Genomic DNA, 144179 nt, shown 5'->3' on the forward strand with positions numbered 1-144179 from the left:
CGCAGTGACGTCATCAAAGGTCCTATTCCTCAAAGAAGAAGACAGAAGAGAAGCCGGGCTGCGTGAACAAGTTGATTAAGGTGAGTTACATATATTTTTTTTTTAAATGTAACCCCTCCAGCCCTATTGTACTATGCATTCTGTATTAAGAATGCTATTATTTTCCCTTATAACCATGTTAAAAGGGAAAATAATACAATCTACACAACACCTAACCCAAACCCGAACTTCTGTGAAGAAGTTCGGGTTTGGGTATGAACACATGCCAATTTTTCTCACGCTTGTGCAAAACGCATTACAATGTTTTGCACTTTTCCCGTGACGCACCCGCATTTTATCCGGGCCAAAAACATGACGCCCGTGTAAAAGAGGCCTTATTGTCGCTCAGACCTCCTGTCAGAGTTGCGCCAATCTCTATAAACACCCCATCCACTTCCCATTACTTTCCAGTGAACCCCATCCTGCTCCCATATTTATTTTTTCGGACCAAATATTTCCCCCCCCCCCAAAAAAAATATATTTAGTGTTGTTTAGTTTTATCATTTTGTTAGCGGACCTTTTATTACCCCCATCATCATCCTCACTGGCTAGCATCCACCAGTCCCTGACCCAGTGAGCCCCAATACACCCAGTGCTTCTGCCAGTCGCACAAAGCACTACATTCCCCCCCTCCCAATCGACATTCTCACAGGCCAACGGCCGCCAGTCACTGACACAGTTTTAGTGTTATTTTAGTAGGTACGCCCAGCACCCCTATCAGAGTTGCATCAAGAACTACATATTCTATTCCTCTACTTTTTTTTTTTTCTAAGCAATTTTTTTCCTATACAGAAAAACTATTTTGGCTCATACTGTTTTACAGTTATTTTAGTAGTTACACCCAGCACCCCTATCAGAGTGGCATCAAGAACTATATATTTTCTAGGGGGCCCCCCCCTCACCCCCCTTCCCATTGATATCTACAGGGTGGGTCATTTATATGGATACACCTTAATAAAATGGGAATGGTTGGTGATATTAACTTCCTGTTTGTGGCACATTAGTATATGTGAGGGGGGGAAATTTTCAAGATGGGTGATGACCATGGCGGCCATTTTGAAGTTGGCCATTTTGAATCCAACTTTAGTTTTTTCAATAGGAAGAGGGTCATATGACACATCAAACGTATTGGAAATTTCACAAGAAAAACAATGGTGTGCTGGGTTTTAACGTAACTTTATTCCTTCATGAGTTATTTACAAGTTTCTGATTACTTATAAAATGTGTTCAATGTGCTGCCCATTGTGTTGGATTGTCAATGCAACCCTCTTCTCTCACTCTTCACACACTGATAGCAACACCGCAGGAGAAATGCTAGCACAGGCTTCCAGTATCCGTAGTTTCAGGTGCTGCACATCTCGTATCTTCACAGCATATCCAAAGGGCTGATGATCAGTCATTAACTCAATCAAGTGCACCTATTTGGGCACCCCCAGATAACTATGCGGCCCAGGTACCTGACTTTACTGCTGATGTGGGTATACATGTTAATACAACTGGGTTATCGACGACTCCCTAGTGAACTTCAAAGAAAGGCTGCATTTTCGACAGTACTTGTCTAACAAGAGGGCACGATATGGCATCAAAATGTATAAATCGTGTGAAAGTGAAACTGGCTACACACATCGCTTTAAAATATAGAGGGGAAGGATTCTAAAATAGAACTCCCAGAATGTCTCCCCACCCTTGGAATAAGCGGAAAAATTGTATGGGATTTGGTTCACCCATTGCTGTACCTTGACAACTTTTATTCCTATATATTGCTGGGGCAAATGCTTAGGGTGGGAGAGAGCAGAGCACTTTTTAGCGAAAATATATTGTGCGTTAAATATAAATATTGTGCCCAATATACTGAATACTATGGATAGCCCCTGGCCCTATCTTATATGAAGGATGGCTTTATGCCTATCCCATGCATGCTTAAACTCCTTCACTGTATTTGCAGCTACCACTTCTGCAGGAAGGCTATTCCATGCATCCACTACTCTCTCAGTAAAGTAATACTTCCTGATATTACTTTTAGACCTTTGCCCTTCTAATTTAAAATGATGTCCTCATGTAGCAGCTTTTCTCCTCTTAAATATTCTCTTCTCTTTTACCTTGTTTATTCCCTTTATGTATTTAGCAGTTTCTATCATATATCCTCTGTCTCGTCTTTCTTCCAAGCTATACATGTTAAGGTCCTTTAATCTTTCCTGGTAAGTTTTATCCTGCAATCCATGTACCAGTTTAGTAGCTCTTCTCTGAACTCTCTCTAGAGTATCTATATCCTTCTGGAGATATGTCCTCCAGTACTGCGCACAATACTCCAAATGAGGTCTCACTAGTGCTCTGTAGAGCGGCATGAGCACCTCCCTCTTTCTACTGGTAATGCCTCTCCCTATACACCCAAGCATTCTGCTAGCATTTCCTGCTGCTCTATGACATTGTCTGCCTTCCTTTAAGTCTTCTGAAATAATGACCCCTAAATCCCTTTCCTCAGATACTGAGGTTAGGACTGTATCACTGATTTTATATTCTGCTCTTGGGTTTTTACGCCCCAGGTGCATTATTTTGCACTTATCAACATAAAATTTTAGTTGCCAGATTTTTGACCATTCCTCTAGTTTTCCTAAATCCTTTTCCATTTGGTGTATCCCTCCAGGAACATCAACCCTGTTATAAATCTTTGTGTCATCAGCAAAAAGACACACCTTACCATCGAGGCCTTCTGCAATTTCACTGATAAAGATATTAAACAATATGGGTCCCAGAACAGATCCCTGAGGTACCCCACTGGTAACAAGACCATGCTCTGAATATACTCCATTGACTACAACCCTCTGTTGTCTGTCCCTCAGCCACTGTTTAATCCATTCAACTTAGGAGTCCAAGCCCAAAGACTCTAAGTTATTCATTAGCCTTCTATGTGGGACAGTATCAAAAGCCTTACTAAAGTCTAGATAAGCGATGTCTACTGCACCTCCGCCATCTATTATTTTAGTCACCCAATCAAAAAAATCAATAAGATTAGTTTGACGTGATCTCCCTGAAGTAAACCCATGCTGTTTTTCATCTTTCAATCCATGGGATTTTAGATGTTCCACAATCCTCTCCTTAAGTATGGTTTCCATTAATTTCCCCACTATTGATTGGTTAAATTAATCTGTTAATGGTTTTGCTAGTTCACCACTGAGCTCTTTTAATAGCTTTGGGTGTATCCCATCAGGCCCCTGTGACTTATTTGTATTAATTTTAGACAGCTGACTTAGAACCTCTTCCTCTGTAAAGACACATGCATTAACAGATTCATTAGTCTTCCTTCCTAACTGAGGTCCAGAAGTATTCATTGAGGCAGTCAGCTTGTTCTGCAGCACGTGAGTCTATCTGACAGGTCTTTCTGTGTTTCCTTTCTGTTTGTTGTTGTGGGTAGGATCCCACCTCTCCATATGTTCTGCTCGTTAGCTGTTTAAGAGGCTCTATTTAAGTCCGCCTCTTACTGCTAACTTTGCGGTTGATATTTTCCTTCTGGAGTTCTATACTGGTTGTTTGTGGATCCTCTACTTCCTGCTCGTCTCAAGCTAAGTCCTCCTGTTTTCTCCTTAGTGCGTGTGTTGCTGCTAGATCTCACATTGGAAGGTACCGGCTGTCTCATTCCCTTCTCCCTAAGTTTGCTACAGTGTCAGCAGGGCTTAGGTTCCAGCATATGAGTTTGTTCACCATCAAGACTTGCTCATACTGTCAGCAGTCAGAGAGAGGCTCAGGGATTGTTAGGAGGTTACCATTACCCACTCCCTAGCTTTGGGGCCTAGTCTGTTTACCTGTTGCTGTTTGTTTACTTGGTGTTCCTCTTATCCCCACTTTGTCTAAATTATTCCAAATAAATTTAATGTATAATGTATATAATTATAATGAAACTACAAATCCACTACACCTCTAGATGAATACCTTAGTGGGAGTAGTTTCCAAAATGTGGTCACTTATTGGGGGTTTCCACTGTAGGGGTACCTCAGAATCTATTCAAGTGAAACATTGTGCCTAAAAACCATTCCAGCAACATCTGTCCTCCAAAAACCGTATGGTGCTCTTTTGCATCTGAACCAATATATTAGTTTACAAACAAGTACGGGGTGTTGCCATATTAAAGAGTAAACGGTTAATAAATTGTGGGTGCATTTTCTCCTTTTGCCCCTTGAGAAATAAAAAAATGTGGGCCTAAAGCAACATTTTCATGAAGAAAAATGCAATTTTTCATTTTTATGACCAAGTGTTTCTAAATTCTAGGAAATGCCTGTTTGGCCAAGGGCTTACTGATCCACAAAAAAAATTCCTTAGGGGGTTTAGTTTCCAAAATAGGGTCACTTTTTGGCGGTTTCCACTGTAAGGCGACATAGCTCCCAATTACCATTCCAGCTAAATCCGCTGCTCCTTCCACTCTGAAGCTTGCTGTCGTTTCCTGAGCACAAATGGGGTGTTGTCGTATTCAGGGGGAAATGGGGAACACAATGTGGGGTGCATTTTGTCCTGTTTCCCCTTGTGAAAGTGAAAAATGAGGGTGTAAAGCAACTTTTTATGGGATTTTAATTTATTTTTTTCCATTTTTACAGCCAAGCGTTTCCTAATTTCTGTGAATCGCCTGATGAGTCAAAGTACTCACTACACACCTTGAAATATTCCGTTAGAGGTGTAGTTTCCGGAATGGGGTCACTTTTGGGGGGTTTACACTCTAATGGTACCTCAGGGTGTGTTCAATTGCAAGATGGCGCCAATTTTTTTTGAAAATTTTTTAATTTTTAATTTTCATAGCCAATTCCATGAATCAGCTTTGAGGACAAAGTTCTCACTACACATCTTAGAATATTCCTTGAGGGGTGTCGTTTCCATAATGGGGTCACTTTTTGGGGGGTTTCCACTATAGCGATATGCCCCCATTGTCTAAGATGGGATAACCCCTTTAAGTCTGGTTTCTGTACTTTTGATCTGCTCTGGAATCCTTGGATGGGGTGCTGTCATTATATGAAAAGTCACCATGTAGCCATAACCTTTTGTGCAGTGTGATGCATGCCGCCACATCCTTACTGTATGTTGTGCTGGGATGATGCGTTGTTCCCCAGTGCCTATAAATGGTCTAAGGGTGTGTGACATGTCACAAAATGGGTGGGACCTGTGGGAAAAGTGTGTGACATCTCCAAAAACTAATATCCATGCCTAAATATTAAACATATAAAATCAGGCAGGGAGGGATATAAATTCATACCTCCCAAGTGTCCATCTTTTGACCCATGTCCCTCTTTGCTCCTTGAAGGGGTTGTCCCGGTTAAGAGCTGAACCTGGACATATCCCCTTCTTCCCCCAGGCAGCCCCTCTGAGACCAGGGTGGCCAGACGTCCCGTTTTAGGCTGGACAGTCCGGTTTTCAGGCTCCCTCTCCTCCGTCTGATGCAGTGCCTGGATGGACACAGGGAGCACTGCGCTGTCTAAGCGTGAGCTACAGCAACTGACTGAGGCTTCTCTCACCCCCAGTCACTAGAGCCACAGACATGGGGGAGAGAAGCGCCCCTGGCTGCCACCAGCTCACCTTCAGGTCTGAAAGTTCTACCCTCTCCTCCCCCATGTTTTTTCTCGGCCGGCGGTGGGGGCGTGGCTTCACTGAGGTGGGGTGTGTGGCTTCATGTGGTTTGGAGGCGTGGTTTGGGGCATTGTGGGAGTGGTTTGGGGCGTGATGGGTGAGATCCAGCTTTCTAGGGTGAAGCCATTGGCCACCCTGAGATGCTCCGATGCTCTCCCTTGCCCTGTGCTGAACCGCGCAGGACAAGGGCTTTTTCATTAGATCCGGTGACGTACCGGGTCTCTGCTAGGTGGAGGCTTCCGCCTAGCAGTGTTCATGGTGATGTCACCAGCACTAATGGGTGGGCTTTAGCGCTGGACTAGCCTGTAAAACGGCTAGGGCAGCGCTAAAGCCCACCCATTAGTGCTGGTAACATCACCGCCTAGCAGTGTAAAACAGAAACAAATAGCCCTTGTTCTGTGCTGCAAAGGGGGACATCAGAGCATGATATTCTGGGATGCACATCTCAGAGGGGCTGCCTGGGTGAAGAAGGGGATATATCTGGGTTCAGCTCTGAACGCCAACACCCCTTTAACTCCTTAGGGACGCATGACGTACCGGTACGGCATGTTTCCCGAGTCCTTAAGGACCCATGACGTACCGGTACGTCATGAGTTTGAAATGAGATTGCGGCACTGCGGGGGTTAATCCGAACAGAATGCCGGCTGAAATCATTTAGCCGGCATCCTGTCTCAACGCCGGGGGGGTCATGTGACCCCCCCGTATCAGTGATCGCAGCAAACCGCAGGTCAATTCAGACCTGCGGTTTGCTGCGCTTTCTGCCGATTCTGATCCCCGTGGTCATCAAACTTAAAAATGCCCCAAATAAAGTTTTATTCACCCCCCCCCCTGCACCCCTGAATGATTTATGTGGGCGGGTGGTGCAGGGGGGTGTTGCAGGCGGTGTGGGGGCGGTACGGGAGGCCTCCCTTTGAATAATCGTTGGTGGCCAGTGGGTATACCAGGGTGTCAGCGCATTGCTGACACCCTGGTACAAACGGCTGACATCTTTGCCGCAATGTCAGCCGTTTAACCCTTTCCATACTGCGGTCCGTACAGACCGCTGTATGGAAAAGGTTAACAGCTCAGGGAGCTTCCTCCCTCTCCCATCGGGGGGCTGCTGTGCCTTTGCAGCCCCCGATGGAGAGGGAGAGAGCCCCCAGACAGCCCCTGCTCCTTACCCTTCCCCGTCTGCGAAGTTGTGGCCACAACTGAGCAGACGGGAAGGTTTCCATGGCAACAGGACTCCTTCTCAGGCATCCTGCTGTCCATGGTGCTGAACAGATCTGTGCTAAAGGCATAGATCTGTTCAGACAAAGTGTAAGTAAAATACAGTACAGTACACTATATAGTGTACTGTACTGTATTATACAGCCATCAGACCCACTGGATCTTCAAGAACCAAGTGGGTCTGGGTAAAAAAAATCAAAAGAAAAAGTGAAAAAAGTTAAGATAAAAAAACACATTTATCACTGAATAAAAATTTATCACTGAATAAAAAAATAAAATACACTACACATATTAGGTATCGCCACGTCCGTAACGACCTGATCTATAAAACGGTCATGTTACTTCCCCCGCACAGTGAACGCCATAAAAATAAAAAAATAAAAGCTATGAGGAAATTTTGCCCACCTTACTTCCCAAAAAAGGTAATAAAAGTGATCAAAAAGTCGCATGTACGCCAAAATAGTACCAATCAAACCGTCATCTCATCCTGCAAAAATCCTACCCTACCCAAGATAATCGCCCAAAAACTGAAAAAACTATGGCTCTTAGACTACACTAAAACATGATTTTTTTTGTTTCAAAAATGAAATCATTGTGTAAAACTTAAATAAATAAAAAAAATTGTATACATATTAGGTATCGCCACGTCCGTGACAACCTGCTCTATAAAATTACCACATGAGCTAACCTGTCAAATGAATGTTGTAAATAACAAAAAAAAAGTGTGCCAAAAAAGCTATTTCTTGTTACCTTGCCGCACAAAAAGTGTAATATAGACCAACCAAAAATCATATGTACCTTAAACTAGTGCCAACAAAACTGCCACCCTATCCCGTAGTTTCTAAAATGGGGTCACTTTTTTGGAGTTTCTACTCTAGGGGTGCATCAAGGGGGCTTCAAATGGGACATGGTGTCAAAAAAACCAGTCCAGCAAAATCTGCCTTCCAAAAACCGTATGGCATTCCTTTCCTTCTGCGCCCTGCTGTGTGCCCGTACAGAAGTTTACGACAACATATGGGATGTTTCTGTAAACTACAGAATCAGGGCCATAAATATTGAGTTTTGTTTGGCTGTTAACCCTTGCTTTGTAACTGGAAAAAAAATATTAAAATGGAAAATCTGCCAAAAAAGTTATATTTTGAAATGGTATCTCTATTTTGAATTAAATCTTGTGCAACACCTAAAGGGTTAACAAAGTTTGTAAAATCAGTTTTGAATACCTTGAGGGGTATAGTTTCTTAGATGGGGTCACTTTTATGGAGTTTCTACTCTAGGGGTGCATCAGGGGGGCTTCAAACGGGACATGGTGTCAAAAAAACAGTCCAGCAAAATCTGGCTTCCAAAAACCATACGGCGCACCTTTCCATCTACGCCCCGCTGTGTGACCGTACAGCAGTTTACGACCACATATGGGGTGTTTCTGTAAACTACAGAATCGGGGCAATAAAGATACAGTCTTGTTTGGCTGTTAACCCTTGCTTTGTTAGTGAAAAAAATGGAAAATGAAATTCTCAAATTCATCCCCATTTGCCAATAACTTGTGCAACACCTAAAGGGTTAACGAAGTTTGTAAAATCAGTTTTGAGTACCTTGAGGGGTGTAGTTTATAGAATGGAGTTATTTTTGGGCTGTTTCTATTATGTAAGCCTCGCAAAGTGACTTCAGACCTGAACTGGTCCCTAAAAATTGTTTTTTTTGTAAATTTCTGAAAAATTTCAAGATTTGCTTCTAATCCTTATAACATCCCCAAAAAATAAAATATCATTCCCAAAATAATTCAAACATGAAGTAGACATATGGGGAATGTAAAGTCATCACAATTTCTTGGGGGTAGTACTATGTATTACAGAAGTAGAGAAACTGAAACTATGAAATTTGCAAATTTTTCAAATTTTTGGGTAAATTTGGTATTTTTTTATGCAAAAATAATATTTTTTTTTACTTCATTTGCCAGTGTCATGAAGTACAATATGTGACGAAAAAACAATCTCAGAATGGCCTGGATGAGTCAAAGTGTTTTAAAGTTATCAGCACTGAAAGTGACACTGGTCAGATTTCCCAAAAATGGCCTGGTCCTTAAAATAAGGCTGAGTCCTTAAGGGGTTAAATGTCCCTCTTTTTGATCTGAAATATAGATTTGCATTATTACATTTTACAACATTGATCCAGAAAGTGTTTGTCCGGTTCCTATCTGTATATCAGAGCTCTTCTTGTATATTATTTCATTATTTAATACATTTTGGATTCTGGTAATTTATATATTTAGATAATTTTAGCTCTATTTTGTAAAAGAAGCCTATTGTACTGTGCACATTATTTTGATCTCTCACACAATGCACACGAGGTATGATGAATTGCTGTCCCTCATGGGCTTGAGCGCCCTGCTGAGCACAGCTTCTTCCTCAGGTAAGAGAACACATTCAGTAACATGGAGAGGACGCCTCTCGTCCACTAGAGGTCGCACAGATACCGCGTACTGCTCTCGGTCACGTGATCGCGATCAGCCGTCTCGTCACTTCTGGTCCAAGATGGCTGCTCTGAGAAGGAACCTGATGCAAAATGTAAGAGGGTTTGTGTGGGGTCGTAGAGGAACGCCGAGGAAGGAAATAACGGGGGATATACTAAGCAGATGAGGGCCGCGGTGTTTTCATAGGCAGGCGTCCTGCTGTAGCTGCCAGGAGCACTTAGTGCAGGCAGAGTGGTCGCACTGGTACAGCTTGCATGTGGAAGTCTGTGGGTTATAAATGGGCTATATGGCAAAGTTTGGTTGGATTTTACAACAGAACCGTTTGGAATGAGCCTAGTGGGCACATATTCCAATTCCGCTTTGAATATTATCTTATTAAAGGGAGAAAGATACTTTCAGCAGTACTTAACCCTCTGTCTCCCTGCCAGTTCCGCCATCTTGGCTGCGATCATGTGACCGCCTGGACTGGCTGCAGGGTCTTCCCCTGAGGTCCGCTCTGCACCGACTCCTGCACATCCCTTCAGGACCTCAGCGGAAGAGCCCGCAGTCACATGAGGGCAGCGAGATGGCGGAATCGACAAGCGGGGCAGAAGGATAAGGGCTGAAATCATTTCCACAGGTTAAATGAGGTTTTAGTAAAAGCCCTGAGAACCCTTTTACCCATTTTTATTTATTTTTTTGTGGATGAATTTGTTCAATGCCTATAAAAAAATTAAAAAAACGCATCGACTTAAAAAAGATGCTGCAAATAAAAATGCACTTTTTCATATGCGTTTTATAGTTCACTATTGATCTTCTGTCGTTGGTATTTAAAGAAGATAAAAACTGTGCCAGGACAGTCCTTCCAAACACATGATTTTTGTAAAACCACTTTGTGAATCTGTATGTAAAAGGGTATTCCGGCTGCTAAAGGGGGCCTGTCACCGCTCCTGACGGCCTGTCATTATCTTCATGTATCCCCCATGTAATAACCATCCTGCAGCTTCTATTCTTATGGCTCTATTATTTCTACTAGAAGTTATGAGTGAATTGCTAGCAGTCTGCAGTAAGGGTACAGAGGGGAGGGAACAAGGAGGGGGGAGTCCCTGCACAGTCTGACAATAGCAGCACTGATTGGATAGAGTGAGACTGTGCAGGTACACCCCCAACTGGTTACTCCCCTCTGTACCCTTACTGCAGACTGCTAATAATTCACACATAACTTCTAGTAGAAATAATAGAGGAACAGGGCAACATAGAGCCATAAGAATCGGTGTTCCAGCATTGGTATTACATGGGGAATGCATGTAGATAATGAACCGGACATGTCAGGAGTGGTGACAGGTCCTCTTTAAAATCTATTGGCGGTCACTATCAGATCAAATGACAAGAATGGGTTCCCCGTACCACAGGGAGCCCCTGAAATAAAAGTAGTGGCCGGTCAGCCATGCCCACTGCTGCTCCATTCATTCCTATGGGAGTTCTGGAAATAGCCAGGTACTGTGCTCTCTAGAGATGAATGGGCGCAGGCTTTAGCTGCCCTTCTGTACCTCTCAGAGCCTCCTGAAATCTGTGGATGACTTTTAACAAGCGGAAATACCCCTGTAAGGGCTTTTATCTGCTGAGAAAACAAAAAACAAAAAAACGCTCAAAATGTGGAAATTCTAAACTATTTGATAATCTTGTACATACACATAGGATGTAAATTACAGAGGAAAATCTGCAGTGGCACTTTTTTATTTACCCATTTACCAAGTGTCTCATTCAGGATACATTTTCCTGATGCTTTTGTGCTGTATATTATTTTGATTTCTTGCCTCGTAGGAAAGATTTATCTTTTACATGTTTTTAGGTCTCCTTATTATGTTGCTTATACTTCTTATATTCCATAATTAGAGGGGTATTCTGGTTATCACAAGTTATCCTCTATCCACAGCATAGCGTAGGAATATTGGGTAGGTGGGGAACCACTGGCACCCTCATGGATTACAGATGCCCAGTAGCCCGAAATGAATCTAGCTGCAGGTCTAGCACACACACTGCTGTTCCATTCATTCTCCATGGGACTGCTGGACGTCTTCAAAGTCTCCTAGAGAATGAATTGAGCAGCACACACCAGACCGCCTGCTCCATTCATTTCGGGGTATGGGTCCTCTGTTCTCTTGACCCTTGGGGTGGATAACTTGTCATCCCTCTTGTTTCAATTATTAGACATCTTTTTGATGTTTCTTTTTAGGTGTAATTAAGGATATGTTACTTTGTTGTGGTGTTCTGAGGTTTTTGCACATGTAGCACGCCTCACATTTATAAGTATAGCTTTTTTTATTTACATTGTAGGCAGTTGTAGAAGAGCTGTCTGTATAAAACAGCGGGGTGTCGGTGTTACCGTAGGCAGAACAAGGTGATAGTGTCTAAAATCAATACAGGGAGGAGGTGCCACTCAATACAGCATTGTCATGATTTAAAAACACAGAAGCAATACGTATATACCATATGTATATACCAAAACTACACTAAATATAAAGAATAAAAAAGATACGTACGTTAGCAGTGTATCTAGGGCATACTAAATCTGTATGCCGCCACATTGACATCTAGACCACTTCAGACCAGCTTGTTGATAGTGTGGCTGCAGCTGGGGTATTTCCTTCTTTCAACTGGATATCCCATACTCAATATATGGAATATCGTTGTCACTTAAAGGGGTTGTTTTACTTCAGCAAATGGCATTTATCATGTAGAGAAAGTTAATACAGGGCACTTGCTAATGTACTATTGTGATTATCCATATTGCCTCATTTGATCCAGCCAGCAAAGGAGGCGATATGGACAATCACAATGCATTAGTAAGTGCCTTGTATTAACTTTCTCACTATCAGACATGCCACTTTCTGAAGTGACACAGCCCCTTAATGCAGTAATGTAAACAGCCATCTCTAGATGCCTGCCCTATGGATGTTTTCCCTCCACATAGAGGTACTGCCACGACAAGGAGGACACCACTTTTGGTGGCTGACCCTGTATGTCCCTCAGACACCCTATAAACATCACAAACCAAAAGAATGAGTTATAGATTGTCCCAATGTGTTCCCTCAATCAGTATGGTAGTTCATCAGGGGACTAATTCAAGGCCAGGCTACTGCGGCCACCATGTATGACACGGCATCATCTTCACAGGGCTGTTAGCACATTGCTCAGATACCCCACGGTGAAGGGTGCTGCACTTTGTATCTGCCTAGTTGTAGCCTTCCAGAAAATGCATTTTCAGTTTTGGACAAGTGACTGTTGTCGTTTTTGTTGCTTGACATTAAATGAATTGTGGGATTTTTACAGGAGCAGTTGAGTTGGACAGATGACCTCCCCCTCTGCCATTTATCTGGCATAGGATCCACTACAAACAGGTCCTATAACTCAGAAGGAGTCCCCAAGGAAGAGCATCCCTGTGAAGACAACTGGCTCAAGTTCAGGTTGATCCCGTGGTGATTCGTAACTCGCTAAACTTCTTATGTGCAGAACATAGTTGTATTAAGAAGATAAAGGGGTTATCTGAAATTTATGGCCTCTTCTTAGGATAGACATCTATGTTAGGTCAGTGGGGGTCCGACTCTCGTCATCCCCGCTGTTCAGCTGTTTAAAGCAGTGCTCATTCAAGCTGAAGTCTCCTGTGGTCATAGTGTCACCATCTCATAACTTCCACAGGGATATAGTCAGCAGTGTCCTGGGTCTGGTTCTGGTCTCATGTGGCTGCATCAGGAATTAACTGCTTACAAGGATATTGGACATGAAGGGTTGAGATGAAGGACATGACAGCATGCAACTTTCTGCTTTCATAACAACATTTCCAACACATTTTATGCTTGTAAATATTGTACGTGAAACATTGTACGTAAATGGGATTAAATAGAAGATAGTGTTGTACAGTTATGTACAATATGGTCATATACAATATGGTTTCATGTAGGACTCTTGTTTGTGAGGAAGGCAACCTGTGGGGGAATTGGTTGTGTGTTGTTGCTGATGTATTTAGCAATGATCCTCCGTGCCCTTAAACGCGTTTCGGGACTTCACTTGGTCCCTTCATCAGTAAGTGGAGGACTTGCGGCGTCTGCTTAGTATTTATTGGCTGCAATAAATACTAAGCAGACGCCGCAAGTCCTCCACTTACTGATGAAGGGACCAAGTGAAGTCCCGAAATGCGTCTAAGGGCACGGAGGATCAATGCTGAATACATCAGCAACAACACACAACTAAGAACTTAGAAGCAGGTGCGCTCCCCCAACTTTATTTGCCTCACTCAAAACGGCCCGGAGGATCCCGATCACAAGACCAACCTAAGGTCACGTGCACGCTACACGTCAGACAACAGACGCGCACGCTTGGATACCACGTGGGGCGCCGACAGCCGGAGAGCAGAGCCGCCAGGAATACCTGGTTGGAGCACTGACGGAGGACATCACCGCGTGGTGGGTAAGTGAATTCTGAACCTAAGACAGTACGGGACGCCGTACCGAGGTCCAGAACACCAATTCCCCCACAGGTTGCCTTCCTCACAAACAAGAGTCCTACATGAAACCATATTGTATATGACTATATTGTACATGATTGTACAACACTATCTTTTACAGCGCAACCACATATACTTAAATAAAGGGACATAGACTATCCACCAACTACTGGGAAATTATATCAGATTCACAGAAAGGACCAAATATAAGGCTGATAGCACTAAGACTGCACGGCTTATATAGCCAATCATACATTTTTACTATTTTTTCTTTTTATTGGAACTTTTTCATTCATTTTTCCACTTTCTATCACAACTTGATATACCATTTATCTATAAGGACAAGATTCACAATTTTTTTTCTCACAGGATATTCCAATAGCTGGTACCAGCCACCCCCTATCTGGCACACACCACTAGTGCCCAGATTTATTTATTTACCTACTCGCCTATGCTTCAAAAATTTCCCTACCTAATTCAATTTTAATTTTAATTTAGTATTTTATAATAAAACCATTCTATTTAATCTCATTTACGAGTGTGCCTGCTACTTTCCTATTTTAAACTGCTCCTTCTTTGACTGGGTGAGTCAAACCAGCAGCTCAGCACCTCGGCCATTCCTTATTTCTCTCTAATATTACCTCAGATCTAAACTCAGAAAATATGAGGTGACATAGAGTAGAGAGTTCAATAGACTATGCCCGAGATAGCCAAATACAGTGCTCGGCTATTCCGCTAGAGAATGAACGGAGAAGCAGAGCATACGCTCACCCTGCCACTCCATCAGGGTGTAGACATGGGTCCCCCTTTCTCTGGACAATGGGGGTCCCAGCGTTCATTCCCCCAGAGATCAGTTAGTTATCTTCCCTGTGGATAGGGGGTAACTTTAATTCTGGCTACAACAATGGCTTGTCTCACTTCAGCTAATTGCATTTATCATGTAGAGAATGTTAATACAAGACACTTACTAATGTATTGTGATTGTCCATATTGCCTCCTTTGTTGGTTTGATTAATTTTTCCATCACATTATACACTGCTCGTTTCCATGGTTATGACCACAGCATCGATGGCCGTACTTGCACACTACAGGAAAAGGCACCAGTGTCTGGTGTGCCCATAGGCCGGTACTTTTTCCTATAGTGTGCAATCACGGCCGCTGCTGCTGGATTGCAGAGTGGTCGTAACCATAGAAACGAGCAGTGTATATTGTGATGGAAAAATTAAAGGGTTTCTGTCACCAGATTTAACCCTATTAATCTAGCTGACATTAGCGATGTGCTAATGTCAGCTAAACCTAACTAATCTATTCCTACTTTTATCTATGCCCCGTTACTCCAGAAATATAACTTGTATAATATGCTAATTACCCCCTAGGTGCGGGGGGGGGGGGGGGGGGGGGGGGCGGCATTGTTCCTGCTCCTAGAGGCTCCGTTCTCCCACCTTTGTCGCCTCCCTCCAAGTCCTGATTGACAGGGCCAGGCAGCACTCGCATCTGTCAGCCCTGTGGTCTGGTGAAATCTCGTGCCGTTCAACATTCGGCACAGGCGCGGTGAGGGAAAGACGCTCGCAGGCTGCCAGCTTCCTCACTGCGCCTGCGGGGGCATAGATAAAAGTAGGAATAGGCTGGTTAGGGTTAGCTGACATTAGCACATCGATAATGTCACCTAGCTTAATATGGTTAAATCTGGTGACAGAAAACCCTTTAAGCAAGCCAGTAAAGAAAGCAATATGGACAATTAGTTAAGTGCCTTGTATTTCTCTACATGATAAATGCCATTTGCTGGTGAGACAACCTCTATAAATGTGACCAGTTCACACGGATCTATTACATTTTGCTTTCAGTCTGACAGCATGTTCAACAAGACAGGCGCCCCTTAACCCTTTAATACTGTACTGTACAGATTTTTTTTTTTTTTTTTAAATAGTTAATTTTTTTTTCATTTTCTTATTGTCACATCGTTTGAAAGCAGCCTAAAGGGGGATGTCTATGTTTTAGTAAGCTTTCTCCCATGCCAGGAAATTGTGTAGAATAACAGTAGTACTATTCTCGCCTGTTTCTCCTGCTCCGTTATCAGGGCTCCACCTCTGGTCCTCCCATTCTTTGAATACAAGACTTCAGCAGTGACCTCCCGGACTCCGGTACATAGCTACTGTAGCCAATCACTGACCTCAATAGCTCATGCTGTATATTGCTGAGGCCAGCGATTGGCTGCAGCAGTCACATGCAGCACACCTTGATGTCACTGCTGCAGTGTTGTGTAGAAACAGTAGGAGGAGGACCAGAGGTGGAGCGATGACAACAGGTAAGTATAGGATTATTCTTTATTTTATACAATTTCCTGTAATGGGGAAAAGTTCACTATAATGCTGACAACCCCTTTAAACAATCAGAGACCAACTGTATTGGTTTCCAGGCAGTGCCATGATGCATCAGGTTTGCAGTTTGCATACGGTACAATTTTCTCTGGAGCGCCATCATAAAAGTCTTTAATACTAGTTGGTGTCTTTTTAGTAGCTCTTTAGTACGAGGTGACTGAAATTAAAGGGTTGCCGATACCATAACATTTTCACATTGCAGCACGTTATAATTTTGCTGTCTCGTCCTACAGGGGAGAGAATAACATCTATCTTTATGGAGTGTTCAATGGCTATAATGGAACCAGAGCCACAAATTTTGTCGGCCAGAGGCTGGCAGCTGAACTCCTCTTGGGGCAGTTGCATTCAGACGTCACAGACGCAGAAGTTCAGAGAGTGCTTTTGCAGGTTAGTAGCATTAAAGGGATATTTCCACATGATGACAGAATGGCTTTAATAAATAAATAAAATGGAAGGTATGTTATCAGTGGTGTATCTTGGTTTTGTGCTACCCTAGGCGAGACTAAACTCGGGCACCCATCTAATATAAATTTGACCCACCCCTTCCTGTCAAGGCCAAACCCCACCCCTTTTTATGTGCCATTCACAGAACACCCTCCCCTAAACAGTGCCATCCGCTGACCCCCCTCCCCTAAACAGTGCCATCCGCTGACCCCCCTCCCCTAAACAGTGCAACCTTTTCTACCAGTCTTGTATCTCATGGACCTTTAATTGTGTTTTATTAAGGCATTTGATGTGGTTGAAAGAAGTTTCCTAGAGTCTATAGATGATTCCCTAGCAGAAAAAGCAAGTCTCCTGTCTCAGCTACCGGAGGTAAGTCTCATTCTGAACATAGTCTCAGTGCTCAATTTTTTTTTTTTTTTTTTTTCCAGATTGAAATATTATTTCCTGGTATATTTTCATTGTATCCCAAAGTAATGTAATAGGTTTCTCACACCTATGGTCATATTGGTTTGATTCTTTGCTTAAAGGGGTTGTCCAGGTTCAGAGCTGAACCTGGACATCCCTCCATTTTCACCCCGGCAGCCCCCCTGACAGGAGCATCGGAGCAGTTCATGCTCCGATGCTCTCCTTTGCCCTGCGCTAAATCGCGCAGGGCAAAGGCATTTTTCTGCGTTCCGGTGACGTACCGGGGCTCTCTATGGGGCTGACAGGAACCCCGGTGACGTCACCGGCACTGATGGGCGGGATTTGGCTCTGCCCTAGCCAGTAAAACGGCTAGGGCAGAGCTAAAGCCCGCCCCTCAGAGCCGGTGACGTCACCGAACACACTGCTGGGCGGAAGTTACCGCCCGGCAGTGTGTTATTGTAAACACAAGAGCCCGTGCCCTGCGCGATCTAGCGCAGGGCACGGGAGCGCATCGGAGCATGAGATGCTCCGATGCCAGGCTCAGAAGGGCTGCCGGGGTGAAAATAAGGGTATGTCCGGGTTCAGCTCTGAACCCGGACAACCCCTTTAATAGCATTTATTTCCAGGTACGATACAACCAGTGCTCCATATTTTTTTTAAAGGCCACTAAACTCAGAATCCAAATACAAAAAAAAACAACCAAGGACACCTTTTTTTATGTCTTTATTTGCTCTTGTTTTGTCAGATATCACTATAGTAGACCATGAAAAATGAAATATAAAAGCAGTGCATTGTTCTATCAGGCTGCAGGCCCTCCATCTCTCCCTCTAATGCTATTGTACATAAGCCAGGAAGTTTAGGAAGAGGGGGCTGGGTTTAGTCTGGATAATTTTTGTCTCCACAGTGAGCATGGCCATTTTGGAATTGTTGGAAGTAATCTATTAGTAACAGTCCAAAATAGATTTGGTAACAGTGCCAGCCGTAGTACCAGCTATAGTACTTACAGCTGAATCGCTAATCTGCCTAGTTACGCCATGATAATTCCTCCTTTCAATGCGTAATTGTACACCGGTTAATTTCAGCAGCTTTGGAAAGCTGAATAGCATGTGGAGGTATGCTGGAGATAAGACTACGTATATAGTACATGCTCAGAGCTGTCCTGATAGTATATTTATGGATATAGCATACAGGGAGTGCAGAATTATTAGGCAAATGAGTATTTTGACCACATCATCCTCTTTATGCATGTTGTCTTACTCCAAGCTGTATAGGCTCGAAAGCCTACTACCAATTAAGCATATTAGGTGATGTGCATCTCTGTAATGAGAAGGGGTGTGGTCTAATGACATCAACACCCTATATCAGGTGTGCATAATTATTAGGTAACTTCCTTTCCTTTGGCAAAATGGGTCAAAAGAAGGACTTGACAGGCTCAGAAAAGGCAAAAATAGTGAGATATCTTGCAGAGGGATGCAGCACTCTTAAAATTGCAAAGCTTCTGAAGCGTGATCATCGAACAATCAAGCGTTTAATTCAAAATAGTCAACAGGGTCGCAAGAAGCGTGTGGAAAAACCAAGGCGCAAAATAACTGCTCATGAACTGAGAAAAGTCAAGCGTGCAGCTGCCAAGATGCCACTTGCCACCAGTTTGGCCATATTTCCGAGCTGCAACATCACTGGAGTGCCCAAAAGCACAAGGTGTGCAATACTCAGAGACATGGCCAAGGTAAGAAAGGCTGAAAGACGACCACCACTGAACAAGACACACAAGCTGAAACGTCAAGACTGGGCCAAGAAATATCTCAAGACTGATTTTTCTAAGGTTTTATGGACTGATGAAATGAGAGTGAGTCTTGATGGGCCAGATGGATGGGCCCGTGGCTGGATTGGTAAAGGGCAGAGAGCTCCAGTCCGACTCAGACGCCAGCAAGGTGGAGGTGGAGTACTGGTTTGGGCTGGTATCATCAAAGATGAGCTTGTGGGGCCTTTTCGGGTTGAGGATGGAGTCAAGCTCAACTCCCAGTCCTACTGCCAGTTTCTGGAAGACACCTTTTTCAAGCAGTGGTACAGGAAGAAGTCTGCATCCTTCAAGAAAAACATGATTTTCATGCAGGACAATGCTCCATCACACGCGTCCAAGTACTCCACAGCGTGGCTGGCAAGAAAGGGTATAAAAGAAGAAAATCTAATGACATGGCCTCCTTGTTCACCTGATCTGAACCCCATTGAGAACCTGTGGTCCATCATCAAATGTGAGATTTACAAGGAGGGAAAACAGTACACCTCTCTGAACAGTGTCTGGGAGGCTGTGGTTGCTGCTGCACGCAATGTTGATGGTGAACAGATCAAAACACTGACAGAATCCATGGATGGCAGGCTTTTGAGTGTCCTTGCAAAGAAAGGTGGCTATATTGGTCACTGATTTGTTTTTGAATGTCAGAAATGTATATTTGTGAATGTTGAGATGTTATATTGGTTTCACTGGTAAAAATAAATAATTGAAATGGGTATATATTTGTTTTTGTTAAGTTGCCTAATAATTATGCACAGTAATAGTCACCTGCACACACAGATATCCCCCTAAAATAGCTAAAACTAAAAACAAACTAGAAACTACTTCCAAAAATATTCAGCTTTGATATTAATGAGTTTTTTGGGATCATTGAGAACATGGTTGTTGTTCACTAATAAAATTAATCCTCAAAAATATAACTTGCCTAATAATTCTGCACTCCCTGTATAAACATAGTAACATAGTACATAAGGCCGAAAAAATTCATTTGTCCATTCAGTTTGGCCTGTTATCCGCAAGTTGATCCAGAGGAAGGCAAAAAACCTGTGAGGTAGAAGCCGATTTTCCTCACTTAAGGGGAAAAAATTCCATCCTGACTCCAATCAGGCAATCAGAATAACTCCCTGGATCAACGACCCCTCTCTAGTATCTATATCCTGTAATATTATTATTCCAGAAATACATCCAGGCCCTTCTTTTTTAGTGAACTCCCCATCGCCACCTCCCAGGGTAGATTTGATTTAAATCCAACTGATTTAAATCACTGGTCAGTAAGGCTTGATTTAAATCATAGTTTTCTACATTCTTGCTGGTATAACTTATAATATGCAAGTAAATGAAGATTTTTAGAATAGCAACTTTTCATATTAGTTTTTTTTATCCCCAGTTTAATAGGTTAATCATTCATATTTGGACAACTTTTCTGTTGTACTTGGGAAGGAGAAAAATAATAATTACCTTAATAATAACAATTTAAATAGATTTATTTAACTGAAACAATAACATTACAGCATATGTTATTTGCTTAAACATCTTGTGCAGATCTATTCCACTCCAAACAATCAGAAAAATATTGTTTTTATTCTATTCACTGAACTTCTTTAAACTTAGCACTGAAGGGGTTGATTCTGTATTCATAGGTTTGTAGAAGTTAGGATTAAGTCTTTTTCTCAACTCTGTTCATGTTATAACATTTTTGCTGTGAAGAAGAGGCATGTGATCTCTGCTGAGTCAAATTCAGTTTTGAGAACTGCAAAAGTAAACCAAGCATCTGTGATAATATCTTGTAGGCAGAGAAACTGCCCAATAATCTTACAAAAACCTCTGGAAGAGCATGACATTGTGAATGGATTAATGGAATTTATTTACCAAAAAAATTAAACATATACAGCCTTATTCTACATAATTAAGAAAAGAATCTTTATTTCACGATGGAATAACCTTTGGATGGTAATATATTTTCCTCAAAAGGCATTTTATATAAAAACAATCCGATTTAAATCCAAACCAATTTAACCGCCTCCGGATCGCGGTCCGGAGGCGGTCGATTCATTCCTCGTAGACGCATTGCGGGCCGGCAAAAGTTATAGGAGTATTTAGTCATCAGCCTGCCAGCCAATGATCATCGCTGGCAGGCTGGTGATTTAAAAAAAAATGAATCAGAAGCCATTTAACACTTTATATTTATAAATATAAGGTGTTAAATGGCTTGTGTGCTCCTCTGCTGGTCCTTTTCATCGGTTGGTCCCAGCAGAGGAGCACACATTACTGTAAACACACACCAAACACTACACTTAGCCCCAGATCACCCCCCATCACCCCAATTAACCCCTTGATCACCCCTGTCAATCACTAGTGAAAGGGAAAAAAGTGATCAGTGTAAACTGTTTCTTTTTTTTCCCACTGGTATTGACGGTTAGGTTTTAGGATAGTTTAGGCCCCTTTGTTAGGTAGTTAGCGTCGGTTAGCGCCCAGCCCACCGCACCACAGTAACTGATTCGCTGATTAGCGTATCTCTAATCAGCATTTGTACTTTTATAGTATCTGTAAGTGATCAGAACTGATCACAGTCAGATCTATAATAGTATTAGTGTCACCTTAGTTTGCCCTCCACCCAAAACGCAGTGTTTGCCTGATCGGTCACCCACACGTGCGTTCACCCACGCCCGCCCCGCCGCAGTGACAAAAAAATTATTTTTTTATCACTGCACAATCACTTTACAAGCGCTGCAGCGATAAGAAAAATCAGTTTTGATAATTTTTTTATCAATCGCAGCGGCCTCCGGTACTTCGCTAGCCTCCCATTTTTAAGACAGGCTTGCTTTTTTCTTGGGTAGTCTCAGGGAATACCCCCTAAATTTAGTTGACCAAAGGGCAAATAAGGGGTATTCTTCTGAAGAGGCCTACAGGCTTCTGACCCAGTCGGATGAGGAATGGGAACCCTCATCTGACGAATCCAGCGGGTCAGAATACGAACCTGTAGAAAGCAGTGGCAGTCTGACCCAAAGTTCGGACGAGGAGGTTGAGGTCCCTGATGCCACCAGGCGTACCCGGCCCCGTGTTGCTAGACCACAGGTTGCGCAGGATCCGCTTCAAGGGCAGCCGAGTGGGGCTGGCGCTGTCGGATTACGTGGTGAGGCATACACCAGCAGCGCAGCCCATCCTGGACCTAGTACCAGCACTGCCGTACAACATGGTGAAGTGGCGAGCACCAGAAGGGCAGTTGAAGCTGGTACGGTGGCACGTGCAGTAGTTCCCCCGGCGCAGCCACCGCACAGACAGGCCCATAAAGCCCCTAGAGTCCCTGAGGTGCTGGCAAACCTTGATTGGCAGCCCCCAACTTCAGGCGCACCAGTAGTTCCCCCCTTTCACCGCCCAGTCTGGAGTTCGGGTTGAGACAGCTCAGATCGGATCGGCACTGGGGTTTTTTGAGCTGTTCTTGACTGCGGAGCTCTTGGACTTAGTCGTGGCAGAAACAAATCGGTATGCCACTCAATTTATAGCCGCCAACCCGGGAAGCTTTTATGCCCAGTCTTTCTGGTGGAAACCCGTCCAATTTTCCAAAATTAAAACTTTTCTGGGCCTTCTCCTCAACATGGGCCTAACAAAAAAGCATGAATTGCGGTCATATTGGTCCACGAACCCAATTCATCACATGCCCATGTTCTCTGCTGCCATGTCCAGGGCACGATTTGAGACCATCCTGCGTTTCCTGCACTTTAGTGGCAACAGCACCTCTCATCCCAGAGGCCACCCAGATTTTGACCGGCTCCACAAAATTCGGCCGCTCATAGACCACCTTAACACCAAATTTGCAGATTTGTATACCCCTGAGCAAAACATCTGCATAGACGAGTCCCTTATACATTTTACCGGGCGCCTTGGCTTCAAACAATACATCCCAAGCAAGCACGCCCGGTATGGGTCCCAATTGTATAAGCTCTGTGAAAGGGCCACAGGCTATACGCACAAATTTAGTGTCTATGAGGGTAAAGATCAGACCCTGGAGCCGGTCGGTTGCCCTGACTACCTGGGGAGCAGAGGGAAGACAGTCTGGGACTTGGTGTCACCCATATTTGGCAAGGGGTACCATCTTTATGTGGACAATTTTTACACAAGTGTGCCCCTCTTCAGGCATTTGTTTTTAGAACAGATTGGCTGCTGTGGCACTGAGCGACCTAGTTGCCGGGGCTTCCCCCAATGGCTCGTTACCACCCGTCTTGCAAGGGGGGAGAGGGCTGCCTTGTGTAACGAAGAACTGCTTGCGGTGAAATGGAGAGACAAGGGGCCCTTTCACACAGAGCTGCTGCAAACCTCTCCTTTCACCTGGGACAAAGTGCATAATGTACTTCGCCACATCTCTGGGCGATTTGCGCTTTGCACATTGTCCCATGGGGAAGGAGAGGTTTGTCCTATAAAAAGGTAAAAAAAGCAAAACAAAAAAAAAATCACCGGTAAGCAAAAAAGTTAATGTTCTGTTCCAAAAGTTCAAAAAAGTTGATAAAAGTTAATGTTCTGTTCAAATGTTATTATAAAGTTAATGTTAAGAAATCTATTGCGTTGCGGCTTTTGTGTAATCTTTGGCAAACACTTTGTGTATATAAAAAAAAAAAAAAAAAAAAAAAACCTGCAATGATTTATTCATCCACATCGATTGATGTGAATGGATAAATTGGGTTTGCCAGGGCATACGAGCTGAGTGGGTATGGCTGTTGGGCAGAGCTCCTATGTCCTGGCAGACGCCTTTCCCCTCCCTTTTTTTTTTTTTTTTGGGCAGAGATTTTTTTCATCCACATTGATCGATGCAAATGAAGAAATCTGTGCCGTTCATTTTTTCTTTCAGCCCAGAGGCTGAACGGAAAAAAAAAAAATCTCATTACCCGTATGCTCAATATAAGGAGAATAGCAGAAACTCCTAATGCTGGCCATACATGTAATGATTGCGGAGACCCTCAAATGCCTGGGCAGTACAAACACCCCACAAATGACTTCATTTTGGAAAGAAGACACCCCAAGGTATTCGCTGATGGGCATAGCGAGTTCATAGAAGTTTTTTGCAATTGTGAAATCCTAAAGGTGCTCCTAAGAATTTGTGCCCTTTTGCCCACCTAGGCTGCAAAAAAGTAAAATTCTAAAGAGCACCTTTAGGATTTCACAGGGCATTGTTTACACATTTGGATTTCAAACTACTTCACGCATTAGGGCCCCTAAAATGCCAAGGCAGTATAACTACCCCACAAGTGACCCCATTTTGGAAAGAAGACACCCCAAGGTATTTCGTGATGGGCATAGTGAGTTCATGGAAGTTTTTGTTTTTATTGTCACAAGTTAGTGGAATATGAGACTTTGTAATAAAAAATAAAAAAATCATCATTTTCCGCTAACTTGTGACAAAAAAAAAAGTTCTATGAACTCACTATGCCCATCAGCGAATACCTTAGGGTGTCTACTTTCCGAAATGGGGTCATTTGTGGGGTGTTTCTACTGTCTGGGCATTGTAGAACCTCAGGAAACATGACAGGTGCTCAGAAAGTCAGAGCTGCTTCATAATGCGGAAATTCACATTTTTCTACCATAGTTTGTAAACGCTATAACTTTTGCGCAAACCAATAAATATACACTTATTGCATTTTTTTATCAAAGACATGTAGAACAATAACTTAAGAGAAAAATTTATATAGAAATGTAGTTTTATTTGAAAAATTTTACAACTGAAAGTGAAAAATCTAATTTTGTTGCAAAAAAATCTGTAAATTTTGATTAATAACAAAAAAGTCAAAATGTCAGCAGCAATGAAATACCACCAAATGAAAGCTCTATTAGTGAGAAGTAAAGGAGGTAAAATTGATTTGGGTGGTAAGTTGTATGACCGAGCAATAAACCGTGAAAGTAGTGTAGTGCAGAATTGTAAAAAGTGCTCTGGTCATTAAAGGGGTTGTCCAAGTTATATTTATTGATGACCTATCCTCAGGATAGGTCATCAATATCAGATCGGCGGGGGTCCGACACCTGGTACCCCCGCCGATCAGCTGTTTGAAGAGAAGGCGTGCGCGGTGTCGGCGCTGCCTCCTCTTCACTGTTTACCTTCTAGCCGTTGCAGCTGCAGTGGTGAGCAGGTGTAATTACACCCAAGCCTTCGTATTGAAATGAATGGGACGGCTTGGGTGTAATTACACCTGCTCACCACTGCAGATGCAACCTCTAGAAGGTAAACAGTGAAGAGGAGGCAGCGCTGAAACCGCGCATGCCTTCTCTTCAAACAGCTGATCGGCGGGGGTGCCGGGTGTCGAACCCCCGCCGATCTGATATTAATGACCTATCCTGAGGATAGGTCATCAATAAATATAACTTGGACAACCCCTTTAAGGGGGTTTAAGCTAGGGGAGCTGAGGTGGTTAAATAAAAAAGAAATCAGATTTTTTTTTATTTATTTTTTAAATCATTGATTTTTATCCACCCTGCCACCTCCTCAAGCAGAGAGTTCCGTAGTCTCACTGCTTTTACCGTAAAGAATTCTCTTCTATGTTTGTGTACAAACCTTCTTTCCTCCAGACGCAGAGGATGTCCCCTCATCACAGTCACAGTCCTGGGGATAAATAGATGATAGGAGAGATCTCTGTACTGACCCCTGATATATTTATACATAGTAATAGATCTCCCCTCAGTCGTCTATTTTCTAAAGTGAATAACCCTAATGTTGATAATCTTTCAGGGTACTGTAGTTGCCCCATTCCAGTTATTACTTTAGTTGTCCTCCTCTGACCTCTCCAGCTCTGCTATGTCTGCCTTGTTCACAGGAGCCAAGAACTGTACACAGTACTCGATGTGTGGTCTGACTAGTGATTTGTAAAGTGGTAGGACTATGTTCTCATCACATTATCTTATTGGCCTTGGCAGCAGCTGCCTGACACTGGTTTTTACAGCTTAGTTTGCTGTTCACTAAAATTCCTAGGTCCTTTTCCATGTCAGTGTTACCCAGTGTTTTACCATTTAGTATGTACGGGTGACTTACATTATTCCTTCCTATGTGCATAACTTTACACTTGTCAGTGTTAAACCTCATCTGCCACTTATCTGCCCAAGCCTCCAATCTATCCAGATCCATCTGTGGCAGTATACTGTCCTCTTCCATGTCAATTGCTTTACACAGTTTAGTGTCATCTGCAAAAATGTATATTTTACTGTGCAAGCCTTCTACAAGATCATTAATAAGTATATTGAAGAGAATAGGGCTCAATACTGACCCCTGAGGTACTCCACTAGTGACAGTGACCAAATCTGAGTGTGTACCATTAATAACCACCCTCTATTTTCTATTACTGAACCAGTTACTTACTCACCTGCAGACATTTCCTCTTAGTCCAAGCATTCTAATTTTTTATACTAACCTTTTATGCGGTAGTGTCAAATGCTTTGGAGAAGTTCAGATATACGACATCCATTGATTCGCTGCTGTCAAGTCTAGAACTTACCACCTCATAGAAACTGATCAAATTAGTTTGACATGACCGATCCCTCATAAAGCCATGCTGATATGGTGTTATTTGCTTATTTTCCTTGAGGTACTCTAAGATAGCATCTCTTAGAAAACCTTCAAACTGTTTACCCACCACAGATGTTAAACTTACCGGCCTATAGTTTCCGGGCACTGTTTTTGGACCCTTTTTGAATATTGGCACCGCATTTGCTATGAGCCAATCCTGTGGAATACTCCCTTTCAGTATAGTTAGTCCTTAAATATCAGAAATAAGGGTCTGGCTATGACATATCTTAATTCTCTTAGGATACAAGGGTGTATGCCATCTGGTCCTGATGATTTGTCTATTTTAATCTTTTTAAGATGCTGCTGTACTGGGTCAGACAGGGCATGTGTTTTACGGATCCACGCATCCATGGATCGGATCCGCAAAACGCATACGGACGTCTGAATGGAGCCTTACAGGGGGGTGATCAGGGAGTCTTTATGGGATGATCACTCCCCTGTAAGGCTCCATTCAGACGTCTGCATGTGTTTTACGGATCCACGCATCCATGGATCGGATCCGCAAAACGCATACGGACGTCTGAATGGAGCCTTACAGGGGGGGTGATCAGTGACAGGGGGGTGATCACCTCATATACACTCCCTGATCACCCCCTGTCATTGATCACCCCCCCTGTCATTGATCACCCCCCTGTAAGGCTCCATTCAGACATCCGTATGTGTTTTGCGGTTCCGATCTATGTATCCGTGGATCCGTAAAAAATGTATGGACGTCTGAATGGAGCCTTTCAGAGGGGTGATCAATGACAGAGGGGTGATCAGTGACAGAGGGGTGATCAGTGACAGAGGGGTGATCAGTGACAGGGGGGTGATCACCCCATATACACTCCCTGATCACCCCCCTGTCATTGATCGCCCCCCCGTAAGGCTCCATTCAGAATTTTTTTGGGCCCAAGTTAGCGGAAATATTTTTATTTTTTATTTTTTTTCTTACAAAGTCTCATATTCCACTAACTTGTGTCAAAAAATAAAATCTCACATGAACTCGCCATACCCCTCACGGAATCCAAATGCGTAACATTTTTTAGACATTTATATTCCAGACTTCTTCTCACTCTTTAGGGCCCCTAAAATGCCAGGGCAGTATAAATACCCCACATGTGACCCCATTTCGGAAAGAAGACACCCCAAGGTATTCCGTGAGGGGCATATTGAGTCCATGAAAGATTGACATTTTTGTCCCAAGTTAGCGGAAAGGGAGACTTTGTGAGAAAAAAATAAAAATAAAAAATTTCCGCTAACTTGTGCCCCAAAAAAAAAATTTCTATGAACTCGCCATGCCCCTCATTGAATACCTTGGGGTGTCTTCTTTCCAAAATGGGGTCACATGTGGGGTATTTATACTGCCCTGGCATTTTAGGGGCCCGAAACCGTGAGAAGAAGTCTGGGATCCAAATGTCTAAAAATGCCCCCCTAAAAGGATTTTGGGCCCCTTTGCGCTTCTAGGCTGCAAAAAAGTGTCACACATCTGGTATCGCCGTACTCAGGAGAAGTTGGGCAATGTGTTTTGGGGTGTCATTTTACATATACCCATGCTGGGTGAGATAAATATCTTGGTCAAATGCCAACTTTGTATAAAAAAATGGGAAAAGTTGTCTTTTGCAGAGATATTTCTCTCACCCAGCATGGGTATATGTAAAATGACACCCCAAAACACATTCCCCAACTTCTCCTGAGTACGGCGATACCAGATGTGTGTCACTTTTTTGCCGCCTAGGTGGGCAAAGGGGCACACATTCCAAAGAGCACCTTTCGGATTTCACAGGCCATTTTTTACACATTTTGATTTCAAACTACTAACCACACATTTGGGCCCCTAGAATGCCAGGGCAGTATAACTACCCCACAAGTGACCCCATTTTGGAAAGAAGACACCCCAAGGTATTCCGTGAGGGGTATGGCGAGTTCCTAGAATTTTTTATTTCTCGCCCAGTTTCCTTGGGGGACACAGAAGACCTTGGGTATAGCTCATCTCCATAGGAGGCGTGACACTAAGTGAAAACTGTTAAGCCCCTCCTCCACAGCTATACCCTCAGCCTGGAGAGAGAGGCTGCCAGTTTTTGCTTAGTGTCCAAGGAGGCAAGACACTCCCTGCTCTGCAGGGCTGTTTTCTCCTTGTTTTAATTTTGATTTTTACTTTTTCTTTTCTTTTTGTTCCAGACAATACGGGACAACAGAGTCGCACTAGACTTCTCTGTTTCTCCCGGGGTTGAGCTGCACCAGTGCCGGTCATCCGCACTGCTGCCTCCCCCACAGAAGGCAAGGTGGACCAGGGCAGCCCAGCTCCCCTGCATCCCACCAGCGCAAGGGTCGCCCGCACGCCAAGTCCCTCTTCCAGCGTCCTGCCACTACGGTGCCAGTAGCTGAAGGGGCGACCCTGCTGGAACGGACCGAGGGTGAAGACGGCTGTGGTGAGAGAGTGGCTTCTCCAGCCCTACGACCCCCTCCCCCCACCCAGGTCTCCTGCGTGACTGACCCCCATATTGGTCCCTGCTGGTCCTAGGCTGGCCCCATCATAGCTTGTTTTATTAGCTCCTTCTCATCCCCAATAGGTGCCCACTGAGGGGTTATGCTGGCGTCCCTATCATGCCGCCCAGGGAGCTGCCTCTATCCTTACGGGCACCCGGTCACAGGGTCCCCCCCCCCCCCCCCCATCGCCTTACCGGTGCGCTGCTCAGGGCCAGAGGCCCTCTCCTGACGGCTGCAGCGTAGGGCCCTTGTTTCCGGTCCGCGGGGTGGGCACCCGCGGCCGGAATGACTGGTGCGGTGTTCCAGCAGACCCTGGCTGACCACTGGTGCTCTCAGAGAGGCTGTCTTTCCGGTCGGCCGGGCGCCGCAGAAAGATTCTGTCCCAGGATTCCGGCTCCTTCCCGGGCCCCCTGACTGTTCCGGCCCGCGGGGTGGGCTCCCGCGGCCGGTATTATGCACGCGCCGCTCCGCTCCCTCCAGGTCCCGGCCGGTACCTCCGGGCACCGCAAAACTTTAGGCCCCGGCTTCGCGGCCTACTAGGCCGCAAAATTCCGGCCTCGATTGGAGGGGGCGGGCACTCTCCAGGCGCAAATTCTTCCCGCCGGAGGTCCCCCCGCCCCCAGGGGATCGCTGCACCGCCCTCAGGTCGGATCCCTGTTAACCTCTTGGATGCCGACGGCTCCCATCTGGAGGAGACCCTAGGAGGCTGTGCCCTTATATGGTGGCCCCTTCCTGCCTCAAAGAGGCTGTGTTTTAGAATAATAAATTAAAAAAATAAATAAATTTTTTTTAAATAAAATTAAATAAAAAAATATAAATACAGAAATAATATAGGAATTAACTGTATGTGTATATATATATAAGAAGTATCTGTATTTTTTTGTTGGCTGCGCAGGATGCTGCAGCCTGACCTTAGAGCGCTGGCCGTATGCCTGCCCCTATTCCATAGGTGGCATGTTGCGCTCCGTGGCACTGGCCAGGTATACATGTTCCCCTTCTAGGCGGACCCTTGCCCTCTCCTGGGATACGGCGCTGGCCAGGTGCAGGCCGCCTTTTTCTATAGTTAGAATTAGTTGCCCTCTCCAGTCACGGTGCTGGCCATGTGCATGACCCCCCCATTATAGGCGGCATACTGCACTCTCTCTGGCTGCGGGCTGGCCTTGTGCATGACCCCCTTCTGTAGGCGGAATACTGCCCTTTTACCGCATACGATGCTGACCATGTGCACGACTCCCTTCCATAGGCGGAACGCTGCACTCTCGCTGGATTTGCTACGGCCATATGCGTGACCCCCTTCCATAGGCGGAACGCTGCACTCTCGCTGGATTCGCTACGGCCATATGCATGACCTCCTTCCATAGGCGGAACGCTGCACTCTCGCTGGGTTCGCTACGGCCATATGCATGACCTCCTTCCATAGGCGGAATGCTGCACTCTCGCTGGGTTCGCTACGGCCTTATGCATGACCTCCTTCCATAGTTGGAATGTTGCACTCTCTCTGGCTTCGCTGCTGGTCATACGCATGACCTCCGTCCAAAGGAGGGCTGCTGCGCTCTCTCTCTCTCTCTCTCTCTCTCTCTCTCTCTCTCTCTGGATTCGCTGCCGGCCATATGCATGACCTCCGTCCATGGGCAGAACGCTGCACTCTCGCTGGATTCGCGGCCGGCCATGTGCATGACCTCATTTCATAAGCGGAATGCTGCACTTTCTGGATTCGCTGCCGGCCATACGCATGTCCTCCGTCCATAGGCGGAATGCTGCACTCTCTCTGGATTTGCTGCCGGCCATGTGCATGAACTCCTTCCATAGGTGGATTGCTGCACTATCACTGGATTCGCTGCCGGCCATGTGCACGACCCCTTCCTTGGGTGGTGTGCTGCACTCACTGGAATCGCTGCCAGCAATGAGCATGTATCCTTTCCTCAGGCGGCATACGCACAACGCCACTGACTGTGGTTGTTTTCTCGCCAGTGCGTTGCTGGCCATGTGCATGTCCCGCATCCTTGGCGGGGTGCTTGCATTTTTGCTGGATACGATGACGGCCGTGTGCATTACCCGCCCCTTTCTGGGTGGAATACTGCTCTTTCGCCGGATATGTTGCGGGCCATACACGGCCCGCCTCATCCATGGGCAAGAATTTGCACCTTCACGTGACCCATGGCTGTCCTTGATATGCTGTGCGGGATTCTTGCTTGTTCTCCTTCATTGTGGAGTAGTTGCACTCTCACAGTATTCGGTGTTAGGTGGGTTATTGCGCACTCGCTTAATGGTAAGATAACCCCGTGCATGTCCCCCTTTCTCTGGGCGGACCTCCTGCGTTCCCGCTGGGTACTGTGCGGCCATGTGATTGGTCACCTTCTTGGCAAACTATGGTATGTTCTACTTCTCTGAAGTTGTTACTGGCCTTGGGCATCCCCCCTTTGGGACGGGCCTTTGCATTCTTACCAGCTGCAGTGTTGCCAGGTACATTTCCCCCTTTTCTGGGGGGCCTGCCTGCGTTTCTATCGCATGCCATACTGATGTCTTGTGCATCACTCCCTTTCAGGTTGCACTTTGCTCTTCCGATCCCCTTCACTGGGTGACTATTTTTTTGCAGTGAGCAGGATTTTCTGGTGCGCTCTGTCCGTTGTTTGGGCCGTGTATGCCTTCTCCTCCCATAGGTGGGTTGGCCTTCTCACTGCTTGCGGGGCTGCTCGTCCGTATGCCTCACTGCGACATACCCTTTTTTTCTCTTGGGATGTGGTGCTTGTCACGGGCCTTGCACTCTTCTCTAAAGAAATCATTCTGTCCACCTGTATAATCCTTGGGTGCTGTCATACAAGCATTAAAAGTATGCCGTTGTATTCAAAGGTGTATTCTTTAGATATGAGTAGATGGGCTCTACTTGCTCTCTACTTCGCCGAGCTGGGTGGTGCTCGTTCTCTGGTTTGGCCTGTATATTGTGGTCCCGTTGTGTCGGCATCCACCATGTCCGTTGGCCTTTCCACCTGGGGAGTGTTCGTGGTTCTTTGATACGTACCCTTTCGTTTTCCCGTGCACTCGCTTCCCGGCGCAAGTGGTCACTGGGTCGAGAGTGCCGTTTGCAGTGTCACTCGATTTCTGTGTTGGCTCTGGCGGGACTGCTGTTCCCTCGCCTACTACTGTTTCCTCCTCTTCGGGTGTCGTGCAGTATGAGTCTTTTCTTTTGGCGCCCCCTCTGCGCTTCAGGCTGGTCCGCTACCGGGTTCGGGCCGCTTTTCTCGGGATGGTCACCCAGCTGCTCTTGGGTGCTCGCTCACCCAGGTCCGTAGGACCTCCACCTTGGGTTCTTCAGGGTACTCGCCTTCTGCGTGGCAGTGAACCGGGCGTCTCAGTGAGCGGGGTTCTGCCTTTGAGCTGTCCTATGGCTTCCCTGTTGCCCACTCCTCCTTTCGGTTGAAGGGTGTTATGCCGGCCTCTGTCTCGACTGCCTTTTCTCGCCGGCTCTGCTTGGCTCCCGCTCGGTTCGGCTCGGCTCCCTCCGATGTGGCTTTTGCCCCGGCCGCGCTTCAGTGGCGGTTCCTTCGCTGCCCTCCCCTCTGGGGAGAGCTTGGTTGTTCATGTGGATGGTTCTGATGTTCCTCTTGGCCTCGTACTGTCTCCCTTGTTCACTCTGGCTGTAACTTGGGAGGACCCCCATTCGGTCGAGTTTGTCATTAGATCTCCCACACCGGGACTGTAGGACGTCTTCCTGTGGTGGCTACATCGACATGGACTTTAGCCTGTCTTGTCCTGGCGGTTGCTGGGCGGACCCTTCGGTTCCTTTCCGTCTGTCCTTCTGCTCCCCCACTCCGGGTGGTTACAGGACAACGTTGCTCGGGGGCCGACGGGACCAGTTTTTGCCGACCGTTCTGCCCGTGTTACTGGTCTGCGCCTGTTCGCATTGGGTTTTCACCCGCTTGCCCAGGCGTCTCTAGCGGGCTCGCTAGTGTTCGCTCCTGGCCGTGTTTTGTCCAGGATCTGTTGTAGGACTTAGGGGTTTTACCGGGGGTTCTGTGGGAAGCTGGGTGTTCCCCCACTCTGCCTTTCTCTCTCCATGGTTCTGTCTTTCTCCAGTCCGACCTAGATCTGGGACTGGGACTCTGTTGCTTGAAGTGTCAAGGGTCAGCGCTGTCCTTCCCCTTTCGGCGTTCCCCGGCCCTCTGGGCCTGTCAGGACCCTCTTCCGTGGAGCGGCTTTGGGGTTCCCTTGTACTGCCCCTGGGTACCGCCCTGGGCATTGCATACTGGGCTCTTGGCGCTCCAATCTTTCCCTTGGAGCCGTTACAGAAGTTCTCTCTACTCCTTCTGTCCTGTACGGTTATGTTTCCGTAGCCGTCGTGTCTCTGGCGGGTGCCTGGGTGGCGGCCCTTCTTGTTCCGAGCCTTCTCTTTCCTCAGGACAGGGCTCTTCTCCATCCCGTCTCTTCCTTCCTTCTGAAGGTGGTGTTTGTCTTTCATTTTAACGGGGCTTTCGTCCTCCCCTTCCCACCCCCGGGAACGGACACTTTACCGATTTTGGGAGTTGTTTGGGCCTTGCGGTTTTTACTTCGAGATCTCCGACTCTTGTCGACGTTCGGTCTCTTGGTTTTCCAGGAGGTCCGCGCAACGGGTTGGTGGCCTCCGGGGTGGCTTTCCTCCGCCTTCCTCCGCTTTCTCACAGTGGTTATTGCTGTGGTTACCGCACCAAGGGCAGGGTTCTGCTTTTGGTGTCACCGTTCATTTCACCAGAGCGGTCGGTGCCTCCTGGGCCGGAGGCATTTGGCTTCGGCCATGCGTCTGTGCGAGGCGGTCACTGGTCTGCCTTACAGCGTTCTACAGGGTGCATACTCTGGCTTCGGCAGTTGCTGCCTTGGGCCGCCTGGTCTGCGGGCGGCGGTTTCTTGATGCCTTTGGGTGCTTCACCTTGGTGCTGTGGTCCCTCCCCCTTTTGGACTGCTTTTGAACGTCCCAAGGTCTTCTGTGTCCCCCAAGGAAACTGGGCGAGAAAACGAGATTTTTGTATAACTTACCAGTAAAATCTCTTTCTCGCTCTTTCCTTGGGGGACACAGCACCCACCCATTCTTTGTTTTTTCTCTACACGGTTTCCGAGTTGTTTTACCCGTTGGGTAGTTGGCTTGTTGGTTCCACTTTTGGACTTTGCCTTTTTTTCACTACTTGGACACGCAACTGGCAGCCTCTCTCTCCAGGCTGAGGGTATAGCTGTGGAGGAGGGGCTTAACAGTTTTCACTTAGTGTCACGCCTCCTATGGAGATGAGCTATACCCAAGGTCTTCTGTGTCCCCCAAGGAAAGAGCGAGAAAGAGATTTTACTGGTAAGTTATAAAAAAATCTCGTTTTTTTGTCACAAGTTAGTGGAATATGAGACTTTGTAAGAAAAAAAAAAAAATCATCATTTTCCACTAACTTGTGACAAAAACTAAAACGTTCTATGAACTCACTATGCCCATCAGCGAATACCTTAGGGTGTCTACTTTCCGAAATGGGGTCATTTGTGGGGTTTTTCTACTGTCTGGGCATTAGAGAACCTCAGGAAACATGACAGGTGCTCAGAAAGTCAGAGCTGCTTCAAAGCGGAAATTCACATTTTTGTACCATAGTTTGTAAACGCTATAACTTTTACCCAAACCATTTTTTTTTTTAATCAAAGACATGTAGAACAATAAATTTAGCGAAATATTTATATATGGATGTCGTTTTTTTTGCAAAATTTTACAACTGAAATTTTTTGCAAAAAAATCGTTAAATTTCGATTAATAACAAAAAAAGTAAAAATGTCAGCAGCAATGAAATACCACCAAATGAAAGCTCTATTAGTGAGAAGAAAAGGAGGTAAAATTAATTTGGGTGGTAAGTTGCATGACCGAGCAATAAACCGCTAAAGTTGTGGAGTGCCGATTTGTAAAAAAGGGCCTGGTCACTAGGGGGGTATAAACCTGTGGTCCTTAAGTGGTTAAGCAAGGGACAAAAACATAACGTGAACAACCCCTAATGGTATCGATAGAGAAGCACTCTGCATGTTTTACACTAAAGATCCAGTATGGACAGGAGGACAGTGTAATGTGGGGACTTTACTGATGTCTGTGTGTTTTGTGCAACTAATCTGATGCTGTGATCTGGACGTTGAGACATGGCATCAATAAAAATGTCTAATTCAGCGCAAAGAGGATTACATGGTAAGGGATTATATTCAGCATGCTGCATCTTATTTTCCAGTAAAATTCCAGGTTTTCTAACAGTCACTGGGTCCGTCAGATGACATTAATTTTATAGTCAGTGCAGTCCATCAGAAGGCGTTCATTTTATAATGAATGCATTCCTTCAGGAGTTCATTTTGTAGTCTGTGTGGTCTGTCAGGAAGAGTTTTCTTTTTGTGTTCACTGTGGTCCGTCAGGAGGCATTAATTTTATAGTCAGTGTAGTCCCTCAGGAGGAGTTCATTTTATAATCCGTGCGGTCCATCCGGAGGCGTTCATTTTATAGTCAATGTTGTCCGTCAGAAGCCGTTCATTTTATAGTTATTGCAGTCCATCAGGAGGAGTTCATTTTATAATCCGTGCGGTCCATCCGGAGGCGTTCATTTTATAGTCAATGTTGTCCGTCAGAAGCCGTTCATTTTATAGTTATTGCAGTCCATCAGGAGGAGTTCATTTTATAATCCGTGCGGTCCTTTAGGAGGCGTTCATTTTATAGTCAATGTTGTCCGTCAGAAGCCGTTATAGTTATTGCAGTCCATCAGGAGGCGTTCATTTTATACTCGGTGCAGTCTGTCGGGAGACATTTATTTTGTAGTCAGTGTGGTCCGTCAGGAGGTGTTCATTTTATAGTCAGTGCGGTCCATCAGGAGACATCCAGTATATAGTAAGTCTGGTCTGTCAAGAGGAGTTCATTTTGTAGTAAGCACAGTCCATCAGGAGGCATTCATTTCCATTATTTGACGGAAATGCCTCTTCAATTATTTTATTTGTTCTCCTTCTATAATGGATAGTTTTGTGATTATTATAATTTATTTTGTGCATATACCAAAAGAGGATGTTGAATATATTAATACATAACTTTTACTCAAAATTAGTTAAAATAAGTGCAGCCCTCATGAATATAAAGATAATATAAAATGGTGAAAAGTGAACAATTAGATCTTGCCACCTCTAGCATATAATCGTTATGGTTGACTTGTTCATCCGCAAGGTCGGTAATCGTCTTCACAAAGAATCCCTCTGTCAGTCGAACTCTTTTTGGAGAAGGTTCTGTGTCTCTTGGCAGATTGTGTTGGGATCAGGACTATCTTTCCCTAAAATTGCTCACCCTATAAGGTACAAGGGACGGGTGGCAGGCTTTAAATGGGGAAGCACTGTTAGGCTTGGCGCCACCTCAGAGAAAACATTGGTGAGACGCTTAGGGGACATTTCTCCCTCCCTAGACTATTTGCTCTGTAATGGTATTTAGCTACTGCTATTTTTCTAATATTAGGGAGGACCAAGTACGATTTGCCTTCCTTGGCCCTGACAGTAGGGTTTGTTTTTTGAGCATTTATCTATCTTCAGTATAGGCCCACTTTTTCCAATTCAGTCTTTTAGTTCCCCTCTGTAACTTATAGGGGCATTTTGAAATTTTGGGCTTTTTACTCCTCTGGAATTCTGGGAGGAAAGGGACGCAATGAGATGCTGGCTTATTTAATATCAAAGTCATGTCTCAAGGCTTAGTTAATGAGCTGAACATTGACTTCTAGGAAAGCTGCCTTACATCTGGTGACATTAGAGGCAGAGCTTGTTAAGAGCTCATTTGCATCCCTTTCCTCCCATATACTGTTTTAGAAATGCATGTGTAGATACCAGTATAATGGAATACATTATACAATGGGAAAAATACTATTATGGTTTTTAGGCCGCATGCACACGACCGTGGTGTGTTTTGCGGTACGCAAATTGCGGATCCGCAAAACACGGATGGCAATTTGCGGAACGGCGCGGACAGTCTTTACATATAACTGCCTATTCTTGTTCACAAAGTGCGGACAAGAATAGGACATGTTGTCTTTGTTTTTTTTGCCTCGGAACGGAGCAACGGATGCGGACAGCACACGGAGTGCTGTCCGCATCTATTGCGGTCCCATTGAACCCAAAACTGTGGCTCAGATGCGGACCAAAACAACGGCCATGTGCATGAGGCCTTAGCCAGTGAAAATCCTCAATAGCATTAGGCTCTATGGCTCAATGCTTAAAGAGGTTCCCCAGCCATTTTGCCTAATCTGTAGATGTTACTAACCTGTGGAAGGAAGATGTTTTACGTATTACTTACTCGTCCTTGACTCCACTGATGCCGTCGTCTCGCTGCGGGCTCTTCCACCCCAGTCCTGACTAAATGTGTGTAGTTCTGCATTAGCATTAATGCAACTGAACAGGAAAAGAAGCGCCCACAACCTCTATATACTGCATCCCCTGTAGCGTTATATTGTACAGTACAATATTTTTACAGCCATGTAGCGAGTGCACAACATCCATGTCATTTCAAATTTTCATGCAACCCTAAAGAGAGCGTTTTTGTGATTCTATAAAAAGGCTCCAGCACATGACTTGAATGATTGATTGTTTTATCGTTTAAACATTTGTTAGTTCAGGATATTTTTTATACTGTAGATATAGTATTGCAGTGCTGATTGGCCTCACTGGTGAGCACCCCTCTCACACCGGTTGTTGGTTAGGCTTGGCTGGGAGGCAGTTTTGATAGGAGTGACTGTACGCTGATGTCAGCTGCTGGACCAGTGACTTCAAGTGAATGTACTGCATTATGGTTGCTCATGATCCTTAAACAATGCAATGCCGAAGAGCTACATAATTAAGGAGGGGGGGGGGGGGGTGTTAGTAATTTGCAGCTTATTTAAGGGTATATCCGCTTTTTACTATTAATGACCTGTCCTCAGGATATATAAATGTCAGATTGGCAGGGTTCTGACTGCTGGCACCCCTGCCAATCAGCTAATTGCCGCAGAAACTGCAATGGTGAGCAGGTGTAATTGCAAGTATGGCGTCCCTATTCACTTCTATGGGACAGCTCTCTCTGTTCAAGTGTATAGGAAGGAGCTGTCCCATAGAAGTGAAGGGGGACGCCATACTTGCAATTACACCTGCTCACCACTGGAGTAGCTGCGGCGAGCAGGTAAACCGAGCAGAGAAGGCAGCTCTGGTATGAGTTCTGCGTTCTCTTCCAGCAGCTGATCAGCAGGGGAGCCAGATGTCGGACTCCCGCTTAACTGATATTGATGACTAATCCTGAGGGATAGGTCATCAATACTAAAAAGAGGACAACCCCTTTTAATTTACTCATCCTTATTTTCCTTTTCATTTGTTGTAGGGTACAGCACTTCAGCAGCTCCCCAGCCAGTACCAGAAGATTGTAGAGCGACTTAACACCCTAGAGAAGGAGATTTATGGGGGCGCCATGGTTATTGTGGTGTTAATTGTGAACAACAAACTTTACGTTGCTAATGTTGGTATGTAACACAGAAATCCAGTTTTAAGATATTGTAATTTTCAGAGACAAGCAGGCACATTTCTTTCCATGATCTTTAGGCACTTAAAATGGACACCAACATTTAGATGGCACTATGATGACATTAGCATGATAAATAAGGGTGGTACAGATACAGTCTGCATGCCAGAGACTCCCTGTGGGAGCGGGAGGATGTGCACAGAGGACACATTGTGTTCCTGTGAACATAACACTAGTAATGGTGTTCAGAGGGCCCGTACCATTATATATGGCGACAGCAGGGAACGCACAGATTATAGTAATGGTGTTCAGAGGGCCCTTACCATTATATATGGCGACAGCAGGGAACGCACAGATTATAGTAATGGTGTTCAGAGGGCCCGTACCATTATATATGGCGACAGCAGGGAACGCACAGATTATAGTAATGGTGTTCAGAGGGCCCTTACCATTATATATGGCGACAGCAGGGAACGCACAGATTATAGTAATGGTGTTCAGAGGGCCCGTACCATTATATATGGCGACAGCAGGGAACGCACAGATTATAGTAATGGTGTTCAGAGGACCCTTACCATTATATATGGCGACAGCAGGGAACGCACAGATTATAGTAATGGTGTTCAGAGGGCCCTTACCATTATATATGGCGACAGCAGGGAACGCACAGATTATAGTAATGGTGTTCAGAGGGCCCTTACCATTATATATGGCGACAGCAGGGAACGCACAGATTATAGTAATGGTGTTCAGAGGGCCCGTACCATTATATATGGCGACAGCAGGGAACGCACAGATTATAGTAATGGTGTTCAGAGGGCCCTTACCATTATATATGGCGACAGCAGGGAACACACAGATTATAGTAATGGTGTTCAGAGGGCCCGTACCATTATATATGGCGACAGCAGGGAACGCACAGATTATAGTAATGGTGTTCAGAGGGCCCTTACCATTATATATGGCGACAGCAGGGAACGCACAGATTATAGTAATGGTGTTCAGAGGGCCCTTACCATTATATATGGCGACAGCAGGGAACGCACAGATTATAGTAATGGTGTTCAGAGGGCCCGTACCATTATATATGGCGACAGCAGGGAACGCACAGATTATAGTAATGGTGTTCAGAGGACCCTTACCATTATATATGGCGACAGCAGGGAACGCACAGATTATAGTAATGGTGTTCAGAGGGCCCTTACCATTATATATGGCGACAGCAGGGAACGCACAGATTATAGTAATGGTGTTCAGAGGGCCCTTACCATTATATATGGCGACAGCAGGGAACGCACAGATTATAGTAATGGTGTTCAGAGGGCCCGTACCATTATATATGGCGACAGCAGGGAACGCACAGATTATAGTAATGGTGTTCAGAGGACCCTTACCATTATATATGGCGACAGCAGGGAACGCACAGATCAGGTTTTCCCTGCTAACCCGAGCAACAGGGGGGTAAAATAATTATACATAGTAATGGAAAGTAGCTGTTCCTCAAATAAAAAGTACACCCCACTCCAGACAGTACAATACTATACAGTATTAAACCCTTTTTGCACGGATGTCAGGAACTCAGGTTCTTATGTCTTCACTAACTAAAATGATCACTATTGTAGATTCTGTGGATAAAGCAAAGGCAAAGAGTTTCAATCTTCTTCTGGAAGGGACATCAGGTTTATAAAATGGGGAGTATGCAATGTCTAATCTTGGCTGGACTAATTAATGGCATTGACACAGTCTCAGACTACCTTTCCCTATATACTGCCAGCAGTGAAAGGCTGTAGTCTGAAAGTCCTGGTGGTGATTGTGGAGCTGGATATTGTGAATATTTATTTTGAGATCATATGCAAAGTGGTTATGTGGGGACAGCTGCTTTAGGGTCCATTCACACACCCGTATGTGTTTTGCACTGGCAATGTGCGTTCCACATTTTGCGGACCGCACATCACCGGCACTATAATACAATATGCCTAATCGTGTCCGCAATTGCGGACAAGAATAGGACATGTTCTAGTTTTTTCAGGAACGAAAATGCGGACCCGGAAGTTTGAGTCCGCATTTCCGGATCCGGGCTGCACATCGTGCGGCCCCATAGAAATAAATGGATGTGTGAATGGACCCTTAAGGGGCCTCTCCCACAAAAATTATGACCTATTCACTGGTTAGGCTACTTTCACACTGCCGTTTCAGGGTCTGCCTGTGAGATCCGTTTCAAGGCTCTCGCAAGCGGCCCCAAACGGATTAGTTTAGCCCCAATGCATTCTGAATGGATAAGGATCCGTTCAGAATGCATCAGTTTGGCTCCGTTCCGCCTCCATTCTGCTCTGAAGGCGGACACCAAAACGCTGCTTGCAGCGTTTTGGTATCCGCCTGGCGATGCGGAGCCAAACGGATCCGTCCTGACTTACAATGTAAGTCAATGGGGACGGATCCGTTTACATTGACACAATATTGGTGCAGTTGTCAATGGATCGGTCGCTCGTTGACTTTCAATGTAAAGTCAGGACGAATCCATTTGACTTTCACTTAGACTCAGACTTTATTTGACTAAGTTATGCAGACGGCTCCATACTGAACGGATACCATTGTTTGCATTTATATGTGCGGATCCGTCTGTGCAGATACCAGACGGATCCGCACCTAATGCAGGTGTGAAAGTAGCCTTAGATGATAATTATTTGATTGTGTGGTCCCTGAGCTTCTTTCTGAATGAAGTAGATAGAATGTTGGTACATTGCTCCATTTCTCACTTCTATTGGACTGACATAGACAGCACTCCATCAGACCTACAGACACTTCACAGAATGTTGTCCTCTGTAACTGGCACAAACTTCTGCAGTGAAGGCACCCATGACTGGCACACTGTTATTAATGATCTTGAGGACAGGATTTAGAGTTGTCAGTTTTTGTTGATGGTATTGTACTGTAGGGTATTTAAAGGAGTTACCCAATGCTATAAAAATGTCCCCCATATGCCGGGCTCCTCACAGTGAATATACTTACCTGGCTCCCCGCTCCTTGTCCCCGCACCGCCACTGCTGCTTCGGGGGGGAGCAGCTAATGGCAGACAGTGATGAGTCTCCCTAGCATCGCGGGTGACGCTAGGGAGGCTCATCCCCACCTGCTATTGGCTGCATCCCCCCCCCCCCCCCCCCCAATATCGGAAGTTTTTATCCGCGCACGGAGAGAAGCAGTGGAGCAGGGAGCCAGGTAAGTATACTCATTGTGAGGGGCCCGGTATATGGGATATATTCTTATAGTATTGGATAACCCCTTTAAAACCCAGATTGATTGTCGGATATTACAGGAAAGATGTTAATGTTGATAAATGTAGGGTAATGGATCGAAGCCACAGTAATTTTATTACTGCATATACATTAAATGGGATAAAACTGGGGACAACAAAACAAGAAAAAGACTTGGGTATTTCTGGTTACTAGTAAGTTGAGCGGCAGTACTCATGCCAAGCAGTAGCTCCAAAAGCAAATATGATCATAGGGTGTGTAAAAAAAGAAATGAAAACCTGTGATCCCAATGTAATATTACCCCTCTATAAATCCATCATAAGGATCCGTTTACATGACCTCAAATGGTGTTTCCGCAATATACTGGCACCAGCCGAGTGAATCACGGATGCAGACCCATTGACTTGAATGGGTCTGCAATCCTCAAGATACGGCACAGTACAAAGGCATGGATCAGAAGAACTCAAAAGCGCTTCCGTGGGCTTTTTGGTCTGTGCCTCTGCACCGCAAAAGATAGGATGTGTTTTATCTTTTGCCGTATTTTGCAGATTGTGGACCCATTCATGTCACTGGGTCTGCACTGCAATATGGGATTCACCGGCCGGTCTGCAGCATGGGCACAGAAGGCTAACATTTGTGTGAATGTACACTAAGGCTACATCTTGAATATGTGATTCAGTTTTGGGCTCAACAAAATACACTAATAATTTGCAATTGGTCACTGGACCATTAATGTCTCTGGGTTAACACGTGTTGATTTAATACTAAAATGTAACATTTATTGCTTGTCCTTAAAATTAGCTAGAACTATATTAAAATTATCAGCTGTGCCTATCTATCTATAATTAGGGTAGTTGCTGAAAAATACCACTAGAGGGCAACCTTAAATTATAGCTATATGTCTATTTGGAGTATTGCTACCAACAGTCTTCCAAGCTGTGCTAGAGGGCGACCTTCAGTTATAACTATGTCTTTTTGCAGTGTTGCCACTTGCAATCTCCCATGCTGTATTTAGTGCTCACTGTTATTTGCCCCCAGTGGTAACTGTCAGCAAACCAGTCTATTGAAGCGTAACATATGAATTCAGTAATACTAGAGGAGCTGCCATTGCTCAGAGGTAGTGCACTGTGGAAATAACAGTGATTGTTGAATAGGATGGAAGGTCTCTCTTAATCAGTGGCTTAAAAAAATAGGCTTCAACTTGGAGAATGAGGCCTTAGATCTAAATAAATGTTTAGTCAATGCAGAAAACTGTCAGATTTATTTGTTCCAAAGGACCCGGGGTCCCCATAGCTGGCACATCCTGCTATGGTGTGGGCACACGTGGCTGGCATACACTTCGGCGGTGGTGGCATCTGTAACAGGCGTACACTGTTGTGGGAGGCACCTGTTGCTGGCTGTAGCATTTGCTGAATGCAACGTGTTTTAGGCTACATTCACACAACCGTATTTTCAGTCTGCATCCGAGCCCCATTTTTTATGGGTAGCACGCAGAATTGTGGGATGGCACACGGTCAGTATCCGCATTTTGCGGATCTCCGGTTTGCAGACCGCAAAACATATACAGTCGTGTGCATGAGGCCTTAAAGTTCTAGTTTAATTAAATACCTTCCCTTGCAGGGTTGTTTTTTTTAAATACCTCTCGTACGCCCCGCTGTGCCCCCCCGTGCAGTTTTCCCACTCAGTATGTTAATCATGAGCATCAGTACAGGGAGGAAGAGACATCAGGGTTTCTCAATGTGCATCCCCTTCTCGCTGGCTGTGCCGCGATCCAATCACAGCGGAGAGCATCACAGCCAGGGAGACGGTTAGCTGTTTTCTCTCCCTGGCTGTGACTCAAGGAAAGGTATTTAATTAACCCGTAGGATACCAGCGCTGTATATGTACATGTCAGCCTGTGAAATCCAGCCCCCGGATCCGGCATTATTTTCCATTGAAAGGCATTAATGCCGGATCCGGCCTAAAGTGTTCCGGAAAAACAGATCCGGTTTTGCAGTATGCGCATGCGCAGACCTTTAAATATGTGAAAAAAAAAAAAATACCGGATAACAACCGGAAAGACGGATCCGGTATTGCAATGCATTTGTAAGAAGGATCCGTGCTGAAATTCTCTGCCGCAAGTGTGAAAGTACCCTAACAGAGAGGAATATAAAGGAAAAACTTCACAGCTATTCTGACTTTTTAATAAGATCCTGCTTTCGGCTTAAAGGGAACCTGTCAACGGGATTTTGTGTATAGAGCTGAGGACATGGGTTGCTAGATGGCCGCTAGCACATCCGCAATACCCAGTTCCCATTGCTCTGTGTGCTTTTATTGGCTAAAAAAAACGATTTGATACATATGCAAAATAACCTGAGATGAGTCCAGCGTGAAGGAGCCCAGCACCGCCCCGCATCCTCAGAATCTACTCCTTGCTCCTCGAAGTCAGAAAGCTAGAGCGCCGTAATCTCGCGATGCGCGAGCTAGCATGCGCAGTTCCTTCCCTGAGGCTGATGCCAGCACAGGGAAGGAACACTATGACGACACTGCACATGCGCTAGCTCCCGCATCGTGAGATTACGGTGCTCTAGCTTTCTGACGTCGGGGAGCAAGAAGGAGATTCTGAGGATGCGGGGCAGTGCTGGGCTCCTTCACGCTGGACTCATCTCAGGGACAGGACTCGTCTCAGGTTAATTTGCATATGTATCAAATCGTTTTTTTACACAATAAAAGCACACAGAGCTATGGGGACTGGATATTGTGGATGTGCTAGTGGCCATCTAGCAACCCTTGTACTCAGCTCTATACACAAAATCCCGGTGACAGGTTCCCTTTAAAGAGGACATTTCACAGGAATTTTCTAGTTTAACCCCTTCAGTACCAAGCCACTTTCCACTCTAAATCCCAGGCCGATTTTTGCAAATCTGATATGTCACTTTATGTGGTAATAACTTTGGAACGATTTTACTTATCTAAGCCATTGTGAAAATCCATACAAACATTTGACATGCTGCAGATTTCAAAAGCGACAATGCAGATCAATGTTTCCTTGCAGAAAATGTCAGCACTGTGTAGATGGCAATTTGGAAATTTCATCTTCAGCGGCGTATAAGTGAGCAAAAGATATAAATTAAATACTTAGCTGATGCTGTATTCTGCCCAAAAATCTACTGGTAAAATCTGTGCGTAATACACCATGTATATGTGGTCTTAAAATCTAGATAAAAAGATTGCAGGGTTTATAATATTATATAATGAAAATAAAATCCAGGAGATGCCACACTTATTGACAGAAAAAACACAACGTACCAAGGAGTTGTTGGAATCAAGTTAATGTATGTGATTTGTAACTTTCTATGTGTGAATGTAATGATATATGTAAGTGATTACAATATTAGAGCGAAAGAATACGTTTATTGGGGAAAACTGCACAATTTTAAAGGCTCCAGTACACCATTGTGACACCTCTAGCCTGGATGCAAGATGAGATATGGTTGGGCATGCAAGTATACAGGTTCCTTATAGTATCCTGCAGCACATTTGCCCACCGATTTTGCAGCCAAGCCTGTAGATCCTGCACATTCGCGGGTTGCCAAAGCTGGAATCACAGCTTGCCCCATAAATAACTGATAGCTGATAAATGTGGTGACCAGACAGGCTAAGGAAGTGTTTCAATCTGGCGCAGACGTACCTGGGAAACCTAGAGGCCTCCCTCGCGGTTTTTAAAAGAACCGCAGAGCGGGAGAATCTGCCGTCCGACCAGTGGGCTGAAATCGTGGCTCCGTTTCTGGTGGGGGACGCACAGAAGTCCTACTTTGACCTCAGCCATGAGAACTCCCAGAGCTATGGGAAGCTTAAAGGTGAGATCCTGGCCCACATGGGGGTCAATACATATGTGCGGGCCCAGCGAGTGTACCAGTGGGCATTTGTAGAATCTTGGCCCGCTAGGTCGCAGCCTTATGGTTTGTTGTACCTCGTGAAGAAGTGGCTCCAGCCTGAGACTTTGGACCCAGCCCAGATGATATAGCTGGTGGTGGTGGATCGGTTTGTGCGTATCCTGCCAGTGGCCATTCAGAGTTGGGTGGGTCAGGGGGACCCGGGCAACCTCAACCAGTTGGTCAGCCTGGTAGAGCGGTACATGGCCACTCAGGATTTGGTGCAGGACACTTCTCAAAAACGGGTGAAACCCCAACCCCCGGCCCCAATTATAGAGAGTGAGGTAAAAGTCCCGATCCCAAGCAGGGGATAATGCAACCCAAAGGCCCCTTAAGCGCACCCCGTGAGCTCAGGAGGACACATTTATCAGATCCTGGCTGTAGGGCTGCTGCCTGCCCCTTGACTACTGAATCCATGGACTGTGGGTTTGCTCGGCAGTCCTCATTTTACGCCAGGCCTGTCTGTACCGCAGACACCCTGCTGAGCGCTGGTGAACCTCCCATGTGCCAGGTGTCCATTAACCGGTACTGGATTAACGCACTGTTAGACTTCGGGAGTTTAGTGACCCTACTGCACGGGTCACTGGTTTGTCAGGAAAATCCATCTGAACAAAAGGTCTCCGTTATCTGTATCCATGGGGATATCCGAGAGTATCCGACGGCAATGGTTATCGTGGCCAGGTGGGGCCAGGGCTGTGGAGTCGGAGTAGAAGGCAATTTTGGGTACCTGGAATCGGCAAAAATGAACAGACTCCGACTCCTACTATATTTAAATTGGAATAATAAAAAAAAAAGCAAGTTTAAATGTCTAAATTCACAAAAAGTTATAATTAATTCTCTACTGTAAGAATAAAGGCCAATGCATGCAGTGCGTCACGTTACCGCAAAACAAACACGTTAAGTGACCGTGTAGAAACATGCTTTTCATATGCTTCACTATATGGCAAGCAACGAACAGTTAAGGAGCGACAATACTTATACTTTCCATTGTGTTGTGTTCCGCTGTTAAAGGGAACGTAACGCCGATGGTTAACCTAGCCTCTCACTGATAACTGATTAAGTAAATATGTTTTTTGCAGGACTAGAGACATTTGTATAAGTGAAGGGAATGGATAGTCAATAGTTCAAGACTAAAGCTGTAAACCATTTGAAAAACTGCTGTCATTTAGCTAAGGCTATAAAAACTTGTAGACTCAGATTGTTAGCTTAAACTTTAAACATGACTATGGGATTCTACAAGGGAAATCATGTTTTAAAATAAATGCCCCTTCCTGGATCCTCCCACTGCCCTATCTTCAGCAGAAGATCAGCACACAAAAGGAGAATGCAGCAGCTTCTGCCTAGAGGAGTCTGAGTCGGGTAGTCGGAAGTACCAAAAACGGAGGAGTCGGAGCATTTATCTACCGACTCCACAGCCTTGGGCAGGGCGGGGGGTGGGGGGGGAACAGCACATGGTGGAGTGGTAAAGAATCTTCCATACAGGCCTATTTTGGGAAGAGACTTACCCATATTCTGGTCCTTATGGAAGGGCAAAGCGCGATCTCTTGTGAAGAAAGACTCTCCGGGTCCTGAACCTGAGACCCCGATTCAGGGGTACTGGCCGTAGGGGTCCCCATCATAGGGCCAGAGTGTAACCCCGATAGCTTTCCCCTAGAGGTATTGGCCAGTGAGGCCACATCTATCCCGGAGCTGGAGGTGTCCCGGGACAAGTTCAGGACCGCCCAACTCCAGGACCCCACTCTGGTATAGGCCAGAGAGAGGGTGACTGTAGTCAATGGAGTAGCCCAACAACCGGGCACAGAAGCCGTTTTCCCCATATGGCTGTTTCCCAGGACTTACTGCACCGCGTCGACAAGGTCCGACAGGAGGTAGTGGAGCAGCTAGTAGTACTACAGCCGGGCAGTATTAGACTTGGCTTACACACATGTAATGGGAGGTCATCTTGGGGTTATAAAGACACTAGAGCGTATACTCCAGCAGTTCTTTTAGCCTATGAAGAGGTTAGGAGATTTTGTGAGTCGTATTCAGAGTGTCAGATTGCTGCTCCCACAGCGGAATTCTGTAGTCCACTGGTACCTCCTTCCATTATAGAGGTACCTTTTGAGTGGATTGCTATGGATCTTGTGGGGCCCGTGGTAAAGGTGGCCCGGGGCAACCAGCACATATTAGTGGTATTGGACTATGCGACTCAGTATCCAGAGGCCAATCCTCTCCGCCATACCTCAGCCAAACTTATTGCCAGGGAACTATTTGCCATGTTTTGCCGCATTGGGTTGCCCAAAGAGATCCTTACGGATCAAGGTACTCCTTTTATGTCCAAAGTAACAAAGGAGTCTTGTAAGCTGCTTCAAATCAAGCTGTTACGCACATCAGTGTACCCCCCAGACAGATGGGCTGGTGGAAAGGTTTAATAAAACACTAAAGAGTATGTTAAAAAAGGGTAGTATCCCAAGATGAGAAGGACTGGGATATGTTGTTGCCATATTATGTTTGCCATCTGAGAGGTATTCCAGTCAACGGGGTTTTCCCCGTTCGAACTGTTATAATGCAGATATCCCAGAAGCCTGCTGGACATTTCCAAAGAGATATGGGAGCAGGGGCCTACTCCCCATAAGAGTGTAATAGAGCACATTGCAGATATGCAGGACAGGATTGCATCAGTAATGCCCATTGTGAGAGAACATCTAGTAGAGGCTCAGGCAGTTCAGAGCCGTGGGTATAACAGAAAGGGCACAGTCAGGACCTTTTCCCCAGGAGATTCTTGTTCTTGTGCTCGTACTCACTGCTGAGAGTAAGTCTCTGGCCAAGTGGCAAGGGCTCTATGAAATTCGGGAAAAGTGGGCGAAGTTAATTATAAAATATATCAACCTGGGCGGAGAAAACCAGAGCAAATATATCGCGTAAACTTGCTAAAGGCGTGGAAGGACTGAGAATCCCTGTGGGCCACTGAGGCCAGTGCCTAGTGTAGACCCCCAAAGTCAGTCCCGACAGAGGTCTGAGTAAAAATAGCACAAACCCTGTCCAAACAACAAAAACGGGAGGTCGGGATATTAGTGCAGCAGAATACCTATGTCTTTTCAGAAAAGCCCGTTCTTACATCAGTGGTCCAGCATGATTTTGTCACCTAGCCGTGGGTAAGGGTACGAGTGAAACCGTACCGTGTGCCAGAGGCCCGGAGACAAGCCATTACAGAAAAGGTACAGAAGATGCTTAGCCTAAGAGTTATCGAGGAATCCACGAGCGAGTGGGATAGTTCCATTGTGTTGATTCCAAAGCCGGACGGATCGCTACGATTTTGTAACGATTTCCGGAAATTGAATGAAGTGTAGAAGTTCGACCTTTATCCAATGCCCCGGGTTGACGAGCTGTTTGAAAGACTGGGCCAGGCCCAGTACTTCACGACGCTGGATTCAACCAAGGGTTACTGGCAGGTACCTCTGACAGAGTCAGCAAAGGAAAAGACCGCTTTTGTCACACCAGAGGGAATTTACCACTATATCGTTTTGCCTTTTGAGTTACATAGGGCCCCCGCCATGTTCCAGAGGCTAATGGAAATAGTCTTAAAACCTCATCGGAAGTACGCATCCACCTACTTGGATGATATCGTTATCCATAGTGGCAAATGGCAGTCTCATTTGTCCCATGTGCAGGCAGTCGTGGACTTACTCCGAGATGCGGGCTTGACTGCAAATCATCCAAAGTGTACCATAGAGCTAGAGGAGGCTTGTTATTTGGGGTATGTGATTGGCCGTGGGATCACCAAACCTTGGCCCCGACCTTTCACGACGAAGCAAGTCAAAACGTTTCTCTGCATAATTGGGTATTTTAAGGGGTTTATACCCAATTTCGCCTGGAGGGCTGCACCCTGACCGATCTGCTGAAAGGAAAGAAGTCAGTCAGGATTCGGTGGAATCCTCAAGCAGAAGAAGCATTTCAGGCCCTGAAATTGTCCCTATGTGAACAGCCCGTCCTGTCCAACCCCAACTTTTATGGAGGAATTCATCGCCCAAATGGATGCATCTGAAGTAGGGCTAGGAACATCTCAAAAAGTGAACGGAGATGAACATCCCATCGCTTATTTGAGTAGAAAGCTTACCCCAGCAGAAAATAACTATAATATAGTTTAATGGAGAAGGAGTGCCTAGCCATCAAGTGGGCCGTGGAGTCCTTACGGTTCTACCTGCTGGGGAAACATTTTTGCCTGGTGATGGATCATTCACCGTTGGTCTGGATGAGAAATTCGAAGGAGAGAAATGCTCCACAGGTTTGAACGGGGGAAAAGGGGGGGGGGGGGGGGGTGAGGCAGTGACAGGCCTCGTATGTGAATGAAGGTATGTATCTCACAGGAAACCTATTAAGAAGATACATGTTGTGGTTTGCTGTGGTGCACCCGAGACGTGCCACCAAGGTACCCGACCTTGGTGAAGTGGAAGCCAGAATGTCCACTAAGATGGTGGACACTGTTGTTACCTAGTATAGCTGGTAACAACTAAACCGGGCCTGACTTTTACTGGGACTAAGCAAAGAGCTGGGTGGGTGCTTACTCCCCACGATCCTTTCCGGAGTTTATACGTCCACGATTGCGTTTAAAAGTCAGCAGCATGAGGCAGGGTGTGTCTGTTGTGTGAGAGGCTACAGATCACACCCTGCAAGGCGCTTCTGAAGCAAACAATAGCCTGTGGATGCTTCTAAACAATAAACTGTATTAAAGTGACTTTGTTGTGTCCCTGCCTATCTTTAAAACTGGTAATAGGAGCCCACGGCATTACAGCTTTCTCTCTTGTGCCAAGACCCATTGTCTAATCCGAGCACAACTGTGAACATTTACATATTTGCCCTAGATATGACTACTTGCCTAGTTTTGCAGAATTCCAACCTTTCTATTGCTAACATTTTGTTTTGATGGAGGGCATATCCCCTACTCACCGCTGCTCTTCTGTTCCATACTGGCTGAGGTGAGAGTTAGCTGAAGGAATGGTGTGAATTATTTCATGCTGCTATCTCAACTCTGGTAAAAGTCTAAGATGGGCTGTTATGAAATGCTCTCATTAAGGTGCACAGGGGTAATTAGTTGAGAGAGTGCTTATCTTACTCCGTTAAGCAACACCCACCGCGTGATAGAGTACATCTCCCACTCGCTGCCCCTGTCCTCCATGGTTACTAAGGCAAGAGCTGGCTGATTGGATAGAGGGGCATTAGTCTGTATAGCAGCTACAGATATGAACCTGGTCTGGTTTAAAACTAAGGGGGTCATTTATTAAGACCGTTATTTTAGACATCGGTCTCAATAGCCCTTTTAGCTGACTACTGTGGATCCGCCAAAGTTATTTAGAGGAGCCAGCCTCTATATAACTTCGGCGTATCCAGCTCCAGTCTAAATGTAAGACAGCTTCCAAATTCAATGTCATGTATTAAATGAGGCATGGACCTGTGGGACAGGGATGTAATACTACCATTTTATAAAGCTTTTGTGCTGGCTCATCTGCAATATGCAGTTCAGTTCTGGGCACCAGTCTGTAGAAAGGATGCCCTAGAACTGGAAAAAGTTCAAAGAACAACTAAACTGATAAAGGGCAGGAAGGTATTAGTTATGAGGAAGGATCAAAAGAATGTATTTAGTCTTGAAAAGAGACATCTAAGGGGGGGGGGGGGGGGGGCGGCATACAAAAAATATGGTGAAAAGCTGTTCCATGTAAAATCCCCACAAGACAAGGGGCACTGCTTCCAACTGAAGAAGAAAAAGTTCAGTCTCCAGATGTGTCAAAGCTTCTTTACTGTAAGAACTGTGAATCTGTGGAATAGACTTCCTCAGGACGTGCTCACAGCAGGAACAGTGGACAGTTTTAAAAAGGGTTTAGATGAATTCTTAAAAGTAAATGACAGAAATCTGGGTCTCACGCCCCTTTTTCTAAATTTAGCGTCCCCTTCTATCCCTTGTTTGTACTTGATGGTCTTTTTTCAACCATATTAACTATGTTACTATGCAGCAGCTGTAACTAGTCTAGAATAACAAAAGAATGGTTATTATTGCGACGAGGGACATTCTCTGCGTCTAGAGAAAAGGAGGTTTGTACACAAAGATAGAAGAGGATTCTTTATAGTAAGAGCAGTGAGACTATAGAACTCTCTGCCTGAGGAGGTGGTGATGGTGAGTACAATAAAGGAATTCAAGAGGGGCCTGGGTGTATTTCTGGAGTGAAATAATATTACAGGCTATAGTTACTAGAGAGGGGTCGTGATCCAGGGAGTTTTTTTGATTGCCCAATTGGAGTCGGGATAGAATTTTTTTTTTACCCTAAAGTGAGGAAAATTGGCTTCTACCTCAGTTTTTTTTTTTTGTTTTGTTTTTTGCCTTCCTCTGGATCAACTTACAGGATAAGAGGCTGAACTGGACGGACAGATGTCTTTATTCAGCCTTACTATGTTACTATATTATCACTTTTCTCTTTTGTTGCTTCCAGTGTTCTTCTCCAGGTCTTCCCCGCCGCTGTTGGTTTTCCAGACTTCAGCAGTAACTGGCTTTCACAGTCACATCCCGTAAACTGCTGAGGCCAGTGATTGGCTGAAGCAATGACCTCTGTACACAGAACATCACTGCTGCACTCAGGAAAATGTTAGCGGTGTAGGACCAGAGTGGCAGATGAGAAAAGTAGTGTTACTACATTTGTTATATTTTCACATTTATAAGTGCTGCCCAAGTTTTTATTGAACTCAGAAAACCCCTTTAAAGTGATCTGTACAGATCACTTTACTGCAGATATCTTCTTATCATTGGAAGCAGGATTAGAATGACAGATATCGCCTATCTACAGCATATACAGGATCCACTATTATCAATAGGGGATATAACAGGTTATTTATTCCTTCTCGACCTCTGCACAGGTCACAGAGCATGCCTAGAAACCATGTCAATGGCTTATGTAGTTGCTGTAAAGGAATTCTCTAAACACCTTCATGTCATTTATAAGCATACAGTTGCATATGTCATCCATGGGTTGACATGTTTAGATGAAATATAAAGGTAGCCTCTGTATGGAAAAGTTCAGTCGTATATAAGCAATATCTATAGTAGACCCTGCAGCATTATTTTTAAATTATTCCAGTTAAAATTTTTAGATCAACGTCTGCTGATTTTAAAAGTGCTGATAATCTTTGTTCCTTGAGGGACTTGGATTTGAAGATTTCTTAAGAAACATAGGCTAATTTTGTCACATCGTTCCCTATCCTTTCTCCAGAAATTCAAGTCTACGCCGGCTATGAGCGGGGCTAGATTTGTGCTATCTTTCTTTACTTGGCCATGGTGAGAAAATGTTAACATGTGGCTGTTGTCTGTGAGTGTTGTGCCATCCTCACAGACATCTCCACTGAAGCAGGCACATGTCAAGTAAAGCTAAGGAAACCAAGACTGGTTGGAGGGCATGAAAGCTGAGAATGTGTAATTTTATTTTTAGCCATAAGGCTATGAAGGCTAGACCGTCCTTGAGCTTGATTAGTGGTCCTGCTTCCATTTCTTAATGACAAGTAGTTTTCCTCCCCTTCCTGTTCTGAAAGCTAGAGACATAGAAACAATTTAGAATGAGGATGATACCTAATCATCACTTTAATGGTTAAGCTGTAACTGCACTCTGGGTCAAGCAGAGTGAGATCCAGGGATATTATTTACTGGATGTGGCAAAAATAACCTCGCCACTGGGTTTTGTCAGGGCTGTTTGCCAGCCTCTTGCCTCAGGATTATGGCCCATATACTAACTTTGAAGGAGAAGGTAGACCGTCCACACAGCCTAAATCTGTGGAACTGTTTTGGGCAGGAAAGCCATGCTTGCGGGTCGGCCAAATGTGACTTCCATGGAATTCGGGAACCCCTGCTCGGATCTGGATGATTTTTGGATATGTTGTGGGATATTTGGGGTTTTGAGGTGTTTTCTGCCTGTGAGTGATTAAGTTAGCCCATTATGTTTGGTAATTGCATCACAGACAGAGCCCATTGTGTTTTGGTAATTGTATTTTGTTGATTGCGTCAAAGGCAATGCCTATTCTGTTACTAAGTGCGTCACAGGCAATGCCATTGTGCTTAATTGCGTCACAGGCAATGCCATTGTGTTTAATTGCGTCAGAGGCAATGCCATTGTGTTTGAATGTATAGTTTTGTGTTTAAACTGTAAAACTGTAAAGGATTGGCTGCTATGTTATGTCCTCAGTTCCCAACCAGGTAAACGGGGGTGGTACCCTTGTTGGAAAATGTGTATATAAGTCAATGCTTGTGTGTTCAATAAAAAGTTCCTGTTTTACCGTTCATCATGTTGACTCTGGTGTTTGGGTAACTGATCGACACTGGGGATTGCTATACGCTGAAGATTTGCTATACTCCCCTGGCTATAACTACTAGCTCTTGTAAGAGCTGTTCCTTGTTCCTGTGGTGGTTTTGGTTTAGAGCCGAGTGCTTGGAGTCCTTGGGAAGCGCTAGGAGCATCCATCAATGGAGGTACCCAGTTGGGGTGCCAGGAGATCCGTTACACTGGACATCAGGCAGACTAGGCTATGGCCATGTTTATATCATGTATTATATCTTCATTTAACCTATGTACTGGAAAAGGTCCTGATATATGTATTAAGCTGCGGCTTTGATAGACACCTAACACTGACATCCATGACTTATAGGCTGTAATGGCAATCGTACAGCAGTTACAAAATGAAAAGCTTTTAAAAGTCTCGAAATGTATACATTTAACCGATGTTCCAGACAGTTGCATCAGTCACCCCTAGGTCTCATTCACACGACCGTTGGATGTTGTCTTGTCCGCAAATTGCGTATCCACAAAACATGGATACCGGCCGTGTGCATTCCGCATTTTGTAGAATGCAACAGTCGGCCCCTAATAGGCCTATCCATGTCAGTAATGCGGACAATAATAGGACATGTTCTATTTTTTATAGAGCGTACATACGGACACGGAATGCACACCCAGTCATTTCCGTTTTCCCCATTAAAGTAAGTGGTTCTGCATACGGTCCAGAAACAAACAGACATGGAAAAAAAAATACTTCTGTGTGCTTGGGCCCTTAGGCCACCTAGTGACACATACAAGATGTATCCGTCTGGCAATGGAGGGCTATTGACTTGTTTTGGCTAGGTTCGAAGATGTTCTTGTACAGTATCTCTGATCTTTGTTTTTCTGTTCTACTATAGGAACATAAAAACAAAAGTAACAGCAGTTCCGGATCCACCACACACCAACGGTGCCCCACAAATGCCACTGACTATAATGGGGTTCATCATTTTACTACAACAAATAGTATAGCATGGTGCCTTATTTCCTTCTGTCTTTTTTTTTTACTAAACCTGTGATTGAGGTTCCAAATGGACCCTTCAATGCAGATGTGAACCTAGCCTTAACATGCACAGTCGTAGCTATGTCATTGTACACAGAAAACAAGATGTGGACAGAGTCTGAGTTGGAGAATAGTTTGTGGCTAGCAAAACCACCGGCATGTGCTGCTAATATATGGATATTTGTGCAAGTAGCAGCACATACTGCCAACATTTAATCCCCTTTGGAAAATATGACCGTGCATTGTAATAGTAATTTCTACTATTAAAAGGGGTTATCCAACCCCTATAATGCCCCCTCTAATGCCCGGGCCCCTCACACAGGTTGTACTTAACTTGCACCCCGGCACCCGTGTTGCTCCTGATGCCTGCATGGCCGCCGCTGCATCACCCAGGTGCACGGATCAAAACATACTTGAGGGGGGCGTGACGGGCATCAGTCAATAGTAGGCCGTGACGGGGACGAGCCTCCCTAGCATCACGGGTGACGCTAAAGAGGCTCGTCCCTGTCGAGACCTGCTATTGGTTGCCCCAATTTGTCGGTGGATGTTTTGATACGTGCGACGGGAAGATGCAGCGGCAGCCACATGTTAATCACAAGCGAAGCGGGTTCCAGGGAGTGAGGTAGGTATAATCTATATGAGGGGCCAGGCCATTAGAGGGGGCATTATAGGGTTTGGATAACCCCTTTAACTATTTTTCATATTATAAAATTTTTATACTATTACCGGTATATGTTCATTTTGTTCTGAATTTCAAGGCACACTTCACTGACACATCTTTTAGATAATGGGCAAAAACTAAATAAGTTTATTGAAAATGAACAAATTTGCATTTATGTAATTTGCAGGTACCAACAGAGCTCTGCTATGCAAATCTACAGTGGATGGACTGCAGGTCACACAGCTTAATGCTGATCACACAACCGAAAATGAAGATGAGATATTCCGACTATCCCAGCTTGGTATGTCGGTATAAATGCAAACACTTATGATTTGTCTTATACCTCAGCTAACAAGTTTATTATTATATGCAACATTTCTGATTGTCGATTTCTACTTGTTCTCTGCTTGTTGAATCCCTACTGGCATGCCCTCTATTAGGTCAGATGAATGTTTGCCAAGTGCTTATAAAGCACATACATATTCCAAGGGACCAGCAGAATTTGAACATCATATAATTAAAGGATTTGTCTACATTGTCAACATGTTTATATTGATGGCCCATCCTCAGGCTAGGTCATCAATGTCTGGTCATTCAAAGTCTGACTCCTGGTACCCGAACCAGTCAGCTGTTTGAAAAGGCCGTGTGGCCTCCTCACAGCTTACCAAACACAGCAATGTACATTGTACAGCTGCTGTGCTTGATAGTGCAGCTCAGGCTCATTCAGTTAAATTATACTGAGCTGTGACTTATATTAAGCTACATTCACACGACCGTATGTGTTTTGTGGTCCACAAATTGCGGATCCGCAAATAAAGCAGATGACGTTCCGTATGGCATTGTTTTTTCTCTTTCGCCTATGACAACATTCCTGGAGAGACCGCCTCCTTCTCTGGACAGGAAACGGGAACCAGAACGCCTTTTTAAAAGAGGGGTCCTCCCCTCCACCTCCAGTTCTGTTTCCTGTCCTAAGAGACAGGAAGGAATCGGATCGCCGATACACTATTATAGTTGCGGGGGCCCGGCAATTTCTGCACGTGAGGAGGGTTACCCCAAGCGGCGTAAGTCTCTATGGGGACGGTGGGACGAAGCCGACGCTGTGGATTGGAAGGGGAGAAAGCCGGCAGCGCGCGCCGAGTACAAAATGCCCAGCCAGCTCACTGCCATGCGGACTGAAGAGGTGGCAGTTTCCCATTCCCGCTGAGTTTGCTGTGTAAGGAATGGATTAGGTTCAGTGCGCTGAGACCACCATCTGTACCATGGTGGGGTAAGAGGGGTCATTTTATTCATTGTTTGTGCCTAGGTGTCTAAGGAGTCATCCAGGAAGACCTCTAGAGCTAAAAAGAGGGGGTGTGCGGTTTGTAAACAGAAGCTACCCTCTGCATGGACTAAACCCCTTTGTCAAAGATGTGTCAGCAAGTTAATGGAGGAGGAAGCTCCATCCTTGATGAGCAGTATTAAGCAGATGATCAGGGATGAGGTCAGAGAGTCGGTTAGCGGATTGATTAAATGTCGCCCCGGTACTTCTGCTGTTGCATCTAAAGATTCCCCCTCCAGTGACAGCGATAGTCTATCTGGGTTAGGGGAAGAAGGAGAGTGTTTGTCATCGGACGATTCTTCTGAGGACGAGGCCGCAGGGAAACTGCTGTTTCATACTGAGAACACTATCTCCCTAATCAAGGCGGTTAGAGCTACTATGGGATTGGATGATCAAAGACCTCAGCAATCAGTGTAAGACTCTGTTTGAGGGCCTAGGTCCTAGAAAGAGGAAGGTGTTTGATGTACATAAGAACATTCAGACGGTAATCGCCAGGCAATGGAAGAGACCAGGTAGGAAGTTTTTCGTTCCTTCCTCTGTTAAACGGAAATATCCGTTTAATAAAGAGGTCTTTGCCCCCTGGGATAGGGCCCCAAAACTGGATGCTCCTGTGGCTAAGATGTCCAGGAAAAATGATCTACCCTTTGAAAATATGGGTTCCCTCCCAAAAGCCTAGGCCCAACGGTGTTGGCATCGCTGAGGACATGATCTACATACCATGTACTGGCAGATGCTGATGACCCCCCCCCCCCCCCTACAACTGCCTCTCTTCCCTTCTCTCTGCTCCGGTCTCTACTTACTCAATCTGATCTGTCGCTATGGGCTTCAGCCAATATTCATACTGTGGGGGACCTATTAGACCAAGGGGGTACTACAGCCTTTTCAATGGATAAGTGAAAAGTTTTTTATCCCGAGCAAGGAATTCTTTAAATATCTCCAGATCCGCCATTTGTTACTGGACCTACAGCCATCTGGGGTAAAACTAGACAAGCTAGCTAAACTATATATCACAGGCAACATGAAGGGTTTGAAGCCCCTATATAATTCCATCCTCCAACCGGTGCTTTTTAAACACTCTCACCATATGATTGCTTGGGAGAGGGACTTGAACTTGTCTATTTCTGAAGCGGACTGGCTGCAGGCCGTCAGAAGGATCCACAAACGTCTGAAATGCACCTCCCATGTAGAATCGGCTGTAAAAAACGTTCTCAGATGGTATTACCCGCCGGACAGATTGGCTCTTGTGTATGCTCCTGTCTCTAACTTATGCTGGAGAGGTTGCGGTTGCAGAGGCACCTTATTCCATATCTTGTGGCAATGCCCTAGAATTAAAATATATTGGTTGCCGAGACCTACTGCACCGGATTATACCCTCTGAGGTAACCTGGTCTCCGCAACTGGTACTTCTCCTGATAGGAGTTGATATCCTGCCAGCCCGTATGAGGGCTCTGTTCTGCATATATTGTGTAACAGCTAAATTATTATTGTTACGGAAATGGAAGACCCCTGACATACCAGATCTCTCTGAATTAGTATCTGCACTTAACACTACCTACTCTTATGAGAGGGTTATTGCTATGGGCGGAGAGGGATATAGTAGATTTCAGCTGAACTGGAACCCCTGGTCGAGTTCCACATATGGTTCCCAGTCTTAGAGGCTCCACAGACCTCCCTTCTTTTTTGCCCTAAGCCAACTCCTCAAAGGTAACAAGGTTAGAAATGTGGGCTTTTGCCATTGGTCTCCTTAGACTTGACATAGGCGGCCCCTTTTCTCAGCACAACTAACACTTTCTATCCACAGGCATCACAAGTTTTAAAACACTTAAAGGGTTCTTCGCATAGGAGACCCACTTTGGTTAATGTTGCTAAGATATTATGTTACTTTTTGTACTTTGTGCATCAGGTATGCCCGATATATCCTTGTAATTGTTAAACTACCATAAAAACTATTGAAACGAAAATATGGGTTCCCTTAAGTACCCAATAGACAGAAGGGCAGAGGTTTACTTAAAGAAAAATTGGGAGGCCTCTGCAGCAGCCTTTAAACCTGCTATTGCTGCTACCTCTGTCGCTAGGTCCCTAAAGGTATGGATGGGAGAGTTAGAGGGCCACATTAAAGGGGGTACCCCTAGGGAGCAGTTGCTTACCTCCTTCCTCATTATAAACAATGCCCTAGATTTCTTGGCTGATGCCTCTGCAGATTCCTTAAGATTCTCCTCCAGGGCTTCGGCCTTATCCAACTCTGCCCGTATGGCTATTTAGCTAAAGGGCTGAAATGGGGACACTTCCTCTAAGGCCAAGCTTTGCGCTATCCCATGTCAGGGTGAGTTTTTGTTTGGCCCAGTCCTCGACGACCTTTTAGAAAAGGCTTTCGACAAGAAAAAAGGTTTTCCCTCCGCTAGTCAACCCTCTAGGAGATCTTTCCGTCCTAGATTTAATAAAGAAGGGTTTAAGGGAAAGGTAAGAGCAAATCAGTTTTCTGGTGTCACTAGAAAGAATAAGGGGTTTCTTTTTTCCAGGTCTGATGCCTCTAAGAAACAGTCACAATGACGCCTGTTGGAGGTCGTCTGTCTCTTTTTGCACATTAGAGGCAAGAGATTTCAGAGTGCTTGGATAAACTCGTTGGTAAGGGAAGGCCTAAGATTAAATTTTCAGCGCATTCCAGAGGGGGAGGTTTGTGGTCACAGATTCTCAGTTAGATCCGGCAAAACAGTCAGCTATCATTACAGATGTTCTCTCTCTAATAGAGAAAAAAGTATTGAGAAAAATCCCAGAGCAGGAAGTGACAAAAGGGTTTTACTCTCCCCTGTTTCTTGTCAAGAAACCAAATGGTTAATTTCGGACCATAATAAACCTAAAGTGCTTAAATCAGTATCTGGCGTACGAGAGGTTTCGTATGGAGTCCATCAGGTCAGCAGTAAGTAATCTTTTCCCAAACTGCTTTATGGCCACTGACCTGAGGGATGCATATTACCATGTCCTTATCCATCCCAACCATCAAAAATTTCTGAGGGTAACAGTCCAATCGGAGCAGAAAGTTCTTCAATTTCAGGCCTTACTCTTTGGGCTATCGCAGGCTCCAAGGGTGTTCACGAAAATCGTTTCAGAAATGATGACCCATGTGAGGGAGAAAGAGATAGTCATCATACCTTACCTGGATGACTTTTTTTTCTCTTGTGCCAATCGTATTGGGCCCTTCAGAGGCAGATTGCCTGGTTGAAGGAAGTTTTAGAAAAGCTAGGATGGCAGATAAATATAGAAAAGTCCAGTTTATTTCCAAGCCAGGGGTGCAACTTCCTAGGGATGATTCTAGACTCCAGAGCCCAGAAGTGTCTGTTGCCCCTTCAGAATGCCTTACAAATCAAGTCCAGGGTCCAACACATTCACCCACACCCGTCTGTCACCCTAGGAGAGGCCATGTCTGTGTTGGGCTTCATGATGGCTGCGATTCCAGGAGTAGAATGGGCCTGATATCATTCAAGAATTCTATAACTTCAGATTCTACAGGAATGGGACAGATGTATACTCTCGCTGGACTCGGCGATCTCTATCTCCTCGGACTCTGAGCTCCTTGAGGTGGTGGATGAATTTAGAGAATCTTCAAAAAGGGGTTCCGTGGATCAGAGAAGTGGTTCTTCCTTTGACTACAGATGCGAGTCCATCGTTTGGGGAGCCCATGTGGAGTCCCTTCTGTTGCTGGGAAGCTGGGACAGCAGAACCTTATCCCAGTCTCACAATTTCAGGGAATTAAATGCGATCAAGTTAGCCCTGGAATAGAGTCTTCCAGGGGCAGAAATGTAAAGATATACTCGGACAACACAACAGCCGTACCCTATATCAATCGGCAGGGAGGTACCAAAGCTCAGGGCCTCATGTCCCTTACCCATCAGATATTCAGTCTGGCAGAGGCTTCTCTATCTTCTCTTTCTGCGGTGCATCTCAAGGGCTCGGACAATGTGATAGCGGACTTCCTCAGTCGTCACCACCTAAGCCATGGGGAGTGGTCCCTAGATCAGAGGGTTTTCAGCCAGGTCACAGCATTATGGGGGATTCCGGAGATCTTTTTGCCACCAGATCAAACAGAAAGGTAGAAGTTTTCTATTCCCTATCTCCAGGGGAACATCCGAAAGCGGTGGACACATTGTCTCAATCTTGGAGACAGGGCCTTCTCTATGCCTTCCCCCCCTAAAAATGTTACCGAGGGTTCTCAAATAGATCAGAGAGGAGGAGGCCACTGTAATAGTTATATCCCCCTTCTGGCTGAGAAGAGTTTGGCTCCTGGCTCCGCAGGATGTTAATAGCAACCCCATGGGTGCTTCCAGAGTCTCAGGAGCTTCTGTCTCAAGGTCCAGTCTTTCACCCAGATGTAAAAAATCTACATCTGACTGCTTGGCTCTTGAGAGGGAGATTATTATTATTATTTTTTTTTAAAGAGGTCTTTCTGAAGCGGTAGTTAACAACTTTGTTGGCCAGTTATAAGAGGGTTACTTCTGACATCTACCTTAGAGTTTGGAGGGTCTTTTTTAGATTTGGCAATAGACCAGTGGATGTACTAGAGATTCCTGAAATTCTGCTAGTGCTAGAATTCTTGCAGGAAGGTTGGAAGGAAAAACTCAGTCCTAGTACTTTAAAAGTCCAGATATCGGCATTAAAGGGAACCGGTCACCAGTTTTATGGTGTCCTAACTAAGGGCAACATAAATAAGTGACTGATTCGCTTAGCAAAATGCTGGGTCACTTTCTTTAATTGACCCAGTCAATTTGCCAACATCTTTTATTGAAAAGCTCCAGCTAATAATGAGGAGTCATGAATATTTATGAGCTCCTGACTCTCCCTGCTGTTGATTGACAGTTTTTTCCATATGAATCAGCAGCAATGTGGGCAGGGGATTGGCTATAGCTCTGAATTAAAAAAACGCTGGACTCACTGACATCACGCTGGACTCAAATCAGCTCATTAGCATGCGGCATGTGGCATCTTTGTGCTTATATTATGAGGTAACCATCTGTCACACCAGTAAGTGAATACATCTAAGGTACTTTTTAGTAGTTAATGATTGTATATAATTAGTTAGATAATCAAATATCCACATGACAGATTTCCTTCAAGTTCCTTGTTTGAGTTTAGACTAGCAATTCATCCCTGAATCAAGAGGTTTGTTACAGCTGTGTCCAAGTTATCACCAGTCTCTAAGGTCAAAACCCTCCTCTCTTCTGACCCCTTTGAGCCGATTGATAGTATCTCCCCTAAGATGCTCTCCCTAAAGCTTGCTTTCCTGCTTGCCATTAACTCGGCTAGAAGGGTTAGTGAGATCAGTGCGCTCTCAGCTGATCCCCCCCCCCCCTATTTGGTTATCTTGGAGGATCGGGTAGTGATTTCTCCTGATCCTTCTTTTTTACCAAAAGTCTCTTCTCATTTTCACCGCTCTCAGGAGATAGTGCTACCTTCCTTCTGTGCCTCCTCTAAGAATAAGAAAGAATCCATTGCCTAGATGTTAGGAGGTGTATTTTACAATATCTGAAGGTTACTCATCCTTGGAGGGCCTCCTCTCGTCTGCTGCTTTTGTTTCAGGGAGCTAAAAACGGTTCTGCTGCCTCTTCTCAGACCATTGCTAGGTGGATCAGACAGGCCATTGGTTTAACTCTTATAAGGGACTAGTTCCACCCTCGGTGTTTGGGGCTCACTCTACAAGATCAGTCTCCACATCATGGGCAGAGAGAGCTTCAGCTTCGATTGAGCAGATTTGTAGAGAGCTACCTGGAGTTTTAGACACATACTTACTTTTTTTTTTTTTTTTATAGACTACAGCTACCGTCTAATGAAGGTCTTTCTTTTGGCCGTAAGGTGCTGCAGTCTGTAGTCCCGCCCGAGATAGAATTCTTGCCTATTCTCCAGGGGTGCTGTCATAGGCGAAAGAGAAATATTGGATTACACTTACTGGTAATTGTTTTTCTTTGAGCCTATGACAGCACCCGGTTAATTCCCATTCTCCCCCCTCCTCCCCCCCCCAAAAAAAGGGGATGGGGGGAGTATTTACGGAAGAAAAAATAAAACAAAGTTAAGATATTATGTTTCTTAGTTCTTGAGAAAGGACTGGAGGTGGAGGGGAGGACCCCTCTTTTTTAAAAAGGCGTTCTGGTTCCTGTTTCCTGTCCAGAGGAGAAGGCGGTTTCTCCAGGGGTGCTGTCATAGGCTCAAAGAAAAACTATTACCGGTAAATGTAATACAATATTTTTGCTGATCCATTGTAACAATGTCAGCAAAACGGACAAGAATAGGACATGTTCTCTCTTTTTTGCGTGGCTACGGAACGGACATAAGGATGCGGATAGCACATGGTGTGCTGTCCACATCCTATCCGCAAAAAAAAGAAGAAGAATTTAACGCTAGAATTGTGGTGCAATTTTAGCGCAAAGTGGTGTGTCTTAGGTTACATACTTTTCATGCGAAGCCATGTCCCTTCCTGCTCAGCCCCCCCTCTGTTTCGGTACAGACGCATTAATATATCAGGTCCAATGTGTAAAAGTTTTAAAGATTTGCCACTGTTATGTCACTTGAACGTTTTGACACCTATTTATTTTACAGTGGAGTAAGTGGTGGCAGACTAGACAGATTGATATTAAGTGACCTGAGCATTGTCTGGTTCACACACAGGAATGTATACACTGTATATAGATCTGGATGTGCATTTGAGTACTTTCAGCAACACTGGCAAATGTGTGCGGTCAGGATCCATATGGCAGAGGGTTGTAATTCATACAAGGTTCAAAGTGTTCCTCATCGCGCCTTTATTTTCAGATCCACCACAGCTATTTTAAACTTCAAGGAAATGCCAAGCAAAATACTTTTCATTTTTGTGTGTGTAATTGTGTGTGACCACCTCCACAGGATGGGATTATTTCACTGGTAATTTTACTGTCCAGCAGTCAGGGCACTAGAATAAAACTTTCCACTATGTCATTTTTATTATCTACCTTTCCTTTATTTTGTTATTTTTATCTTTTTTATTTACTGGTGCAGGCTATACCGTAATGTGTTTTTGTTATGTTAGCACATTAAGCAAGTTTGAATAACGGTAGCTTGTTGGGGTAGATGATTCTAGAGGTAGAGAAATGAGGACAAGCTCTGTGAATGGACTTAGTAGCTACACAGCTTTTTAACCCTTAGGATACCAGCGCCATACATGTACAGCACTGGTATCAGGGTCACCTGAGGCATCGTGGCTGCCTTCCACGACAGCCTGTGAGATCCAGCCACCTTGATCTCACAGACAGGAAGCTGTACGTGTATAAAAGTGTGTAATACACTTACAGCCAATGCATCACAATACAGAAGTATTGTAATGCATTGTAAAGGGGATCAGACCCCCAAAAGTTGAAGTCCCAGAGTGGGACAAAAAAATAAAGTGAAAAAATAAGTTAAAAAAAAATTTACTAAAAATTTTAAGTTTCAAGTTAAAAAAAAGCGTCCTTTTCCAAGAATAGTTGATTTTATTATTTTTTTTAAATAGGGGGAAAAAAAGAAGAGTGCACATATTAGGTATTGCCACGTCCGTATCAACCGGCTCTATAGAAATATCACATGATCCACCCCGTCAGGTGAATGCTGTAAAAAAATAAAAACAGTGTCAAAAAAGCAATTTTCTGGTCACCTTACCTCACAAAAAGTGTAATACCACGTGATCAAAAAGTCTTATGTACCCCAAAATAGTACAAATCAAACCATCATCTCATTCCGCAAAGAAGGAGTCCCCACATAAGACAATCACTTAAAAAATAAAATCCAATGGCACCCACAAACCAATCCATCAAAATCTGCGCTGCAAAAGCCATATGGCTCTCCTTCCGTTCTCAGTCCTGCCATGTGCCCCCACAGCAGTTTACCACCACATATGGGGTGTTGCCGTATTCAGGAGAAAATGGGTAACAAATTATGGGGTTCTTTTTCTCCTGTTACCCCTTGTGAAAATGAAACATTTGGGGCTAAAGCAACATTTTATTGTAAGAAACGAAACCTTTCATTTTTACAGCCATGTGTTTCCAAATTCCCTAAAACGCTTAGGGGGTCAAAGTGCTCAGTACCACCCTTAACCACATCACATCCACCCATAGGATATAAACATCCTATGGGTTGATATTTATCTCTGAATGGACGTTCTGGAATGTCTATTCAGAGATGGCAGCTGCACGCTAATCGTGCAGCTGCCGAGCGGGGGGCCCGCTGTCAGTGACAGCAGGCAACTCCAGAGAGAAGGCAGGGACATTTCCCAGGTGTCCCTGCCTTCTAGATCGCTGTATACACAGCGTTCAATGAGCGCTGTGTATACAGATCAGGAAGCGCAATTAACTAATTAAAAAAATTATGGAATAGACATATTTAGTATTGCCGCATCCGGAACAACCGGCTCTATAAATATATCACATAATCCACTCTGTCTGATAAACACCATGAATAATAAAAACCGTCAAAAAGCAATTTTTGTCACCTTACATCAAAAAAAGTGCAACTCCAAGTGATCAAAAAGGCGTATGTCCCAGAAAATGGTACCAATAAAACCGTCACCTCATCCTGCAAAAAATGAGCCCCTACATAAGAAAATCGCTCAAAAAGTAAAAACATGGAGACATTAAAACATAATTTTTTTGTTCCATAAATGCTATTATTGTGTTAAAGTGAAATAAATAAAAAAAAGTATACATATTAAGTATCGCCACATCCATAACAACCAGCTCTATAAAACTATCTAACATTATCTAACCCCTCAGATGAACACCGTAAAAAAACAAGATAATAACCATGACAATCGGTCAAAAATTAAAAAAGCTATGGCTCTCGGACTATGGAGACACTAAATCATCATTTTTTTTTGTTTCTAAAATGCTAATATTGTGTAAAACTTAAATAAGAAAAAGTATACATATTAGGTATTGCCACATCCGTAACGATCTGCTCTATAAAAGTGTCACATGACCTAACCCCTCATATGAACGCTGTAAAAATAAATAAAAACTGTGTTAAAACACCCAATTTTTTAGTCACCTTGCCACATAAAGTGTAATAATGAATGATCAAAAAATCATATTTACTCAAAAATGGTACTAATTAAAACGTCAACTCTTCATGCAAAAAACAAGCCCCTGCACAAGACGATCGGCAGAAAAATAAAAAAATATGGCATTCAGAAAATGGAGAAACAAAAACATAATTTGTTTTTCAAAAATGCTTTTACATAAAACTCAAAGAAAGTAGACATATTCGATATCATTGCGTCCGTAACAACCTGCTCTACAAAAATAGCACATGATCTACCCTGTCAGATGAATGTTGTAAAAAATAAAAACTGTGCCAAAACAGCAATTTGTTGGTTACTTTGCCTCACAAAAAATGTAAAATAGAGCTATTAAAATTCAGAATAGTACCAATAAAACTGGCCCCTTATCTCCTAGTTTCCAAAATGGGGTCACTTTTTGGGAGTTTCTACTGTAAGGATGCATCAGGGGGGCTTCAAATGGGACATGGCATCTAAAAACCAGTTCAGCTAAATTTGCCTTCCAAAAACCATATAGCGCTCCTTTTCTTCTGCGCCCTGCTGTGTGCCCTTACATCAGTTTATGACCACATGTGGGGTATTTCTGTAAACCGCAGAATCAGGGTAATAAATATTGAGTTTTGTTTGGCTGTTAACACTTGATGTGTTATCAAAATGGATTAAAATGGAAAATCCGCCAACAAAAGTTAAATTTAGAAATTTCATCTCCATTGAACACCTAAAGTGTTAACACAGTTTTTCAAATCAGTTTTGAGTAACTTGAGAGGTGTAGTTTCTACAATGGGGTCATTTATGGGGGGTTTCCACTATGTATGCCCCACAAAGTAACTTCAGACCTGAACTGGTCCTTAAAAAGTGGGTTTTGGAAATTTTCAAAATTGCTTCTAAAATTCTAAGCCTTCTAAAAAAAAAAATGACATTTACAAACTTATACCAACATAAAGGAGACATATGGGGAATGTTAAGTAAATAAATATTTTACGAAGTATCACTTTCTGTTTTAGAAGCAGAGAAATTGAAGTGTTGAAAATTGTGAATTTTTCAAAATTTTGGGTAAATTTTTGATTATTTTATAAATAAATGTGAAATATATCGACTCAAATTTACCACTGTCATGAAGTACAGTTTGTCATGAGAAAACATTCTCAGAATAACTTGGATAAATAAAAGCGTTCCAAAGTTATTACCACATAAAATGACATCAGATTTGTAAAATTAAGCCTGGTCAGGAAGGGGGTAAATGGCCCGGATGTGACGTGGTTAATATACTCTTTAAGTGGAGTAGTTTCCAAAATGGGGTCACTTTTTGAGGGTTTCCACTGTAGGGGTACGTCAGGGCCTCTTCAAATACAAAATGGTGCTTAAAAACCATTCTAGAGAAATCTGCCTCCAAAATACATATGGTGCTCCTTTCCTTCTGACCACTGCCACGTGCCCATAAAGCAGTTTAATGCCACATATGGGGTATTTCTGTAAACTGCAGAATCAGAGTAATATATATTGATTTTTTTTTTTGCTGTTAACCCTTGCTGTGTTGCAAGAAAAATATGATTAAGGCTGAGTTCACACGGGCGTGACGGATTAGGTCCGGATGCGTTCAGGGTGTTTTTAGTGAAACTCGCACCATTTTGCAAACAAGTTCAGTCAGTTTTGTCTGTGATTGCGTTCAGTTGTTCAGTTTTTTCCGCGCGGGTGCAATGCGTTTTGATGCGTTTTTCAACACGCGTGATAAAAAAACTGAAGGTTTACAAACAACATCTCCTAGCAACCATCAGTGAAAAACGCATTGCATCTGCACTTGCTTGCGGATGTAATGCATTTTTCACGCAGCCCCATTCACTTCTATGGGGCCAGGGCTGCGTGAAAAACGCAGAATATAGAACATGCTGCGATTTTCACGCAACGCAGAACTGATGCGTGAAAAACAACATTCATGTGCACAGACCCATTTAAATGAATTGGTCAGGATTCAGTGGGGGTGCAATGCGTTCACCTCCCGCATTGCACCCGCATGGAAATCTCGCCCGTGTGAACTCAGCCTAACATAAAAAATTTACCTAAAAAGTGACATGTTTAAATTTTACCTCCATTTTCCTTTAATTCTTGTGGAACACCTTAACCCTGGGTTCACACCTGAGCGTTCCGAAAGGAGCGCTCTGTATGCGCGATTGTACGGGTGTTTACAATCGCGCATACAGAGACAGGCGAACACACATTGTCGCGCGTTCCCAAAAGTCTATGTACGGGAACGCGCGACAAAACGCCCCAATAAAGCTCAAGAACTTGTTTAAGCGGCGGGCGTTTTACAGCGCAATTGTACGCGCTGTAAAACGCCCAGGTGAGAACCATTCCCATAGGGAAGCATTGGTTTCTCCTTGTTGAGCGTTTTACAGCGCGTAGGAACGTGCTGTAAAACGCTCAGGTGTGAACTTAGGGTAAGTGTTAACAAAGTTTGTAACATCAGTTTTGAATAATTTGAGGGGTGTAGTTTCTAAAATGGGGTCATGTATGGGTAGTTTCGATTACCTAAGCCCCTCAAAATAACTTTATAACTGAATTGGTGCTTAAAAAAGTGGTTTGGGAAATGTTGTTAAATTTGAAAAATAGCTTCTAAACTTCTAAGCCTCCTAACGTCCTAAAAAAATGAAATGACATTTACAAAATTATGCCAACATAAAGCAGACATATGGGGAACGGTGATTGATAACAATTTTATGAGGTATTACTATCTGTCTTAAAAGTAGAGAAATTCAAATTTAGAAAATTTTTGGAAAATTTTGGATTATTTTATAAATAAAGGTGAAATTTATTAACTCTAAATTACCACTGTCATTGAAGTACAATGTGTCACGAGAATGGCTTGGATAAGTGCCCTATAAGACGCACTTTTTTTCTCCCAGAAGTGGGGGGAATACTGCCATTTACACTGATACATCGCCCACCGCAATGCTGCACAGCAGCCGGCGGTGTATCAGCAGGAAGGGAGGATGGGTGGGGGCCGGCATCTGGTGTTGTAATGGCAGCGGGACCCGGTGCAGTTACTGCATTCTATTATACACAGCTCTGCTCACTGTAGTATTAATAGGTAATGTGTAGGCATGGGCGCTGTTTTAAACTATAGTAATCATCTGCAGCATAGAGAAATCCATGTAGTACGGTTACGGTACTCACTTGAAACTCCTGTAGGCAAGGCAGTGTAACATCAATCACTACGTCACTCGCCTGCTCTATTCATAAAGTGGGAGGAGCAGGCGCGTGACGTAGTAAATGACGTTACGCTGCTGCTGCCGCCCGCTCGGCCTGCCTGCAAGTGTTTCAAGTGAGTACCGTACTACATGGATTTCTCTATGCTGCAGAGGATTACTATAGTTTAAAACAGCGCCCATGCCTACACGTTGCCTATTAATACTACAGTGAGTGGGGCCCGGTGTAATAGAATACAGTGACTGCACCGGGCCCCGCTGCCATTACAACACCAGATGCCGGCCCCCACCCCCTGTATTAGGGGTCATACACTATTTTACAGAGGGACACTGTTATGGGTGGGGGGGATCTGTGGATGACACGGTTATGGTGGGGGGGGGGGGGATCTGTGGTTGACACATATATAGCATAAGATGCTATATATGTGTCATCCCCAGATCCCCCCCCCATAAGAGTGTCATCCACAGATCCCCCCCATGACAGTGTCATCCCCCCAATAACAATGTCATCCACAGATTCCCCCCCATAACAGTGTCATCCACAGATTCCCCCCCCATAACAGTGTCATCCACAGATTCCCCCCCATAACACTGTCATCCACAGATTCCCCCCCATAACAGTGTCATCCACAGATTCCCCCCCATAACAGTGTCATCCACAGATTCCCCCCCATAACAGTGTCATCCAGATTCCCCCCCATAACAGTGTCATCCACAGATTCCCCCCCATAACAGTGTCATCCACAGATTCCCCCCCATAACAGTGTCATCCACAGATTCCCCCCCATAACAGTGTCATCCACAGATTCCCCCCCATAACAGTGTCATCCACAGATTCCCCCCCATAACAGTGTCATCCACAGATTCCCCCCCATAACAGTGTCAGCCACAGATTCCCCCCCATAACAGTGTCAGCCACAGATTCCCCCCCATAACAGTGTCAGCCACAGATTCCCCCCCCCCCATAAGTGTCATGTGTCATCCACAGATTCCCCCCATAACAGTGTCATCCACAGATTCCCCCCCATAACAGTGTCAGCCACAGATTCCCCCCCATAACAGTGTCATCCACAGATTCCCCCCCATAACAGTGTCAGCCACAGATTCCCCCCCATAACAGTGTCAGCCACAGATTCCCCCCCATAACAGTGTCAGCCACAGATTCCCCCCCATAACAGTGTCAGCCACAGATTCCCCCCCCCATAAGTGTCATGTGTCATCCACAGATTCCCCCCATAAGTGTCATCCACAGATTCCCCCCATAACAGTGTCATCCACAGATTCCCCCCCCATAACAGTGTCATCCACAGATCCCCCCCCCCATAACAGTGTCATCCACAGATTCCCCCCCCATAACAGTGTCATCCACAGATTCCCCCCCTCCCATAACAGTGTCATCCACAGATCCCCCCCCCATAACAGTGTCATCCACAGATCCCCCCCCCCATAACAGTGTCATCCACAGATCCCCCCCCCATAACAGTGTCATCCACAGATCCCCCCCCCCATAACAGTGTCATCCACAGATCCCCCCCATAAGTGTCATCCACAGATCCCCCCCATAACAGTGCCATCCACAGAGCCCCCCAATAACAGTGCCATCCACAGAGCCCCCCCATAACAGTGCCATCCACAGAGCCCCCCCATAACAGTGCCATCCACAGATCCCCCCCATAACAGTGCCATCCACAGACAACCATTAGTTCAAATGCACACCTTTTGGTTCAAAATATTATCCCCCTCTAAAACCTTGGTGCGTCTTATGGGCCGGTGCGTCTTACAGGGCGAAAAATATGGTAAAAGCGTTCAAAAGTTATTACCACATAAAGTGACACATGTCAGATTTGCAAAAATCGGCCTGGGATTTAAGGTGAAATGTGTCCCAGTACTGAAAGAGTTAATCAGAGGCTGTCATCCGTTTTGGGACATAACAACCAAAGGGTCCAAGTCAGCTCGATCTCAGGTGCAACAGCACAGGCCAGTATTTGAATACAAAGCGTTGTAGTGCCTTTAGGTCACTTAAGGGTCCATTCACACGTCCGCAACAGTTTTTGCTGACTCGCAAAACACGGACACTGGCCATATGTGTTCTGCATTTTGCAGACCGCACCTCGCCGGCACTATGATAGAAAGGCCTATTCTTGTCCGTGGCTGTGGAAAAGAATAGGACATGCTCTATTATTATTATTTTTTTTTGCGGGGCCGCAGAACTGAAGTGCAGATGCGGACAGCCCGCTTTTGCAGCCCCATTGAAAATGAATGGGTCCGTACCCGTTCTGCAAAATTGGGGAACAGATGCGGACCCATTATGCGGACATGTGAATGGACCCATGCAGACGAACATGTCAGGTTCAGTCCGTATGCGTTGCAGACGGGTTCAGGGAAACCCGCGTGAGTTTGCACGCAATTTGTCTGCGATTGCGTTGTTCCGTTTTTTTCCGCTTGAGTGCAAAGCGTTTTAATGCGTTTTGCACGGTCGTGATAAAAAACTGAATGTTGGTTCCCAGACCCGAACCCAGACTTCTTCTTCTTTAATACAGAATGCTAAGTAAAATGTCAATTGTGGGTTAAAAAATAATTTAAAAAAATTACTCGCCACATGGTGAGGGCGATGACGTCAGCGCAGGTCCTGAAAGAAGACTATAACGGCTGCGTGATCAAGTGGATGAGGTAAGTAATTTCAGTATAATTTTTTTTTAACCCTCAATGGACATTTTACTTAGCATTTTGTATTAAAGAATGCTATTATTTTCCATTATAACCATGTTATAATGGAAAATAATAAAGTAAATGGACTTTAATGGAGTCCCGGGGCTCATCCCTATTTATTAACATCATCTCCTTAGCAACCATCCGTGAAAATCGCATTGCATCTGCATTTGCATGCGGATGCTTGCGATTTTCACGCAGCCCCATTTACTTCTATGGGGCCTGCGTTGTGTGAAAAACACAGAATATAGAACATGCTGCGATTTTCACGCAACACACAAGTGATGCGTGAAAAACATCGCTCATGTACACAGCCCTATTGAAATGAATTGGTCAGGATTCAGCGTGGGTACTATGTGTTCACGTCACACATGGCACCCGTGTGAAAGGGGCCTAAGAGTTACTCAGTGGCAGGCTTTCCACTGGTGTTGGAAATGGGTATCAAGCGCAGATTTGACGTGGGTGTAAATGCATGTCCCTATTTGCAAATTCTAGGTATTCTTGAGACCTTCTTGGTCACTGTTATATAGATTTTATTTTAAATGTTATGAAAAAGGAACTCTAACCTCCTTTCATATAGCGACAACACCGTCATAACACCAGATACAATATGATAAAAGGCCATATGTTCATAGAGAGGTGTGTGGCTGTGTTTACAATTGTGATGGTAGAAAACCAGGGCAAAAACTGCACTGTGGACACTGTGTGTGAACAAAGCCTGGCTTGTTTGTACGGGTCAAGAAGACGGGAAAAAAAGCCCAAAAATATGCAGATATATCTGCTACTAAAGCTTTGGGGGGAATTCATCCAGCTCTGCACACCAGAATTTTGGTGTCGAAAAGTAGCAAGTAGGGGGGGGGGGGGTTGCAAATTTATGGGGTCAATATTGCGACTTTTTCAGCACTGCGCCTTCATCAACAAATGATTTGGAGTGAAAATTTGGACAGAATTTCAGAGTAGATCACTTTTGAGTCACATTTTTCAAGTATTACTTTTTAAAAAGTCCCCAAATAGTCGCAACTGAGCTCCACGCATCCCCCAGATGTACTTTTACTGAAATAGGCTCAACCACATTGTATGTAATGCCAAATGTATTATTACTGTGCACCATTTTATAAATGTGGCGCATGTATGTATAGCAACTCCAGTCTAAAATTAAATCCTAAAAACACCTACAATGATAAATCCTCATACTTTGTTTTTCAGTGCTCCAGCACCCCCCCATCTATTTAGCAGGTACTTAGGGAAAGTATAGGGAGAGGTTGGGCTAGGAAGGGAAAATAAAGGGAAAGTTAGTTTGAAAAAGTTTTATTGCATCACCCTAAGTAGGGTGTCTGGGGTCCACAGCACAGCTGTGTGACCCTAGACCCTCCCAGGGGTCTGCCGCTTGCCCCCACCCCCAACTTTTTGGGGGTGCAGGTTTTTAGATTTTTTTGTGTACGCTGACTGTGGCCGGCACTCTTAGCGTCCGGCCACTGTTAGCACATAGCACACTCCACCGCTGATCAACTTCGGACGGTTGAGCAGCGTTTTTTTTTTAGTTAGTCTTTTTTTTTTCTGTAAATAAAGATTTACACACACGCACGCCGGATGTTCTCGGCCGAGGAGGCATACGCCCAGCTTGCCTCTGACTCTGAGAGTCCCAGTGTGGACGAGGATGACCCCACTTTCCTGTTGTCATCCACGTCCTCCTCATCATCTAGCGATGATGATGAGCCCCCAAGGTGGCGGACACGCCGCCAGACGGAGCAAGGGGACCGCCATGTTAGGGATCCTGTGGCCCACCCTAGTACGAGCAGCTCTGGGGCTCGTACTAGTTTTCCGGCCCACCAGTTAAATCCACCGGAGCACCCTGCCGGTGAACTTGTCTAGTGTACCCCAGAGCGATATGAGCCCACGATTCCCGATTTTGTAGGCCAATCAGGAATCCAGATTTCCACAGTGGGCTACCCTGAATATGCCTTTTTTTGTAATTTTTTTCAGTGACCCACTGATGGTGGAGCAGACGAACCTGTATGCCCAACAGTTCGTTGCTCAACACCCAGGCTCTTTTTTTGGCCAGGCCCGGTGGCTGGACGCCGGTCAGTGCAGCCGAGATAAGGACATTTTGGGGCCTCGTGCTGCATATGGGCCTGGTCAAGAAACCCAGTGTCAGGCATTACTGGAGTGGGGACGTCCTCTACCAGACCCTACTTTACAGTACAGCCATGACACGCTTCCAGTTTGAGGCCATCCGGAAATGTCTGCATTATTCAGATAATGCAGCATGTCCCCCCCCGAGGTGATCCTGCCCATGACCGTCTGTATAAGATACGGCCGGTCATTGATCACTTTGGGGCCAAATTTGTACAGGCCTATGTACCTGGAAGGGCGGTCGCGGTTGACGAGTCTCTCATTGCGTTCAAGGGGAGACTCATTTTCCGCCAGTATGTTCCCTCAAAGCGGGCGAGGTATGGCGTGAAGCTATACAAACTTTGTGAGTGTACCTCAGGGTACACTTACAAGTTTCGTTTATACAAGGGGCGAGATTTCCCGTATTCGACCCCCAGAATGTGTTAGCGGGAAACTTGTGTGGGACCTTATGCACCTACTGCTAGATAAGGGTTACCACCTTTAAGTGGATAACTTTTATACTAGTATCCTCTTGTTCCAGTCCCTTGCCGCCAGATCCACGTCTGCTTGTGGGACCGTGCGGAAAAATCAACACGGCCTCCCTGCCCTCCCCCTCCAGGTACCTATCCCCAGGGGTGAGACCCGTGCCCTTACCACTGGAAACCTGTTGCTGGTCAGGTATAAGAACAAGAGGGATGTCCTTGTACTGTCCACAATTCATGGTAACTGCATCACCCCTGTCCCTGTGCGAGGTACCGCGGCAACGGTCCTCAAGCCCGATTGTATCGTCGACTACAATCGGTATATGGGAGGAATTGATCTCCCAAAAAGATGCAAAAATTTTATTTTTTTTGTCACCTTACATAACAAAAAGTTTAATAGCAAGCGATCAAAAAGTCATAAAACCCCCAAAATAGTGCCAATAAAACAGTCCTCTCATCCCGCAAGAAATGAGCCCCCATATAAGATAATTGGCTTAAAAAAAGAAAAAAATACTTTAGACTTTAGAGATACAAAAAAAAACATTTTTTGTATCAAAAAGGATAATATAGTCTAAAACCTAAATAATTGTAAAAAAAGTAGACTTATTAGGTATCGCCACGTCCGTAAGAGTCTCCTCTATAAAAATACCCCATGACTTAACCCCCCAGATTAACACTGTCAAATAAACCAGTCCATAAAAACCAGCCCTCCAAAAACCACACAGCGCTCGGTTCCCTCTACACCCCACCGTGTGGCCATACAGTAGTGTACGACCACATATGGAGTGTTTCTGTAAGCGGCAGAGTCAGGGCAATAAAGATACAGTCTTGTTTGGCTGATGGGGTCACTTTTAGGGTGTTTCTACTCCAGGGGTGCATCAGGGGGGTTGAAACAGGACACGGTGTAAATAAACCAGTCCATAAAAATCATCCCTCCAAAAACCACACGGCGCTCCTTTCCCTCTACGCCCCACCGTGTGGCCTTACAGTAGTGTACGACCACATATAGGGTGTTTCTGTCAGGGCAATAAAGATACAGTCTTGTTTGGCTGTTAACTCTTGCTTTGTTAGTGAAAAAATTGGGTTAAAATGGAAAATTTGCCAAAAAATGAAATTCTCAAATTTCATCCCCATTTGCCAATAACTCTTGTGCAACACCTAAAGGGTTAACAACGTTTGTAAAAATCAGTTTTGAATATCTTGAGGGGTGTAGTTTCTTAGATGGGGTCACTTTTAGGGAGTTTCTACTCCAGGGGTGCATCAGGGGGTTGAAACGGCACACGGTGTAAATAAACCAGTCCAGCAAAATCTGCCTTCCAAAAACCATATGGCGCACCTTTCCCTCTACGCCCTACTGTGTGGCCGTACAGTAGTTTACGGCCACATATGGGGTGTTTCTGTAAACGGCAGAGTCAGGGCAATAAAGATACAGTCTTGTTTGGCTGTTAACCCTTGCTTTGTTAGTGGAAAAAATGGGTTAAAATGGAAAATTTGTCAAAAAAATGAAATTCTCAAATTTCATCCCCATTTGCCAATAACTCTTGTGCAACACCTAAAGGGTTAACGAAGTTTGTAAAATCAGTTTTGAATACCTTGAGGGGTGTAGTTTCTAGAATGGGGTCATTTTTGGGTGGTTTCTTGAACTGGTCCCTAAAAATAGTTTTTTTTGAAAATTTCTGAAAAATGTCAAGATTTGCTTCTAAACTTCTAAGCCTTGTAACATCCCCCAAAAATAAAATATCATTTCCAAAATGATCCAAACATGAAGTAAACATATGGGGAATGTAAAGTAATAACTATTTTTGTAGGTATTACTATGTATTATAGAAGTAGAGAAATTGAAACTTGTAAATTTGCAAGTTTTTACAAATTTTGGGTAAATTTGGTATTTTTTATAAATAAAAATTCTTTTTTTTAACTTCATTTTACCAGTGTCATGAAGTACAATATGTGACGAAAAAACAGTCTCAGAATGGCCTGGATAATTAAAAGCGTTTTAAAGTTATCAGCACTTAAAGTGACACTGGTCAGAGTTTCGCAAAAAATGGCCTGGTCCTTAAAGTGAAATAAGGCTGTGTCCCAAAGGGGTTAAAGAACTCAATCTCTGTATGAATAGCACATTACATTTTCTGTCTTTTGATTGCTTTACTTTCTATTTTTTTTCCATATTTTTTTTTTTATATTATATGTTCTTGGACAGTTGTTCAGTACTTGTTTACTGATATTGTGAGCGTCACAAGACTGTATCCAGATGGTGTTATAACTCAAGTTTATCTTGGAATCCAATAACAGCTACCCACACTGATTAGTCTGAATTCATAAAATATTGTAAACTACTTTAAATTCGGCATCCAAAGAAAGACATATGTGGCGCTCACCATTAAAATCAGTGTCCTTTATTCAAAGCTTCTTAAAATATAGCAGGGACAAGAGAGATGTTACGAAAAAGGCCATTTTGTGTCATTACACTTTTCTTCATGGCCTCATGTGGTGACCTGCACGCCCTATAAATATTTATTTCCCTATACGTCACTACATTCCTACAGTTACAGGAATCTATCTACCTAAATAACACACACAAATACACATCACATCACTTTCAATCAATAAATGGGCTTCAAGGGAACCTGTCATGGTAAGTTGAACATGGTGTCTGAGCTAAAGGCAGTATTTTAAAGAGCAGGAGGAGCTGAGAAGATTGATATATACTTTTATGGGAAAAGATTCCGTGTAACTTTATCATTCTGGGCTTTGAAGTCCAGGAGACGTCCTATCAGTGATTGACAGTTATCTCTGTATTCACAGTCATGGAGGGAAGGCTGTCCATCACTGATGGGACAGTCTCATTGACTTCAAAGCCCAGAATGAGCAGGGATTAAATAAATGAAATACAAGTTTTGCTGAATCTTTTCCCACAAAACTATATATTAAGTTGCTGAGCTCCTCCTGCTCTATACCATGCTGCCTACGGATAATTCAGAATTTTTATTGTGACAGGTTCCCTTTAAATCATTGCGTCTATTGAGACCAAACAGACCCATTGCATTACATTTCAAAATCCATTTATTATATCACCTCCTCTTATAAGAGGGCCGGTCTTTTCAATCAAAGCAAAGCTCAAACAATCACTTCTGTGGTATTCCCTCATACTGGCAAATCAATCTTTTTTAGGTTTAATTGAATGTTGATGTTTCTTGAACCGTTCATATAGTTGGCAAATTGCTTTACCTATATAAAAACAATCACAGGGGCAAACAAAACCCCAACAAACCACAATGATTTGCACATCATGAAGTCCCTTATCCCATGTGTTGTTGCACTAATTCTTCAATATTTGGACTACTTAAAGTAATGGTAACACGTGAAATCGCCACGTGTATATGTATCCCTAAATCAGCTCTTCACGATATTATCTCCAGTGTTTTTACATCTCCCAAAGGAAATAGGTTTCCTGTAGAACATTGTCATTCTCAATAATAATGCCAATTTTGATAAATCACAGGTCTCATACTATTACTCAAGTGTCCATATTTGAATGACAGAACAAAATGTTTCTGTCTGTTTTCGTTCATTTAATAATGCTAATGCATCCTTGCCCACTGCACATTATTGCATTCTTTAATAATTTTCTGAGGATAGCCTTTCTAAGTAAAACACATTTTCATGTCCTGTGCATGTTCCCATGATCTTTTTAAAATACTGAAATGTGAACAGACACATTTAAGGCCATGTTCACATTTCAGTTTTTCACTGACATGGACTGTCCCCATTTTCTTCAGACAGCACACTTACCCATTGATTTAAATGTGTCTGTTCACATTTCAGTATTTTTTTTACTGACCATGGACATGCACTACTTTGATCTGTGATGCGGACCAGGCACACCCATTGATGTCTATTGTGTCTGTTTTTCACTGCAGACTAATAGTAGATTCTTTGGAAATTAGTTTTCAGCTGGGCAACTTCCCTCAATTACAGATGACACAGATACATACGCTTTTTTTTCACGGATTTGACATTGTCACGGAAATGTGAACGAGGCTGAAATCAATGGATACATGTGCTGTCCTCAGAAAATGCACACGTCAGTGAAAAACAGAAACGTGAACAAGGCCTTATACTGTAGTTCTATGGATTAGTAGTATAAACTGAAAAAAATATGACTACTGTATATTGTAGGCTCCTAGAGGGTCTTAAAAAAAAGTTTAAAATTTTTGCAAATGTTTTTTTCATATTTTTATCATCTCCCTGCAGGCCAGCATAGGAACTGCAGCTCCAATACGCTGAGTCTCTTCAGAGAGACTCAGCGTATTAGATCGACGGACTGGCTTCCCTGATGGCATTATTGCCGGTCGAAGACATTAGCCACGGTCCTTTGCTGTTTGAAATCTGCCTTCTATGGTGTCTGCTGTACACGTGAGTGGGTGCCATGTTTAACCCCTTAAGGACATCCACCGTATATGTACGGCGGAAGTCCAGTCCCTAAACATGGACATGAACATGCAGCGGGCGCCATAGCCGCCAGGTTTCTGCTATTTTAAATAGCAGAAACCCGTGGCACATAAGGCTGATCGCATACATTTTAGGCTACTTTCACACTAGCGGATCCGCTCAGATTGCATCAGTCTGGCGGCGTTCAGCCTCCGCTCCGCTCATCAGGCGGACACCTGAACGCTGCTTTCAGCGTTCGGGTGTCCGCCTGGCCGTGCGGAGGCAAGCGGATCCGTCCAGACTTACAATGTAAGTCAATGGGGACGGATCCGTTTGAAGATGACACAATATGGCTCAATCTTCAAACGGATCCGTCCCCCATTGACTTTCAATGTAAAAGTCTGGACGGGTCCGTTCAGGCTAATTTCACACTTAGACATTTTTTGACAATATAATGCAGACGGATCCGTTCTGAACGGAGCCACCGTCTGCATTATATGAACGGATCCGTTCAGAACGGATCCGCTCTGAACGCTAATGTGAAAGTAGCCTTACCCTTTAGATGCCGTGGTCAAAATGTGACCACGGCATTTTTGCAGTTCGGAAGCGGAAGTCACGCGCTTCTGCTTTGGTAACAGTGTTCCCTGTCTGAGATCGGGGAACCTGTTACATCTCTGAAATAGCCCGAATCCTCAAGCAGGCTTCGGTGTCTATTTCAGGAATATACCAATACAGGCCACTAGGTGGCAGCATTGTATTGTTATATTGCAAATAATGTGTTCAATGATGGCTATATAGCCAATAATATAGGCAACAATATTAATGGCATACGGAAAATGGCGTAACTGGGGGAAAAAAATAAAAACTGCCAATTTGACATTTTTTGTCACTTCAACTACCCAATAATTTTTTTAAATAAAAAGTGATCAAAAAGTCTCACACACTTCACATTGGTATCACTGAAAAGAACAGATCGTCCCGCAAAAAATGAGCCCTCACACAGCCCCGTACAAAAATTTTAAGTTAAAAATAAAATAAAAATCTGTATTAAAACGCAAGAAAAATTATGTGGTATCGTTGTAACTGTACTGAACTGGAGAATGAAGATAATAGGTCAATTTTACCACATAGTGTACAGAAAACCTTTATCAGAATTAAGTTTTTTTTTTTCCAATTCTACCCCATTTGGGGGAAAAAATCTGCTTCCTACTACATGGTATGCAACTGTAAATGGGGCCATTAGAAAGTACAACTTGTCCCGCAAAAAAATAAGCCCTCATAAGGCTATGTGAATTGAAAAATAAAAAAGTTAGGACTATGGGAAGGCGGGGAGTGAAAAACAAAAATGCAAAAAAGGAAAATCTCAGGATCCTGAAGGGGTTTAAAGCCCCTCCCATCGCCGTACATGTACAACAGTATTCCAGTAAACAAAAAAAAAATTATAAAATGTACCTATTCACTGGGTGCATGATAAATACTAGATCGCTCTGCTATTTTTGTCAGTGGCTTTAACAGAAGTAGGGTGCATGCTTGACCGCCACGCCATTCAAAGTCCTTCTAACCATGGCCTATTGCAGTGATCAGCAACTTTCGGCACTCCAGCGTCTGTAAAAACTACAACTCCCAGCATGCAAACGTACTTGTACAGCATGCAAATGTTCTTCTAACTACCATAGAAGTGTGAGTTGTAGTTTCAGAACAGCTGGAGTGCCAGAGGTTGCTGATCCCTGATCTAGTGGCTGGGTGGGATCAGGGTTTCCTAGTCTGGCAATGGTAGAAATCCCAGCAGTTGGACCCCCACAAATATAGCATTTAACAGCTACCATATGGATAGGTGCTGGAATATCCCTTTAGAGTATGTCCATGCGGGACCCATGCAGTATGTTGCAAAGCTGTTGATGCGGATTTGCGTGGGGCAAATCTATAACATTTTACAGTTCCAGCAAAGTGGGTGAGATTTTAAGAAATTCTGCTGCCCTGTGTGGCCATACCCTTAAAGGGGTTGTCCAGGTTCAGAGTTGAACCCGAACATACCCATAATTTCACCCAGGAAGTCCTCCTGATAGCCTCGGAGCATGTCATGCGCTCCCTTGCCCTGCGCTGGATGGTGCAGGGCAAGGGCTCTTTTATTTACAATAACACCCTGCCGGGCGGAGGCTTCCCCCCAGCAGTGTGTATCTGAGGATAGGTCATAAGTGTTTTACTCCTGGAAAACCCCTTTACCCCATTACTGTTCTTGGCTTGGTGGCTGTGCTCATCACTGCCAATTTACTGTTGCTGAGCTGCATGTGGTTGAGGCTGGGTGCATTTGCTGGTCACTGCCTGATATGTGTTTGTGTGCTGCACAGTCCTTAACAGCTTCTAGTATCTGCAGATGTCTCTACAAGTGTATTTTACTATATGTCAGTCTATGACTTTTATGCAGTAACTCATCAAATAACGGAAACAATTGCAGCCCAAATAGTTGCCAAAGCCCAGCTTCTGACTGTGTGATCACTAAAGGTTGCTTTCGTAGTTTTATGTATGTATCTTATTTCTATATACGGTAGTTATTTCTATCATATGAATTTACAGTGTGTGTATGTTAGATGGTTATTCACAGCCGTTACCTTTTATTTTATAGTGAGGTGGACTGAATATATAAATTCAGTTTTATTCCTTTGGATGAATTGATTTACACTTTGCTGTGTTGTTCTCCGGTCTCTGAATGTATCATACCGTGGAGATGCTTTGGTTTGCCTAGAGGCCAGGTGTATTTGGAGACGTGATTGCTAAGCAGCAGACGCATAGCGCTGATCAACATGATAAGGCCGTGGGCCAAGTGTGAGTTCCTGGTCAATGGTGACTAAACAATGGAACAGTCAGTACTGAGTAAGAAACGGCAATTTGTGTCACATTGTCTGTAGGTGATCGATGTAGTAACTGCTTCCAAACAAGCTGTTACTCTAACAATATGAAAACATACAGTACATAAACATTCATCACGCTTCATTTTCTCTGAGACAAAACATTTGGAAAATGTCTTGGTCTTCAACCAGGCATTAACTATGGACACCTTTATCATTGCTTTATATGCATTTTGATATATAAAAAAAATTGTAATAGTTTTTTATTTTATAAAATTGCTTTGATTGGCTTCACCTGCTTCTATGTTTTAGGGTTCATGCACACAAATGTATTTTTGGTCCGCATCCGATCTGCTTTATATGCGGGTTGGATGCGGACCCTTTCACTTCACTGGGACCTCAAAAGATGTAGACAGCACACCCATCCATATGTCCGTTCCACAGCCCCGCAAAAAATAGAACATGTCCTATTGTCCGTATTACAGACAAGGATAAGACTGTTCTATTAAGGGCCGGCCATTCTGTTCTGCATAATGCAGAATGCACGAGGCCGGTATCCGTGTTTTGCAGACTGCAAAAATGCCAACAGCCATGTGCATGAGACCTTACATTACATAACAACTGCAGAAAGCTGCTCAGTAGCAAATCCGTCAGACTGGTTGTTGGTGGCTCGGTCCCCAGTCCCTCTCTGACCTCTCCTGAATGATCTTCTAACCTGATTTATAACCAAATAAAAGTTACAGGGTACGCATCGCTCATGTGTTGATGGCAATATTTTTAGCAAAAACTCTGCAGTTGCACTTTGTTCCTGCAGAGTTTATTGGACCAGCCAGGCGTCTATAGAGTTGGATTTACATGGATGTGACTGAATCAGTGACTGTGTCAGTTTATAAAGATAAACCATTACATGCAAATTGTTAATATTATTATCTGCACAGATCTCAGCAACCATAGTGTCATATACAGTCGTGGCCAAAAGTTTTGAGACTGACACAAATATTAGTTTTCACAAAGCTTGCTGCTAAACTGCTTTTAGATCTTTGTTTCAGTTGTTTCTGTGATGTAGTGAAATATAATTACACGCACTTCATACGTTTCAAAGGCTTTTATCGACAATTACATGACATTTATGCAAAGAGTCAGTATTTGCAGTGTTGGCTCTTCTTTTTCAGGACCTCTGCAATTCGACTGGGCATGCTCTCAATCAACTTCTGGGCCAATTCCTAACTGATAGCAACCCATTCTTTCATAATCACTTCTTGGAGTTTGTCAGAATTAGTGGGTTTTTGTTTGTCCACCCGCCTCTTGAGGATTGACCACAAGTTCTCAATGGGATTAAGATCTGGGGAGATTCCAGGCCATAGACCCAAAATGTCAACGTTTTGGTCCCCGAGCCACTTAGTTATAACTTTTGCCTTATGGCACGGTGCTCCATCGTGCTGGAAAATGCATTGTTCTTCACCAAACTGTTGTTGGATTGTTGGAGGGTGTTTTGGTACCATTCTTTATTCATGGCTGTGTTTTTGGGCAAAATTGTGAGTGAGCCCACTCCCTTGGATGAGAAGCAACCCCACACATGAATGGTCTCAGGATGCTTTACTGTTGGCATGACACAGGACTGATGGTAGCGCTCACCTTTTCTTCTCCGGACAAGCCTTTTTACTGATGCCACAAACAATCGGAAAGAGGCTTCATCAGAGAATGACTTTGCCCCAGTCCTCAGCAGTCCATTCACCATATTTTCTGCAGAAGATCAATCTGTCCCTGATGTTTTTTTTGGAGAGAAGTGGCTTCTTTGCTGCCCTTCTTGACACCAGGCCATCTTCCAAAAGTCTTCGCTGCGTACAGATGCGCTCACACCTGCCTGCTGCCATTCCTGCAAGCTCTGCACTGGTGGCACTCCGATCCTGCAGCTGAATCCTCTTTAGGAGACGATCCTGGCGCTTGCTGGACTTTCTTGGATGCCCTGAAGCCTTCTTAACAATAATTGAACCTCTTTCCTTGAAGTTCTTGATGATCCTATAAATTGTTGATTGAGGTGCAATCTTAGTAGCCACAATATCCTTGCCTGTGAAGCCATTTTTATGCAACGCAATGATGGCTGCATGCGTTTCTTTGCAGGTCACCATGGTTAGCAATGGAAAAACAATGATTTCAAGCATCACCCTCCTTTTAACAGGTCAAGTCTGCCATTTTAACCCAATCAGAGTGACATAATGATCTCCAGCCTTGTGCTCGTCAACATTCACCTAAGTTAACAAGATGATTACTGAAATGATCTCAGCAGGTCCTTTATTGACAGCAATGAAATGCAGTGGAAAGTTTTTTGGGGGATTAAGTTAATTTTCATGGCAAAGAAGGACTATGCAATTCATCTGATCGCTCTTCATAACATTCTGGAGTATATGCAAATTGCTATTATACAAACCGGATTCCCAAAAAGTTGGGACACTATACAAATCGTGAATAAAAACTGAATGCAATGATGTGGAGGTGCCAACTTCTAATATTTTATTCAGAATAGAACATAAATCCCGGAACAAAAGTTTAAACTGAGAAAATTTACCATTTTAAGGGAAAAATATGTTGAATCAGAATTTCATGGTGTGAACAAATCCCCAAAAAGTTGGGACAAGGCCATTTTCACCCCTTCTTCTTACAACACTCAGACGTCTGGGGACCGAGGAGACCAGTTTCTCAAGTTTAGAAATAGGAATGCTCTCCCATTCTTGTCTAATACAGGCCTCTAACTGTTCAATCGTCTTGGGCCTTCTTTGTTGCACCTTCCTCTTTATGATGCGCCAAATGTTCTCTATAGGTGAAAGATCTGGACTGCAGACTGGCCATTTCAGTACCCGGATCCTTCTCCTACGCAGCCATGATGTTGTGATTGATGCAGAATGTGGTCTGGCATTATCTTGTTGAAAAATGCAGGGTCTTCCCTGAAAGAGATGACGTCTGGATGGGAGCATATGTTGTTCTAGAACCTGAATATATTTTTCTGCATTGATGGTGCCTTTCCAGACATGCAAGCTGCCCATGCCACACACACTCATGCAACCCCATACCATCAGAGATGCAGGCTTCTGAACTGAGCGTTGATAACAACTTGGGTTGTCCTTGTCCTTGTCCCTGGCCCAGTGAAAACCCCTGAGCTTGTAGAAATGGCTTCTTCTTTGCACTGTAGAGTTTCAGCTGGCAACGGCGGATGGCACGGTGGATTGTGTTCACTGACAATGGTTTCTGGAAGTATTCCTGAGCCCATTCTGTGATTTCCTTTACAGTAACATTCCTGTTTGTGGTGCAGTGTCGTTTAAGGGCCTGGAGATCACGGGCATCCAGTATGGTTTTACGGCCTTGACCCTTACGCACAGAGATTGTTCCAGATTCTCTGAATCTTCGGATGATGTTATGCACAGTTGATGATGATAGATGCAAAGTCTTTGCAATTTTCCGCTGGGTAACACCTTTCTGATATTGCTCCACTATCTTTCTGCGCAACATTGTGGGAATTGGTGATCCTCTACCCATCTTGGCTTCTGAGAGACACTCTGAGAAGCTCTTTTTATACCCAATCATGTTGCCAATTGACATAATTAGTGTTAATTGGTCTTCCAGCTCTTCGTTATGCTCAAATTTACTTTTTCCAGCCTCTTATTGCTACTTGTCCCAACTTTTTGGGGATTTGTTGACACCGTGAAAATTTGAATCAACGTATTTTTCCTTTAAAAATGATACATTTACTCTGATTAAGCGTTTGATCTTTCATCTACGTTCTATTACAAATAAAATATTGACATTTGCCATCTCCACATCATTGCATTCAGTTTTTATTCACAATTTGTTTAGCGTCCCAACTTTTTTGGAATCCGATTTGTAAAAACTTAAGCAGAAACTTTTCCAATTTCCAATATTTATGTAATTCTCAAAACTTTTGGCCACGACTGTACAGTACATGATAGGAGAGGGTTCCAGTCGGCAGATACTTTTTATGCTTGGGAATGAACATTTTTTTCCATCTAGCAAAATGACTCCACACATAAACATAAGGCTCGGAATTCCTATATGATGAAGCCTGTACAAAAAGAACGGTTATATCAACAAGCGCGTACTAAAAGACACAATGTTTGCACTTGCCTCCAAGATTTGGTGACAGGGAAGTTGCCACAGTGCCACCATAATAGAAAACAGGATTTGTTTGATAGCTACTGGAAGTTGAATGGATGGTTATTCACAGCCGTTACCTTTTATTTTATAGTGAGGTGGACTGAACATATATAAATTAAGTTTTATTCCTTTGGATGAATTGATTTACACTTTGCTGTGTTGTTCTCCGGTCTCTGAATGTATCATACCGTGGAGATGCTTTGGTTTACCTAGAGGCCAGGTGTATTTGGAGACGTGATTGCTAAGCAGCAGACGCATAGCGCTGATCAACATAAGGTCGTGGGCCAAGTGTGAGTTCCTGGTCAACGGTGACTAAACAATGGAACAGTCAGTACTGAGTAAGAAACAGCAATTTGTGTCACATTGTCCGTGATCGTTGTAGTTACTGCTTCCAAACTTCATCACGCTTCATTTTCTCTGAGACAAAACTGTTGGAAAGTGTCTTTGTCTTCAACCAGACATTAACTATGGACACCTTTGGCGCTGTGTTTTTACTTTTTGATTTATATGTATTTTGATCTATTAAAAAATGTACGTTTTTAAAAAAAAAAAAAAAATAGCTTTGCTTGGCTTCTCCTGCTTCTATGTTTTAGGGCTCATGCACACAAATGTATTTTTGGTCCGCATTCAATCTCCATTTTCTGTGGCTCGGATGCAGACCCATCTGTTCCACAGCCCTGCAGAAAAACAGAACATGTCTTATTCTTGTCTTTTTTACAGACAAGGAGAGGACTGTTCTATTAAGGGCCGGCCATTCGGTTCTGCAAAATGCGGAACACACATGGCCGGTATCTGTGTTTTGCAGACCACAAAAATGGCAACGCCCGTGTGTATGAGACCTTACACTACATAACAACTGCAGAAAGCTGCTCAGTAGCAAATCCATCAGACTTGTTGTTGGTGGCTCGGTCCCCAGTCCCTCTCTGACCTCTCCTGAATGATCTTCTATCCTGATTCATGACCAAATGAACATTACAGGGTACGCATCGCTCATGTGTTGATGGCTATGCTTTTAGCAATCTGTATGACAGGGACTTCTCTATTATTGTGCCAGTTCTGTCGTCCTGCAGCTACCATTTTCTGTTCAGTCAAAAACTCTGCAGTTGCACTTTGTTCCTGCAGAGTTTCTTGGACCAGCCAGGCGTCTATAGAGTTGGATTTGCATGGATGTGACTTAGTATCAGTTTATAAAGATAAACCATTTCATGCAAATTGTTTGGATTATTATCTGCACAAATCTCAGCAACCATAGTGTCGCATACAGTACATGGTAGGAGAGGGTTCCAGTCAGCAGATACTTTTTATGCTTGGAAATTATTATTTTTTTCCATCTAGCAAAAGGCTCGGAATTGCTATTTTATGACAACAAGCCCATACAAAAATAAAAATAAAAAAAATGTTTGCACTTTTCTCCCAAGATTTGGTGACAGGGAAGATGCTTTAGTGCCACCATAATAGACAAGAAAACAGGATTTGTTCGATAGCTACAACTCCACTGGACCTAGCGGTGATGTTACCGTATAAAATAAATCTTATGCCACTACCTTTACCTCTAATTCACATTACTGGTCTTTAAGAAGTGTATTTAACGTATATGTCATATGTGTGTGATAATGAAGGTTGGATTGTTGGGGTACGTTACATGTAAATTTTTCTACTGTGTTTTTGTCTTTTCAGGGTTGGATACAGCCAAGATAAAGCAAGCAGGTGTTATAGGAGGCCAAACAAGCACTCGAATAATTGGGGATTACAAAGTCAAATATAACTACAATGACATGGAGTTGCTAAGGTGAGGGAATTACTGAGTATTGTCTGTCAAGATTTATCCCTTTTTTTTTTTTTTTTTTTTTTTTACATAGTATTTGTTGTAATTTAGTCACCAAGTGCTCATTATATGGACTGCAGCTGCCAGGACAGTAGCATAGGCTCCTGGGAATGTTTCTAAGGCATGAGAAAAACATGTGAAGTGTTCTCTCTTCCCATCAGATGTGGTTCAGCACTCAGGGGGTAGGGGCACACTTGTAATGGACAATGCTATATGACTATGTTCTGTCTTAGGCCTCATGCACACGACCGTTGTGTGCATCCGTGGCCGTTGTGGCGTTTTCCGTTTTTTTTCGCGGACCCATTGACTTTCAATGGGTCCGTGGAAAAATCGGAAAATGCACCGTTTGGCAGCCGCATCCGTGATCCGTGTTTCCTGGCCGTGAAAAAAATATGACCTGTCCTATTTTTTTCACGGCCAACGGTTCACGGACCCATTCAAGTCAATGGGTCCGTGAAAAATCACGGCTGCACACAAGATTGTCATCCGCGTCCGTGATCCGTGTCTGTTTTTTCCTATCATTTCAATGGCAAACTTGACTTACATTTTTTTTTCATTTTTCATGTCCGTGGATCCTCCAAAAATCAAGGAAGACCCACGGACTAAAAAAACGGTCACGGATCACGGACCTACGGACACCGTTTTTGCGGACCTTAAAAAAAAACGGTCATGTGCATGAGGCCTTAGTTTAATGAGATTTGTGGTAAACTAAAATACATCCTCAATAGGTGTTTCCAGGACTTGAACCCATTCTACTTAAGCTTCTGAGCATGTGGTACCTAAAGAAAGAATCATACTCATCTGCTCCCCACTGATCAGAACCCTGGATTCATACGGCATCTTCTGGTCCAGCCGGGGTACATACAGTGTCATGTGTGCCACTTCAGCCAATAACTTGTCTCAGTGGGAACATCTTCCCAGGCGACATGTGACCCAGCAGTGACATTCCACTTGAGAACATGTTACCAGTGAGGCTAGTCATTGGCTGCAGCGGCACAGTGACCCCCATCAGTACCCCAGCCAGAAGTAAGGTGGGGATTAGAAGATCAACAAACTGAGTTAAGGTAGCCAAACCAGAGCAGCAGAGACCACACTCTAGGGGGCATTAAGTAAAGAGAGTCTGAATCCCCTTTAAATGCTGTGTCATGATGAGTAAACCTGGCCATACACATGCGATTAATGTACAGAGCATCTGATATATGTAAAAGGGAAATTCAACATTCCCGATCCTTTGTTCTCAGGTGAGAAAAGCCATGGCAGAGATGTCTGACAGCCTTTTGTTTCTATCTCCTCATTGAAAACGCTTACAAACCCAGTCAAATGGAGTTCGTATGTGAATGGGGTGGGTTTGGGAGGAATAGCTGTCAGCCACTCAAACATTCTGCCTACAACTATCTAAAGTGTATGGCCACACAAACGGCTATATAAAGTGCACGGCCAGTTTACAAGTCCGGTTATATTTAGACAAACAAAATATGGTCTGTTAATCCAGACATATCCATCTTTTTATCAGAGTCCTGTAGCAAATAAGTGAATAATGTGTTTGGTTCAGTCAGAATATACTGCTCTCACTTCACACATGAATGATTAGAATACCAGCTGCTGGAGTCAGAAGTCTACTAATGTTATTGTGGATTGTAGGTATCTGCCTGTTTCCAGATGTTATTGCATATTTATTACACTGAAAGTTTTTATATGAAATATTTGAAAATGGAACCATAACTTACATTTTATTCATTTGTTTACATAGTTTCATAGTTAGAACAGCTGTAAAAACCATATGAGAGGGACAGAATATGGATGGAGGGAGGGTTAGGAAGACAACTGCCCCATAAGACAGCAGCATATTGAGATGATGGACCCGCTTTAATCCTCTGCTGTCAGGGGTGCTTAGACATTTTGCACCTCTGGTAGCCAGGACAATTTCTACGAATATAACCTAAATTACAAAATCGTAACATAGTATATAAGGCCGAAAAGACATTTGTCCATCCAGTTCGGCCTGTTATCCTGCAAGATGATCCAGAGGAAGGCAAAAAAAAAACTGTGAGGTAGAAGCCAATTTTACCCACTTAAGAGGAAAAAAATGCCTTCCCGACTCCAATAAGGCAGTCCGATAACTCCCTGGATCAACGACCCCTCCATAAATATATCCAGGACCCTCTTGAACTCTTTTAGTAAACTCACCACCTTCTCAGGCAGAGAGTTCCATAGTCTCACTGCTCTTACCGTAAAGAATCCTCTTCTATGTTTGTGTACAAACCTTCTATCCTCCAGACGCAGAGGATGTCCCCTCGACACAGTTACAATCCTGGGGATAAATAGATGATGGGAGAGATCTCTGTACTGACCCCTGATATATTTATACATAGTAATTAGATCTCCCCTCAGTTGTCTTTTTTCTAAAGTGAATAACCCTAATGTTGATAACCTTTCAGGGTACTGTAGTCCCCCCATTCCAGTTATTACTTTAGTTGCCCTCCTCTGTACCCTCTCCAGCTCTGCTATGTCTGCCTTGTTCACAGGAGCCCAGAACTGTACACAATACTCCATGTGTGGTCTGACTAGTGATTTGTAAAGTGGTAGGACTATGTTCTCATCACAAGCATCTATGCCCCTTTTGATGGAACCCATCATCTTATTGGCCTTGACAGCAGCTGCCTGGCACTGGTTTTTACAGCTTAGTTTGCTGGTCACTAAAATTCTTATGTCCTTTTCCATGTGAGTGTTACCCAGTGTTTTACCATTTAGTATGTACGGGTGACTTGCATTATTCCTTCCTATGCATAACCTTACATTTGTCAGTATTAAACCTTGCCTGCTTCTTATCTGCCCAAGCCTCCAATCTATCCAGATCCCTCTGTAGTAGTATAATGTCCTCCTATGTGTCAAATACTTTACACAGTTTAGTGTCATCTGCAAAAATTGATCTTTTACTGTGCAAGCCTTCTACAAGATCATTAATAAATATATTGAAGAGAATAAAGCCCAATACTGACCCCTGAGGTACTCTGCTAGTGACAGTGACCCAATCTGAGTGTGTACCATTAATAACCACCCTCTGTTTTCTATCATTGAGCCAGTTACCTACCCACTTACAGACGTTTTCTCCCAGTCCAAGCATTCTAATTTTATATACTAACCTTTTATGCGGTACAGTGTCAAATGCTTTGGAAAAGTCCAGACATCCATTGATTTGCCGCTGTTAAGTCTAGAACTTACCTCCTCATAAAAATCATTGAGGTGCAGCCCATCCCTACGATAGAGCCTGTAGCCAACAAGAAGTCGGCCCAGTTCTCCAGGAACCCAAACCCCTCCTTCCTACACCAGTTCTTGAGCCACTTTGTTAACCTCCCTAATCTCCCGCTGCCTTTCTTGTGTGGTTCGTGGTACCGGTAGTATTTAGGAAAATACTACCTTTGAGGTCCTTGCCCTAAGCTTTTGACCTAAATCCCTAAAATAATTTTTAAGAACGCTCCACACTACCTCTAACTTTGTGATTGGTTCCGATATGGACCATGACTGCTGGATCTTCTCCAGCCCCTCCCAGTAATCTGTCAACCCAATTTGCTATGTGTCAAACTCAAGAGCCAGGAAGAAAACACACTGTTCGACTATCTTTGTGACAGATAGCCCTATCTGTACCTCTAATAATTGAGTCTCCCACTACCAGCACCTTCCTGGCCTGCTCTGCTCTCCTGGTCCCCTGCTTACTGGAGCTAACATTCCCCTGACTGGCAGCGGAAGTGTCTGGCTGCAGCAGTGCTCTCCCTGAACCGACATCCCCCTCATCTGCCAACCGTGCAAACTTGTTGGGGTTTGTCAGATCAGGGCTAGCCTCCCTGGCACTCTTCTCCCCACCCCGCTTTCTAACTGTTACCCAGCTAGCTACCTCACTTTCCTGGGCCTCATCGCTACCAACCTCCCCCACATCTACCCCATAGAGTGCTTGCTAAATGAGCAGCAAACTCTTTTCCAAATTGTCATCGCTTCTCAGTGTTGAAATTCGCCTGTTTAGATACTCGATGTGCGATTCCAAACTGACAATCTGCTCACATTTTGAACAAAGATATGCACCCTCAAACGGCTGTTCCAGGACTGCATACATCAGACAAGATGTGCACTGGACTGCGCTGTCAAAAACGGAACACATACTAAATAGGGATTACGCAAGAAAAGAGAAAAATACAATATAGTGCAGTGATAAGAATCTAACTTACTGTAGTCCCCAAATCTAAAGTCACGTAATCTAAAGTCACGTAATCTAAAGTCACACACTTAATACAAACACACACTTAAAAATCAAACACGCGAACGCTCACAAACTAGCGTTATTTGCCTGCTTGTATAAATGCAGCTCTCAAACCAACCTGCTTTTTTCCTCTGGATTCAAAATATTTTTTCTTAAAAGGTACATAGATCTTAAAAAGAAAAGGTGGCATGCATTTGGCTGGTATCCGTGTTCTGCAGGTCCGCGATTTGCAGACCGCAAAACTGATATGGCTGTGTGCACGAGGCTTTACACGGGCCAATTTTCCAGAACAAGCATTCATACCAACATTTGTGCCCTACAAATTGCCCTATGTAAATCTGGCTTAAACCGGATTGCCAAAAAAAAAGTAAAATTGATTGTGAATTCTGTCTACGAGATGAAGACACATCTGGATTACTAGCTCCTTCAACTGCACATCACCACGGTGTCTATTTAACTGTTCTTTGTGTCCCGCTGGGGGTCTGTATGGAGTTGAAGCAGGGCAGATGCTTAGCACAAGTATGAATCTCAATGTCCTACAAAATAGATCTACCTGTAACAAATCATATTCCACAGCATCAGAGACATGATGATAATGGTATTGAAAGGAAATTTCTATAAAACCAAGGGGTACTGGTTCTCACTGAAGAGAAGAAGTGGGTGTATGTCAGCCAAACTGGAGACTCCTTAAAGGGGAAGATGGGTAGATTGTGTGTACCTTTATTGGAGGGGTCTCAGTAAGACAGGAGAGTCCTGGATAACAAAATCTTGAGAACCCCCCCGAACACAACGGATTGTTCCCCATGGAGTTATGTCATTCTATATAACTTTCGGAATTAGCCCCTCACACCTTGTGGGGGCACCACAACTATTAGCTAGATTTGAATCAGACGATCGTAAAAACTTTCACACTCCTTTTCTATGAACTGCTACAAGTGTTTACTCCTCCACTTACATGTAGTTGGTTTTGCTTTACATAATTTGTCTCAATTACTGAGCAATTTCTATGCCCTCATAGGCTATAAATACTCAACTCTTCAGACATTTCATTATATCCTGTCTGATGTAGAGACCTATTAGCCGCACTTTTTCTCATCAATGTTGTGCTGCCATCTTCTGATGCATCTAGTATTCTAAATTTAATGAAAACAAAAATGTACAATCATATGCCGGTCAGGTGGCAGACGCTATGGGGCCATTTTAATGTCTTCCATCCACTTTGGTAACATGTGAAATGCTGTATCAGATAAATTCAGATATCACAAAGGTCCCTTTGTATGCGCCCGCTTGATCGTCTATCATAAGTATTATAATATTATTTATCATTTTGTTTCAATTTTTTGACCTTTTACTCAATTTGTACCAACCCCCTGATGAACCTACGGTGGGGGAAACCCATTGGGGTGATTTATCTTTATAGAGTTCAGGTGGTAGGGATATCCAGGGGCCATCATGTTTAGGTACGTGGATGGAGTAATCCCACCTTTAGGGGTTGTCTCCGGGCTGAGGTTATACTAGGGTCTGTATAGGGAAAATACCCCCAGACCTATAACCTCACCTATTTATGCCTTCACTTTCTGCCCCCTATCCCCCCCACTTTTTGTTTTTTCCTTTTTTGTTTTTGTTTTGTTGGTAGCGATATTCTGATCTGGTATCTAGTGGAATCGGATATATATCGTACCTGTTTTTGATTGATTGGGCATATGGGTTGTCCTATTGGGGACCTTTTACTATAGGTCTCTTTTTTTAGTATTACCTTACTAGTAATTACTTTATTCTGGTTAGGACACCACTATTATCTGTGATCTCTTTGCTTTGTATACTTTTTAATATTCTAAATGCCAGCATTAGAAGCAGGAGACTCTGAACTCCGTTACTGACTGACAGGTACTGGCAGGGCAGTTCTGTGGACACAGCATGTACTAATATTGTATACATAATCGGTGTGTTATCTGCTAACTGAACTGTCACATCTTCAGTGTGCAGATAACAGTAAATGTGTTCAGTGTCTGCCGTGCCAGGACTTTTGTAGCCTGCCCCTACATGTGCACAGGACAGGTCCATAACTCCAGACTCCTACCACTGCTTGTGACTGCGTAAGCTTAGGCAGCAAGGCTGTACCTAGTAATGACAGTGCCCTATGGCTGGCATAGTCATGGGGATCCATGGCTTGCAATGTGATGGGGCACTGTGACTGGCATAGTAGGGGCATTATGATTGCTAATGTGATGTGGTACTGTGGCTGGCATAGTTGGGGGCATTATGGCTGCTGATGTGATGAGACACTGTGGCTAGCATAGTCAGAGGGCACTGTGGCTGGCAATGTGATGAAGCACTGGCTAACATAGGGGGCATTATAGCTGGTAATGTGATGAGGCACTGTGGATGGCATAGTCAAGGGAGTACTGAGGCTGGTAATGTTATAAGGGCATTGTGGTTAACATGGGGAGCACTGAGATTGGCAGTCAGAGTGCCTTTTGGCTGCTAATGTGATGAGGTACTGTGGCTGGCATATTCAGGGAGTACTGTGGCTGGTAATGTGATGGGGCACTGTGGCTGGCAATGTGATGGGGGTACTGGGGCTGGTACTGATGAGGCACTGAGGCTGGCATAGTCAAATGAGTCTGATGAGGCATGTTATGAGGCATTGGCTTTTGTACTGTTTCTTTACCGTATCAACTATTTATCAACTACAGGATATATAGAGTAAAAATTTTATTTTCTATTTTTATGCTTCTAATTGTTGGTGTGTTTTATGGTCCAGTGTATCTTATAGTCTGAAAAATTTGGGAAGTAATTTTGAAAGCTCATGGTTTGTCCTTGTCATGTCATTTAGTCATTGAAAGGTATCAATGACTGAGGACTCGCTGATTTAGGTTATTAAAGGGAATCAGTCATCACATTTGCCATCTGGAACTAATGATATGGTGTTGTAGTTTACACTATAGCAAAAGAAAAAAGATGCAGCTTTGAAAATGTACCTTTCCATATGCAAATGGAGGTCATGGAGTCATTGAGGCGTTGTCTTACATTGTCTGAATCGCGGAGTCACTGCTGCAAGCCCACCCATCTCGCTGTGATGGTCAGCCCCTTGCCCGGGTGTCTGAAAACTTGTGCATGTACTGGAAATACTCTTTGCCTTATCCTCTGGTGTATACACCTCAACTTACTGTGCATGTCATGAAAGGATAAGGGAAAATGATGGTGCATGAGCGAGATTTCAGAATGACTTGGTGCAAGTAAGTAGGATGTCAATCACAGTGAGATGAGCGGGCTTGTGGTGGTGAGGACTCCATGACTCGACAATGTAAGAAGACACCCCAGTGACACAGACATGGTTTTGCTGTGATGTAGCCTACAGCACCATATTATTAGTTGCTTATGGCAAATGTGATGACAGGTTGCCTTTAAGTTAAATGAGGCAGATACGTTTTTCACAAAGGCATATCGATGTTGCTAATCATTAAAAAAAAAAAACATGTTAAAGGTGTTGTCTACGCTACAGACGTTAGTGAATTATCCTCAGGATTGAGCCACAAATGATCTGCAGCACTCCTTCCAGTTTAAAAAAGGTTTTGTACACTGTGTAGTTTCTGGGCCTGACGTACTGCAACTCAACTACCATTCACTTGAATAGGAGATGAGCTGTAGTACCCCAACGCTGTCTTCTTCCAGCTTTGTACACCACATTATTTAGAGACCGCAAATGATCAGTGGGGGTGCTGGATGTTGGACCCAAACCAATCTGATATTGGATAGGTCATCAGCATCTGTAGCCTGCACAACCCCTTTCATTGTTTAGACAGATTCTATTTGTCAAATATTACATTACATTTAACAAGCAGAAAGCATTCAGTGTGACACATATACACACACACTTTGGGTAATCTTGAAGGGCATTACTGCACTCTACTTGTAAATAGTACCTGTTATAATAGGAGTTTTGCATTAATAATACTTCTGTACAGGACACTGCTGCAATGGCGGTGAGCAGCAATTATTGCTACAGAAGTTTTTATGGCAAGTTTGTTCTATAAGTTTAATTAATTTCATTGCCTCAGTTGCTTGTTGTGCTTTTGTTCTCAGTGCAGCAAAATCTAAGCCAATCACAGCAGAGCCGGAAATCCACGGATGTCAGCCCTTGGACGGTGTAACAGGATTCCTGGTCCTGATGTCAGAAGGGTTATACAAAGCTCTGGATGCTGCACATGGACCCGGACAAGCAAATCAGGTGTGGTGGATACTTTTACTTTTCACTTTCTTCATAAAAAAACCCCCATAAACAGTAATACATTCTTTATGATTATTAATTTCTAATTTTGATCTAAAGGAGATAGCAGCAATGATTGCCACAGAGTTTGCCAAGCAAGTGTCTCTGGATGACGTTGCTCAGGCAGTGGTGGAGAGAGTCAAGCGGATACATCATGGCACCTTTGTCAGTGGTGGAGAGCATGCCAAATTCTGTGCCAAGCACGAAGACATGACCTTGCTTGTCCGTAACCTGGGCTACCCTTTGGAAGAGATTAACCAAACTACTCTTACTCCTACCCAGGGTTTGTGACATTTTGTAAAGTACGTTTGGTTTTTAAGAATACTTTCCCTGTTGTTATAAAAACACCAATTGTACATTTTAGGTGGCCGAGTATACCCGGTATCTGTGCCCTATTCCAATGCCCAGAACACTAGTAAAACCAGTGTCACGCTCTCTCTGGTTATGCCATCACAGGGAACAATGGTGAATGGTACCCACAGCAGTTCAACACTGGACGGAACAACTCCAACACTGTAAGTATCACTTGGCTATGACAGAAATGTAAAAATATTTGAAAAGTTGTTTCTGACCTATACCAAGATTTGGGGGGTACTATCTCTCCTTGGGGAGCAAGCACCTTTATTGGTGTCATGAGACTTATAGGCCATACATCGCTCCTCTGGAGTTCTGGGAAGAAAGTGATGCAAATGAGCTCTTAACGAGCTCAGCCTCTAAAGCCACCAGATGTAAGGCAGCTATCCTAGAAGTCAATGTTCCACCCTTTAAGAAATGTTCCACAAGGCTGTAACTGGAGAGCCACATCAGAAGAGTTTATTAGAGAAGTTGAATACTGGTTGCTATATTTAGTCATTTACAGCCTCTTAGAACATTTTGCTAAAGTCAGAGAGTACTTAATTTTCAAGAAATCGCTTAAAAGATTGAAATGGTTAAATGAAAAGGGAGAGATAAATGGACATCCCCAGCCGGTTTAATTATAGCGGTTTGTATGAGACGCTCACTGTATTTATCTTAAGTAAGTGCGGGAACCTGAAAGACTCTTTAAAACTCTGTTCATTTGCATAGGAAGCTCTGTCACCAATTTGTCTTGCTATTCTCAAAACACAGGAAGCCCTGCAGACCATGTACTGTACGGCACATCAGGCAGTGTTTTATCTAGCTCAGTGTAATGGTAGTTAATTCTGAAAAAAATAGTTTCCCCCTTCAGTGTCTAGGTTTAGTACTAAAATATATAGTATCTTCTTAAGATGAACTGGTCAGATTTGTTTTTCTTGATCTGCATATTGGCGTTAAGGGAAAACTGTCACCAGTAACCCTCTTCCTATCCAACTAAGAGCATAGACACATAGCTTTAGTTCACCTTATTAAAACAATGCTTTTTTTGTTGTTGACCCAATGCTCTATTCCCGAGTTATGACACTTTTTGTTATTTTGCAAATTAGGCATTTTGTGCAATAAGTATGTCACTGTTGCTCTTATTGCACTGAAGCTTCGCTCCTTTCAATCGCTAGTTCCTTCCTTACTGCTTTGATTGACCCGGCCCTGTGTTCTTGTTGTGCATGCGCCGTTCATTCACATATCAGCATATGCTTAGTACAGCCCTGATTCCTGGCAGGGACGTGCCACTTGCACAAAAACACAGAACCAAGCAAAATGATATTGCCGCAGCCCGACCCTGTCAATCAAAGCTGCTAGGGAGGGGTTGGTCACAGAAAAGAGTGGAGCTTCAGTGCAGCAAGAGCATCTGTGACGCCCTTTTTGTACCAAACACCTAACTTGCATATTAAGAAAAAAGTATCACAACTTGGGGACAGGGCGTCAGATCAACAAAAGAAAAAGCAGTGTTTTAATCAGGTGAACCACAGCTATGTGATTATGCCCATAGTTAGATAGGGAGGTCACTGTTGACAGACTTTCTTTAAATTTCAGTGTGGAATTTGGGGGTACCTGTGTAGCAAGTCATTTATGTCACCTTCACCCAGCCACTTTAATTTTCTTTCTCTCCTTTTTCCTGCTTTCATCCAGGCAGTCGCCTAGTGCAACCCTCCAGTCCACTAACACTCACACACAGAGCAGCAGCTCCAGCTCAGATGGTGGCCTCTTCCGCACTCGTCCATCACCATCTCTTCAGCCAGATGAGGATGGTCGGGTAGAACCCTATGTGGATTTCACAGAATTTTATCGCCTCTGGAGCATGGAACATAGTGATCCCACGGCTTTAGTCACTGCTCAGTGAGCCAAAATTTAAACTGTGGTCAACTGTTCTCAATGTCATATATGACTGTTGCAGTTTTACATCAAGTCTTATAAACTGCAAGAAAAATGGTCTTTTAAATATAAGAAGAAAGTCAACTCTGTTGGTTGTGACACCATTACACCTGAAGAGTCGTTGTTTCTAATGTGCTCTTGAGGACTGGAGGTTCTTAATGAAATCTGTCTGTAAGTTTGTCCCTTTGACATTGGGTGCAGCGTCCAAGGGTGTTGTGTGCATATTTTATTCCGCTGACCTATTCTACGGACGTGTGAATGGACCCTAAATGGGTTGTCTCACTTCAGCAAATGTAATTTACCATGTACAGAAACTTAAAAAAAAGGCACTTACTAATATATTATGATTGTCCATATTGCCTCCGTTGCTGGCTTGATACATTATGACACATTATACACTGCTCTTTTCCAGAGGTTATGACCTGCCTGCAATTCATCAGCAGTGGTCGCGCTTGCACACTATAGGAATAAGCACTGGCATATGCACATTCCCATACACCCGGCCACCAGAGAGGCTGGAGCTTTTTCCTATAGTGTACAAGCACGGCCACCGCTTCTGGATTACAGGGTGGTCGTAACCCCTGGAAACAAGCAGTGTATAATGTGATTGAAAAATTCATCAAGCCAGCAAAAGAGGCAATATGGGTTAATCGCAATACATTAAGTGTCTGGTATTAACTTTGTCTACATCAGGGATGGCCTACCTGAGGCTCCACAGCTGTTGCAAAACTACAACTCCCAGCATGCCCACAGTGCCTACAGCTATGAGCCTACAGCAGGGCATGGTGGAGTTGTAGTTTTGCAACAGCTGGAGAGCTTCAGGTTGGCCATCCCTGGTCTACATGATAAATGCCATTTGCTGAAGTGAGACAACCATCTTAAATAAGTTGGAGAAGCAGATGGGCTTATAAAAGGGGAAAAAAAAGCTGAATTCACCTGCTAAAGGTTTCTCCTCTCCAGCTCTGTTTTCTGGTCCCCATTGATCCAGAAATCCATGTTTGTCATTCATGAGACAGCTCAGCCAATCACTGGCCTCAGTCGCATGCTTTTTATTTTCACATGACAAAAAGTTGAAAAGCGATTCATACATAAGCAGGGTTTTACTCAAGAAGCCATATTTTTCCTTCAGTAATGATACATTCCGGTGTAATCAGATTAGATCATTTCTTGTTTGCGTTGGTTAGAATATTGGAAGCCTGCGGGCCAGTATAAGCAAGGCAAATTGATGCAGCAGTGAATGTTTTCATCGTGAACTCTTAACTTTCAAGTATGAAATGTTTAACTGTGAAAGTATAGAGTTTTACTTCAAACTGAGATGAGACTACTTGGAAGACGTCATTTAAATCCATTCACAGTTACTGCTGTCCTTTACTTTAGCCAGGGCAAAGATTACTTCTGCTGCCCTCATCCTCCATGTAAATACGCTGGCAAACGCCTAGTCGCTTGTTGGCACCCAGCACCCAAGGCACTTGGCTCGCCAGACCCATAGCTGCACTCCTGTGTTATATATTTATCCACAGCTAAAATTAAACCTTAACAAACTACAGTGTTATCCTAATTTTTTCAATTGTCCAGGTATTTTCTAAGCTTTTATGCTACACTTGCAGGTTTCTGCTGGGTTTACTGTAGCAGTTTGTCATGCAGAAAAGGAATACTGTATGTACAAGTGATTGGGATTTTTGAAACACTGCTGTGTTTTTATTTTTTTAAGTAATTACACTCAATTCTCTACACTTTTGCAGTATTTCTTCTTCACTAACAATTTCAGTTTGAAGAAAATACATATGGTTATTGTAGTGCCCCATGAGGCACTAAATCCTGTAAATCCTTTTCCTTAGAACCAGTTCTGGCAACTATTCCTAAAGCTACTGTACTCAAAATCAAGAGCAGGAACCACATTTGTACCATAGGTTTAGATGCAGTAGTGATACCACCAGCACTAGTACTACCATGTGTAAACCCACCTTTAAAGTTACCCATGCTTCCTTTTTTTCTTTAAAATGAAATACTAGGCTTTCTCCGACGCTCTCATAGAAAGAAATGGAGCGTCTGTGCGCATTTCCGATAAGGCTTCATGGAGTACGGTGCCCCCGTTCTTGTAATCGGTGGGAGTCCCAGCAGTAGGATCCCCACCAATCTAATAGTTATCTCCTATCCTGTGGATAGAGGATAACTTTCTCTAAGGCTACTTTCACACTCGCATTTGGTGCAGATCCGTCATGGATCTGCACAGACGGATCCGTTCAGATAATACCACCGTCTGCATCCGTTCAGAACTGATCCGTTTGTACTATCTTTAACATAGCCAAGATGGCTCCGTCTTGAACACCATTGAAAGTCAGTGGGGGACGGATCCGTTTTCTATTGTGCTATATTGTGTCAGTGAAAACTGGTCCGTCCCCATTGACTTACATTGTGTGTCAGGACGTTTGGCTCAGTTTCGTCAGACAGACACCAAAACGCTGCAAGCAGCTTTTTGGTGTCTGCCTCCAAAGCGGAATGGAGGCTGAACAGAGCCAAAATGAGCCAAACTGATGCATTCTGAGCGGATCCTTATCCATTCAGAATGCATTAAGGGCAAAATTGATCCGTTTTGGACCGCTTGTGAGATCCCTGAACGGATCTCACAAACGGAAACCAAAACGCCAGTGTGAAAGTAGCCTAACTGGAATACCCCTTTAAGCTGGGTAGACAAGAATGTGGATTAGATAAGAAATGTTAGCGGAGTGTGCTTGTGTATTCCACATGGTATGTCCTAAATACCTGATGGCTTCAGGTCTCTGCTGCAGCATTCTCCGTGAATTCTAGTGGAGAGACCTGCATTTATAGGTGAGGGTCCGACCCTCACCTAGTGGAGAGACCCTGCACATATCTGGCATTTATTGCATAAAAGCCTATCATGTGCCTATAGAGGGTAATTGCTAGCTACTAAAGTCCCCTGATTACAGGCGCTTCTGCGCACTCTTTAGCAAGTAGTCTCCGCAATGTGATGGGGGAAATGTCAAGTATAGTTTTAGCAAGTGAGCATCTGGGATACAGCTCCGCTATATCTGAAACATGATCACAGCTTACTGTCAGAGATTTACAGGAGGAGAGGTCAGCAGCAGAAGAAGCGGGTCTTTATAGGGAAAGGCTTCACAGAGGTACCGCCTACGAGGATATAACTACTGTGAAGTTTTTAGTTTTCACTTGAATCCTATCTGCTTAGGAACTGGACACTTAACCGACAAGAACCTCTAGGAGTACAACTAATTTCACCATCTCCTGATTTTGAATAAATCCTTGAATCTTCTCGCACATGATTAGCAATGAAAGCAAGATCACAATTAGTGGAAAGCTACATGGATTTATTAGACGTGTATATATGTGCATACCATAAAATCTGAATTCCTTTTTTTGTGTTTCTTTTGATCATGTTTGTATTGTAAACCCAGAATAAATATATCTGCTATTTTTCATATAGTTGTATGTGGCCTTGCATGTTCTTTTGGTTTTTGGTGCAGATCTACTGTAAAGTCGATCATACATGGTTTGAGTATTTGTAATAATAAAATTGATTTCTTTCCATGTTGTTACTCCTCGCCAGTAAAGTGGAGGAGGGTTTTAGTTGGCTCTGCCAGATGCCCATATGGCGGCTCTTCATACTTAGTGATTCTTTGGAGATCCAGCACAGATACTATGGACAGTAGTCTTCACTAGAAGCATTGTCTCTACGGGGGAATACTGAGAGGCACAAGGGGCCACACAGACTGCAGTACAGATTTGTAATCGGTCTGCCTCCAGGCATTTATTTCCTATGTGTATGATGCCTGCCAAGACAATAATTAAAATATGTACCACTAAAAATATAAAGCAGTTGCTATATTTCTCAGTACTGAACCCGTTTGTTGTAAGAGAAGCTGCACAAAGACCATAATCCATCCTTTGTTGGAGACACTGGAGAGGCTTTACTATTGGCTTTCCAGGACCTCTCATCGAATGGTTGTGGATATTAGAATAAGAACTTAAGTTCTTTCCATGGCACTTCAGGGGCCTTGCAGCTTGTGACCTAGGAGGCAGGGGAAGTCTGTGTAGCAAAGAAATGAGCTATGGACAGAAATATTTCACGTACAGTACTTAACACACATCATATTTCAGGAACACTGCTAGCTTCTTATTTTGACCGTAGGTACACTTTAAAGGGGTAACAAATCTTTTTATAATAAATCTGACAGTAAAGGTGTCTGGAAAACTGTGAGGGGTTCACACAGGAGGTATACTGGAAAATTAGATAACTTTTTATTATAGAAAGAATAAACTTTGCTGGAATCTAAATTCCAATTTAAAGGGACACTGACACGCCTTCTGAGCATAATTAGCTCTTTATATGCCCCCCTAGGTCTTATAATAAGTTTCCAATTCATATAAGTATTATCCCTGTGCGCATTGTAAAACGTTACAAATAATCTTTATAATCACCTGTCCTTTCTGCCCAAGGGGCATTCTTTGTGCCGCATTTGTGCCCAGCCGCGTCCCAACTGCCGGATCCTTAGACACGCCCATCTCATTAGTATTCACTTCGCTGGGCGGTGTTTTCCTGTCCCCGTGATCCTGGTCATGCGCCCGGCACCCTCGCTCGCCGGGATCACATTGCGCCAAGTGAATACTGAGATGGGCGTGTCTAAGGATCCGGCAGTTGGGACGTGTCTGGGCACAAATGCGGCAGAAAGGACAGGTGATTATAAAGATTATTTTTAACGTTTTACAATGCGCACAGGGATAATACTTATATGAATTGGAAACGTATTATAAGACCTAGGGGGGGGCATATAAAGAGCTAATTATGCTCAGAAGGCCTGTCAGTGTCCCTTTAAATTATCTGTTACAGAGTCCACCTTTTCAGTCTAAGACTATAGCAAATTATACTAAGAAATCAAATGGATTCCTTTGTGCACAGTATGAAAAATTGAATACACAAATGAAAAAAGCAAAGATTGTGAAAGGGTTTCATCTTTGCTACACCACACATCCTATTAGTGTAGTGACTAGAACTAGGGTCTGGTGCTGCTAGGCAAAGAAAATTAATCCTCTCAAACCGTGGACAGTGTCCTACCTCTTTCTGTTCTGACCGGAGATGGGAGAGTTATACTATGTTATATGGTCATATTTATTTAACTGTCTTGCACAATAACTGCTTATGACTCTGGATGATCAGAGTTGGTTCTGTTTCTGTGCTGAACATTATTAATAGTGATGAGAGAATCGACTACGGATGAAACATCTGAAGTCAATTTGCATAAAACTTTGTTAGAATACTGTAGGGAGCGAGTGCTCCGTACAGTATTATAATGTATTGGCTCCTATGAGCTTAAGTTATTAGAACTTGGAACCGAAACAGAGTTCGGTAAAAGGTTTTTAACAGTAGAAATGAATTTCTGAAGTTATTACCTGAAGTCTCACGAGTAGGGATGAGCGAACTCGAACTGTATAGTTCGGGTTCGTACCGAATTTTGGGGTGTCCGTGACACGGACCCGAACCCGGACATTTTCGTAAAAGTCCGGGTTCGGGTTCGGTGTTCGTCGCTTTCTTGGTGCTTTTGTGACGCTTTCTTGGCGCTTTTTGAAAGGCTGCAAAGCAGCCAATCAACAAGCGTCATACTACTTGCCCCAAGAGGCCGTCACAGCCATGCCTACTATTGGCATGGCTGTGATTGGCCAGAGCACCATGTGACCCAGCCTCTATTTAAGCTGGAGTCACATAGCGCCGCCCGTCACTCTGCTCTGATTAGCGTAGGGAGAGGTTGCGGCTGCGACAGTAGGGCGAGATTAGGCAGATTAACTCCTCCAAAGGACTTCACTTGATTAATCGATCGATCTGCAGCTGTGCATCATTGAGCTGCTGAAATTCAAATGCTCACTCACTGTTTTTAGGCTGCCCAGACCGTTTGTCAGTCACTTTTTTCTGGGGTGATCGGCGGCCATTTTGTGTCTTGTGCGGTGCTGCGACCAAGTGCATCCAAGCTGCGACCAAGTGCATTTAACCCTCAATGGTGTGGTTGTTTTTTGGCTAAAGCCTACATCAGGGTGAAGCTGTCACACCAAGTGCATTTAACCAGCAATAGTCTGTTCATTTTTTGGCCATATACTAAATCAGGGGCAAGCTGCGCCCGTCACCAAGTGCATTTAACCAGCAATAGTCTGTTTATTTTTTGGCCATATACTACATCAGGGGCAAGCTGCGCCCGTCACCAAGTGCATTTAACCCTCAGTAGTGTGGTTCGTCAAGCTGTGACACCAAGTGCATTTAACCAGCAATAGTCTGTTCATTTTTTGGCCATATACTACATCAGGGGCAAGCTGCGCCCGTCACCAAGTGCATTTAACCCTCAGTAGTGTGGTTGGTCAAGCTATCACACCAAGTGCATTTAACCAGCAATAGTCTGTTCATTTTTTGGCCATATACTACATCAGGGGCAAGCTGCGCCCGTCACCAAGTGCATTTAACCAGCAATAGTGTGGTTATTTTTTGGCCATATCCCAGTCTAATTCTGTCACTAAATCCATACCGGTCACCCAGCGCCTAAATACTAGGCCTCAAATTTATATCCCGCTAAATCTCTCGTTACCGCTGTCCTGTTGTGGCTGGGAAAGTTATTTAGTGTCCGTCAAAGCACATTTTTTGTTCTGGGTTGAAGTACAATTCCCAATTTAGCAATTTCATAATTTAGTGGTTCCTGCTATATCAGAGCTATTTGAAATCTATCCCTAAAAGGGTATATAATATTCAAGGTGCACATAGGGTCATTCAGAATAACTTCACACACACGCTACTGTGCATTTCCAAGTCTAATTCTGTCGCTAAATCCATACCGGTCACCCAGCGCCTAAATACTAGGCCTCAAATTTATATCCCGCTAAATCTCTCGTTACCGCTGTCCTGTTGTGGCTGGGAAAGTTATTTAGTGTCCGTCAAAGCACATTTTTTGTTCTGGGTTGAAATACAATTCCCAATTTAGCAATTTCATAATTTAGTGGTTTCTGCTATATCAGAGCTATTTGAAATCTATCCCTAAAAGGGTATATAATATTCAAGGTGCACATAGGGTCATTCAGAATAACTTCACACACACGCTACTGTGCATTTCCAAGTCTAATTCTGTCGCTAAATCCATACCGGTCACCCAGCGCCTAAATACTAGGCCTCAAATTTATATCCCGCTAAATCTCTCGTTACCGCTGTCCTGTTGTGGCTGGGAAAGTTATTTAGTGTCCGTCAAAGCACATTTTTTGTTCTGGGTTGAAGTACAATTCCCAATTTAGCAATTTCATAATTTAGTGGTTCCTGCTATATCAGAGCTATTTGAAATCTATCCCTAAAAGGGTATATAATATTCAAGGTGCACATAGGGTCATTCAGAATAACTTCACACACACGCTACTGTGCATTTCCAAGTCTAATTCTGTCGCTAAATCCATACCGGTCACCCAGCGCCTAAATACTAGGCCTCAAATTTATATCCCGCTAAATCTCTCGTTACCGCTGTCCTGTTGTGGCTGGGAAAGTTATTTAGTGTCCGTCAAAGCACATTTTTTGTTCTGGGTTGAAATACAATTCCCAATTTAGCAATTTCATAATTTAGTGGTTTCTGCTATATCAGAGCTATTTGAAATCTATCCCTAAAAGGGTATATAATATTCAAGGTGCACATAGGGTCATTCAGAATAACTTCACACACACGCTACTGTGCATTTCCAAGTCTAATTCTGTTAGTAAATCCATACCGGTCACCCAGCGCCTAAATACTAGGCCTTAAATTTATATCCCGCTGAATTTGAATACAATACATTGGGCCAAATAATATTTTTGTTGTTGTGGTGAACCATAACAATGAGAAAAACATCTAGTAAGGGACGCGGACGTGGACATGGTCGTGGTGGTGTTAGTGGACCCTCTGGTGCTGGGAGAGGACGTGGCCGTTCTGCCACATCCACACGTCCTAGTGTACCAACTACCTCAGGTCCCAGTAGCCGCCAGAATTTACAGCGATATATGGTGGGGCCCAATGCCGTTCTAAGGATGGTAAGGCCTGAGCAGGTACAGGCATTAGTCAATTGGGTGGCCGACAGTGGATCCAGCACGTTCACATTATCTCCCACCCAGTCTTCTGCAGAAAGCGCACAGATGGCGCCTGAAAACCAACCCCATCAGTCTGTCACATCACCCCCATGCATACCAGGGAAACTGTCTCAGCCTCAAGTTATGCAGCAGTCTCTTATGCTGTTTGAAGACTCCGCTGGCAGGGTTTCCCAAGGGCATCCACCTAGCCCTTCCCCAGCGGTGAAAGATATAGAATGCACTGACGCACAACCACTTATGTTTCCTGATGATGAGGACATGGGAATACCACCTCAGCATGTCTCTGATGATGACGAAACACAGGTGCCAACTGCTGCGTCTTTCTGCAGTGTGCAGACTGAACAGGAGGTCAGGGATCAAGACTGGGTGGAAGACGATGCAGGGGATGATGAGGTCCTAGACCCCACATGGAATGAAGGTCGTGCCACTGACTTTCACAGTTCGGAGGAAGAGGCAGTGGTGAGACCGAGCCAACAGCGTAGCAAAAGAGGGAGCAGTGGGCAAAAGCAGAACACCCGCCGCCAAGAGACTCCGCCTGCTACTGCCCGCCGCCATCTGGGACCGAGCACCCCAAAGGCAGCTTCAAGGAGTTCCCTGGCATGGCACTTCTTCAAACAATGTGCTGACGACAAGACCCGAGTGGTTTGCACGCTGTGCCATCAGAGCCTTAAGCGAGGCATTAACGTTCTGAACCTGAGCACAACCTGCATGACCAGGCACCTGCATGCAAAGCATGAACTGCAGTGGAGTAAACACCTTGAAACCAAGGAAGTCACTCAGGCTCCCCCTGCTACCTCTTCTGCTGCTGCCGCCTCGGCCTCTTCTGCTGCTGCCGCCTCGGCCTCTTCCTCCGCCTCTGGAGGAACGTTGGCACCTGCCGCCCAGCAAACAGGGGATGTACCACCAACACCACCACCACCACCTCCGTCACCAAGCGTCTCAACCATGTCACACGGCAGCGTTCAGCTCTCCATCTCACAAACATTTGAGAGAAAGCGTAAATTCCCACCTAGCCACCCTCGATCCCTGGCCCTGAATGCCAGCATTTCTAAACTACTGGCCTATGAAATGCTGTCATTTAGGCTGGTGGACACAGACAGCTTCAAACAGCTCATGTCGCTTGCTGTCCCACAGTATGTTGTTCCCAGCCGCCACTACTTCTCCAAGAGAGCCGTGCCTTCCCTGCACAACCAAGTATCCGATAAAATCAAGTGTGCACTGCGCAACGCCATCTGTGGCAAGGTCCACCTAACCACAGATACGTGGACCAGTAAGCACGGCCAGGGACGCTATATCTCCCTAACTGCACACTGGGTAAATGTAGTGGCAGCTGGGCCCCAGGCGGAGAGCTGTTTGGCGCACGTCCTTCCGCCGCCAAGGATCGCAGGGCAACATTCTTTGCCTCCTGTTGCCACCTCCTCCTTCTCGGCTTCCTCCTCCTCTTCTTCCACCTGCTCATCCAGTCAGCCACACACCTTCACCACCAACTTCAGCACAGCCCGGGGTAAACGTCAGCAGGCCATTCTGAAACTCATATGTTTGGGGGACAGGCCCCACACCGCACAGGAGTTGTGGCGGGGTATAGAACAACAGACCGACGAGTGGTTGCTGCCGGTGAGCCTCAAGCCCGGCCTGGTGGTGTGCGATAATGGGCGAAATCTCGTTGCAGCTCTGGGACTAGCCAATTTGACGCACATCCCTTGCTTGGCGCATGTGCTGAATTTGGTGGTGCAGAAGTTCATACACAACTACCCCGACATGTCAGAGCTGCTGCATAAAGTGCGGGCCGTCTGTTCGCGCTTCCGGCGTTCACATCCTGCTGCTGCTCGCCTGTCTGCGCTACAGCGTAACTTCGGCCTTCCTGCTCACCGCCTCATATGCGACGTGCCCACCAGGTGGAACTCCACCTTGCACATGCTGGACAGACTGTGCGAGCAGCAGCAGGCCATAGTGGAGTTTTAGCTGCAGCACGCACGGGTCAGTCGCACTACAGAACAGCACCACTTCACCACCAATGACTGGGCCTCCATGCGAGACCTGTGTGCCCTGTTGCGCTGTTTCGAGTACTCCACCAACATGGCCAGTGGCGATGACGCCGTTATCAGCGTTACAATACCACTTCTATGTCTCCTTGAGAAAACACTTAGGGCGATGATGGAAGAGGAGGTGGCCCAGGAGGAGGAGGAGGAGGAGGAGGAAGAGGGGTCATTTTTAGCACTTTCAGGCCAGTCTCTTCGAAGTGACTCAGAGGGAGGTTTTTGGCAACAGCAGAGGCCAGGTACAAATGTGGCCAGCCAGGGCCCACTACTGGAGGACGAGGAGGACGAGGATGAGGAGGAGGTGGAGGAGGATGAGGATGAAGCATGGTCACAGCGGGGTGGCACCCAACGCAGCTCGGGTCCATCACTGGTGCGTGGCTGGGGGGAAAGGCAGGACGATGACGATACGCCTCCCACAGAGGACAGCTTGTCCTTACCCCTGGGCTATATTTCTCAGTACTGAACCCGTTTGTTGTAAGAGAAGCTGCACAAAGACCATAATCCATCCTTTGTTGGAGACACTGGAGAGGCTTTACTATTGGCTTTCCAGGACCTCTCATCGAATGGTTGTGGATATTAGAATAAGAACTTAAGTTCTTTCCATGGCACTTCAGGGGCCTTGCAGCTTGTGACCTAGGAGGCAGGGGAAGTCTGTGTAGCAAAGAAATGAGCTATGGACAGAAATATTTCACGTACAGTACTTAACACACATCATATTTCAGGAACACTGCTAGCTTCTTATTTTGACCGTAGGTACACTTTAAAGGGGTAACAAATCTTTTTATAATAAATCTGACAGTAAAGGTGTCTGGAAAACTGTGAGGGGTTCACACAGGAGGTATACTGGAAAATTAGATAACTTTTCATTATAGAAAGAATAAACTTTGCTGGAATCTAAATTCCAATTTAAAGGGACACTGACACGCCTTCTGAGCATAATTAGCTCTTTATATGCCCCCCTAGGTCTTATAATAAGTTTCCAATTCATATAAGTATTATCCCTGTGCGCATTGTAAAACGTTACAAATAATCTTTATAATCACCTGTCCTTTCTGCCCAAGGGGCATTCTTTGTGCCGCATTTGTGCCCAGCCGCGTCCCAACTGCCGGATCCTCAGACACGCCCATCTCATTAGTATTCACTTCGCTGGGCGGTGTTTTCCTGTCCCCGTGATCCTGGTCATGCGCCCGGCACCCTCGCTCGCCGGGATCACATTGCGCCAAGTGAATACTGAGATGGGCGTGTCTAAGGATCCGGCAGTTGGGACGTGTCTGGGCACAAATGCGGCAGAAAGGACAGGTGATTATAAAGATTATTTTTAACGTTTTACAATGCGCACAGGGATAATACTTATATGAATTGGAAACGTATTATAAGACCTAGGGGGGGGCATATAAAGAGCTAATTATGCTCAGAAGGCCTGTCAGTGTCCCTTTAAATTATCTGTTACAGAGTCCACCTTTTCAGTCTAAGACTATAGCAAATTATACTAAGAAATCAAATGGATTCCTTTGTGCACAGTATGAAAAATTGAATACACAAATGAAAAAAGCAAAGATTGTGAAAGGGTTTCATCTTTGCTACACCACACATCCTATTAGTGTAGTGACTAGAACTAGGGTCTGGTGCTGCTAGGCAAAGAAAATTAATCCTCTCAAACCGTGGACAGTGTCCTACCTCTTTCTGTTCTGACCGGAGATGGGAGAGTTATACTATGTTATATGGTCATATTTATTTAACTGTCTTGCACAATAACTGCTTATGACTCTGGATGATCAGAGTTGGTTCTGTTTCTGTGCTGAACATTATTAATAGTGATGAGAGAATCGACTACGGATGAAACATCTGAAGTCAATTTGCATAAAACTTTGTTAGAATACTGTAGGGAGCGAGTGCTCCGTACAGTATTATAATGTATTGGCTCCTATGAGCTTAAGTTATTAGAACTTGGAACCGAAACAGAGTTCGGTAAAAGGTTTTTAACAGTAGAAATGAATTTCTGAAGTTATTACCTGAAGTCTCACGAGTAGGGATGAGCGAACTCGAACTGTATAGTTCGGGTTCGTACCGAATTTTGGGGTGTCCGTGACACGGACCCGAACCCGGACATTTTCGTAAAAGTCCGGGTTCGGGTTCGGTGTTCGTCGCTTTCTTGGCGCTTTTGTGACGCTTTCTTGGCGCTTTTTGAAAGGCTGCAAAGCAGCCAATCAACAAGCGTCATACTACTTGCCCCAAGAGGCCGTCACAGCCATGCCTACTATTGGCATGGCTGTGATTGGCCAGAGCACCATGTGACCCAGCCTCTATTTAAGCTGGAGTCACATAGCGCCGCCCGTCACTCTGCTCTGATTAGCGTAGGGAGAGGTTGCGGCTGCGACAGTAGGGCGAGATTAGGCAGATTAACTCCTCCAAAGGACTTCACTTGATTAATCGATCGATCTGCAGCTGTGCATCATTGAGCTGCTGAAATTCAAATGCTCACTCACTGTTTTTAGGCTGCCCAGACCGTTTGTCAGTCACTTTTTTCTGGGGTGATCGGCGGCCATTTTGTGTCTTGTGCGGTGCTGCGACCAAGTGCATCCAAGCTGCGACCAAGTGCATTTAACCCTCAATGGTGTGGTTGTTTTTTGGCTAAAGCCTACATCAGGGTGAAGCTGTCACACCAAGTGCATTTAACCAGCAATAGTCTGTTCATTTTTTGGCCATATACTAAATCAGTGGCAAGCTGCGCCCGTCACCAAGTGCATTTAACCAGCAATAGTCTGTTTATTTTTTGGCCATATACTACATCAGGGGCAAGCTGCGCCCGTCACCAAGTGCATTTAACCCTCAGTAGTGTGGTTCGTCAAGCTGTGACACCAAGTGCATTTAACCAGCAATAGTCTGTTCATTTTTTGGCCATATACTACATCAGGGGCAAGCTGCGCCCGTCACCAAGTGCATTTAACCCTCAGTAGTGTGGTTGGTCAAGCTATCACACCAAGTGCATTTAACCAGCAATAGTCTGTTCATTTTTTGGCCATATACTAAATCAGGGGCAAGCTGCGCCCGTCACCAAGTGCATTTAACCAGCAATAGTCTGTTCATTTTTTGGCCATATACTACATCAGGGGCAAGCTGCGCCCGTCACCAAGTGCATTTAACCCTCAGTAGTGTGGTTGGTCAAGCTATCACACCAAGTGCATTTAACCAGCAATAGTCTGTTCATTTTTTGGCCATATACTACATCAGGGGCAAGCTGCGCCCGTCACCAAGTGCATTTAACCAGCAATAGTGTGGTTATTTTTTGGCCATATCCCAGTCTAATTCTGTCACTAAATCCATACCGGTCACCCAGCGCCTAAATACTAGGCCTCAAATTTATATCCCGCTAAATCTCTCGTTACCGCTGTCCTGTTGTGGCTGGGAAAGTTATTTAGTGTCCGTCAAAGCACATTTTTTGTTCTGGGTTGAAGTACAATTCCCAATTTAGCAATTTCATAATTTAGTGGTTCCTGCTATATCAGAGCTATTTGAAATCTATCCCTAAAAGGGTATATAATATTCAAGGTGCACATAGGGTCATTCAGAATAACTTCACACACACGCTACTCTGCATTTCCAAGTCTAATTCTGTCGCTAAATCCATACCGGTCACCCAGCGCCTAAATACTAGGCCTCAAATTTATATCCCGCTAAATCTCTCGTTACCGCTGTCCTGTTGTGGCTGGGAAAGTTATTTAGTGTCCGTCAAAGCACATTTTTTGTTCTGGGTTGAAATACAATTCCCAATTTAGCAATTTCATAATTTAGTGGTTTCTGCTATATCAGAGCTATTTGAAATCTATCCCTAAAAGGGTATATAATATTCAAGGTGCACATAGGGTCATTCAGAATAACTTCACACACACGCTACTGTGCATTTCCAAGTCTAATTCTGTCGCTAAATCCATACCGGTCACCCAGCGCCTAAATACTAGGCCTCAAATTTATATCCCGCTAAATCTCTCGTTACCGCTGTCCTGTTGTGGCTGGGAAAGTTATTTAGTGTCCGTCAAAGCACATTTTTTGTTCTGGGTTGAAGTACAATTCCCAATTTAGCAATTTCATAATTTAGTGGTTCCTGCTATATCAGAGCTATTTGAAATCTATCCCTAAAAGGGTATATAATATTCAAGGTGCACATAGGGTCATTCAGAATAACTTCACACACACGCTACTGTGCATTTCCAAGTCTAATTCTGTCGCTAAATCCATACCGGTCACCCAGCGCCTAAATACTAGGCCTCAAATTTATATCCCGCTAAATCTCTCGTTACCGCTGTCCTGTTGTGGCTGGGAAAGTTATTTAGTGTCCGTCAAAGCACATTTTTTGTTCTGGGTTGAAATACAATTCCCAATTTAGCAATTTCATAATTTAGTGGTTTCTGCTATATCAGAGCTATTTGAAATCTATCCCTAAAAGGGTATATAATATTCAAGGTGCACATAGGGTCATTCAGAATAACTTCACACACACGCTACTGTGCATTTCCAAGTCTAATTCTGTTAGTAAATCCATACCGGTCACCCAGCGCCTAAATACTAGGCCTTAAATTTATATCCCGCTGAATTTGAATACAATACATTGGGCCAAATAATATTTTTGTTGTTGTGGTGAACCATAACAATGAGAAAAACATCTAGTAAGGGACGCGGACGTGGACATGGTCGTGGTGGTGTTAGTGGACCCTCTGGTGCTGGGAGAGGACGTGGCCGTTCTGCCACATCCACACGTCCTAGTGTACCAACTACCTCAGGTCCCAGTAGCCGCCAGAATTTACAGCGATATATGGTGGGGCCCAATGCCGTTCTAAGGATGGTAAGGCCTGAGCAGGTACAGGCATTAGTCAATTGGGTGGCCGACAGTGGATCCAGCACGTTCACATTATCTCCCACCCAGTCTTCTGCAGAAAGCGCACAGATGGCGCCTGAAAACCAACCCCATCAGTCTGTCACATCACCCCCATGCATACCAGGGAAACTGTCTCAGCCTCAAGTTATGCAGCAGTCTCTTATGCTGTTTGAAGACTCCGCTGGCAGGGTTTCCCAAGGGCATCCACCTAGCCCTTCCCCAGCGGTGAAAGATATAGAATGCACTGACGCACAACCACTTATGTTTCCTGATGATGAGGACATGGGAATACCACCTCAGCATGTCTCTGATGATGACGAAACACAGGTGCCAACTGCTGCGTCTTTCTGCAGTGTGCAGACTGAACAGGAGGTCAGGGATCAAGACTGGGTGGAAGACGATGCAGGGGATGATGAGGTCCTAGACCCCACATGGAATGAAGGTCGTGCCACTGACTTTCACAGTTCGGAGGAAGAGGCAGTGGTGAGACCGAGCCAACAGCGTAGCAAAAGAGGGAGCAGTGGGCAAAAGCAGAACACCCGCCGCCAAGAGACTCCGCCTGCTACTGCCCGCCGCCATCTGGGACCGAGCACCCCAAAGGCAGCTTCAAGGAGTTCCCTGGCATGGCACTTCTTCAAACAATGTGCTGACGACAAGACCCGAGTGGTTTGCACGCTGTGCCATCAGAGCCTTAAGCGAGGCATTAACGTTCTGAACCTGAGCACAACCTGCATGACCAGGCACCTGCATGCAAAGCATGAACTGCAGTGGAGTAAACACCTTGAAACCAAGGAAGTCACTCAGGCTCCCCCTGCTACCTCTTCTGCTGCTGCCGCCTCGGCCTCTTCCTCCGCCTCTGGAGGAACGTTGGCACCTGCCGCCCAGCAAACAGGGGATGTACCACCAACACCACCACCACCACCTCCGTCACCAAGCGTCTCAACCATGTCACACGGCAGCGTTCAGCTCTCCATCTCACAAACATTTGAGAGAAAGCGTAAATTCCCACCTAGCCACCCTCGATCCCTGGCCCTGAATGCCAGCATTTCTAAACTACTGGCCTATGAAATGCTGTCATTTAGGCTGGTGGACACAGACAGCTTCAAACAGCTCATGTCGCTTGCTGTCCCACAGTATGTTGTTCCCAGCCGCCACTACTTCTCCAAGAGAGCCGTGCCTTCCCTGCACAACCAAGTATCCGATAAAATCAAGTGTGCACTGCGCAACGCCATCTGTGGCAAGGTCCACCTAACCACAGATACGTGGACCAGTAAGCACGGCCAGGGACGCTATATCTCCCTAACTGCACACTGGGTAAATGTAGTGGCAGCTGGGCCCCAGGCGGAGAGCTGTTTGGCGCACGTCCTTCCGCCGCCAAGGATCGCAGGGCAACATTCTTTGCCTCCTGTTGCCACCTCCTCCTTCTCGGCTTCCTCCTCCTCTTCTTCCACCTGCTCATCCAGTCAGCCACACACCTTCACCACCAACTTCAGCACAGCCCGGGGTAAACGTCAGCAGGCCATTCTGAAACTCATATGTTTGGGGGACAGGCCCCACACCGCACAGGAGTTGTGGCGGGGTATAGAACAACAGACCGACGAGTGGTTGCTGCCGGTGAGCCTCAAGCCCGGCCTGGTGGTGTGCGATAATGGGCGAAATCTCGTTGCAGCTCTGGGACTAGCCAATTTGACGCACATCCCTTGCTTGGCGCATGTGCTGAATTTGGTGGTGCAGAAGTTCATACACAACTACCCCGACATGTCAGAGCTGCTGCATAAAGTGCGGGCCGTCTGTTCGCGCTTCCGGCGTTCACATCCTGCTGCTGCTCGCCTGTCTGCGCTACAGCGTAACTTCGGCCTTCCTGCTCACCGCCTCATATGCGACGTGCCCACCAGGTGGAACTCCACCTTGCACATGCTGGACAGACTGTGCGAGCAGCAGCAGGCCATAGTGGAGTTTTAGCTGCAGCACGCACGGGTCAGTCGCACTACAGAACAGCACCACTTCACCACCAATGACTGGGCCTCCATGCGAGACCTGTGTGCCCTGTTGCGCTGTTTCGAGTACTCCACCAACATGGCCAGTGGCGATGACGCCGTTATCAGCGTTACAATACCACTTCTATGTCTCCTTGAGAAAACACTTAGGGCGATGATGGAAGAGGAGGTGGCCCAGGAGGAGGAGGAGGAGGAGGAGGAAGAGGGGTCATTTTTAGCACTTTCAGGCCAGTCTCTTCGAAGTGACTCAGAGGGAGGTTTTTGGCAACAGCAGAGGCCAGGTACAAATGTGGCCAGCCAGGGCCCACTACTGGAGGACGAGGAGGACGAGGATGAGGAGGAGGTGGAGGAGGATGAGGATGAAGCATGGTCACAGCGGGGTGGCACCCAACGCAGCTCGGGTCCATCACTGGTGCGTGGCTGGGGGGAAAGGCAGGACGATGACGATACGCCTCCCACAGAGGACAGCTTGTCCTTACCCCTGGGCTATATTTCTCAGTACTGAACCCGTTTGTTGTAAGAGAAGCTGCACAAAGACCATAATCCATCCTTTGTTGGAGACACTGGAGAGGCTTTACTATTGGCTTTCCAGGACCTCTCATCGAATGGTTGTGGATATTAGAATAAGAACTTAAGTTCTTTCCATGGCACTTCAGGGGCCTTGCAGCTTGTGACCTAGGAGGCAGGGGAAGTCTGTGTAGCAAAGAAATGAGCTATGGACAGAAATATTTCACGTACAGTACTTAACACACATCATATTTCAGGAACACTGCTAGCTTCTTATTTTGACCGTAGGTACACTTTAAAGGGGTAACAAATCTTTTTATAATAAATCTGACAGTAAAGGTGTCTGGAAAACTGTGAGGGGTTCACACAGGAGGTATACTGGAAAATTAGATAACTTTTCATTATAGAAAGAATAAACTTTGCTGGAATCTAAATTCCAATTTAAAGGGACACTGACACGCCTTCTGAGCATAATTAGCTCTTTATATGCCCCCCTAGGTCTTATAATAAGTTTCCAATTCATATAAGTATTATCCCTGTGCGCATTGTAAAACGTTACAAATAATCTTTATAATCACCTGTCCTTTCTGCCCAAGGGGCATTCTTTGTGCCGCATTTGTGCCCAGCCGCGTCCCAACTGCCGGATCCTCAGACACGCCCATCTCATTAGTATTCACTTCGCTGGGCGGTGTTTTCCTGTCCCCGTGATCCTGGTCATGCGCCCGGCACCCTCGCTCGCCGGGATCACATTGCGCCAAGTGAATACTGAGATGGGCGTGTCTAAGGATCCGGCAGTTGGGACGTGTCTGGGCACAAATGCGGCAGAAAGGACAGGTGATTATAAAGATTATTTTTAACGTTTTACAATGCGCACAGGGATAATACTTATATGAATTGGAAACGTATTATAAGACCTAGGGGGGGGCATATAAAGAGCTAATTATGCTCAGAAGGCCTGTCAGTGTCCCTTTAAATTATCTGTTACAGAGTCCACCTTTTCAGTCTAAGACTATAGCAAATTATACTAAGAAATCAAATGGATTCCTTTGTGCACAGTATGAAAAATTGAATACACAAATGAAAAAAGCAAAGATTGTGAAAGGGTTTCATCTTTGCTACACCACACATCCTATTAGTGTAGTGACTAGAACTAGGGTCTGGTGCTGCTAGGCAAAGAAAATTAATCCTCTCAAACCGTGGACAGTGTCCTACCTCTTTCTGTTCTGACCGGAGATGGGAGAGTTATACTATGTTATATGGTCATATTTATTTAACTGTCTTGCACAATAACTGCTTATGACTCTGGATGATCAGAGTTGGTTCTGTTTCTGTGCTGAACATTATTAATAGTGATGAGAGAATCGACTACGGATGAAACATCTGAAGTCAATTTGCATAAAACTTTGTTAGAATACTGTAGGGAGCGAGTGCTCCGTACAGTATTATAATGTATTGGCTCCTATGAGCTTAAGTTATTAGAACTTGGAACCGAAACAGAGTTCGGTAAAAGGTTTTTAACAGTAGAAATGAATTTCTGAAGTTATTACCTGAAGTCTCACGAGTAGGGATGAGCGAACTCGAACTGTATAGTTCGGGTTCGTACCGAATTTTGGGGTGTCCGTGACACGGACCCGAACCCGGACATTTTCGTAAAAGTCCGGGTTCGGGTTCGGTGTTCGTCGCTTTCTTGGCGCTTTTGTGACGCTTTCTTGGCGCTTTTTGAAAGGCTGCAAAGCAGCCAATCAACAAGCGTCATACTACTTGCCCCAAGAGGCCGTCACAGCCATGCCTACTATTGGCATGGCTGTGATTGGCCAGAGCACCATGTGACCCAGCCTCTATTTAAGCTGGAGTCACATAGCGCCGCCCGTCACTCTGCTCTGATTAGCGTAGGGAGAGGTTGCGGCTGCGACAGTAGGGCGAGATTAGGCAGATTAACTCCTCCAAAGGACTTCACTTGATTAATCGATCGATCTGCAGCTGTGCATCATTGAGCTGCTGAAATTCAAATGCTCACTCACTGTTTTTAGGCTGCCCAGACCGTTTGTCAGTCACTTTTTTCTGGGGTGATCGGCGGCCATTTTGTGTCTTGTGCGGTGCTGCGACCAAGTGCATCCAAGCTGCGACCAAGTGCATTTAACCCTCAATGGTGTGGTTGTTTTTTGGCTAAAGCCTACATCAGGGTGAAGCTGTCACACCAAGTGCATTTAACCAGCAATAGTCTGTTCATTTTTTGGCCATATACTAAATCAGTGGCAAGCTGCGCCCGTCACCAAGTGCATTTAACCAGCAATAGTCTGTTTATTTTTTGGCCATATACTACATCAGGGGCAAGCTGCGCCCGTCACCAAGTGCATTTAACCCTCAGTAGTGTGGTTCGTCAAGCTGTGACACCAAGTGCATTTAACCAGCAATAGTCTGTTCATTTTTTGGCCATATACTACATCAGGGGCAAGCTGCGCCCGTCACCAAGTGCATTTAACCCTCAGTAGTGTGGTTGGTCAAGCTATCACACCAAGTGCATTTAACCAGCAATAGTCTGTTCATTTTTTGGCCATATACTAAATCAGGGGCAAGCTGCGCCCGTCACCAAGTGCATTTAACCAGCAATAGTCTGTTCATTTTTTGGCCATATACTACATCAGGGGCAAGCTGCGCCCGTCACCAAGTGCATTTAACCCTCAGTAGTGTGGTTGGTCAAGCTATCACACCAAGTGCATTTAACCAGCAATAGTCTGTTCATTTTTTGGCCATATACTACATCAGGGGCAAGCTGCGCCCAACACCAAGTGCATTTAACCAGCAATAGTGTGGTTATTTTTTGGCCATATCCCAGTCTAATTCTGTCACTAAATCCATACCGGTCACCCAGCGCCTAAATACTAGGCCTCAAATTTATATCCCGCTAAATCTCTCGTTACCGCTGTCCTGTTGTGGCTGGGAAAGTTATTTAGTGTCCGTCAAAGCACATTTTTTGTTCTGGGTTGAAATACAATTCCCAATTTAGCAATTTCATAATTTAGTGGTTTCTGCTATATCAGAGCTATTTGAAATCTATCCCTAAAAGGGTATATAATATTCAAGGTGCACATAGGGTCATTCAGAATAACTTCACACACACGCTACTGTGCATTTCCAAGTCTAATTCTGTCGCTAAATCCATACCGGTCACCCAGCGCCTAAATACTAGGCCTCAAATTTATATCCCGCTAAATCTCTCGTTACCGCTGTCCTGTTGTGGCTGGGAAAGTTATTTAGTGTCCGTCAAAGCACATTTTTTGTTCTGGGTTGAAGTACAATTCCCAATTTAGCAATTTCATAATTTAGTGGTTCCTGCTATATCAGAGCTATTTGAAATCTATCCCTAAAAGGGTATATAATATTCAAGGTGCACATAGGGTCATTCAGAATAACTTCAAACACACACGCTACTGTGCATTTCCAAGTCTAATTCTGTCGCTAAATCCATACCGGTCACCCAGCGCCTAAATACTAGGCCTCAAATTTATATCCCGCTAAATCTCTCGTTACCGCTGTCCTGTTGTGGCTGGGAAAGTTATTTAGTGTCCGTCAAAGCACATTTTTTGTTCTGGGTTGAAATACAATTCCCAATTTAGCAATTTCATAATTTTGTGGTTTCTGCTATATCAGAGCTATTTGAAATCTATCCCTAAAAGGGTATATCATATTCAAGGTGCACATAGGGTCATTCAGAATAACTTCACACACACGCTACTGTGCATTTCCAAGTCTAATTCTGTTAGTAAATCCATACCGGTCACCCAGCGCCTAAATACTAGGCCTTAAATTTATATCCCGCTGAATTTGAATACAATACATTGGGCCAAATAATATTTTTGTTGTTGTGGTGAACCATAACAATGAGAAAAACATCTAGTAAGGGACGCGGACGTGGACATGGTCGTGGTGGTGTTAGTGGACCCTCTGGTGCTGGGAGAGGACGTGGCCGTTCTGCCACATCCACACGTCCTAGTGTACCAACTACCTCAGGTCCCAGTAGCCGCCAGAATTTACAGCGATATATGGTGGGGCCCAATGCCGTTCTAAGGATGGTAAGGCCTGAGCAGGTACAGGCATTAGTCAATTGGGTGGCCGACAGTGGATCCAGCACGTTCACATTATCTCCCACCCAGTCTTCTGCAGAAAGCGCACAGATGGCGCCTGAAAACCAACCCCATCAGTCTGTCACATCACCCCCATGCATACCAGGGAAACTGTCTCAGCCTCAAGTTATGCAGCAGTCTCTTATGCTGTTTGAAGACTCCGCTGGCAGGGTTTCCCAAGGGCATCCACCTAGCCCTTCCCCAGCGGTGAAAGATATAGAATGCACTGACGCACAACCACTTATGTTTCCTGATGATGAGGACATGGGAATACCACCTCAGCATGTCTCTGATGATGACGAAACACAGGTGCCAACTGCTGCGTCTTTCTGCAGTGTGCAGACTGAACAGGAGGTCAGGGATCAAGACTGGGTGGAAGACGATGCAGGGGATGATGAGGTCCTAGACCCCACATGGAATGAAGGTCGTGCCACTGACTTTCACAGTTCGGAGGAAGAGGCAGTGGTGAGACCGAGCCAACAGCGTAGCAAAAGAGGGAGCAGTGGGCAAAAGCAGAACACCCGCCGCCAAGAGACTCCGCCTGCTACTGCCCGCCGCCATCTGGGACCGAGCACCCCAAAGGCAGCTTCAAGGAGTTCCCTGGCATGGCACTTCTTCAAACAATGTGCTGACGACAAGACCCGAGTGGTTTGCACGCTGTGCCATCAGAGCCTTAAGCGAGGCATTAACGTTCTGAACCTGAGCACAACCTGCATGACCAGGCACCTGCATGCAAAGCATGAACTGCAGTGGAGTAAACACCTTGAAACCAAGGAAGTCACTCAGGCTCCCCCTGCTACCTCTTCTGCTGCTGCCGCCTCAGCCTCTTCTGCTGCTGCCGCCTCGGCCTCTTCCTCCGCCTCTGGAGGAACGTTGGCACCTGCCGCCCAGCAAACAGGGGATGTACCACCAACACCACCACCACCACCTCCGTCACCAAGCGTCTCAACCATGTCACACGGCAGCGTTCAGCTCTCCATCTCACAAACATTTGAGAGAAAGCGTAAATTCCCACCTAGCCACCCTCGATCCCTGGCCCTGAATGCCAGCATTTCTAAACTACTGGCCTATGAAATGCTGTCATTTAGGCTGGTGGACACAGACAGCTTCAAACAGCTCATGTCGCTTGCTGTCCCACAGTATGTTGTTCCCAGCCGCCACTACTTCTCCAAGAGAGCCGTGCCTTCCCTGCACAACCAAGTATCCGATAAAATCAAGTGTGCACTGCGCAACGCCATCTGTGGCAAGGTCCACCTAACCACAGATACGTGGACCAGTAAGCACGGCCAGGGACGCTATATCTCCCTAACTGCACACTGGGTAAATGTAGTGGCAGCTGGGCCCCAGGCGGAGAGCTGTTTGGCGCACGTCCTTCCGCCGCCAAGGATCGCAGGGCAACATTCTTTGCCTCCTGTTGCCACCTCCTCCTTCTCGGCTTCCTCCTCCTCTTCTTCCACCTGCTCATCCAGTCAGCCACACACCTTCACCACCAACTTCAGCACAGCCCGGGGTAAACGTCAGCAGGCCATTCTGAAACTCATATGTTTGGGGGACAGGCCCCACACCGCACAGGAGTTGTGGCGGGGTATAGAACAACAGACCGACGAGTGGTTGCTGCCGGTGAGCCTCAAGCCCGGCCTGGTGGTGTGCGATAATGGGCGAAATCTCGTTGCAGCTCTGGGACTAGCCAATTTGACGCACATCCCTTGCTTGGCGCATGTGCTGAATTTGGTGGTGCAGAAGTTCATACACAACTACCCCGACATGTCAGAGCTGCTGCATAAAGTGCGGGCCGTCTGTTCGCGCTTCCGGCGTTCACATCCTGCTGCTGCTCGCCTGTCTGCGCTACAGCGTAACTTCGGCCTTCCCGCTCACCGCCTCATATGCGACGTGCCCACCAGGTGGAACTCCACCTTGCACATGCTGGACAGACTGTGCGAGCAGCAGCAGGCCATAGTGGAGTTTTAGCTGCAGCACGCACGGGTCAGTCGCACTACAGAACAGCACCACTTCACCACCAATGACTGGGCCTCCATGCGAGACCTGTGTGCCCTGTTGCGCTGTTTCGAGTACTCCACCAACATGGCCAGTGGCGATGACGCCGTTATCAGCGTTACAATACCACTTCTATGTCTCCTTGAGAAAACACTTAGGGCGATGATGGAAGAGGAGGTGGCCCAGGAGGAGGAGGAGGAGGAAGAGGGGTCATTTTTAGCACTTTCAGGCCAGTCTCTTCGAAGTGACTCAGAGGGAGGTTTTTGGCAACAGCAGAGGCCAGGTACAAATGTGGCCAGCCAGGGCCCACTACTGGAGGACGAGGAGGACGAGGATGAGGAGGAGGTGGAGGAGGATGAGGATGAAGCATGGTCACAGCGGGGTGGCACCCAACGCAGCTCGGGTCCATCACTGGTGCGTGGCTGGGGGGAAAGGCAGGACGATGACGATACGCCTCCCACAGAGGACAGCTTGTCCTTACCCCTGGGCAGCCTGGCACACATGAGCGACTACATGCTGCAGTGCCTGCGCAACGACAGCAGAGTTGCCCACATTTTAACCTGTGCGGACTACTGGGTTGCCACCCTGCTGGATCCACGCTACAAAGACAATGTGCCCACCTTACTTCCTGCACTGGAGCGTGATAGGAAGATGCGCGAGTACAAGCGCACGTTGGTAGACGCGCTACTGAGAGCATTCCCAAATGTCACAGGGGAACAAGTGGAAGCCCAAGGCCAAGGCAGAGGAGGAGCAAGAGGTCGCCAAGGCAGCTGTGTCAAGGCCAGCTCCTTTGAGGGCAGGGTTAGCATGGCAGAGATGTGGAAAACTTTTGTCAACACGCCACAGCTAACTGCACCACCACCTGATACGCAACGTGTTAGCAGGAGGCAACATTTCACTAACATGGTGGAACAGTACGTGTGCACACCCCTCCACGTACTGACTGATGGTTCGGCCCCATTCAACTTCTGGGTCTCTAAATTGTCCACGTGGCCAGAGCTAGCCTTTTATGCCTTGGAGGTGCTGGCCTGCCCGGCGGCCAGCGTTTTGTCTGAACGTGTATTCAGCACGGCAGGGGGCGTCATTACAGACAAACGCAGCCGCCTGTCTACAGCCAATGTGGACAAGCTGACGTTCATAAAAATGAACCAGGCATGGATCCCACAGGATCTGTCCGTCCCTTGTCTAGATTAGACATTAACTACCTCCCCTTAACCATATATTATTGGACTCCAGGGCACTTCCTCATTCAATCCTATTTTTATTTTCATTTTACCATTATATTGCGAGGCTACCCAAAGTTGAATGAAACTCTCCTGTGTCTGGGTGCCGGGGCCTAAATATATGCCAATGGACTGTTCCAATGTTGGGTGACGTGAAGCCTGATTCTCTGCTATGACATGCAGAATGATTCTCTGCTGACATGAAGCCAGATTGTCTGTTACGGGACCTCTCTCCTCTGCCTGTGTGCTGGGCCTAAATATATGCCAATGGACTGTTGCAGTGGTGGCTGACGTGAAGCCTCATTCTCTGCTATGACATGCAGACTAATTCTCTGCTGACATGAAGACAGATTCTCTGTTACGGGACCTCTCTCCTCTGCCTGTGTGCTGGGCCTAAATATATGCCAATGGACTGTTGCAGTGGTGGCTGACGTGAAGCCTCATTCTCTGCTATGACATGCAGACTGATTCTCTGCTGACATGAAGCCAGATTCTCTGTTACGGGACCTCCCTCCTCTGCCTGGGTGCTGGGCCTAAATTTATGACAATGGACTGTTGCAGTGGTGGCTGACGTGAAGCCTGATTCTCTGCTATGACATGCAGACTGATTCTCTGCTGACATGAAGCCAGATGGTCTGTTACGGGACCTCTCTCCTCTGCCTGGGTGCTGGGCCTAAATATATGCCAATGGACTGTTGCAGTGGTGGCTGACGTGAAGCCTCATTCTCTGCTATGACATGCAGACTGATTCTCTGCTGACATGAAGACAGATTCTCTGTTACGGGACCTCCCTCCTCTGCCTGGGTGCTGGGCCTAAATATATGCCAATGGACTGTTGCAGTGGTGGCTGACGTGAAGCCTCATTCTCTGCTATGACATGCAGACTAATTCTCTGCTGACATGAAGCCAGATTCTCTGTTACGGGACCTCTCTCCTCTGCCTGGGTGCTGGGCCTAAATTTATGAAAATGGACTCTTACAGTGGTGGGTGACGTGAAGCCAGATTCTCTGCTATGGGACCTCTCTCCAATTGATTTTGGTTAATTTTTATTTATTTAATTTTTATTTTAATTCATTTCCCTATCCACATTTGTTTGCAGGGGATTTACCTACATGTTGCTGCCTTTTGCAGCCCTCTAGCTCTTTCCTGGGCTGTTTTACAGCCTTTTTAGTGCCGAAAAGTTCGGGTCCCCATTGACTTCAATGGGGTTCGGGTTCGGGTTCGGGACGAAGTTCGGATCGGGTTCGGATCCCGAACCCGAACATTTCCGGGATGTTCGGCCGAACTTCTCGAACCCGAACATCCAGGTGTTCGCTCAACTCTACTCACGAGACTTTGCAAAGTAATAACTTCGGCTTATAGGAGCCAATACATTCTAATACTGTACGGAGCGCTCGCTCAGTTTAGTATTCTAACAAAGTTTTATGCAAATCGACTTCGGATGTTTCATCCAAAGTCGATTCACTCAAGCCTAATTATTAATTATAGTTCTCTGAACACAAAATCTGAAAAGCTCAAGTAATAGGATCAATAACTGTATAACGTAGATGGTAAGCTATGAGGTGTATTACCACACATGGAGTATTGTGTACAATTCTTGGCTCATGTGAACAAGACAGACATAGCAGAGCTGGAGAGGGTTCAGGGGAGAGCAACTAAAGTAGTAACTGGAATGGGTGGACTACAGTACCCTGAAAGATTATCAAAATTAGGGTTATTCAGTTTAGAAAAATAGATGACTGAGATCTAATTACTATGTATAAATATATCAGGGGACAGTACAGAGATCTCTCCCATCATCTATTTATTCAGAGGACTGTGACTGTGACGAGGGGACATCCTCTGCGTCTGGAGGAAAGAAGGTTTGTACACAAACATAGAAGAGGATTCTTTACGGTAAGAGCAGTGAGACTATGGAACTCTCTGCCTGAGGAGGTGGTGATGGTGAGTACAATAAAGGAATTCAAGAGGGGCCTGGATGTATTTCTGGAGTGTAATAATATTACAGGCTATAGCTACTAGAGAGGGGTCGTTGATCCAGGGAGTTATTCTGATTGGAGTCGGGAAGGAATTTTTTTCCCTTTGAGTGGGGAAATTCGGCTTCTACCTCAGTTTTTTTTTTTTTTTTGCCTTCCTCTGGATCAACTTGCAGGATAACAGGCCAAACTGGATAGACAGATGTCTTTTTTTGACCTTATAAACTATGGGGGTCATTTATTATTAGGGATATGCCAATTTTTGGCGTACATGTATATCTGTCGCAGATTTGTTCACAAAGGGGATTTGTAGTGGCTGGTGCCAGTACCAGGAGAATTAAGGATATTGGTAAAAATGTAACATTTGCAACAAGTGCTCGGCGGCTGCTGCCAAGGCAAATTAAGTCATGGGATATATCAAAACAGGCCATGAAGCTCATGATAACAATATATTCTTGCCTCTATATAAATCATAAGTATATGTACACCAACTGGATGAGTTATCTATATAAATTATTAGTCAGACCACACATAAAATATTATTTTTTACATTGGTGTATAAGACAGATGTAGCTAAACCAAAGTGGGCCCTGAAGCGGGTGACCAAGGTAATGGTTGGTTTGCAGTATGAAGACAGATTATCAAAGCCATTCTCTCTTACAGGATTATCAATATTGGGGCACTGTCATTGGTCCTATTACTAGTGAGGGAACTGAGAGAATTATTACTAGGGTTTTCACTTGAGGTATGCTTTAATCCTATCTGCTTAGAAACTGGACACTTAACGACAAGAACCTTTAGTACAAGTGGCAATGAAAGCTAGATCACAATTACATGGATTTATTATACATGTATATCGGTGCATACTATAAAATCTGATATCCTTCTTTTTGAGTTTCTTCTGATCATGTTTGTATTGTAAACCCAGAATAAATATATATTATTTTCGGGGGAAACTGTGGCACTATTACTGTCAGGGGCACTTTTGGCTGGGTACCACTATTTTTCAGGGTACTGTATGGCAATATTTATTGAATAGGCACTATTTGTGTGGTACTACTATTTTCTGGGGGACTGTCTGAAACTGCACTATAGTATTTAGAAGTATAGCAGGCACAGTAATTGGGATGGCCGCAGGATGGAGAGGATGATGGAAATACAGAGACTAGATATGGCTGGAAGAAGTCATCATGGCGGTTCAGGCCAAATGGAGAAAAGTAAAGAGAATTTCCACAATTAGAGGAGACATCAGTGGATGCAATAGGTATGTGGTGCTGTACTGTCCTGTATGGTAGTGCGGAATGTAATTTAAAAAGTAATCGCCACCCTTCATGGGTCCAAATGTGGTGTCTGTCATTTGCAAGAAGATTAGAACTGCACCCTACGCTATTCTTTCTGTTAAATCTGAAGGAACTGCTAACGAAACAGCCTCTGTCAGAGGGGTGAGAATAGCCTTATTATGCTAACATTTACTTGGTTGGAACTTTTTGTCCCTAACCGGTTACTGGAAGTGAAAAAGATTGAGAACAACTGCTTTAGTTTAACACAGAGGGTTATAGGTTGGACTTGACTTTTTTTCAACCTTATCTATGTAGCTATGAAATATTTTTATTCTGGCTATGCATTTAAAGATTTTGTGTGTGTCTGCTGAGCACTGCCAGCTGAGCTCGCTTTCATATCTAGTGCATATTTCACAGTGCCAACTTGTTTCCTTGGTGTGCACTAAATGAAATATTGACTTTGTTAATTTTTACTTGATTGCTTTATTCAAATGAAAAAATAAATAAAAAATAAATCTGGATGGCTGTTCTAGCTTGAAATTATTTCAGTCATGCCTCTTCTAAAACCAATTGTAGTGTCCCTGCTTCTGTAGGTGTGTTCTCCTGGAGATATGCAGATTGCAGGGGAGACCTTGCAATCAGTGGTTGTAGCCCAGAATGCATTAAATGAGATGACACCCATAAGCCTTCTTGATCTTCCATGTCCTCTTCTAGGTGAACAGCAGACAACCTGTTTAGCTCTGGGTTAAATGGCAGATTGCACTTAATAACACATTTGCCATCACCAGATCAAGTTAATGAAGTGACAACTTGATTTTCATGCGACAATTAACTGAAATGATGTTCTCATTGTTAAAACAGAAAAATGTGCCCAGTTTAATGTGTTCTCACACTAAGAAATAACCACTTAAAACAAAAACAAAAAAGAATGGAAAAATACCAAGCTTCCAATTATTATTGAAAAGAGAGTAATATAGGAAATAGCTACACCCACTCGCAGCCACTAAGAGGTGCTCTAGTCTATGAGTGACTCACCCTTCACGGTTGCAAAATATATACAGTTGCAAGAAAAAGTATGTGAACCCTTTGGAATGATATGGATTTCTGCACAAATTGGTCATAAAATGTGATCTGATCTTCATCTAAGTCACATCAATAGACAATCACAGTCTGCTTAAACTAATAACACACAAAGAAATAAATGTTACCATGTTTTTATTAAACACACCATCTAAACATTCACAGTGCAGGTAGAAAAAGTATGTGAACCCCTAGACTAATGACATCTCCAAGAGCTAATTGGAGTGAGGTGTCAGCCAACTGGAGTCCAATCAATGAGATGAGATTGGAGGTGTTGGTTACAGTTACCCTATAAAAAACACACACCAGTTCTGGGTTTGGTTTTCACAAGAAGCATTGCCTGATGTGAATGATGCCTCACACAAAAGAGCTCTCAGAAGACCTACGATTAAGAATTGTTGACTTGCATAAAGCTGGAAAGGGTTATAAAAGTATCTCTAAAAGCCTTGCTGTTCATCAGTCCAGGGTAAGACAAATTATCTATAAATGAAGAAAGTTCAGCACTGCTGCTACTCTCCCTAGGAGCGGCCGTCCTGTTAAGATGACTGCAAGAGCACAGTGCAGACTACTCCATGAGGTGAACAAGAATCCTAGAGTGTCAGGTAAAGACTTGCAAAAGTCTCTGGCATATGCTAAAATCCCTGTTAGCGAATCTACGATATGTAAAACACTAGACAAGAATGGATTTCATGGGAGGATACCACAGAGGAAGCCACTGCTGTCCTAAAAAAACATTGCTGCACGTTTACAGTTTTCACAAGAGCACCTGGATGTTCCACAGCAGTACTGGAAAAATATTCTGTGGACAGATGAAACCAAAGTTGAGTTGTTTGAAAGAAACACACAACACTATGTGTGGAGAAAAAGAGGCACAGCACACCAACATCAAAACCTCATCCGAACTGTGAAGTATGGTGGTGGAGGCATCATGGTTTGAGGCTGCTTTGCTGTGTCAGGGCCTGGACGGATTGCTATCATCGAAGGAAAAATGAATTCCAAAGTTTATCAAGACATTTTGCAGGAGAACTTAAGGCCATCTGTCCACCAGCTGAAGCTCAACAGAAGATGGGTGTTGTAACAGGACAACGACCCAAAGCATAGAAGTAAATCAACAACAGAATGGCTTAAACAGAAGAAAATACGCCTTCTGGATTGGCCCAGTCAGAGTCCTGACAACCCAATTGAGATGCTGTGGCATGACCTCAAGATAGCGATTTACACCAGACATCCCAAGAATATTGCTGAACTGAAACAGTTCTGTAAAGAGGAATGGTCAAGAATTACTCCTGACCGTTGTGCACGTCTGATCTGCAACTACAGGAAACGTTTGGTTGAAGTTATTGCTGCCAAAGGAGGTTCAACCAGTTATTAAATCCAAGGGTTCATATACTTTTTCCACCTGCACTGTGAATGTTTACATGGTGTGTTCAATAAAAACATGGTAACATTTAATTATTTGTGTGTTATTAGTTTAAGCAGATTGTGATTGTGATTGTCTATTGTTGTGACCTAGGTGAAGATCAGATCACATTTTATGACCAATTTGTTCAGAAATCCATATGATTCCAAAGGGTTCACATACTTTTTCTTGCAACTGTATAATACTGGAAGACTGGCACTCTCAACACATGGAGTCGTATGGTTTAAATGCAGGTCACAAAATTTATTGATAGATACATAAAAGGTTAAAAAGCTAAAATATGTTAATACAGATACCAACAGTGAATTCTCACAATGTGGTGCCAGTGATGACAAATATATCAAAGTCATATATTTCCTTATTCTATATTGCAGGTCATTCCTTATAGTAGTCCACAATTAAATGCCTGTAAAGAAAAAATACCTATAAAGAAAAAATAGCAGGAGGGAATGGAGAAAAGGGAAGATCCTTCTTCTTCTCCTCCCTAATAGGAGGAAAGGTCCAATGATGTGACTGTTCCGATTGTAATAGACTTTAGATATAATGTTTATTTTTTTGTCTTATGCGAACTTTGCAATTTGGCAGTTAGAATATGCCTAGTGATAACCCACTATGTGGGCTTACCTTTACCAATTATTATTGCATCGTACTCACTATATTAAAATGTTTGAGACCCTTTTCTCTGTACAGCCTTGAGATTCTATAGTACAGGGATCAGCAACCTTTGGCACTCCAGCTGCTGTGAAACTACAATTCCCAGCATGCTCCATTCATTTCTATGGGAGTTCGGAGAAGAGCAGAGTAAGTATGCATGCTGGGAGTTGTAGTTTCACAACACCTGGAGTGCCGGAGGTTGCCTACCCCTGCTATAGTAGCACGCTCTGTGTTTTTACTGTGTTCTGTCAGCTAACGGCTCCTTATCTCTGATCTCTGACCTTATAAACACTTACAGCTCACTTCTTATCTTACTGGTAAGAATGTGGCTTAAATATGTGTTTTTGAGCTATCAGTAATTTAGAGATAAGGATTATTAGATGACCAGCATAAAGTCATTATTCACATAACAGTGAAAAATGGACATGTGATGGAAGTCTTATTAATGGTCGTCTCACACACACATGTTTTCAGAACAATTACTTCTTTTTAATGGTCCGTGAATACTGGCTGTTTAAAATAGGACCTATGTCATATTTTGTCAGTTTTCACAGACTGACAGTCCCCATACAAGTCAAGGGGGCCATTTTTAATGGCTGTTTGTCAGAAAGGCATCTTTAAAAAAAAAGCAGGCGTGAAAAATTAACCATTTTAATAGCTGTTTTTTCATCACTGTCCAGGGAATACAGTCTAATTGCTGGCTTTCCGCATGTGCAATGTGTCTCTACCTTTTCTTTCGTTAATTTTTTTCCCCCCTATTTCCCTTCATTGCAGCAGGGGCGGACTGGCCATAGACCCTACAGGGAAATTTCCAGGTGGACCAATGCCGAGAGGGCCATCCAAGACCCTCTCATGGCCGCTGGCCAGGTACATAATGATCTGAAGCAGGTGCCTCTAGAACTTAACTGTACTACCATCCTCAGTATGGTGATAGGGCAGTATTTTGTGCTGCACTGTGGTACTTTGTTTTACTAGGGCAGTATTTTGTGCTGAACTGCGGTATTTGGGTTTGCTGGGGCGGTATTTTGTGCTTCACTATGGTATTGCTTACCCTGCCTAATTCTGTTGTCTCTGTCTAATTGTGGATTGTGTTGGCTGTGCATTCTGTCATAAGCGGTTGTTTCCAGGTGGGTTTGAGGAGTTCCCAGGGCAGGCCTTATATGCGCCGATTTTAACAAATGAAATGTTGGCAAGTATGAGAGTGATCTATTTCAACTGTTTATTTATTTTAATGTTGGTGATTATGGCTTACAGCGAATGAAAACCTCAAAGTTTGTATCTCAGAAAATTGTAATATTATGAATTCAATTAAAAAATTATTTGTAATACAGAAATGTTGGCCTACTGAAAAGTATGTACAGTATATGCACGCAATACTTGGTTGGGGCTCCTTTTGCATGAATTACTGCATCAATGCGGCATGGCATGGAGGTGATCAGGCTGTGGCACTGCTGAGGTGTTATGGAGCCCAGGTTGCTTTGATAGCAGCCTTCAGCTTGTCTGCATTGTTGGGTCTGGTGTCTCTCATCTTTCAGTTGACAATACCCCATAGATTCTCTGTGGGGTTTAGGTCAGGTGAGTTTGCTGGCCAATCAAGAACAGTGATACCATGGTTATTAAACCAGGTATTGGTACTTTTGACAGTGTGAGCAGGTGCCAAGTCCTGCTGGAAAATGAAATCTCCATAAAGCTTGTCAGCAGAGGGAAGAATTAAGTACTTTAAAACTTCTTTGTAGATGGCTACACTGACTTTGGACTTCATATAACACAATTGATAAACACCAGCAGATGACATGGTTCCCCAAACCATCACAGACTGTAGAAACCACACTGGACCTCAGGCAACTTGGATTGTGTGCCTCTCCACTCTTCATTCAGACTCTGGGACCTTGGCTTGACACAAGGAATGGGACAGTTGTAGCCCAAGCCCTGGATATGTCTGTGTGCGGTGGCTCTTGAAGCTCTGACTCCAGCCGCAGTCCACTCCTTGTGAATGTCGGCCAAATTCTTGAATGGCTTTTCCTTCACAATCCTTTCAAGGCTGCAGTTATCCCTGTTTCACCCTTTTCTACCACTTTTTCCTTACACTCAACTTTGCTGGATACAGTCCGTGAACAGTGTGTGAACAGTCCGCTTCTTAAGCAATGACCTTTTGTGACTTCCTCATGATCGTGTAGCCTACTGAACCAGACTGAGGGACCATTTAATGGCTTAGGAAGTCTTCTCACGTGTTTTGTGTGACACCATTAGAGAGAATTATCAAAACTGGTGTAAAGGATAATAGGCTTAGTTGCCCATAGCAACCAATCAGATTCCACCTTTCATCTTCTAAAGAAGCTCTGTAAAATGAAAGGTGGAATCTAACTGGTTGCTATGGGCAACTAAGCCAGTTGTACTTTGCACCAGTTTGATAAATCACTCCCCATGATTCTACAATATTGAACATTTTCACAATATTCTAATTTTCTGAGATACTGTCCTTTGGGTTTTCAGTAGCTATAAGCCATAATCATCAACATTAAAAGAAATAAACACTTGAAAGGACGGTGTGTGTAATAAATCTATAGAATATGAGTTTCACTTTTTGAATTGAATTACTTAAAATAACTTTTCAATGATATTCTAATTGTGTTAAGATGCACCTGTATAACCACCAAATAATATCCAGAGTAACCACTCACGGACAGCAGCGAGGCAGGCTGTGAGTGACTCAATAAGGTCCTGGTAGGTTGGCACAGGTATCTGGAGCCATGCTGACTGCAGTGCATCCCACAGCTGCTGGAGGGTGCATGGGGTAGGATCCATACAGCGAACACTATGATCAAGGTGGTCCCACAGATGCTCAATTAGGTTCAAGTCTGGGGAAATTGGGTACCAGGGTAGTACTTGGTCATGCTCTTCCAACCAATGTCAGACATTTCTAGCCATGTGACATGTGTTGTCTTGCCGGAAGAGCCCATCTGCCCCAGAGAAGAAAATCAACATGTGTGGTTGTACGTGATCTGCAAGGATCGATTCATATACCCAAATCAATTGAGAGTGCCTTCCACATGGATGAATGGGCCCAGAGAATACCACAAAAACATTCATCATCACCAACTTGTGTTCTTCCAGCAATGGTTGCAGGTTGTTTGTTCTCTGATGTTTCTCACCTAACATGCCAACATCCATCTGTTCGATGGAGCAGAAAATGTGACTCATCAGAGAAGTCAACTCTTTGCCAGTCAGCAAAGGTCCAATTCTGTGAAAATTGAAGCAATTTTTTTTTTAGCTTATGCAACTTCATTAACAGTGGTGCAGTGACCATCCGTCTGATTCGGAGCCCCATATGCAGTTGCGTTCACAGAACTGTTGCTTTAGACATGCGTCTGGTAGCCCCCTGGTTCGTTTCAGCAGTGAGCTACTCCATTGTAATGTGTCTGTATACCTTTGCACACCTTCGTTAACCTCTCACATCAATGGCACATAGTGCTCCTTGGTTTCCACATTGCTTATTCATTATGGTACCATTTCTCCTTTCCTCATACATTTTCACAACAGCAGCACACGAACAGTTCACAAACTGTACTGTATCAGAAATACCGCGACTCTCGGAAAGCCAATAGTTAGCCCCTTTTTTCCGCCGGAAAGCCAATAGTCATCCCTTTTTGCAACTCTGATAAATCGCCCATTTTACCAATTATAGCAACGAGGGATATGTGTGCAGACAGCCTATAACACACCTTATATACCCACCAAACCAGCTCATGATACGATCCTTCATGAGCTACGCACTGCCAATGTTGGAAGTAGGAAGTGGTCATTAAAATGTGCCTCGACTTTATTGGTCTCCTGAACATGCATGATAGGCTAACTATGATATGCATCAGTATTGTGAATACAACTGAAACCTGCACATTTAACACAAGAATAAGTGATTCAACAAGAAATTTATGTACAGTATTTTGGGTGAGGGTTACACATTCCTAATTTATAAATCTGTGTCTGGTCCATGCATTGCAGTTCTCCTTTAATACATTTCCCTTTGCATTTTATTTTCAATAATGAGTAAAATGGAGAGTAAACACGGTTTCCCCACTCTCCTATGACCCGGCTCTCATACATTCACTACATCCCATTAGAACAGTGGAAAGGCATACTTTGTCAATATCACCCTTCATATTTGAATAAGGCAAATGCTGAACTGTATAACATTACCCACTTTGAAAGAATCTGTTGTCAGGGGACGGACATAATTGTAAAACTGTTGAAAGGAGAGTCCATATTGTGTTGCATCACACTCCATGGGATCAAGCTTGTATAAATTATTGACGGCTTTAGCTATGAACTGTAAAAAGGGTCATGCAAGTGGAAAAATGTACTCAAATGGTATAGAGAAACGAAGACCCCTTCTGTTTTTAACAATATTGTTTGTATTTGAAGATCTGACAAAACTGGGGATTTGCCTGGTTAGCAACTACCAATTCTATCCATTTGACAACCAGTATTTTTATTGCCCTGGACCCTAACACCTCACAACTTTACATATGGGGTGGGTAGGCATGCAACCTACCTCTTCTCTCGCCTCAGGCAGCACTCTTTCCCCAGTTCAAGGTGGCTGCAAATTATTAAAAGGTTCTTTCATATTTTAACATTGCCACTTTGCTATGATTTGTGCAAAAAAAAACCAAAAAAAACAGCATGTTTTGCACAGAATCGCATCAAGATTCTCAGTAAGTGTTTTTGCTGCGACTTAGTGCAAATCGTGGCTAAACGGCAACTACAAGGGCTGCAGAATCTTCTGTGACATCTGGTCACATGTCAGAGGTCCTGCATGCAGTTGCAGCAGGAGAGGAAGATTGGTAAGTGTAGGGTGTATATGTTTTAAAGGGGTTGTGAAAGAAGTTGGGGGGGTCAATTACTTCCCTGCTTCCCATCGCCGGTTCTCTGCTCCTCCTCCAGGCCTGTGATGCTCCACTGGGCTTCCTCCATGTCAATATCCTTTTTGACACAGCCGCAGTGGAGACTGGATCTCATTGCATCATGTGACAATTTGTCATGATGTAAGGGGAGACGGTCACCTCTACAGTCAGTGATTAGCTGCAGCAATGTCAAACTGGATGTTGAAATTGAGGGAGCCCAGAGGAGCATAGCAGGCCTGGAGGAGAAGGAGCAGGGAGCCAGAGCCGAAAAGCAGGTAAGTCACCTTTCCTTTACAGGTCCGGACAATTTCCCCCCATTCTTTCACAACCCCAAAACTGAAATGGCTCCCCCTACTCGACCCCCACCCCCATTGCCAAATTCTTAATCTAACCCCTTCCCTCCAGCGCTACTGTTAAAGACATACTTGGAACACATTACATACAGAACTACTAAATAAACAGGGTAATACAGCGCCATATACCTCTTACATCCAGTGACATATCCTATAATGTAGAGTCGTTCTCTTTCTTTATCTTCTCCATTCAGACCAAACCACCATGAGGATTTCTTTCAGCCATCTCTTGTCTCTGCAGAGTTTGACAACTACTTTTGCATCCTCCTCCCCACTTTCTGAACACCCCATCCTGTCACCTCTAATACTGTGCACATTGTACTTTCCAACGCTATACTGCAGAAACAGATAATCCCCCTGAAAATACTAGTACCACACAGATAGTCCCCCTGAAAATACTAGTACCACACAGATAGTTCCCCTTCAATTATTGGCACATAGTGCCCTAAAAAATAACTGCGCCCAGCATATAGTGTCCCTGAAACGTATAATTCTGTAAACATATTGTCCTCCAAAAATAATTGTGGTAAGCTGATACTGTGTGAGGATGCCTCCCAATGTAACAGTCCTCCGAAAAGTCCCACCAATAGTAATAATTCTCTGCCAGAGTGCACTATGTGGTAACAGTGCAAACAATAGTAATAATGTCCCTAATTTTGCCCCCAGTAGTAAATAATTCCCCCTATAATGTGTGCCTGTACAAAAAACCTTTTAATGTGAGCCAGTAGAAATAATTACCCCTTAAAATGTTTGCCAGTAAAATAATTATCCCTTGCAATATGTGCCAGTGCAAAAATACTCCCTTAGAATGTGTGGCAGTACAAAAATACCCTCTTATGTGTGCCAGTACAAAAAAAACTTTTAGTGCCGCGTGTACAACAAATGTCCCCATAGTGGCCACCTTAGAATGTGTGCCAGTACAAATATTCTTGCTTACAATGTGTGATAAGTACAAAAACGCCCCTTATGTGCCAGTACAAAAAATGCTCCCTTATAGCATGTGTCAGTACAAAAAACGATCCCCTTTTAGAATATAACGAATGGCTCCGTAGTGACCCCCCTTATAATGTATGTGTAAGCCGTCAGGACTTTTTTGCGGATCCGCAAAACACATACATCGGTGACGTGCGTTCCGCATTTTGCGGACCGCACATCGCCGGCACCTAATAGAAAATGCCTATTCTTGTCCGCAATTCCGTACTTACCCCTCCTCCTGCGCTGTACTTACCCCTCCTCCTGCTTGCTCTTCTCAGGTCCCGCACTGCTGTGTCCTGGCTGCCTGCAGCGTCAGGACGTACAGAGCACTCTATGACCTGATGCTGCAGGCATTCAGGTGACTGTGCAGCGCGGGCCTGAGAAGAGAAGACAGCCAGGACCGGAAGAGTGGTGCCAGGAGAGGTAAGTTACTTTATTATTTTACAGTCTGATATGGCGGTCTGGAGCAGGGCCGTCTTTAATATTGGACCCTGGGCAAAAATTTACTTGGGCCCCCTGGATCCCGCCTTCCCACACCTTAGCAGGCAATCACGCCCTCCACCACAACACACACACAAAAAAATCCACACATCTGGTAGAGTACAGTGAATGACTGTAAATACTTCCAGTTCTGAAGACTCCAGCGGCTCAGGATCAGTGCTCTGGGCAGCTGGGCTCAGGCTGGAAGTGGGCACCGCTCTGCAGGAAGGAGACCAGGGCTCGGTTCACCCTAGAGTTACAGTGTACCCCAGCACCCCACAGTATGCAGTATAGCACCCTATAGTATATAGCACCACACAGTGTTCAGTATAGCACCCCACACTATACAGTACCCCACAGTATATTGTAGAGCGGTATAGCAGCCCACAGTATACAGCACCCCAAACTATACACGATACAGCCCCCCACACTATACAGTACAGCAGTATAGCACCTCACACTATACCGCACTCCACAGTATATAGTACAGCAGTATAGCAGCCCACAGTATACAACACCTCACAGTATAACACCTCACTGTATATAGCACCCCAAACTATACACAATACAGCCCCCCACACTATACAGTACAGCAGTATAGCACTCCACACTATACAGCACCCACAGTATACCGTATACAGACCCCCACAGTATACAGTACAGCAGTATAGCACTCCATAATATACAGCCCCCCACACTATACATGCCCCTTACACTATACAGGCCCCCACACAGTATACAGCCCCCCACCCTATACAGGCCCCCCACACTATACAGGCCCCCCCCACAGTATACAGGCCCTCTACAGTATACAGGCCCCCCCACAGTATACAGCCCCCCACAAAGTATACAGCCCACCACACAGTATAAAGCTCCCCACAGTATACAGGCCCCCCACAGTATACAGTCCCACACAGTATACAGCCCTCCACAGTATACAGCCCCCCACAGTATACAGGCCCCCACACAGTATACAGCACCCCACTATACAGTAGTTTACAGTATATTAACATAACAGCCCCTGTCACCTTTTTCTGATGTAATCTTCACACAAAAAAGCTCCACAGTTAACCCTAACACTCCTGGTAGGACCTGTGATGACCTCATAGCCATGTGACCAGTAATATTGCTAGGTTACTGGTCACATGGTGATGATGTCATCTAAGGTCCTAGATCACATTCACAGCTCTAACACAGTACGATGCCTGGACTCAGTGCCGGCAGGCATGGCATGGCAGCACCCCCTGTGTAGCTGACAGCCTGACACCCGGGGCAGTGGCTAGCAGGGCTCAAGAGGCCGCTGCCTTGGGCCCCCCAGGAGCAACTGTGCCCGGGGCAGCTGCCCCTTGGTAAAGACGGCCCTGGTCTGGAGAGGTCTAATGGGAGGTCTGGAGAGGTCTGATTGGGGGCTCTGGAGGTCTGAAAAGGGGGATCTTGGGTCTTATGTGGGGGCCTGTAAGTCTAATGGGGCCCGGGAGGTCTAATGCGGGTCTGATATGGAGGTCTGGTCTGAGGTCTGATATGGGGGTCTGGAAGTCTAATGGGGGTCTGGAGGTCTGGTCTGATATGGGTGTCTGCAGGTCATATCAGACCCCCTTTTCAGACCTCCAGAGCCCCCAATCAGACCTCTCCAGACCTCCCATTAGACCTTGAAAATGGGTCATGGCTGGGTCTTCCAACATGACAACGACCCGAAGCACACAGCCAAGGTAACCAAGGAGTGGCTCCGTAATAAGCATATCAAGGTTCTGGAGTGGCCTAGCCAGTCTCCAGACCTAAATCCAATAGAACATCTTTGGAGGGAGCTGAAACTCCGTGTTGCTCAGCGACAGCCCCGAAACCTGACAGATCTAGAGGAGCTCTGTGTGGAGGAGTGGGCCAAAATCCCTGTTGCAGTGTGTGCAAACCTGGTCGAGAACTACAGGAAATGTTTGACCTCAGGAAATGTTTGACCTCTGTAATTGCAACAAAGGCTTCTGTACCAAATATTAACACTGATTTTCTCAGGTGTTCAAAAACTTATGTTCAGCAGTGCAAGACAAATACATTATTTAAAAATCATAGTGTGATATCCTTATTTTTTTATTTTTTTCTGTCTCTCAGAGTGGGAATGCACCTACAATGTGAATTTTAGACCCCTCCATGATTTCTAAGTAAGAACTTGCAAAATCGCAGGGTATTCAAATACTTCTGTTCCTCACTGTAGTTTGCTTAACCCAACTGTAGTAACACATGTCATACAGCCAAGATCAATCTGGCAGGCTGGCGCTGTCAGACTGATAGGTACTGCTGACAATATAGAAGAAACTCTACTGTCAGCATTGTTTCTGTGATCCTATTACCTTGGGGCCATACGCAATTGTCTCATTTGCCCTTGTTTACTGCTGTCCTGTAAAAGGTGTAAAGTGCTGTCTTTTACAAATTCCCTGAAAATATCATTTTTCTTTGCAAAGTATATCTTAAAAGTGCTGTACATTAACTATGTAGATGCACAGGTTATCTGTTAGCTGAATATAAAGGTTTCACTTCTGCATATGCAATACGCTTAGTACTGCAATTTCTCTCAGAACCTGCAATATTTGGGTGCATTTAAAGCGACACCCCACTGGCTCACATTATTAATTCCATAAATTGCACCAATGTAATTGAGGAGCGGAGTTGCACCTAAATTATTAAAGCTAAATGCCTCTTAATAATTTTTGTGCATTTGGGATAGTCTAACCGTGTGAAGTTATTTTTACCTTTGCCATGGGGAGCTGCTCCTTTGTGCCACTAATGTGTTTTTTCCCGTATTGTCTTAAAGGCTGTCTGTCTCCAGTGACATCCCAGTGTGACCAAGAGCAGTGTCATCTAAATTTTCCTCACCCGATTATAACACTTCCCTTGGTTTGTAGATTTACAGTTTCCCTGCAAACAAATTCAGGTTGAATACATAAAAAATGGAATACAGCACCAATGCCATATTTTTTAAGACCCTGAATCAAACAGCAATTTTAACTTGAAACTGATTTACTATGTTTTATAGGAGAAAAATAATGAACAGCACTAAGTACAACCTGCCATTGGCCAGTAGCATGCACAGTGTTCCTCAGCAGGAAGCGCTACTGCATGCTACATTAGCTCCTAAGGTCTTAAAGGGGTTGTCCCATCATGGACAATGGGGGCATATCGCTAGGATATTTCAAAGGTATTAACAGACAATCAGTCACCAGGAATTGTACCAAAAAAAGATATTTATTGTGTCAAAATATAAAAATATAGGTCAATGTAGATAAAATTATCCCAACATTATAATATAAAATTAAAAACATTGGTAAAAATAATTTAAAAAAATTGAAAAAATGAATTATAAAAAATACACAACGGTCAGTTACGTGTATTCCTGTCTAGCTCAGCATGGACCAGCAGGCTGCTGATAGCACCTAGACCGATAATGGAGGGAGACAGGGACACATCCTGATTAATATATGATGTAATAGAATCCAGAGGGAAGGAAGCTCAATATAATTCTAATATATCTATTTCATCCAAGAACATATATATCACATTAGAAAGACGTCCTTTTTATATCTAAAATAAAAATAAATGTTCATTGATTGTAAACACCGTAAAAAATGTCAATTCATCATGATGGTTCCATTTCCTTTTCTAATTCATGTCCTTCATTATAAGTAATGAATAATGACTTGATTAAAATATTGTATGCAATTTGATTTATGAATCAATACTCATAATTAGTGATGGATGAACATCGTCTGGGACGGTTCGTGATCACGCGATCGCGATCAAATGTTCGCGAACCGTAAGTTCGCGGCGGGCCCGATTCACTTTAATGGCAGGCGAACCTGAAAAACCTTCAGCTCATATTTGCAGCCACCAAATACTTAGTAGAAGTGCACAAATAGTCCCACAACATGGACAGTAACATACTAGAGGGGGATCAAGGACAAAAAATACAACAAAAAGTATGTAGCTTAATCAGGGGACATTTTTATTCGTGTTAAAGGGAAATTCTCTGAAATGTGCCCTGTTGGAGCCTAGAAATTTTTTATTTTAGGCCACGGGAGTACAGGTCCTTAAAAATTAGGCATTCACCTGACATAAAAGAAATTCTGATTATGTGGCTCGAGCTACATTATGTGGTCAATGGATAAAAATTTTACTGTAGGCCAATGGACTACAGGCCCCAAACATTAGGCATTCACCGGACAGAAAAGATCAAATGATTATGTGGCTGGAGGTATATTACACGGTCAATGGATATAAATTTTACTGCAGGCCAGTACAAATACAGGTCAAATACATATGTTTAATAGAACAAAAAATATAAAATTGGATTAAAAACATGGCTAACGAAATACCCCCTCTTGAAAAAAAAACTAATGATAATAGTTGAAATTCGATAACACGTGGTAGTCATTGGTGTTGAATTCCTCCGAGACCACCACAATTATTCATTCAGCGTACATAAAAGAACAAGTAAGTATGTGGCTGGAGGTAGATTACACAGTCATTGGATATCAATTTTCCAGCAGGCCAGTGTACTACAGGTCCCAAAAATCATGCATTCAGCGTACATTAAAGAACAAGTAAGTATGTGGCTGGAGGTAGATTACACGGTCATTGTATATCAATTTTACTGAAGGCCAGTACAAATACAGGTCAAATACATATGTTTAACCAGCTACGGACCGCCTAACGCAGGATTGCGGTCCGGAGACGGTCGATTCATTCCTCCTTGACGCTCGGGCGCGTCATTTCGCGAGACGCGAGATGACGCGCATAGCCGGCCCGCGCATGCGCATTGCGGGCCGGCAAAAGTTAAAGGAGGAGTTCGTCACCAGCCTGCGAGCCAATTATTATCGCTGGCAGGCTGGTGATTTTCAAAAAAACGAATCACAAGCCAGTTAACACATTATATTTATAAATGTAATGTGTTAAATGGCTTCTGTGCTCCTCTGCTGGTCCTTTTCGTCGGTTGGTCCCTGCAGAGGAGCACAGATCACTGTAAGTGCACAAACACCACACATTTAGCCCCAGATCACCCCCCATCACCCCAATTAACCCCTTGATCACCCCTGTCAATCACTAGTGAAAGAGAAAAAAATGATCAGTGTAAACTGTCACTTTATTTTTTTTTTAATAGTATTGACGGTCAGGTTTTAGGTTAGTTTCGGCCCCTTTGTTAGGTAGTTAGCGTCGGTTAGCGCCCAGCCCACCGCACCGCAGTCACTGATTCGCTGATTAGTGTATCGCTAATCAGCATTGGTACTTTTATAGTATCTGTAAGTGATCAGAACTGATCACAGTCAGATCTATAATAGTATTAGTGTCACCTTAGCTCGCCCTCCACCCAAAACGCAGTGTTTGCCCGATCAGGCCTGATCGGTCGCCCACACGAGCGTTCACGCCCGCCCCGCTGCAGTGAAAAAATGTTTTTTTTTTTTTATCACTGCACACTTTACAAGCGCTGCGGCGATAAAAAAAAAAACAGTTTTGATATTTTTTTCAATCGCAGTGGCTTCCGGTACTTCGCTAGCCTCCCATTTGGGCTTGCTTTTTTTCTTGGGTAGTCTCAGGGAATGCCCCCTAAATTTAGTTGACCAAATGGCAAGTAAGGGGTATTCTTCTGAAGAGGCCTACAGGCTTTTGACCCAGTCAGATGAGGAATGGGAACCCTCATCTGACGAATCCAGCGGGTCAGAATACGAACCTGTAGAAAGCAGTGGCAGTCAGACCCAAAGTTCGGACAATGAGGTTGAGGTCCCTGATACCACCAGGCGTACCCGGCCCCATGTTGCTAGACCACAGGTTGGCAGGATCCACTTCAAGGGCAGCAGAGTGGGGCTGGCGCTGTCGGATTACGTGGTGAGGCATACACCAGCAGCTCAGCCCATCCTGGACCTAGTACCAGCACTGCCGTACAACATGGTGAAGTGGCGAGCACCAGAAGGGCAGTTGAAAATGGTACAGTGGCACATGCATTAGTCCCCCCGTCTCAGCCACTGCACAGACAGGCTCGTAGAGTCCCTGAGGTGCTGGCAAACCCTGATTGGCAGCCCCCAACTTCAGCTGCACCAGTAGTTCCCCCTGTCACCGCCCAGTCTGGAGTTCGGGTTGAGACAGCTCAGATCGGATCGGCACTGTTTTTTTTTTTAGCTGTTCTTGACTGCGGAGCTCTTGGACTTAGTCGTGGCAGAAACAAATCGGTATGCCACTCAATTTATAGCCGCCAACCCAGGAAGCTTTTATGCCCAGTCTTTCCGGTGGAAACCCGTCCAAGTTTCCGAATTTAAAACTTTTCTGGGACTTCTCCTCAACATGGGCCTGACAAAAAAGCATGAATTGCGGTCATTTTGGTCAATGAAACCAATTCATCACATGCCCATGTTCTCTGCTGCCATGTCCAGGACACGATTTGAGACCATCCTGCGTTTCCTGCACTTTAGTGACAACAGCACCTCTCATCCCAGAGGCCACCCAGCTTTTGACCGCCTCCACAAAATTCGGCCCCTGATAGACAACCTTAACACCAAATTTGCAGATTTGTATACCCCTGAGCAAAACATCTGCGTAGACGAGTCCCTTATACATTTTACTGGGCGCCTTGGCTTCAAACAATACATCCCAAGCAAGCGCACCCGCTATGGGGTCAAATTGTATAAGCTCTGTGAAAGGGCCACAGGCTATACGCACAAATTTCATGTCTATGAGGGTAAAGATCAGACCCTGGAGCCAGTCGGTTGCCCTGACTACCTGGGGAGCAGTGGGAAGACAGTCTGGGACTTGGTGTCACCCTTATTTGGCAAGGGGTACCATCTTTATGTGGACAATTTCTACACAAGTGTGCCCCTCTTCAGGCATTTGTTTATAGAACAGATTGGCTGCTGTGGCACCGCGCGACCTAGTCGCCGGGCTTCCCCCAACGGCTCGTTACCACCCGTCTTGCGAGGAGGGAGAGGGCTGCCTTGTGTAACGAAGAACTGCTCGCGGTGAAATGGAGAGACAAGCGTGACGTTTACATGCTCTCCTCCATTGACGCAGACACGACAATACAAATTGAACGAGCAACCAGTGTCATTGAAAAGCCCCTATCGGTCCACGACTATAATTTGCTCATGGGAGGGGTGGACTTCAATGACCAGATGTTGGCTCCTTATTTAGTGTCCCGCCGCACCAGACGCTGGTATGAGAAGGTGTCTGTATATTTAATTAAATTTGCTATGTACAATCGTTTTGTTCTCTACAGTAAGGCTGGGAGAACAGGATCCTTCCTAAAATTTCAGGAAGAGATCATCGAGAACCTCCTGTATCCAGGAGGTTCCGTGGCCCCATCCACCAGTGTAGTGAGCCGTCTACACAAGCAACATTTCCCCAATGGTAAGAAAAAAAGTTATGTTCCAAAAGTTCAATAAAGTTTATAAAAGTTAATGTTCTGTTCAAATGTTATATAAAGTTAATGATAATAAATTTATTGTGTTGCGGCCTGTTTTTTTTTTTTGTTTCTTTTTTTACCTTCTAGAGGGACCAACCGATGAACCAGCTGCAGCACTGATGTGCATTCTGACAGAAGCATTGCGCTGCTGTCAGATTACACAAAAGTCGTGTATGCGGCGCTGCAAGACGAGATTTCTCCTCTGCAGTAAAAAAGATACGTTTGATGATGCTTATGAGCTGAGGGGCGGTGTTCATATGCTTTGGCAAACACTTTGTATATATAAACTCCTAATGCTGGCCATACATGTAATGATTGCGGAGACCCTCAAATGCCAGGACAG

The 144179-nt window shown here is 44.4% G+C and overlaps 1 protein-coding gene across 2 annotated transcripts; it reads left to right on the top strand.

The window, feature by feature from the left end:
* Positions 1–9355: 9355 nt before the first annotated feature.
* Positions 9356–100656, top strand: TAB1 (TGF-beta activated kinase 1 (MAP3K7) binding protein 1). Of its 2 annotated transcripts, XM_044302029.1 has the most exons (11): positions 9356–9416; positions 12635–12768; positions 16417–16570; positions 16910–16996; positions 38183–38321; positions 55664–55777; positions 87471–87582; positions 95957–96101; positions 96201–96423; positions 96505–96655; positions 98166–100656. In XM_044302029.1, exons 1-11 carry the CDS (start codon positions 9384–9386, stop codon positions 98374–98376), a joined length of 1503 nt encoding a protein of 500 aa, XP_044157964.1. In that variant the 5' UTR covers positions 9356–9383; the 3' UTR covers positions 98377–100656. The 2 variants fall into 2 exon arrangements, with proteins under 2 accessions (XP_044157964.1, XP_044157965.1); XM_044302030.1 differs by lacking the exon at positions 12635–12768 and having other exon boundaries at positions 9357–9416.
* Positions 100657–144179: the final 43523 nt, after the last annotated feature.

This window comes from Bufo gargarizans, chromosome 7, assembly GCF_014858855.1.
Source record: "Bufo gargarizans isolate SCDJY-AF-19 chromosome 7, ASM1485885v1, whole genome shotgun sequence".
Classification (NCBI taxonomy): Eukaryota; Metazoa; Chordata; class Amphibia; order Anura; family Bufonidae; genus Bufo; species Bufo gargarizans.

What these genes read in the sequence shown, in the direction of transcription:
- TAB1 (XM_044302029.1), top strand. Translation starts at nt 9,384, where the DNA reads ATGGCTGCTCTGAGAAGGAACCTGATGCAAAAT. An exon ending in TTCAGAGAGTGCTTTTGCAG is followed by an intron (nt 16,571 to 16,909) that starts GTTAGTAGCATT and finishes TGTTTTATTAAG; the next exon opens with GCATTTGATGTGGTTGAAAG. An exon ending in TCCTGTCTCAGCTACCGGAG is followed by an intron (nt 16,997 to 38,182) that starts GTAAGTCTCATT and finishes CATTTGTTGTAG; the next exon opens with GGTACAGCACTTCAGCAGCT.